Source organism: Mus caroli, unplaced genomic scaffold (assembly GCF_978045245.1).
Source record: "Mus caroli unplaced genomic scaffold, Mus_caroli_1 scaffold_7, whole genome shotgun sequence".
Classification (NCBI taxonomy): domain Eukaryota; kingdom Metazoa; phylum Chordata; class Mammalia; order Rodentia; family Muridae; genus Mus; species Mus caroli.
The window spans coordinates 47,962,273-48,106,451 of record NW_028227262.1 but is presented as its reverse complement, the minus strand read 5'-3'; the positions used below and the strand labels follow the sequence as shown (position 1 = coordinate 48,106,451).

The 144,179-nt window shown below is 44.5% G+C and overlaps 1 protein-coding gene across 2 annotated transcripts; it reads right to left on the bottom strand.

The window, feature by feature from the left end:
* Positions 1–33,110: 33,110 nt before the first annotated feature.
* Positions 33,111–132,694, bottom strand: Shq1 (SHQ1, H/ACA ribonucleoprotein assembly factor). 2 transcript variants are annotated; one of them, XM_029478869.2, is made up of 11 exons: positions 132,466–132,694; positions 131,246–131,310; positions 126,838–126,960; positions 125,877–126,037; positions 118,677–118,789; positions 112,059–112,186; positions 100,894–101,021; positions 90,325–90,378; positions 88,956–89,079; positions 69,558–69,678; positions 33,111–34,015 (listed from the first exon to the last, which is right to left on the bottom strand). In XM_029478869.2, exons 1-11 carry the CDS (start codon positions 132,606–132,608, stop codon positions 33,493–33,495), a joined length of 1,683 nt encoding a protein of 560 aa, XP_029334729.1. In that variant the 5' UTR covers positions 132,609–132,694; the 3' UTR covers positions 33,111–33,492. The 2 variants fall into 2 exon arrangements, with proteins under 2 accessions (XP_029334729.1, XP_021020963.1); XM_021165304.2 differs by having other exon boundaries at positions 33,114–34,015; positions 100,867–101,021.
* Positions 132,695–144,179: the final 11,485 nt, after the last annotated feature.

The window sequence follows — 144,179 nt, the reverse complement described above, 5'->3', positions numbered from 1 at the left end:
GCAGGAGAAAAAGGCAGGCTGGGGCTCACGAGAACCCCGATCTTAATGGTGAATGGGGGGGACCATCGACGACATGCCACAGGCAGCCAGTAAGAGCTCTGTATCCAGCACTCCCATCTAGGGGTCTCCCCTATTGCCCACAGGGGTATCCTACAGCTAAGAATGCAGCACATGTGTGCAGTGTCCCTGGACCTCCTTGAGAAACAGCTATGAGTATTTAGGGGTTCCTGCATAAGACTGGGTCATTAACTTTCCACTGTAGAGGATAGATAGATGATGATAGATAGATAGATAGACAGACAGACAGACAGACGGTAGATAATAGATAGTTAGATAAATAGATGATAGATAGACAGATGGATAAGATAGATAGGTAGATAGATAGGTAGGTAGATAGAAAGATAGACAGACAGATGGTAGATAATAGATAGTTAGATAAATAGATGATAGATGATAGACAGATGGATAAGATAGATAGGTAGATAGATAGATAGACAGACAGTAGATAATAGATAGTTAGATAAATAGATGATAGATAGACAGATGGATAAGATAGATAGGTAGGTAGGTAGGTAGATAGATAGATAGATAGATAGATAGACGGTAGATAATAGATAGTTAGATAATAGATGATAGATGATATAGATAGATGATAGATAGACAGATGGATAAGATAAGTAGGTAGATAGGTAGGTAGATAGATAGATAGATAATAGATAGACAGATAATAGATGGATGATATGGATGGATAGATAGATAGATAGATAGATAAAGATGATATATATCTTTATCTACATATGTAGTTAAGATTGCCGGGTGGTGTCTCATGACACCCTCCCCGTCCCCGAGGATTTATAGGTACCTAATGGTTACTGGAGAGAGACTTTCTCTTCAGTGGTGCAGCTGCTCATGAGTTGACCATGCTCCGCATGTAAGCCCAAGGAAGTATAAGTAACTACACTTGTTCACCTCACTAGGTGGAAGCTATTCTTCAGTCAGTCACTGGTTCCCTATCTGGAGTAGATACACACTTGTTTATCTGTATAGGAAAAGCTCGCATGACAGAGTCTCTCACATGACTCTGAAGTCCTTGAGCCATGGCTTGGAGTGGAGCCCAGATCACAGGGTCATTGATGGACAGGGCCGTTTGTCTACTGTAGCCCTCTTACCCTCTGTCTCTCACTCCCAAGGATCAGCCATCCCACTCTATCCCCCTGGGTAGGGCGCCCCCTGCTGGTGGGGAAGAGAGTACACTGACTTCAGTTGACTTTTCTCCTTGCTGGATGCCTCCAGGATGGATGCCAAACACCCAAGCTTTTAAAAAAGAAAACTTGTTGTTTTAAGTTATGTACTCAAGTGTGTGTGTTTGCAGTTGCCTGAAGGATCCAGAAGAGGGCGTTGGATCCCCTGAAATTACAATCACTGGTGCACCACCTGGTATGGCTGACTGCTGGGCTGTTTTGAGGAGCAGTGTATGCTGTCTACCAAGCCCTCTCCTTTCTCTGGATTCGTGGGGTACGTTTCAACATTTCTTCAGAGCAGAGCAGCTCCGAATCCAGCACTTGAGGGCACCGTGACACTTGCAGGTGGGATAAGGTGTGAAAAGTCTCCCTCTTTGATCCCACCTGCATTTGATTCTAAGCTCCTCTGGAGGAGCCTGGTGTTGCTAAAATCATTACAGCAAGCAAAAAAATCCAGAGGCGAAACTAAACAAGACAAAGTATTTACAGTGAGATCAGACAGGCATGGGTGGCCGCGGGAGTTCCCAACGCTCTGTGTCAATATTTTCCATCAATAAAATAGTTACTGTCTTGGACTCTTTCCTAGATGCCGCGCTCAGGATTTTTTCTTTCTTATCTTGATTAACCTCCACGGCACCTGGAGGATGCTTTTTTATTTCCATTTTTATGTGGGAGGTTACACAGATAGATGTCCTCGTCACAGACCTGGTTCCTGCGGGAGGGCCAGGCCTCAGACCTACATGTCCAGTGTGGCCACACCAGAACTCTTGCTGTAGCTTTCCAAAGCTTCAGAGTCTTACCTTTTTATGCACCGAGGTCCTTGCTTCCTCTCCAGAGACAAGCACTCAGAGTGAGCACTGAGACTATGTAGATAGATAGTTTCGTGGGTAAAGTCCCTGCCTTGTAATCGTGAAGGCCTGGGCTTTATCTCCAGTACTTATATAAAAGCCAGTGAGATGGTTCCGTGGGTAGAGGGGCTTGCCATTCGAGCCTGGATACCTGACTCTAATCCTCAGAGCCCATGCAAAGGTGGAAGGAAAGAATGGTCCAAAAAGTTGTTCTCTGAGCTCCACACGCATGCTGTGGGACATGCACGGCACACACAAAGAGTGGTTACAATAGAATTGACCTGTGTTTGCACAGTGCCGTTGGACATATGCTGTGTGTGAACCTCAGGTTCCTCCTTATGCTTCAAGTCTGGGACACATCCTGGTCTTGATGGTTCGTGTAACTGAATGTCCTTGAGCAGTAGCAACTGAACGAAGCAATCTAGGGGCTCCAGTCTGTTTCTTCCTCTATCTGATGATTCTAGAACACTGCCTTCTTTCTAGTTGTGTTTTCCCTCTAGCGTTCCCAAGCAAAAATTGGATTTCAGTAGCTGTGATAGGGAAACTGTCTAATCTCCGAAGTGACCCACAAGGTCGAAGGAACCCAGTGAGCTGATGATCTGGAGCAGGTTTCAAGCTTTATCCTGAGCTGGGGCTTGAATCCCCACTAGCACATTTTCTGAAGTGGGGGGGGGGACGGGGAAGGGGGGACAGTTCCTCTGGGCTTGGATTGGTTCCTTTTCTCATCTCTGGGGCAAAATAGCTGATGATGAACAGGTAAAGGGAAGGTTTACTATAGTTCATGGTTGCTTGGCTCCATCATGGTAGTGGGGACATGTGACAGAGAAGTTCAAGGTCATGTATGACGGGAAGGAAGAGGAAAGGGGTTGGGGAAACATTTATTCCCAAGGGCTCACTGCCAGGAAACCACTTTTCCTTCCAGCAAGGCCCTGCTGCCTGAAGTTTCCTCAACTCCCTGAAGAGCAGCGGTCAGCTGAGGCTTGAATTTCCTCCCCCCTCCCTTCTCCCCCTCCCCCTCCCCTTCCTCCCTCTTCCCTAGGTGCACTTCCAGCCACAAGAGGGTGGGTAAAGCATAGTAAGTCTGAATGCACTACAGATGGATTTAGCAAACAGTTACTACCCAATTCCTCAGTTTCTGCTTCTGTGAAATGGGTCTCTACGTAGCATGGTTTGGTCCTCTCTGGAGTTGTGACAACACTACAGTCCGAGTTACTCAAAGAACAGCTGTCAGTTTCCCCATGGTTCTGGGAGTTGGGGAGTCCAAGATCAGGATGTGAGTGTGGGGAACTCTCCTCCTGGCTTACAGGCCTCCGTGTCCACACATGGCCTTCCTTGGAATGCATAAACACAGTCTTCTTTACCAGTTTCTCTTTTATGGGGTCACTAATCCTACCACAAGGGCCCCACCCTCATGACCTCATCTAATGCTAATATCTCCCAGAGGGCCCCTAGCATCCTGGAGAAAAGGACCACAGCATTTAATTTTGCAAGGCCACAATTCACTCTGTAGCCGCTGCTGTCTGCCTCACTCAGTCCACGGGAACCCTGAGAGGTAATACTATAGTCTCAGCCACACTTGTCCTGTGGTGAGGGCTAGCTAACAATTGTAGCATAGCAACTGCAGGCTCCGCTCTTTGGTGTTATCCTTTACTGATTGTACAGCAACGCAACTGCCTGTTTCTCTGCAGAATGGGCTGGCTGCGCGTGTGTAATTGGTGTGTTCTAGCGCGTGTGTAATTGGTGTGTTCTATATTCCAGTCAAAATGCACAGCATCTTCTTGCCCTGGGTTCCCCAGGCATGTCCGCAGCTGAGCCCCACTCCCGTCTTTGGCCCCAGCAACCCCTATTCTTTCCCTGTGGTTTTTGCCTTTTGTAGAACGTCTCACAGATGAAACCCTATTCTGTCTTGTGTTTGAGTTCCTGCATTTGGCATTTCTCTCTGGAAGCTGTTCATCATGTCACTGCAACTTGCCTGCTGGTCCTTTATGTTGCTGTTTTTTGAATGGATGGGCCAGTCACGGTTGGTGGTGCCAGCAATGGCTCTAACTTGGTGCTATTAAGAATAGCCACAGGCATTGCCACACAGATCTGGGAACCAAACACAGGGGCTTGTGCAAGGACTTGGCTACTGAGCTACATCCTTAACCCTTGCTTTTTAAAGTAAGGTCTCATCCTAGGGCCCAGGCTAGCCTTGCATGGGTGCTCTTTACCCCCAGCCTCCCAAGCGCTGGCATTTCAGACCCTTGCCAGCATGTCTGGCTTGGACTCGTTGTTGATGCTGTTGTTCGTCAACACAGAATCTCACTACCGCTGACTCACCTGTGTAGCCCAGGCTGACTTTGAATTTGCTGTGACCTTCTTCCCCCAGCCTCTTTCATTCTGGGTTGCAGACACACACACAGCCACACCCCATTTAGGCGGTGATCTTTCCTCAGTATCTTCTCTTCCCAGTTTTACCTCCTGTTGTTACATGTTCATTAGCACGGGTGAGGAGGTCTTGAGCTCAATCCCCACATACAAAACATCAAAATCAAAAATATTCCATCAACCCACATGGTATGCAAACACTGTAGGAAGAAGCACCACCTTTTCACACACACACACACACATACACACACACACACCAAGAACCACCAGCAGTGTTACTCCACTTACCCAAAATGGCCAGAGCAGGCTAATCCACACAGGCAGCCCCTCAGCTGGCAGTGGGAGGGAGGGGCAGGGAAGTGGGAGAGGTGCAGTTTCTCCTTTGTGCGTTGTGTGTGCAGCGGGTGGGATTCTGTCTGGGGTACTGGACCACTCTACCACCATGATGACTAGGGAGAGCTCCATGGCTCTGAGAGCCCACTAAAAACCACTGAGTCGCAGGCTTTAAATGGTTGGATTTTATTTCCAGAAATGCTATACGAATTATACTTCAAGAAAGCATTAAAATTATTTATTGCAGTAATTAATGATATGATAACCAGGTGAACCTGCGAGCGAGCGCACATTCCTGTTTAATCATGCTGATAGCCCTTGGTACTGACTTGTAGCTCCATTTAATTCTACACATTTGTCGGATGTCTATTAAGCTCTATGTACCGTGCTCGGGACAGAGCCAGAAGACAAGGTGTTCAACCTCTCAGGCCTCATTCTTGGGGGCAAATGGAGTTATAATAGTTAACACACGCATCGCAATCGCTAGCCACAGTAAGCATCATCTCTGTTTTAATTACAATGTGCATCTGTGTATAGACACGTGCTGGTTTAAATGAGATTGTCCCCGTAGTCTCAGCTACTGTAACACATAGGAAGGTGTGGCCTTGCTGGAGGAGGCATGACACATGGGGAGGGATTTGAGATGAAAAGTTCTCCCTCTGCTTCTGTAGTTCAAGCTATGTTCTCAGCATCCTGTTCCTGCTGCCTGCTGCTGTGGGTTCGATACCATCATGCATGCAGCCCTCTGGAACCATGAGCTACAGTAAACTCTTCTAACAGTTGCCTTGGTTGTGGTGCTTTGTCTCAGCAATAGAAAAGTAACTGGATACCACACACAAACATAGTTTGACTTCATCAGCACAGCAACCTTTAAGAGAAATATCGGCATGGTTTTTATCCTTTAGATAGGAACACTAATGCACAGAGAAGGTCAGTAACTCACCTAAGGTCACACAGTAAGTAAGTAAATGATATTACAGGACTTGGGGCTTAGAAAGTGCGGCTCTGGGTCTCATGGCTTTGGTCATTGTGTGTTGCTGTTCTGCTGAGATCACATGTTCCAGTGGCACACGGTCCTGGCTCCAGCAGGCACAGGGAGATGGAGGGAGGTCCCCACTACAGTTTGAGCCCCCGGCTTCCATTTCTTCCTCTTCTCTCCCACCTCTCCCCATCTGACCAGTCCCTGGCTTTGACTGTATTTCAGATGTCCCGGGGAGGATCCCCATGTTTGTCTGCAAAAGCCACACAGAAATGCCACCACTGGACTGAAAGGTGTCACTCTAAATGCAAGTGTCGAAGCCCTTGCTCACTGTGCTTAGAGCCAGGGCCTGTACAGGTGTAACTGATGAAGTTGTGAGCATGGGGACTTAACTGCATAGCACACGTTGTTATGGAAAAGCAAGAAACACCACAGGGCTTGTGCACTGAGAGGGCACCACATGAGGATGCAGTGAGAGGAGCCATTGCAGCCCAGGGGAGAGCGCTTGCCTAGTGTGAATGAGGCCTGTGTTCGATCCTCAGCACTGAGAGAAATGGCTCGGTGGTAGAGTGTTTGCTGAGCGAGCAGGAGGGCCTGAGTTCAGATCCCAGCACCATGTAAAATGCCACAAGTGGCCATGCATGTGCTTGTCACTCCAGTGCCCAAGATGGGAGGGTCACCAGCCTAGCTACAGAGAGACCCTGTCTCAGAGGAATAGGGTGGAGAGGGACAGAGCCAGACACCTAATGTCCTCTTCTGCCTTTTGCATGTGTGCATACACACACAGAAAAATATTGAGAAGAAGAAGGAAGAGGAGGAGGGGGGAGAGGAGGAGGGGGAGGAGGAGGGGTGAAAAGGAGGTGGGGGGAAGGAGGAGGAAGAGGAGGAGAGGGAGAGGGAGAAGAAGAAGAAAGGAAGGATAGGAAGAAGTGGGGGAGGGGAGCAGTGTCAGGAGAGACTGTGTTACCCCTGTGACATCCAGCTGAGAGATATATTTCTGTCATTTAGCCAAAGCTTCTGAAACCGTAGGTCGTGACCCCATATGAGGTTGTATAACTGCATGTGGGGGTGGAGAAAACCTGGTGACTATAAATGCTCCTGAAAAGCTCCAGGAAAAGAGCCCAGAGTCAAGCACACAGAGTATCGGAGTTGTTCTGAGCAGCACGCATCTATACCGTGCCAGCTGACCTCAGGACAGCCATGGTTCTGAACCTCCATCCCGCACTGTACTACACTCACACGCTGTCACACTGCCTAGGACACCTGAGCTTTAACCTTGGCTATGGAAGGTTTTGACTGTAGAACTGTCGCTGTCCACAGTTTCCTGATGTCTTAGAGACACAGTAGGTTGTCAGAGAGACAGTTTCCTCCACCATCCTTGGATGTGTGAGTGCCAACTAGTATAACTTTGGATAGGGCTGTTAGACAAACACACACCTGTCCCTTTGGCCTGCAAATCTGCTTCCTCTTTATTAAATGATGCAATTCTATGCATACCCAAGAATGGTTTCCAGATATATTTTCTTTGTGATTTATTATCTGTGTTTGCTTTGGATATCTATTTTACAGACCTGTGTATTCTGGTTCGTGTAAAAGTCTCCCAGGCCAAAGGGAAAGCCATGCATCTTGTGCTGGCTGCTGATGGGGTGGAGCGAGGTGCTGGGAGACAATGGAGAGAAGGCTTTGAGGCTGGGGATGGAGCCTGGCTCTGCAGTTAGGAACAATTATAGCTCGTGCAGAGGACCCAGTTCCTCATAACTCCAGCTCCAGGAGAGCCAATACTCTCTTCTGACCTCCATGGGCATCTGCATTCACACACACACACACACACACACACACACACACACACACACACTCACACACACACACACACACTCACACACACACACACACACACACACACACACACACACACACACACACTGAAGCTATACCAGTAAACAGTTTTAAAGTTTTGAGATGCAGTCTCTTGCTGGAACCTACCTCACTGGGTACCAGGCAGGATGAAGGTCCTCTCCAAGACTGTATGCTGTATGGATCTGGTTCACATGTAACCTTCCTGAAGCTACATGTAACATACTCAGGGATTTTGCAAGCTGGCTATGAAATTCAACTGTTAATATAAACAAAACAGAAGTATTCCCTAAATATGATACACACTAAAATGAAGATGACAGACTCGGCATCCAAATATTCTTCTCCATCCAGCCATCTTCTGAACCTGCATAGAACGGTGCATCTCTCCCACATCCCACCCACTGACTCAACGCAGGCAGCCTTGAACAGGCCATGTAGGGGTATCTACACCACAGAGATCAGCACCCACCATAAATGAGGGCTTGACCAGGTATTAATGGTCCAGACTTAGGAAGGGGAGGAGGAGGAGGAGGAGGAGGAGGGGGAGGAGGAGGAGGAGGAGGAGGAGGAGGAGGAGGAGGAGAAGAAGGAGGAGGAGGAGGAGGAGGAGGAGGAGGAGGGAGAAATGGAGAAGGAGAAGAAGAGAGAAAAATGTTAATAATGAATGAGCTTACCATGTCTCCCACAGTTATATGAGTGAGCTTACTATGACTCCCGCAGTTACAGGCAGGAGACACTGGCTGATGTACAAAGCTGTGAGATTATGTCTTCATGGTTTCACTGTTGCCGTGCCCTCCCATATAAACAAAGTTAGCTGCCAACATTCATGGAGGTTTGAATTCAAGGTGATTGTAGTAGCTATTGTGAGGGAGGGGGGCAGAGCCTACAAAAACATCTTGAAAAAAATCAGTTGGGTCTGTGGCACAGATAATAAGGAGTATCACGGTTATTTCAAACAGTTTACATCATTTATGTCAGTGCAATGTGTAATATGTGAGACTACATGTCCATGCACATACATGTGTGTCCTTTACTGGGTATGCAGTCACTAAACTACCATTCACTGCCCAGCTTGCATTAAGCTTGGCAGCAGACACACCTGCACCATGTCCCCAGCCCCTCCAAGTCTCAGATGCCGCTGCTGTGACCTCTCCCTTCTTTCCCAGAAGCAGCGGGTCAGCTGGAGGGGACAGGAAGCTCCTGTGGGCTTGCGTTCCTTGTATTTGTTCTCCAAATCCTCCAGTCATGATACAAGCAGCCAAGTCACAGTCCCGAGAGATGCAGTTTCTTATGACGCTAACCCTGGAATGGCCCTAGGACACAGAAGTTCCACACCTAGGAATTTACCTAGGACCAGTGGTGACACAGGTCAATATTTGCAGACGGCTGTTCCCTAACAAACCTGGTTGAGGCTGGGCAAGCACCTTCACCCTCTGTACCATCTCAGCAGCGTGTGGGAGCTTGAGAACTTTTCTAAACCTCTCTGCAACCAAAACTTCTTCCTTTCCCAGCATCCAAAGCCTAGGAAGAAGCCTGGACCTGTTGTGTTCTTTAGGAAATCTGCAAGAGCTGCTCCTTCTCTATAAGGAGCTGAGGCAGGGGACTCAGTGCAAGTCAGGAAAAGCATCCGATGGCTCAGGTCACAGCGTCTTTGGTGTCAGCATCCACCGGTGCTTATTCTCTCTCAGGACCATTTCCTCATCTTCCACAGGGCCAGGAAGCAGGCACCCATCAGCTCTGTCACAGGGATGTGACGGAATGGTCCCTTTGAGGATAGTACCATCCAACCGCAGGGTCACCGTTCTTTGGTGCTTGGTGGGAGATGGTGCGGGTTCATGGCCAGTGGCTGCTTGAACCTCTGCAGAAGTTTCTGAAATGAGGGCCAGCAGGGATCTGGCCAGGACTTGGTTCCCCCTCCCACCACCATCACACGTTGGTGAACTTACAGATGACGAGATCTGTACATGCAGGTTTCTCCATTGCTGGGCACCTTTCAAGAGCTGGGATTTCTTTGGCTTCTGGTTGAGTTTCCTCTTTAGCATTTTCTGCCACAGGCTTGTGGTAATATTCCCTTGTCAACGGGGAGGTAGGGTTTGCCACTGAATTTAGGAGCACAGTGCTGAAATAATTAATTAATAAATCCCCACGGCAGGTTCACTACCCGCCCCAATGGTTTATGTTCCCGAATTAAAGACACAGATACGCCTTTATATTTTAATATGCCTTAAACAGTACACTAGCTGGGTCACTGCCTAACCTCCATGCTGTTAATCCCGAGTTATTACTTACTAACTCTATATTCCATCTTGGCTGCTCTGGACCCACTTGTAGTGCCCTCTGGGCCATGCTTTCTTAGTCCAGAGCCTGGGGCTCTCCTTGCTTTTCTATCCCATCACAGCCTGTGTCTCTTCTCTGTCTACTCTCTCTGGCAGATTCCCCCCCTCCTCTCCTGGTCCCAAACTCTGAAAATCTAAAATCCCACCTTTGTCTGCCCTCCCCAGTTATTGGCTGTTGGCATCTTTATTTACCAATCAGAACTAACCAGGGGCAGGTTCCCAGAAGCTACATGCAGACACTCACCTGCACTGGCAATACAAGCAGCTACAGCATGGTATGTCTCCTTTAGCTGGGTTAGTCCTGGAAGCCTCCAGAAAGTACGCTTTACTCCCAGGACCCACTTTTCCTTTGTATTTAGTCCAGGACCTGAACCCCAGGGACAGGCCTGCCCACATTTAGAGTGGGTCTTCCTTGTTCAGTTAACCTTCCAGGAGCCATCCTCATAGACACACCCAAAGGTTTGTTATCATGGTGAGTCTAAGTCCTGTCAAGCTGACAAAGAAGATTAAGGATCTCAAAACAACTCAAATGTCCACCCACAGACATTGAAGTGGGTGAACAGACTGTAGTATATCCATACCAGAGAATACTACTAAGCAAGGAAAAATAGAACTGTTGACGCACACAGCAACACCTGAGTCTCAAACGATTATGTTCAACAATATGCTGCACAGCTCTATTTTATAGAACATTCTAGAATATATATATATATATATATAGAATATATATATAATATATATATATATATATATATATATATATATATATAGAGAGAGAGAGAGAGAGAGAGAATATATATATATATATCAAACAAACTGGTTAGTAGACGTCAAGAACCAGAGGAGCACAGAGTGTGACCCTGAAGGGAGGCAGTGTTTTGTTGGGGTGAGGGAGGGTGCATATATTTGGTGTTCAGTGGCAGCTGTATGTGTGTCCCACTTGTCAAGACAGTGCACGGGCATGGGTCAATGTGTACGTCTCACAGAGATGTTTTAAATGTCTGTTGCACACATTTGGGCAAGTTCTCCTGTTTTGGCCCCAGTGTGTCATAACACTTGCTATACTCTGCAGCTAAAGGAGAGAGTACTACAAACACTTAGCCCAATGCTTGGGACATGGCACGCATAGCACCAGTTTCTGTTCCTCATTGGCTGAGTTATAAATGGTTTCTGAGCAGGGATCCACGCACCTAGAACATCTCTGGCATCTGCGATACACCAGCAAACAAAAGAGACAGGCCAGCAGACTTCTGGGTGGTTCATGCTACAAGATAAATAACACAGCTAATACAGTAGGTGATGAACTACATTAGACAGTGTGCCAGTCAGTTTTCTGTCAACTTGACCCAAGGTAGAGTCACACAGGAAGAGGGAAACCTCAACTGAGAAAATGTTCCATCCAGACTGGTCAGTGTGCAAGTCTGGGACATTTTCTTAATTCATGATCCAGCCCACTGTGGGTGGCACAACCCCTAGGCCTACTAGAAAACAGGCTGAGCAAGCCAGAAGGAACAAGTAGTAGGCAGTGTTCCTTAATGGCCTCTGCATCAATTCCTGCCTCTGGGTTCCTGCCTTGAGTTCCAGCCCTGACTTCCCTGACTGATGGACTACAAGCTGCCCTCTCATCCCCAAGTTGCTGGTTTTGTTTATAGGGTCCTATCTCAGCAAAGAAACACTAGTTAAGACAGATGGTATTAAGGGTTGGGCAGCACTCATTGGACTTAAAAGATAGACAGAAGAAGTGGCATGCCCTGTCAGATAAAAGCCTCCTGCCAGGTCCTGAACCTTAAAGCTTCTACCACCAGCTTGCAGTTGCACTAAGCTGGGAACTCAGCATTTAACAAACCTGTGGTGTGGCGTGATGTGTGTGTACCTGTGCGTGTCCGTGTGTGTGTGCATGTGTGTGTGTGTGTGTGTGTGTGTGTGTGTGTGTGTGTGTGTGTGTGTGACAGAAGTATGCCACTGTCACTGCAACTATGGGAAGCTAGAGAACAATTAGAGGCTCCTCTCTGCCACCCTAGCCCGCCTTCCCCACTCTCCAATTAGCACATGCCATTTCCACACTTCTCCAAACAGATGATTTTTAAATTGATATTCATGAATTTATAGGCGCAGACTCTGGCTCCCCACCCTCTCTTTACCATGCTTTAAAGAGCATCCCTGACACTTGACACAGTTGATGGGCCATCCCCACCTCCCCACCCCCAACACAGAGGCAGAGCCATTCGACTTTTGTCAGAGCAGGCCCTCCTGGGGAGACCCGGGAGAAAAGCAAGCTTTCTAAAACATTCTAATTGTAAGTGGAGTCCATTAGTTTAGATACCATTACAATAAATTGCCGGTCCACAGCCACACATCTTAGCAAAATGGACAGCTCGGCGATTGGAGTCCCCACATTTAGAGAAGGACCCTGTAATAAAGCCACACTGGATAACAGGGGCAGATTGGACCTCCACCAAACCAGTTATTTTCCCCAAGAGGTAGAGCCTTAGTCTGGAGGTAAAAATAGGAGCTTGGGTCTCTCGGAAGAATATTAACATTGACGTCCACGGGCAAATTCAATTATGGCAGCTGCCTGCTGAAACCCCTCTGCACTTTTTCATCACATTTAGGAGAGAGCTCTGTCAAATAACACGGAGAAGAGAAGAAACGGCTCCTAAGCTAATAGAGGATAAACATGTGTCAAGTGTTTATTTAACCGGTTAATGAGAGAAGCGGCCACGTGCTATAGAGATGCTTCACCGAGCCTCCCACGACAGGTTCCTATGCCCCCAGCAAGAGTTACTGAGGGAGTCATGATTTATTTGTTGGTTTTTAAAATTACAAACATAAAAGGGCTGGAGGGATGGCTCAGTTGGCAAAGTGCTTGCTTGCCTTGGAAGCCGACAGACCTGAGTTTGATCCCCGGAACCCCATAAGAAAAGCTAGGCATGGGCCAGTGAGATGGTCCCTGGGTAAACTGTTGGCTGTCTATGCCTGGAGACCCAAGTTTGATCCCTGAAGCCCACACACAGATGGAAGGAGAGGACCAACTCCACAGAGCTGTCCTTCAACCTCCACATGTGTGTTAAGGTGAGTGTACAGACAACCACACAAGCATGCCCGAGCATGCCTAAACTTGGTCACACTCAAAAATAATTTTATTTTATTTTCTTTTTTTAAAACTTTTTTATTGACTCTTTGTGAGTTGTGCATCATGTACCCTATTCCCAGTCATCGCCCGGTCCCTCTGTACCCACACTCTACCCAACCTCCACTAAAGAAAACAGCAACAAGCAAACAATAAACGAAACAAAACAAAGCACAGAAATCACTCAGTCGTGGAAGCTGCAGTGTGTCCCAGTGTGTCCCACAGCACACCCTTCTGTGCACACATCTTCATGTGCAAATGTTCACTACAATGAGTCACGGATCTGGTTTGGGGCCTCTGGCTTCTGCTACACCACCAAGACTGGATAGTCCCCTGAACTCTCAGATCTCCTGTGGTTGTCCTGTGTCATGGAGATCTTGCAGCTTTGGCTCTGCAGGACTGGCCCCTTCACATGCTCCAGGGCTTCACTGAGGAGGTAGATTTGGGGATGGGCCAACGCAAAGCTGATCTGGGCCTGGGTAGTAGCTGAGCTGGTCAGCCCGTCAGCTCTCTCGTACCCACACCACCAGGGCGAGCTCTCCAGCACTGCCCCAGTAACTCATCTAATGCTAGAGCCAGCAAGGGAACAAGCCAGCTCCTCTGCTCTCACACCCAGGTAGCTGGCTCATCCACGCCCACACCAGCTCTATTATGCTGTCCAGCTGAGATTCAGGGCCTGATCTCCTGTGTGCTGCAGCTGGTGAGGGACAGGGACAGCTCTCCCAGCTGCCCCAGGTGGCAAGGGATGACAAGGTGGAGGGCATCACTCCTATAAACCATGCCACTCCACAGGAGACGAGTAGTTGGGCCCCTGCCACCAGGGCCTGCTGTCCTGTGCTGCCCAGGTGAGCTGCAGGCCCATTTGCTGCAGCCAGTGAGGGGTAGGGGCCAGCTCTCTATAGCTCTAGGATATCCACATGGTCCCAGAAGGCTGCCTAGAGCAACAACATCTGCATAGATTTTAGTGGTAACATGAATCAAGGACATCAACATAGACCCTTGCTGGTGAACGGCCACCGACCCAGACATGGACCTCAGCTGTGCAGGACCCATCTGCCTCCCTCGGGAGGGTGGCCTTTTAACTTCCACCACACTCCATAACAGACAGGCCCACCCAGTAAACAGCAACATCAGATGGGGTTATGATTCCCACGTTGAATGAAGGAACCTTTGGGGATACCTGGCAAACTGCTCTAATTCAACGCTAATGAGCCTGTAGCCTGCCTTTCAGACTATTTCTAGGTTTGGGGCAGTCTTTCTGAACAGTGTGGAGTTTTTTAATATGGCAGACAAGCCCAGTCGGGCTTCTTCCTCTCCCCCCAGCCCCACCTTGGCAAGTCTGGTAACTTTGCAACAAAGGAAAATGTAAAAGCTTCCTTCCAGCTTCCCACAGCTTCCTTCCCTCTGGAATCCCGCCCTTGCCAGGCCTCTCCTCAGGTGCCTCAGGAGCTCAGCTTAGGGTGGCCTTTCAAATCCCCCAGGCCAGGTTATGACCCTTGGTGGAAACGCCCATGGTAATGGGAGCTACCTTCCAACCTCAGTGTGCCTAGCTGTTCCAGCCTGGCTGGTAGAATCTCCCCGAGGGAATGGCTGGCCACTTTCTCTGGAGCCCAGGGCCAGACACAGCATGAGGAACAGTGTGAGAGCAAGAAGGCAGGCCATGGTGTCCTTGGCTCTGGAGCTCACTGGGCTCTGCAAGATCGGATCTTGGCATCTAGGGCTCTCTCTGGACCAAAAGCCAGCCTAGCACCTGGCTGAGCTTTTCTGGGTCATTGAGGAAGCTGGGCCACCAAGTCAGGAGTCACACACCCAGGATAGAATGGGACTATGTTCAAATCCCTTTCCCTGGAGTTTTTAGAAAGATTAGTCTTAGATTAAAGGTCAACACTCAAGGTTTTCTTTTGTTTGTTTGTCTTTTGTTTTGAGGCGAGGTCACACTATACAGTAGTCGTGACTGCCCCTCTCAGTGATCCACCTACCTCTGTTCCTCCCATGTTGTGATTAGAGCCTTGCACCACCATGGCTGGCCAGCACTCATGGTTTACCACCCCAAAGCTCCAGTTCTTCATGGAAATCCTTTAGCTCAAGAGGCAACACTCAAGGGGATGGCATCCTGAGGAACACCATGTTCTCTAGCCTTGTGTCCTGTCCTTCCTCTGCAACTGTAGGTAGGATGAGAAGGAACCATGGTGAGGCCTGGCTTTGGTCTCCCCACCAGATGCCATCTCAGTGGCTGGGATTCAGTAATGTCCCTTTCCTCGGAGCTCACCGGACAACCTCTGCCCAGGGAACCCTCAGCTCCCCAGAAGTCTAAAGTCCTGCAGGCTAGATTACCCATGGCACCCCGCAGTTCCCTTCCCATGGTGGAGCTCTCCAGAGTATCTGTCCTTTAGCTGTACGGAAGGAAATGCTTTTCCCTCTTTGTGATCTGTTCCATCTTACCCTGTTAGCCAACGACAACTCTTGACAGTCACGGTTCCTTTTGCTAACTAGGAGATGGAGCTAAACTCTGAGCTGGCTTTTACACTCCTGTTTCTTCTTTCCTTCGGTCCTTTCCTCCCTCTCCTCAGACCTGCGTGGGGGCAGGGGAGGGTGCGCACGAATGGGTTCAAGCATGTGTGTGTGTGTGTGTGTGTGTGTGTGTGTGTGAAGGCTGGAGGAGGATACCTGGTCCCACTCTGTCACTCTTACTCCCTGAGAGAGGACCTGGTTAGAACCTAGGGCAAGGCTGGCAGCCAGCAAACTCCAGTGATCTTCCTGTGTCTGAATCTTGGCCCTTAGTTGTGGGGCACCATGCCCTGCTTTTTACACAGGTGTTGGGATTCAAACTTGGGTCCTCACAGTGGTGCAGCAAGAACTCTTACTCACTAAGCCATCTCCCCACCTTCTTGTTTTCATTCTGTTACCTAAGCTGGCTGGGACCTTGTCATCCTCTTGCCTCCACTTCACAATGGGATCACAGGTGAGCGGCCACACCTTAGGTGCATTCTTTAGCCTCTGGTTTTCTGGCAACAAGGCCTCCCACTCCATTCCCATGATTTCTTTGAAAGTTAACCCCTGCCTGCCTAGAGGCCCATCTTTGCCCAATAGCGGCTGGGATGTCTGGTGTGACCCTGCCCCACTCTGCGTGTAGCTGATGTATCCCAGAATGAGCTCCTGGCTCAAGGCTCATTAGAGAGATTCATGGAAGGAAGATCAAACCCCTTGAGATGCTGGGCCACGGAAGAGTATGAAAGTGAGGTGCAGCTACCAGTCTCCTCTCTGAGGCCTGGGATGCAGAGAAAGCAGAAATACCGGCTTCCCTCATGGCTCTAAATGGGTCCTGCCAGAGACACATGCTGCTGTCTTCTAGTAACATCTTTCTTTAATCCTTGTGTGGGTTTCTAGTTATCCAACTTCTAAAGGAGACTGTGCTATTTGCCTGCTCAGATACACACACACACACACACACACACACACACACACAGATGCCTCCCTTGACACCTCCCTTTCCTGTTGGTTCTCTTCCTCACACTTGGGCCTCTAAAGTTAGTCATGCATCTACTCAAGCTCAAGCTGCACTAGGTCACTCCTATCAGCCCAGGATTGTGTTCAGTGCCTGGTATACAGTAGGCGCTTAATAACTGTTGGGTGAATAAATGTTCCCTACAACTCAGTGAGTCCTACCTTAACTCCAGGCAGAATCTTTTCTTTTCTTTTCTTTACCCGCTCTTGAGTTCCTCAGTTGAGTTCATTGTCCTTAGCCTGTCCTTGCTGGCAGACACATATCCCAAGGTCTTTCCAGAGTGAGTAAATGCTATGGTCTGTGTCTGTGACAAGGATGCCCTCTCTGGCCACTTGAGAAGCCCATGTCCTGACTCCCTGGTAAAGAGGCAGTGTGTGTGTGTGTGTGTGTGTGTGTGTGTGTGTGTGTGTGTCTGTTTGTCTGTCTGTCTGATGGGAGCTTTACAGCAGAATCAAGACAGTATAGACATCCCAGCAAAATGGAGGGTGAAGCTGTGTACTGAGGACCGGGACAGATCATGTGAGATTCTGGGATTTGTCTGCAGGGTCTCTTGTCTCATTACAGCCTTGGTGTGAAAGGCAGGCCCAGGGCTATGCTGTCCCCTCCTTACAGAGATGTCAGAGCACAAGGACAGCTTCGAAGAAAACGCTCCAACAGTAGTAACTTGGCTTTGCCGACTGATAGTAACTGGAGTCCAGGTCGCCCTCACCTGCCAACGCAGGCTTTGCTTCTGAGGGAGGCCTGCCGTTTCCATCCACAGCTGCGAAAGCTCAGACTCAGGTGTTCCAGGGAGGGCAGTGGGTGACAGTTCCATTCTGAGGTTTGCAAACCAAGCAAAAGTTAGCAATTAAACTTCACTGGGGCAGAAGTTGGGGTGGGGATGCGGGGAGCTTTCAGTTCCAGTAGTTTCTTTCAGCTACCCTGGACTCCCCCACCCCCTCCCCTCAGTAAGTGACAAGAAAAGCCATTTGCTTCTGCCACCAACACCTTCAAAATAAGGCTTGTGGCTTGGAACCCTCCAGCTGTCCCCTCAGCTCAAAGCCCACCTCTGCTCTGTCCAACCATGAGAGCAATGGCCCTTGAGCAGCCACCAAGATAAAGACAGGAAGTCGAAGAACAAGAAAACAGGCTTCCTTTATGGACTTCCCAAGTTGAAGGGGAGATGGGGGTGAGGGGAGGCAGAAGATAGGCCAGGCCAAAGGCCATGGTCACAGGGATGGGTGGGTGAAGCCTGGCTTCCCCAAGCCCTGACAACAGCTGTGGGCTAAGGAGATCTCCAGAAGCGATCTCTGGCCAGGCATGGGTGGGAGGCACAGTCAGGTGTCAGTTGAGTACCTCAGTTGCTCCCTCAGCCAGGGCTGGGGAAAGGCCACACTGAAGAGCAGGATAGTCCTGCCATGGTTTCAGGTAGCTCTGAGAGACCTCCACCAAGAGCACACGCTTTTGTCCCAGGCAGCCTATGGGACAGTTTGACCATGTCAGAGGGTAGGTATTCTTCTGCCTACAGGAGCCTGGAAGCAGCTGTCACCTATGGCTGAAGGGGCGATTAGGGAACTATCCCCGCCATTCCCGAGGGGCATTGTGAAGGGGTTGGATGAGAGCCTGACATCTCTGAGTTTCTCTTGTTTCACGTCCTTCCCAAGAGCGCTTATTCTTGGATCTGCTTGGGCTGTGATGCAATCAGAAGGCCTTCAGCAGAGCCGAGCAGATTAGCACCATGCACTCTGAACCTCAAACATGTCACTGATTTCTATGAAGTATCAGACCTCAGATATGGCAAAGAAAACAGACAATGCGGTCTTACTGGTGGTAGGCCACCTTCCCCTTGTCTGACAGGATCTAACACTAGGCCACCAACTGGCTTATGACACATGGTTGGACTTCAGCCTCCACCCCCACACTTCTAGTTCCTCTGCAGAGCATCTATGTCCGAGACAGAGGTCATGGGACAGTCAGACACACACCCATTTCTCCCTTAAGTGGAGGGAAGAGAGACTCTGAACCTCCCTTGGTGTGGAAGACCACAGGGTAGGGCTTGAGGTGAACGTGCTGAGTCCCCGAGTCCCCTCTGTCCCTGGTTCTCCACCAACTCTGGGCAGATGGCTTCAGCGCTCTGGTGTGTTGTCAGCTGGGAAAGGGACATGGTGGCTGGAGACAAGACTCAGTGCAGGTGCAATCTGGCCACCAGGTGCCTGCTGGGGTCACGACAGGGTCAGAGGCTCCTGAGGCTGACCCCTGGAGGCTGGCAGCAGGCACACTGCTGCTGGCTGCTCACCACTGCTGAGAGCCAGTGTATAAAATGCTAATGCCAACGGAAGCCAGCCAGCCAGCCACTGTGACAAAGCTCACAGCCCATCTGTTCCTACCTCCCTCTGCTTCAGGCTGGGCACCAGACCCACTCCCTGGCTACCTCTGGCTGAGTGGAATGATGCACAAACACACCCTTGGAGGCTGCCGCGTTGCAGGACATGTGTGGGCATCCTGCTCTGGATCTGCACCGCATCCCACAGGGGAAGCAGTCCTGGTTGGTGCGGACTGGAGCTGATCCCGTTGAGCTCTCAGACACCCCACGTTTTCCTCATCTGGGGAGCTGCTTTGCATATGAGTCACAGGCCTCCTACACACGATCTCTGCCAGGATCATGACTTCAAGGGGAAAGACAGTGTGACGGAGAAATGTGTCTCCATGCACTGAGCTGCTGCTGTGCTGGCTCCCGGCTTCCAGTGCCCAGCCTGGGAACAGGCGTTTATCTATCAGTAGCACACACACACACACACACACACACACACAGACACATACCTAAACACACGCACATAACACACACACATATGCACACCACACATATGCACACCACAGTAACATTTCGTAGCTTCACTAATGTGCTACAGCTCAAGAAAAACATACAATGCTGAAAAATTACTGGAAAACCGAAGTGAATATTTCACTGGATGCCCACAGAACACTCAGTCATTTTGCTCCTTGTTACTATGGCAGGCTTGGTGGTACACACCAGCCATCCCAGAACTCAGGAGACTGAGGCAGGAGTATCTAGAGTTCCGGGCCAGCCTGGGATAGCTATATAAATATATCCAAACAAACCTGGGCAACATAGTGACACTCTACCTGGAAAATAAAAATAAATTGTGGGTTGGCTACTTTGCCGGGCAAGAAGTCCCGAGTGTGAGTTGTAGCTGCTAAGAAAGTGGTGGCCATTCACCACAAGCCGAGTTACTGCGCATAGACATACATGTTCAAAAGCAACATCCTAAAAGTTCTTTAAAAATGTATGTGCATTCCCACACATGACAGGGCAGTATGACGCTCAATGCAGATGTCAGATAAGGCTTCCAGGAGTGGAAGAGAAGATCCCTGTTGCACACCAACACTCACAGTTGTTCTTGGTGCCAGTGAGCTTCATAGTAAGGTGCACTTCTCAGGAAAAGTCCCGATTCTTGCCTGGAGATGCTCAATCCGCAGGCAGATAGACGCCAGTACAGAGTATCAGTCAACAGTGGAGAATGGCCACCCAGCTACTTAGAACTGAGACTTCATCTTGTAGCTTCCTGCAGATCTGCTGACACATCGGTCTTGTCAGGATTTCAGAGAGCTGGCTTCACAGGCTACCTCTTTTTCTTTTACATGCATGTATATACCTGTGTATAGAGGTGCATGTGTATGTGTGTGCATGTATGTATATGCATATGGAGGCCAGAGGTCAATCTTGGATGTCCTTCATCAGGTGCCATTTTTCGAGACATGTCCTCACTGGCTTAGAAGGGACTGAGTAGGCTGGGCTGATTGGCCAGCATGCCAGAGGGACCCAGCTATCCCCACATCCCCTGTGCTGGGATTACAAACGTGAGCACTATACCTCATTTCCTTTATGTGGGTTAGTGGATTCAATGTAGTTCCTCATGATTGCAAGATGAGCTATCTCCCTTGCTCCCTAACCCCCTTTTCAAGCCTCTGGCTTCTTTATAGGAGCATGGAAGCTCAGTAGCCTCCCCAAATGGCCACCATGGGTGCGTCATCACAGCTGGTCCCATCTTCCAATCCGCTTCTCAAGCACTGTAGATGAAAGCTTAGAAGGCTCTTTCCCAAAGCCCCTTCCCACCTGAAGTCTGACAGCTTCCAGATTCTTCTGTGGAAAGAAGGTAGAAGGAAGCCATTAGACCAATTTAACACACCTCCAGGAGCAAACTTATTCCAAACGTGGAGTTTAAGCTCTCCGTGCCCTCTCCAGTTAAGACAAGGGGCCCAAGGCAGCTGTGGCTTCACTTTGAGGAAGCTAGATCAGGGCTGGAGGCATCAGAGTAGCTTCAGTGACTGGGGAGAATCCAAATAGAGACAAAGAATGACAGCTTCTGGCACTGCTGGTGGGTGGTTCATAGCTTAGCCTTGTGGATCTTGAGCCACCGTGGGAACCAGGGTAACAGGAGGGAGATAGGAGTGAGGCTATGCTGACCTCATAGGACACTCGTCTAGCATCCACAGCAAGTCCTTAGCTGCTGTCCCACACTGGGCCATGATCAATCACCAAGATACAAGCCACATGATTTGGATCCTGGCCTGCCAGTGGTGGAGATGGCTATCTCGCGCCTTCTTTGCAAAGATTGGCTCCTGGGATCCCTCTTCATCTCTTAGGAAGCCACAACAAATCATATCTCAGAGTCACCAACTCACAGAAACCCAGGATTCAGGTCCAGAAATACTGTCAGTGATGAGCCAGGCCGTTCTGGTGCAGGGGGATCAGCATAAAGAACTAACAAGAAGCCTGGTGTGCACAGAGCACAAGTTCTGCTGGACTGAGTCCCTAAAAACCAACACAGTGTGGACAAAGGGCAAATGATTTGGCTTCCAGCACAGGCCAGACTGTGACAAGAGTATTATATTTTGATTTAGTCTTATCCCAACCACCCAGAGAGGTGAGATTAACAACTGATGGTATATATTTAAAACACTGAAACTCAGAGAAGTTTAATAAGTCCAGGGCTGGGAACATCACTCAGTATAGGCACCGAGGACCAGGTTTTGGATCTTCGCAAGTCCGAGTAAAAGCCAGCTGGACACAGTGGCCTGCTTGTAATCTCAGTCTGAGAGAGCAAACAAAGTCTCTGGAGCATGCAGGCACTCACGCACGCACGCATGCTAGGGTTAGTGAGCCGTTAGTCAGGTTCAGGGAGAGATCTTACCCCAATAACTAAAGTGATGAGTAATCCACAAGAAAGCCACACATGCACTCACACATATACAAACATGTGCATAGACACACAAGCAAAAATAGCACCAGAAAAGAAGTCTGTGATCCAAGGTCCCAGGACACAGAGCCAGCAGGCAGGCAGGACACGGCAGTCCACTTTCAAGGTGCATAACTCTTTTATGAACCTCTCCATTTCCCCCACATCATTACTTTCTTTTAAAATAGAAATAACTGGACTGTCTATGAAGGCTCTGTGGGTATGGGTGCTTGCTGCCAAGCCCAAGGACCCGAGTTTGATCCCTCAGTTCAGGGCTGGAGAGATGGCTCAGCAGTTAAGAGTACTGTTTCCTTCTCCAGAGGATTTGGGGTTTGTTCCCAGCATCCACATGGCAGCTCACAGACATCTATAGTTCTAGCCCCCAGGGGATCCAATGCCCTATTCTGACCTTTGTGGGTACTGGACATACGTGGTACACAGACATGCATGTAGACAAAACACCCATACATATAAGTTTTTTGTTTTTGTTTTTAAATAACATAGACAACTTCATCTGCTAATACAGACATCTCAAACCGCGAACTTTGGTTTCAGCTTTCCTTTCTGTGAAAAGGGGTCAGGATATCCCACCTTGTCGTTTGTAGCCGGGCCTGGAGGTCTCTGAGCCCATGGCCCTGGTGGTATTCACTGAATGGCTTGTGGTCGGTATCGGTGCTTTTGATGTTGGACAGAGGTCAAGTGCGTGTAAGGAGAAAACAAACCGTCACGTCTAGTAAACTCTGAGGAACACTGGCTCTGAGACACCAACAGTGAACAGACACAAAAGGCTCTTTTCAAATTACATTTAAATTATTATTTTTTTGTGTGTGCATATGTACGTGTATGTGCCCCCTCTTCACCCCAGCATAGGCCAGCACACACACACACACACACACACACACACACACACACACACACACAGAGAGAGAGAGAGAGAGAGAGAGAGAGAGAGAGAGAGAGAGAGCTCAGAGGACAACCTGTGGTAGTGCTTCCACCATGTGGGGGTGGAAAGCTGGAAATCAGGTCATCAGGCTTGGTGGCAAGCTGAGGCACTTTGTTCACCCCAAGATAGTAAGATTTGAAAATGCCTGATAGGCCTTAATAATGAAGTATGCCTCAAGCTGCAATATACACACACACACATTACTTTTCCATTTCCATAGATCCTGACTTGATGGAGCTTCTCTTCCTCTGTATGCAATAATGTTGTCTGGGTCCTCAAACAAATGTGGCTTTCTATGGGTTGTCCCCGACTGACTAAGTTTACTTCCACCCCATTGTCCCATCCTCTTTGAGCAATCTGGTTCTCTCATCCATTAGACTCCCTCACCTGGGGAAAAGTAAAACTCTCTGCCCCCACCCCCATCCAGCACCCCCCCCCCCAACACACACACACCTTGCAGCAGCCATCTTCCTCCAGCTTGCCAAATCTTTCCATCTCTGTTCACACGGTGCTGCTAACCCGACTCTGATGCTCTGCAACTCCCACTTGCACATGTGCCCGCCTCAGTAGGGTCACATTTGAGCATCAGAACTAGAGCCCAGTATGCAGGAGTTTCTGAGCTCCATCCCCAGTATTCTGAGGAAAGGTGGATGATCACCGGTGAGTAAACTGTAAAGGGACAGGGTGTAGGAGCTGTTACTGACATTTGACTCCAAGGCCAACCTATTTTTGAGAGTCTGGATTCCTGTTCAGCGTGGCTGCAGAGCCATGGAAACAATGTTCTGCAATAGAATGTGGCGTCAGTGGACGGAGAATCAATTTAGCCCAAAGGACGCTTTAATCTGCCTAGGGATGAGGCGTAGCCCGGTGATTTGGGAAAGACCTCGTCCTCGCTTCCCAGGGGTCTCCAGCCTGCTACCTTCTTCTCTAGCTCTGCTCCGAGCGTCACCAGGAGCTTCACCCGTCATTCAGGAGTGAGACAGCCCCTGAGGTCGACTGTAATTAAGCATCCACTCAGCCGGGGCGAGCATGGCACCTGCACCTGCCGCGTGGATCCGGGCTCCCGAGGCACCTGCGCTCCGCATAGCTGCTCTGCCCGGACGGCCCGGGCGCACGCGCACTCGCCCCTCTCCCCCAGAGGTGCCTTGGTAACAGATGGAGCAATCATTCTCGTCTTTCCGCCAGAAGGCCCCCGCTGCTCCCGGGACCGCGCGGTAGTTGTAAGACACATAATTAGATACGTCAGCGGACAATGCGGCGGATTAGCTGGGGAGGGCTGGCGACTCGAGCCTTCCGGAACCTTCCCCATCAATCCGCGCGGGGCGGTCACCAGCAAGGATCCCCACTCCTGGAGGCAGGATGATTGACAAACAGAGCCCTTCCCAGCAACCGGTCCCCTGCGGAGGGTCCGCGCTCAGTGCAGGAACGAGGGTGAGGATCACAGCCTTGCGACCCCTAGACCCATGTGGGAGTGACCCAGAACACCCACCGGAACGGGATCTATCCTGTTCTATAGGAGTGACCCATGAGGGTCACGTCCCAAGGCTCTACAGGAATCCGAAGGATCAGCGCCCAGTGCTGCAGAAAGAGCACGCTGCGGGCAGCTGCACATCCGGGCTGGGAGAGCACGGCGATTTCGGGCCAGTGCTAGACTGGAAACCAGCCCCTCATCTCACAAGGGTGCTCTCTGCGTTGCAGAGGCCAGCGAGCGCGGCGTTGCAGCCAGCCGAGCCTGGAAAGCCTCGTTTAGGGAATCTGGGATAGCCCCGGGGCATTTAGTCTGTCCCAGTGAGGAGCACAAGGTAGATTAGCGGCGAGAACGGAAGCTCGAGAGCCAGTGTGCTGGAAGAAAAGCAGGGAACTCAGATCCGGGGACAGCCATGCACTGCAGTGCTGCCTGGGAAGAGCTTGGGGGATGGGGTTGGCACGCTGGGGCATCCAGAGCCCGCCTGCCTGGCAGAGGACACCCGGCTCTAGCACCGCCCAGTGGCCGCCTCAGAACACTCAAGAGGATAGGTAAGCCAAGGCGTGACAGCTGGAGCCCATTTACAATTACACGGTTCTCTCTTTGCTCTCACCCTGCCCTTTCTGGGAGCTGAAAACCTGGGATTCGCACATGCCCGAAACAGGCTTTACGCTAAGGCCCGCAGGGCGATCTACAACAGCAGTTCTCAGCTTGTGGGTCACGACCCCTGAGGGGGTGTCAAATGATCTTTTCACAGAGGTCACATGTCACATATTTACGACTCATAACAGTAGCAAAATAGTAATTATGAAGTAGCAATGAAAGTAACTTTACTACGGGGGTCACCACGGCTGTATCAAAGGGTCACACACAGAGCTAGGAAGGTTAAGAATCATGGCTCTACAAATGGAACTAAAAGGGTGGGTTGGATATTTACCAGTTGCTCTCCCACTTCTATCCCCCATCATCTACCTACAAAGTACCTGCCCCAAGGTGGCCATATGGCTGAGATCTAACACACCACCATCTCTCGGGCCAACCTTGAAGGTACCTGTTTACCTGAGCTCGTCTAGTCAGTTATCTGAGGAGTTTGTTGGAGACTAGACAGATCATCTCTTCTGATCAGAAAAGAGGGAGCTGTGGGGGCTGCTGGCAGCCATCATGATCAGGGGGTAGCCAAGAGGTATTATGTCATCTCTGAGGTTGTCGGAGAGAGACCACACAAAGAGCTTTGTCACATGAGAGTAGCTTGGGCAAGCTGCTCCTAAGACCCATCCTACTGCTGAACTTGCCAGACTGTACACTAATTAGTCATCTCTACTGACTGGAGTAGAGACTAACTTCAGTCAGTAGACTTACCGACTGTGTTAGAGTTCCTGTCACAACATTCTCTTCTCTGGAGTTTGCCCCAAGACCCCGCTGATGCCTGAAACCACAGACAGTATTGAACCTTTCCGTTTTCCCTATCCATACACACCTACAATTAAATTTAACTTATAAATCAGGCACAACAGGCCTCTTTTAGCTGGCAATAGAAGAATGACAATAAGGTAGACCAGCTGTACCGTTACTGGTAGTAGAAGTTCTATTCATGGTGTTTCTTTCTATCTGTGTGTCCTGATGTACAGGTCTTGGCAACATCACCAGTTTGTTTTCTCCTGAGTTCTCTTTCACATAAGGGAAGTGTATTACAGTTTCTCTGTGGTACATCTGCAAAGCCAGCATTGTAAATCTCATATTTTGGGGGGGGGGTCATTATTAAATAGAATAAGGGTCACTTGAAACTCAGCGAGGCAAGACAACAGGCGACGTGACAGCTAAGGAACTGCAAAGTGACCGCCAGCAGGTAGCACGCACAGCGGGACAAAGCAGACTTGCACACAATTCTATCACCGACTCAGCTGCCTGCAACTGAAAATTCAGGGATTCTGTTTAATGTCTTCAGACCACGGCTGACCACAGGGAAACAAACCCTGGGGCAAGAAGAGATAAAGGACTATTGTACTTCCTAGAAAGGCCTTTGATTCGATCACAGATGAATGAGGCAGACACCCTGTGAATCCATGGCAGGCTCTGGGTCCACACTGATGGAGATGGACGGGTGGAAGGGAGGTGTGGGGACCCCAGGCAGAAATGTGAGCGTTCACCTCAGTGACACCACTTAAGGATTCCCAGTGTCTGTCCCTTTCACATCACGCCTGTTTCCAAGACTCCCTGGTGCCCATGCCCTTTCCTTGGCATGCTGTCTTTAGTACATGGGTTCTTCTAACTTCTTTCCTCCCTGAGTGGCTGGCAAGGCCGACTCCAAATCCCCCTTATGGCTTTTCTTGATACCTCTTTCACTCCCTCCATTTACCATGGGCCTGAGCCTTTCCCCAGTTCAAATCCCAGAGAGCAGGAATTTATTCAACTCAGCTCCTGTGCCCTTCTGTGCCCCTGGTGAGTCTGGGGAGGAGACATTCAGTTCAGGCACACTGCAAAAAACAGGGGCGTCTTGCTCACGTGTAGCCCATGATTGCTTCCATCGCAATAAGAATGTAGTCATGGAGCTATATTTTGGAGGGCTCTTCAGAGACAAGAGGAAGCAATCATAGCTCCCTCTTAAGACACAGCGTGCCGGGCTTGGTGACCCACATCTTTAATCCCAGCACTTGGGAGGCAGAGGCAAGAGGATCTCAGAGAGCTTGAGATGCAACGGATACATACTGAGCTTTAGGATAGAGAGCACTGGAGACTGACCCTATCTCAATAACCGTCACCACCACCAAACAAAAAACCAAACAACAGGAAAAAAAGTAAAATTTACATAGTAAGGGTATCCAGTGCTATTTAAACAATGTATGGATGTGTGTGTGGGGGGGGGCTTTTTTTTTTTTTTTCTTAAACAGAAGATTGGGAGAATTGCTAAGAAGGTAACTGAGAGGCAGAATTTTCCTTAAAGCCCAATGACATGTTCAGTTTCAACTCTTGTATGAAAAGAATGGCTTCCGAATAGTAGCTGGGTCGGATACTTGCATGTTGCGCCCACCTGGGCTGGCAAGGAAGACACAACACGGTCGGATTTTTCTCAACAGCCTTTATTGCAGGAACAGCTCGATGCTGCTACGGGGACCCTGGGAACCCAGGGAGGTCTGCTTATATGCAGCCCAGCACAGGGAAAGGCTTCGTGTCCTCCTGGGATAGGTTGAACTGCTGTCACCTAATTAGTATGTACCCGCTCGGGAGGGGTTGGCGCCAGACTCGGATTGTGTTGTTTATGACAACGGCACACCGGAAACCGGCGCCATCTTAGAGTTGGCTTCCTACACTTGCAAAGCTAGGTGAGCGGACCGGCACCAGCACTCTCAGTACCCACACTTCTGCCTTTTCCTAATTTAATTTTGCACAGATCTGAAACCACAGCCCTGGAGCCCACCGAGCCAGAGGACAGCCTGGTAGGAACCCATGTTCTGCTTTCACCTCCCCTGGACCCACAGTTCTGGTCCTGGTTCACTGTGATGGTGCTCAGCCATACTGCTCAGACAGGGACTCTGCAGGTTCCCTGGTCAGGGAGAGACATATTCGACCTTCCTGATTAGTGTTGGCAGCAACATACATTGAACACAGAACAAGGCTTGTGGACAGCTGGCTCTGACATTCGAGGAAGGGACATCTGCAGAATTAGCAGCTGACCAGGGTTGAGGCCAGTGCTCACAGAAGGCACCCAGAGGCTTGTCTTTCAACAAGTGTCACGTGAAAGAATCATATGGACAGGCACTGTGCAATTGGAAGCCCAAAGTAGAGAGGGACCCTGAAGGTTCTGTGGTACTTAAGGAATTGCAAACAGTTCTCTGCTTTGGAATCCCAGCTGAGAGCAGCAGGTACCATGACAGAAACTGTTCTTTAGAGTAGGGAGGGAAGTTCCTTCCAGCCCAGGGGAATAGGTAGCCAGCATTCTATGGGAAGTGCCATTTGAGGAGACTTGAAGCTGAGGTGAAACAGAAGTACACGCACTTCCAGGAAGTGAGAGGAGACTGCACCTGGGGAGACACACCACAGGAACACAAACACAGCAGCTGTATAAGCATGCTAAGGCAGTTTCCTTAGAGGCGCTGGGCAGCAGGGGACTCGCTTTCAGGGGCCTTCCAGGCTACAAGTCCTTCAGGCGCCTGCCCTGGTTGGAAGGGCCATAAAGATCCTCATTCAGGGGCTTCTGCTAACACTGTCCCTGAATGAGCAGCAGGAATGTTTCCAAGGGCCTGGCTTCAGAGACACCAGTGTGCCACAGAGATCCTTTTACAGTGTTTCTGGAGAGAGCATCCCCACTGCCTCACCCCACATGATGTTCTTAGGGACAGGAATCTTTTCTCCCTTTCCCTCGCTTATCTTCTTATGAGTGGAGAGCAGTCAATTTCTTATCTCAGAAACAAATGGCTTCCCCAGGAGCTGAAAGCAGCCATCATTTATCTGTCTGACGCGTGCTTCCCTGTTTGTTTTCCAGCCTTGAGACAGGAGTTGTGTCAACGGTAGATGGCTGTGCCCTAGTCACTTGAGAGACATGAATCAATTTCCCAGCTGTATTAATCACTCACTGCTTTAAATCAAGTCTAAGCAATGCTTCCTTCACTTGCTATGGGCTGCAGAACTACAGAGCATGCTCCGAAGACGGGTGGGCCCTACTTGCATTGCAAGCTTCCACTTGGCAGTTTGTTAAATCCTAACCAAACACTCAGAGATGTCGTTGTGAAACTCAACTTGAATTTACCTGAAGCAATGACAGACATGACAGGTCATGTTATTTAGGGAGGGTTCTACATCATAAAATCTTTTGCAGTTAACATTTCTGAAACTATAGCGTATTTTTTTAGTTTTATACCTATGTCTTCTAGTAATATCTGTTCCTATTATGTGAGTTGATTTCCAGTTACTTCTATAACATTTAACAGTATAAAGGGGTCCCTGTTTTAAAATAATTTAATAAATTTTTCTAACTAATAACTTCAACTAGAATACAGTAACAGAAAATGTTTCCTACAAAGAAAATACATTTTCCATTGGCAGGTGTGAAAAACACCCAGCAGCTGCCAACCAATTCAGCATGTGGGAGAAAGCAGCCTTGTCTCGTTGGTAAATTAATCTTGTGCTGGTGAAAGATGATACCATCCTGGTTACAGCATCAATGCCCCACTCTGCCCACAGCAAGAGCGTCCATTACTCTTCAAGGATAATGGGACAGATCATAGGAAAGTCAGTCAGTGATGTGAAGCCAGAGGACTAGGTCTCACTGAGACTCGCCGATATAATTAATATTTCTATCTAACCTGCTGAACTGTGCAAATACTATGATCACCAGCCTGTTTCTGATTGACAATCAGAGATGCGTCATTGCACAGTGCTGACTCCCTTAGCAACCTGTTGTTAGGTAGCTAAACAGAGCTACAACAAGCTCAAGCTTGGATGAACCCTCACGTTGGTTTAACACTTCAGGTTCACCAAGTGTTTTGAACACAAAGTTTCACAGTCCTATAAGATAAGCAACACAAGTACAGACAAGTTCTGCATGTCTTGTCAAAGACACATTGCATATATGAAGGCAGCCGTTTAAGATCCCATTACTTGGCTGGGCCTGGCAGCACAGGCCTGTCATTCCTGCACGTGGGAGGCTGTCACAGGGAAATCGTAAGTTCTGGGACAGCCTAGGCTATATAGTAAGATGTTACAAACCACAAAAATCAAACCAAAGAGATTATACTTGATGACATCCTAGCCACCATAGCATTTGTAAGAAGACTACGATGTTCATGCAGGGAATGACAAAATCACTCAATGGTGTACTTCTCCTAACACATTCCCCCTTGTTAGGTGACTGATGACTATAATCTCAGTCCCATTTTCAAGATAAAAAGAAAGGTTTGGAGCTTTGACATAACTTTTCAGGGCAAGTCACCCCGACTGAGCGAAGACTCTGGAACTCAGGTCTTGCCAGCGTCAATGAGTCTAGGGAGTCACTGTGGTCTCCTCTCTGTACTTCCCCTTACTTGCCTTTCCTCCCATCATCAAGCATCCTTGGGAAAACTCTTTTGGTCACAGGAGATCCCTAAAATTGTCTGTCAAGTTGTTTAGCATAAAAGCACCCATTTGAGGGGTGTTCTGGGCTGCAGGTGTGGTGCAGTGGTGTTCTTAGCCATCTTGGACAAAGGCCAGGACGGTGTGATACATGAGCTTTAAGCCCCGTGGACAAAGGGAGGGTGAAGGGGACACCACAGCTGAACTCAGTCTGCCGCCGCGGCACTCCCGAATCTCATCCGTAATACTCACGAGAGCGTTCATGGAGCCCCAAGGCTTGAAGAATGCCAGAAGGATCGTGTTTGCATATCTTTTAAGAAAGACAGTTTTTCCAAGACAATTCTCATGGAAGCCAGTCCTGTCCAGACTCCAAGGGACTGGAATCGATGAAAGGAAGAAATGTTCACGGCTTTAAACATTTAGACAAGGGAGGATTTGTTCAACTTGCAGTTAACGGATCCAACGGAGCCTCTCACCACAGCCTCAGGTAATGTGCTGCCGAGGAGAACTGCATCCGCAATGTCACAGAAATTCTGAAGCTCTCCAGAGAGCCCGAGAGAGGGCTCCCATCCAGACCAAACTGTTACAGTGTTTAGGCGTTAACACGCATGTCAAACGGCACAGTCACCCCAACTAACATGTTAATACAATTGGAATTTATATTAGATATACAAATCTGTGCAGTCTTTCCAATCCAATGAGAAGGGAACCATACAGTCTTGGAATGCAAGGTGCTGAGATGAACTCGGATCAGGTTTCATTTCATTTCCACCCAGAGCAAATTGTTTAGCTTACTTGTTTATCTGCTCACCATGTGTCTCTGGAGCACTGACAACACAGCAGGGTGTCCAGGAGTTACAGGACCTGACCGGGGACAGCTGACCTGCAAAAGCTCAGTAAACTACTGCGCTCCCAACTCTATTCAAGATGGAGGCATAGGGGACAGCATAAGCGAGGAGAAAAAACGGGTACAGGTATGAAGCTGAAATTTCTCAAGACAATGAACATCAGGTGATGGAAGACAGGAAACAGATCAGGTGAGCGCTAAGACTGTCCCATTGTGCAAGAGGGACAATTCAGGTAGGGCCCACTAAGTGAGGAGCTCGGGAGACAGGCCAAGGGCTTTCCCTCCAGGGCTTTCTGCTGCCTCCTTTGGGGAATAGCCACAGAGCAGGAAACCATGGCGATTTGAATGAGGTTTCCAGGCGGATGTTTTGAACATTTCCTTCCCAGTTCGTGCCAGTATTTGGATGTCTGGGGAGCTCCTGCAGTGGGTCTGGCTAGAGGAAGCGGGTCCCTAGGAACAGATCTTTGATTTCGGTGCTGGTCTGTTTTCTCTGCCTGCCACCACGTGAAATTTCCCACCTTCACGGATAGAACCCTCCCCACCCCAGGCCTTTCCCACCAAAAAGGACTAAAATCTTTTGGAAATTGTGAGCCAAAATGAATCTTTTCTTCCGAAGTTGTTTCTGCCAGGTATTTGGTCACAGCTACGCAAAAAGTAAGGGAGTAGGGTGGGAAGGCAGGCAGACACACATGCACACACACACACAGACTGGGACACCACTGTCACCACTGGGCAATGATGGACCCTAGAATGAACAAATACAGAATATGGATCCAAACCAGTACAAGCCACTTAGTTGAATCCCCAAAGAAAGATAAAAAATATTTGTAGAAATGCAAGCCCAACACCCAGCAAGATAAAATATAGATTTGGCAAATAATCCAGGGCGATAAGGCACACAAAAAAAGCAGGAAAACATGACTCATAATGAGAACTTGTATCCAAACCTTATAAAGAACTCTCAAACTAGAAAGTAAGAAAATAGAATACCCTTTAAAAACGCCAAAAGATTTGGACAGCTCAGAAGGATCTGCAAGCGATCAGGAAGTATGAAGAGAGGCCCAGCCCAGAAACCTGAGATCAGAAGCGGCCTCAAGTCTACACCTGCGGGGGCAGTGAACACCAGGAGGGCAGGCAAGGTGGCTCAGTGGTTAGGGGGCTTGACACCAAGTCTGCTGACCCACATTCAATCCCTGGAAGCCACGTGGGTAAAGGCAAGGCCTGACTCCTGAACGTTGTCCTCTGACCTACACACACACATGCACACAGACACACAGTAACTAAGCAAGCAAATATAAAAGAGGATGGAAACACCGAGCAGCATTCAGCACCAGAAAGAACAGGACGGCCCACTTACCCACTGCTAGAGCAGACTGGTCCAGCCGAGCTAAGAGGGAACACAACTGCACCGCCTGGTAAATGCTAATCATATCCCACACCCAAGACACATCACACTGATGCTTACCTAGACCTAGGGAGAAGGAAGCATATGTGCACACAGAGGCTTGTATCTGAATGCTCACAACAGTCTTATTAACAGGCAAAACCACGGCAGCAACTCAAATGTCCATCAGTGGCTGAAGGGACAAAGCTATTCCAAGAAATGGTATCCCCTCTGAGAAGACAGCACAAAAGACTCGGCACATATTAGCACCCACATCAGTCTCATGATAATTATGTGCAGTGAAATGAGCTCTCTGAGAAGAGCACACTGCATGCTTCAGTTTATGTACAGTGCAAGCAATGTAAGATCGGGGAACTCGGGTGGGTAGCATCTGGCCCAGAGAAAGGGATGTCAAAGGGTCCAAGGACAGCTGGAGACGGTGGGGAAGTGTATGGCCCTGACAGCAGTGAGCTTTTCACCATTTCCTCACAGTGCACACTTCACATGTGAGTGCTACCTGTCCACGGTGTCCTGTTACAGTCTCAACCTCGGGGTCATGACACCTTCAGGCTGACAAAACAGATAGCTTGCATATCAGATATTTACATTATCACTCATAACACTAGGAAATTACAGTTATGAAGTAGCAACAAAAATGACTTTATAGTTGGTGGTCACCATAACATAAGGAACTGTTAAAGGGTCTCAGCATTAGGAAGATTGAGAATTGCTGGTCTAGAGATTTTCCTAGTAGAACTATGGTCTTCATTTTTAATTATTTACACCTTATAAAGAATACTTCAGAACTTTATTTTTCAAGGTGCAAAATAAAAAATTTGAAAGGTATAAATATTACATCACTGAAAAACAATGTCCTATGTTCACACAGAAAAAGAACACAATCAAAATCAGAAATCCCATGTCTGTATGAGAGCACAGCTGACCTAGTGCCCTGTAATGAGCGCACCACTTGAGTCAATCGCAGGGCACCTGACCCCTCTCCTCTGCATCCTCTACACTCCCGTGGCTCCCAGCACTGACACCGTGAGGTGTGGAAACCCGAAGCATCTTCAGCGCATCTCCCAGCTCCTCTATCAGAGGAGCCCGGGCGGAGGCCAGTGGCTGTCCTTGACTGACTTCACATCCCTGGCTGGCCATGTTTCTGCAGAGCCCACTCTCCCTGATGATCAGGGAACTGTCCTCTTCCAAAAGGGGGGCTTGCAGAGAAGTGAGCAGGGAGGGCTGGGTCCCAGCAGGCTCCTCTTGCTCTGACGCTGAGTCCTCTGTGTCAGAGGATGAGGTGCTGTCCGAGTCACTGGGCTCGGGACTGGAGTGTGGCGCCTGATTCGAGGGACTGCACTGGGCTGCTCTTCCAGCACCTTCCTCCTCCTGGACGAGGAGCGCGGCGGCTTCCAGTTCTGGCAGCTCTAACCCCAGCTGGGCCTTACTGAGCGTGACTGCTTTCAAGGCTTCGGTTAGGGCAGCCAACTTCTTGGACCTTGAAAATTATATTAAGAAGAAAAATTAGGTTTGCTCATCAATCAGACTGATGTCAACAGTCTAAAGCACCACAAAGCTGACACTCTCACATGACACGGGGCAAACCCCAAGCAGCTCACAGATGCAAGTGTGAGAAACAGAGAGGCTGTGGAGGAAGTGTGATTCCCTTTGTGACTTTAGACTGCAGAAAGCCTTTCTATCATTCACAGGACAGGAACTCAGGGAAGAAAGCTTGATGTAGTCAAACTATAGCTAAGGAAGCCCCACAACCCATCAAAATCAGCTCAAAGTACTAAAGTTAAGTTGAGAAAACTATGCTCAATCCCAGATCGGACCCTAATCCAGAGGAAGTTTTGGCAACCAGAATCCAAGCCAGGATAACCAACCAGAGAGATGGGCAAATGACAGAGCAGGTGATGGATGTCACAGGACTTCCCCTGGCCAATTATGTGAGTGCAGAGGAGGTCTGTGATTGGACAGGGGAAAGGGAGGCAGCACTAAGAGTTGCAGAGACAGAGAGCGTCTCGGGGTAGGAGGAGAAGGAAGATGGCTGTAGAGGTGAACCCACATGCCGTTTACCAGCCACACGTAGTTGTGGTATCATAAGGTTAGATTAATTGGGATAAGCTTTTATCACTATCAATTGGCTCTGAAATTATGGTATTGGCATCTTGTAACTTGTGATATTATTGATACATACATGTGATTGGTTAATTAAGCATTAACAGTCTTGATTTTACCGGGTTACTGGGTATTGTGATATGTAACACGAGGTTGGCGGTTTCATTTTGTTATTGGAATGTGGGATCCCTGACTACATGGGTTTATGGCTGAGGAAGTTCTAGTGGCTCCTGGGGCAAGTGAGACAGATGCTGCAGGGGCTAGCTGGAGAGAGTTGATGGGGGAGACAGGAGTGCAAGAGTGTGGTCCAGCCCGAGAGATAGTGGATTCCTTTTTCAATATGTCCTGCAACAGATGGAGACTTAATGTTGCCTACTGTTTAATTTTTAAATCTATTAGTAATGTGTGATGGTTTGTATATGTTTGGCCCAGAGAGTGCCACTATTAGGTGTAGCCTTGGAGTAGGTGTGTCACTGTGGGTGTGGGCTTTAAGACCCTCACCCTAGCTGTCTGGAAGTCAGTATTCTGCTAGCAGCCTTCAGATGAAGATATAGAACTCTCAGCTCCTCCTGCACCATGCCTGCCTGGATGCTGCCATGTTCTCACCTTGATGATAATGGACTGAACCTCTGAACCTGTAAGCCAGCCCCAAATAAATGTTGTCCTTGTAAGAGTTGCCTTGGTCATGGTATCTGTTCACAGCAATAAACCCTAACTAAGAATGCAATACCTGCTACTTAAAAATGTTAGGGCTTGTAAGACGGCTGAGGAAAGCAAGGCGCCTGTCACCAAGAGTGCCATCCTCTAGACACAATGAAGAACTCATTCCTACAAGATGACTGTTTGAACAGGTGTGTGTGTGTGTGTGTGTGTGTGTGTGTGTGTGTGTGTAGTGGGTGTCAATGACTGGAATGTAAATAAATAATAATAAAAACATGATTAAGTTTCAAAATAGTATGGACATATAAAGTGATGGAGAGCTGGGGCAATGGAAATGGGACTCGTTACTCGGTTGTTTCACACATAGAAGAGGAAAAATGGGGAAGCTATTTGAGGAGAAGAGGCATGTTGTGGCTGGGGGGTCATTTTGTTCTTTCAAGCATGGGAATAAAATTACTATCGGCTCTAATCTGCTGTTCCTTGTAAGTTCTTGAGTCCATCTCTATAATGGTGAAACCATTTCCATAACCAAACCATTTAAGGGTGATTCTTTGATTCTTTTTGTCACATTCAAGGCAGAACTAGCTAGTTCACATTAAAAGAAAAAAAAAAGAAAAGAAAAGAAAGAAGGAAAGAAGGAAGGAAGAAAGGAAGAAAAGCTTTGTCACAGACCTTAAGTAGCTAGACTCCTACACATGCCCTTTCTGATACTCTCAGTGAATACATGCATCCCTGGCTGCAGTTATGTCTTTTATGTGTAGACGGGAAACATCTCACATGCTAAGAATGCATTTGAAGAGACCTGACAGCTGGATCATCCGAGTATTACATTTAGTCAGAGCCCAAACTATATTTTCTTAGTTGTTACAAATGTAACTCCGCCATGTAACGGCACATTCGTTGTACAGTTGTAGCATCAGTAACATCCCATGGAGGATTATTTTACATTATAGGTTGCTGATGGATGAGTTCTAGTAAACTTGCCTATAGTGAAAGTGTCAAAGCAACAGCTCTAAGCACACAGCTCTGACACAGCTAAACTGATACTGCCTCCCCCCCACCCCCCATTACTTTACATTTGGTGACTGAGCAGGGAGTGTTCAAACGGACCCACAGCTCTCTTTAACAAATTGCTGAAGCACAGAAAGAGCCTGAAATGTATTAGGGGGCAGGGCTCAGGCCTAAGTGAAAGCAGAGGCGTGGTTACACAGCTGTCTCAGGTGATCAATCAACTTATCACCACAGCCCGCCATGCAGCTCTGTCAATTTCATAGTAAACCACTAGCTTTCATTTCCTCTGCTCAAACCCAGGCCTGCCGGGCACGATGCTCTGAGAGCAGCGGCCGCACCTGCTAAGCAGGCCAGGACTGAGTGAAGCAGTGTGAGGCAGTTCACAGAAGATGACAGTCTGTTGGCTAACTCTGCCAGGACACCTCACCTGCAGGGGAGGGTTCTGCTCCTGAGCCCCACACAAAGTCTTAGTTCCAATCTGAAGCCAAGCAATAATACTTGTTAAAGGACACCAACAACTGTGCCGCATCAGAATTCCTTTCTACTGGAAATTTAGAAACATTTCTAAACTTCATGGCCCTTCACACACACACACACACACACACACACACACACACACACACATACACACACACACACTCACTCACACACACTCACTTTACTTTTTTTTTTTAAAGATTTTATTTATTTATTTTATATATATGATGAGTACACTGTAGCTGTCTTCAGGCACACCAGAAGACGGCATCGGACCCCATTACAGATGGTTGTGAGCCACCATGTGGTTGCTGGGAATTTGAACTCAGGACCTCTGGAAAAGCAGTCAGTGCTCTTAACTGCTGAGCCATCTCTCCAACCCTCACTTTACTTTAAAAAAATTACATTTCCTTACTTAGTGTATGTGGTGGTGGAAGTGCCTTGGTGTGTGAACAGAGTTTAGAGGACAACTTGAGGGAGTTGGTTCTCTCATTTCAGGGATTGAAAATGGGTGTTAGGTATGGGACTAAATACAGTTAGTTACCTGTTGAGCCACCTCACTGGCCCCTGCCCGAAACCTAGTTTTATAGACGAATCTAAAGGGTATTACACGGGCTTTAGGTAGAAGTTGCCAGCACAGACCTATCTTGCTTCTGAGAACTGCCATAAAGCACAAATGCCCACTGGCAGCCATTTGCAGCAGCACCACAAACACTGTCTGCCCTCTGGAGAAGGGGCTACTGCTTTATTCCAGAAGGGATGCCGAGCACAAGTGGCCGTTGTTTTATAATTTATTTTTATTCATTTTATTTTAAGGGTACCGATGCTTTGCCTGCATGTCTGTCTGGGTGAAGGTGTCAGATCCCCTGGAACTGGAATTACAGACATGTATAAAGTGCCAGTGTAGGTGCTGGGACTTGAACCTGGGTCCTCTGGAAGAGCAGATCAGTGCTCTTAACTCTGAGCCATCTCTCCAGTCCCAAGTACAAGTTGTTTAAGGCATGTCAGCTTCCAGTTCAGTTTCCAACTAGATCGGAAGGCAGTCTGTGGTGTGACAGTGAGAGCCTTGTAGACTGTGGATTAGCAGGTCTCTGAACTCCCCGATCTGGAGCTGCCCTAGTCAGCACCCACACATAGGCTACTGGTTCTTTCACAGGTCTGGTGGCTGCAGATGGGGAGTGAAGGTGTTGACAGGGTAGTTCTTTCTGAGGGAGGTGGCCCCACTGCTACCCTTAGCTTCTGGCATGGCTGGAAGTACAGGAGCCCAGTGGCTTGTAGATGCAGAATCCAAGCTTAATTGTCATCATCATAGGGTAACCATCACTGCGTCTCTTTGTTAACGTTCCACAGACAGTAACCTGAAGGCTGCAGGACTTCCTGAGGACACCCTGATGTCTGTTACAGACAGACCCACTGAGGTTTGGTCCTACAGAATGCTTCTACCTCATCCTACCGCTTATAACCGAGCTGGTGTGAGGGCTCCTTTGCTGCATGCTTGAATGCCTGTGACTCCCATGGTAAGAGCTGCCACTGGGCAGGAATCCTAGGTTTCCAGTGAGCAGGGAGCTCCCTCTTACTCTTTCAATGGCTTATCAGCGAGTTGTGGCAATAACTGAAATACGGGAAAAAATTCCAGTGAGGCTAAGGAGACAGCTCAGTGGGTAAAGTGCTTGCTGCATAAACACCTAAATTTGGCTTCCCAGTACCCATGTTAAAAAGAATACATATAGACTGGAGAGATGGCTCAGTGGTTAAGAGCATCGGCTGCTCTTCCAGAAGTCCTGAGTTCAATTCCCAGCAACCACATGGTAGCTCAGAACCATCTGTAATAAAATCTGGTGCCCTCTTCTGGCATGCAGGCATACATGCACATAGAAGACTGTATATATAATAAATACATCTTAAAAAAGAAATCATAATCTTGGCTTGGAGTGTTGGCTTGGCAGGTAAAAGTGCGTGCAGCACAGGCCTGACGACCTGAGCTCACAGCTCCAGACCTCATATAAAAGCCAGGCTGTCTTCTCATCTCCACACACATAACAAAAAATAGAAAAATAAATAAATAAATATTAAAGAAAAAAATCTGGACGTGTCAGTAAGCACCTGTAACCCCGCAGTAGGAGGCAGAAACAGTCAGAGCCTGGGGCTTTACTGGTCAGCAAGTCTACCTGAACTCTACCTTTGGCCTCCACCCACCCATGTCAGGGTGGGACCCCCCCCGCCCCATACACACACATTTTAGTACTATGAAGACATCTCAACTTGATTTACGTCATGAGCTTAGGAAAACCAACTGAAGCCTTAAGCCAGGGTCAAACCTTTCTCTATGGACATGATAGGAACCACTTCTCCAAGGTACTGACTGGCAGAAAAGACCTTTCATCTCCTTGCAGTGTGATAAAGTATAGGAAGATCTTACAAATTAACCACAGCTCTCTATATCTCACTCACAGAGTCTTAAGTATACAGCAGTGATGACCTTTTAAAAATGCTTTAGTATGTGCTCTCAGGACAAGTTTACAAGCATCTGCTATCTCCTTTTTCCTTTCCCCTTTCCCCTTTCCTCTTTCCTTTCCTTTCCTTTCCTTTCCTTTCCTTTCCTTTCCTTTCCTTTCCTTTCCTTTCCTTTCCTTTCGTTATTTGGTTTGGTTTTTCAAAACAGGGTTTACCTGTGTAGCCTTGGTTGTCCTGGAGCTGGCTCTGTAGATCACACAAGCCTTATACTTACAGAGATCCACCGCCTCTGCCTCTCAGTGTTGGGATTAAAGGCATGTGCCACCACCACCTTATTTTTATTTCTTTAAGGCTCTGATAATGAATAAGTTTTCATTAGCTCAGCACACACACACACACACACACACACACACATATATTTGGTACAATAGATTTAAGAAAAGAAGAAGAATAAAATGTTTAAGTGACATGGTCAGATCAGCAAGCAGGTCTAACATGGACTGGACCACATCAAAAGGCTATGTTAAGGGACAAAGATCCTTTCTGCATAGGCTACAGAACTGTTACTTCCTGGGTCCTACACTGGGGTAGGCTCTGTTCATAGTGATATGCCTCATTATCTATTCAGTCCTCACAGCAAGTCCTAGTAAGAAAGCCTCTCCAGGCCGCCAGTGAAGAAGCTCGGGAAAGGACACTGGGAATCGGAGAGAGAGGGGGAGGGACATGGAGGAAGACTGACTGATTAAAAACAACTTCTGGTACCAAGCAGAAAACAAGTTAATAATTTATGAGTAAAACCAAATATCTTGTCAAGTTAAAAACAAAAATAAAGCCCACCTATCTTCGTAGGCTGGAAAGGGATGTGGTAGAATGGGTCTTGCCAGTCTACAGAGGAGACAGCTCTTCAGCTCCCTGTCCTCTCGGCAGCTACCCCATGGCTCCAAGGAGAACAGCACGTGGGCATGCCAGAAGCTCTTACCCACCTCGCCACCTCGCCAGCCCCTGGGTTTGGTCTTTAAGCTTCCCCTTCTCAGCATTCGTATACCATCTACAATCCCTCAGGAGCTCACCACTGGAGTATGTCACTGATGTCACTTACATCAGCCAGATGATGGAATTGCTGAGGCCTGTATCTTCTGCAAAACCACGTCACCAGGATATAGTTTCAACAGTAAGACCCTAAATTTGACTAAAGGTTGGCTCTACCTTACATGAAAGCAAGCATAGTGAGGTTCCAGATTTTGACAGTAGATAACACTATTTAAGGGCACTGGAATGTATCACTCCATAACTAACTTATGTGGCACTGTCAGAGGTCTGTGGGGGGCAGCAAAAGCCAACTCTAAAAACTGATGCTCCTCGTAAATGTCCTAGACCCTGTCAACAGAACATGTAAACCATGTAAAATAGTTCGAAGGTTGGGAGCTATCCCATACTTTGCTATAGTGATCATGTGACTACCGATGATAAAGCCCCACTAGTTAGCTGGACATCTCATCAAACCTCCTTTCACTTATTCTTCAACACTTACAGTTGAAAGACTCTTGCATTTTTAGAACTGGAGAATAGCCAACATGTCCCTGTCGGACTAAAATTGGTACCCATAAAAATCACTGACTGCTACAAGTAAGAATGAGAGAGTGGCTGACGTATTATTTCACTAAGCCAGGTTTGCATAGCATACAACTGAAAACCACCACAGTGAGATGCTTATAGCCAAACCCAATGGCAGCTTAGTAGTGTATGTTTCTACAGGAACTGGACGCTAAAGCTGGTTATGGTTGACTCAAATGATGATGTCAATATACTTGCTGCTCCAAAGGAGACGGAAGGGTCCCAAGTGTGGCTCCCTTTTTATGCCTTGTCTGAGAGTCCAGATGGGTTTTTCTCTTGGTGCCATCTCACTTCACTGAGAAAGCTAGCCCCACACGGAGTAGTTTACAAAGAAGTAGGGAATGGTTGGCAGGGAGCGCAGAGCTCAGCTTTGATCACAGCTGCAGGCCCTACCTGCTTCAAAAGATGGCAACCACACAGCTCTCCCACTCTCTTGCTCAAAACCACAAGAAATCAGCTGTGATAAGCTGACAGGCAAAACATTACACAAGCTACTGACCCTGCTGCAGGCAGGGAAGAGCTGCCTCTGCTTGGCTTTGATTTTCCTAAGCCTGAGCCTCAGGGAGAGGCAACAGGACTTTCTTCTTGCCTAGTGCTCCCGATGGCAAGGTACATTCAGATAGTGCCTGGAGGAATACCAAGTGTAGAAGAAAGGGAAATAAATAAATAAACAAAACAAGAACACAGGCTAAATGCAGAGGCAAGCTGTCGTCAGCAGCCAGAATGAAAGATCATAACACCATTCAAAGGCAACCGCATTTTACTGGCTTTTGCTAAATCACACAGGGCTGTCCCCCACGCCCCACCACCGCCGCAGTGATCTTCTTCATGTTGCTGTCCTGCTGTGTGAGGCAACCAGACATTATAAACCTTGCTTGTGCATTTTTTTTGTTCCCATTGTTTAGTGTGCATTCAAAGAATCAAACAGCAACAGAGCCTCTTCATGTTTGGCTAGGGAACTAGACACTGAACAATGACAAGCAGCAGTTTTTCCTATAACACATGCATTTGAGTTGTTTCTAAACTGCACAGCCTCTCTGAGGCTAATGGCCAGCCACACTGTGCCTTTACAACACAGCTCAAAATGAACCACCAGGCTGGCTGGTACAACCTTGGTCTGGCTCCCCTAAGCCCTCTAGAATCCTGGTGTGGTTTCCAAACTCATTTCATTCTAATGTGACCACTGCTGCCAACCAGGTGCCTCAGGACCAGCTAACCCAGGATTTGCTAAGCCCTGACAATCCAGAAGTGCCAGAGGCTTGCCCAATCACAGGAAGCTGTTCCCAGTATCAGAGCTCTGACCCACCAGGCCAAGGCCACAAACTGTGGCCCACAGAAAGCAAACAGATGGAGTCTTGTGGGCAGGTGGAGTCTGGACAGAATGGAAAACACTTGTACCACATAATAAAGACAGCTGGCCTCCATGCCAGCCAACTGCTACCATGTGAGGATGGGCCGGTAACTGCCAGAACGCCATGATTCAAGAGCAGTTATAAATCTAGACTTTCACATAAAATCTTCCAATTTTTAAGTGTTAAAACCAATTTAAAGTTTTTAAAAACATAGAGTGAGCCACCAAATGTGACCCAAGGTAATTTGCTTACAACTTTTCCATTTACTTAGCTCTTCTCAATTCCCTGCCATTTTCTGTGTGCCATGGCAGCATGGCTACTTCAAAAAGGCTTCTACACCTTGTAGGACTGTCCTAACTTTCATGATGTGCTACAGGTAGGTGATGGCCCTGCCTAGCCCATCTCTCCTTCCCTTGCCGTGCTAGGTCATACCCCACCTCTCTTCAGTTCTCTCGAGACGCTCCTTCACTAAGCCCATGGACCAGGCTGAGTGCCTGTCTCTGAATGAGTTGGGGTCACTCACAAACTCTCTAATTCTGCCCTCTGAATGGCTTGTCTCTTCAACTAAAACACATGCTTTGTATAGACACTGCTTCAGAGTGCAAAGTGTGTCTGGGGTTTTGTGCTCTGGAATATGCCAGAGGGACTGGCTGACCACACCAGGCGGTTAAGACCTCAGGCCCTGACATCAAACAGGCCTGGGTTGCTTGATCTCTCTAAGCTTTAATTTCTATACTTGCAGGGTTATATTAAAATGAGATATATCCCAAACGCCTATGCAGCCCATGAGAATGAGAGAAAGAATGTATAGAAAGCACCAGACCAGTGGCTGGCATGCAGGAAGCACTTGACAAGTGTTAGTTGTCACCATGATGGACTGATCCCACTGTTAAGCCAGCATGGCAGCAGCACAGCTTGGTTGTTAGTAAGCATTTACTGACCACTTACACTGTATGCCTAACTCCCCTATTTTAGGGATGGCTGGAGCAGAGTTTAAGTGGCTTGTCTATGGGAACAGCAGAGGTCTGAGGACTGACAAGCTGGCTCAGAGCTTATACTCATGATGTTCATGGTTTTGCTACAGTATTCACAGTGGCAAGGGGGTAACTCTGTGACATCAGTCTTCCCAAACTGAAAGCAGGACTGGCTTTGTGGACCACGGCTCACATCGAGAGCTGCCCCGGGCCTGACTGGAGCTCACAAGTCTTAAGAGGGAGGAGTGTGCTTCTGTCAGTGTGACTGGGTTCTTGGTTTGACGAATAAACTCAGGATGAGAAGGAAAGGGAAACACAGCCAGAAACTCCAAGACTACAGTTACGTGGGGTAAAACGGTGATAGACAGTAACTGGTGACAAGGATGGCTTGCTGTTACATGAAACAACTGGAAAGGAATTAGAATGATGTGAGCCCCAGTATCCATGAGGAAAACAGCAAAGAGGTGTGTCTTGTTTGGCTTTTAGAGAGGCAAAGAAAATATGAGACCAGAAGTGGTGACCCCCAGGAGCTGTTGGAAGTCACAAGGGTGAGACCGCCTGTTGGGCCAGCCTAAACCCAGGAACTCTGCTGGGACAATCTCCTATGGGGAGCTGTGATTGTAAAGTTAACCGGACTCACATCTGACCTGACTGGAGAGACTGAATTTAGCTTGGCAGAAAGTAGCCCAGTTCCAATCTCAGCTTTCCTCATTCAATACTCCATTCACATCTTAAGTAAAACAGAATGTCCATTCTAACTCCTTCAAACAAGAAACTCTCGTCTAAGTCTTCAGTCTTCCAATGACTGACCTTGCACCTGGCATGCAGAAGAGCTCTATAAATGGTTACTGGTGGATTTCCAGAGTCACATTTTACAGCAGGACCCACCTATGACACTATGGCAGGAAGCAAGAAATACAGACTTGGATTAGAGGAAAGGTGTGGGGCCTTAAAGGAGGGATTTACATGAAAGAGAGGATAGGAAGAACAGAAAGGACTTAGCGATTGATTCAATATGGAGCTGGGAATCAAAGACAGGAACACATGACTGAGATGAGCCAATCACCATAACCTGCTTAATGAGGACCAAAGACCAGAACATCTAAAGAGTCCCAAGTTATTAATGGATTGCAGCTTTACATCATATGCTCGAAGTATAATTTTCATATTCACAAAAGGCAAGGTTTTGTAAGGATATTTGAATTTAGTACAAATCAGTTGTCTAAAGTTTACTGAAACAATGGTTACAAAAAGTAAATCCATTAAGAATAAAAGAATCTAGATCAGCCAAATAGTAATTAAAAGACCTGGAACAGGACATGGTACACACACTTATAATCGTAGCACCAGGGAGGCTAAGGCAGGAGCATCACAAGTTCAAAGCCAGCTCGGGCTACATAGCAGGACTCGGCTTCAAAAACAAGAAGAACTAGAGCTGAGCCAGCCACACTATCAGCAAACAAGACAGTGAGACAAAAGCTACTGTTAATGATAGAAAGATCACAACATAGTGAAGACTAAGTTCATCAGAGAGATGTAGCAATTATAAACTATTATCACCAGCAACACATCTCTCCATAAAGTAAAGGCTGACACGCTTAAGGAAAACAGACAAGCCTGCCTGCCAACACAGTAGGACATTTCCGCACACCTTTTCCAGTTCCTAACCGACAGATGCAACAGCCCAATCAGTGAACATAAAGGAAAGCAGCTCATCCAGCTGACAGGCTAGTGCATTTGTGTGTTAAGGCACATAGAGCATAGCAGAACATAACACCAGAAAATGCACATTGTTTTGAATAAAGCTGAAATTTCACAAAACCCGACTATATGCTATATAACACCAACCTTAACCAAGCTCCAAAGAATAGCACAATTCTTTGACAGGAACAGAGCTGAACAAAGTTAATAGCAAATACAGCGTTTTAAAAGTCAGTATGCTTGGAAAGGAGAAACCCCACACATTGTATGAATAAAAGCAGCAAATATTTAGAACTGAATAACAGTGAAAATCCAGTGATTTTAAAGTCTATAAGGTAACTATAAAGCAGAAAGGTGGGAGGAAACATACAGTCTCAAATAAAGCAAGGCTTTCTGTAATTGATAATTGGTTAGCAAGTGTTAATATTAGAGGCCAAGAAGGAAAATAAAGCAGAATAAATCCCAGAATGACACAGATAAAGCCATCATATAAAAGACAACTAAAGTAGACAGGATCAACTAAAAAGCACCAACACGTGAGACGAATACCCCTCCTTCTCAAAGCGCATCTTACAAACAGGCAGAACAAGACGAGAACAAGTGCAGGCACCCTGGCTGTAAAACCAGACAGTTTCAGACAAGTGGAAAAGATGCCTACACACTGTAAAATAACTCTATGCCAGAAAACTTAAAATCCTAGGAAACAGACAAATCTCTAGAGAATTCGAATCTATTGAAACTGAATCCAAGACTATAATGGGACTTTCAGGTAAGATGGAAGAGCAGAAGCTGCCTCTGTGAGGGCAAGTCAAGAAGTTACAAACGAGAAGAAACTAATCTTGTCCCAAGGAGAGAAACAGGAAAAAAACAACCAAACAGACAGACAACCGTCAGACCATGAAGGAGGAGGTAAAATGATGCTGGACAGGAGCAGGAATGGATGGGCAAGGCAGAAATGCAAGCCCAGGGCAACCCTGGGAGCAGCTGCCTGGAGCAGGGAACATTCACAGGGTGGGGAGCCTCAGTCTGTCCCAGGAAAGCAGATGTGGAAAACACACCCAAAGGTGCAGGCAGCAGAAGATTCAAGCTGAGACATCATAAAGAATGATAATTCTGCCTGCTGGTCTGAGCCTGAGGGCCAGTGGGAGATCTCATTTAGGACACTGTACTTCACTGCAACACAGCTGAAGAAACTCCAAAGTTCCAAACACCATACCCATGGTGTCAGTTCTCCACTGCTACTACTGACCTCTGACTTCTACTGATCTCAATCCTACGGTCGCTTCTCATGTGTTCACCACACTCGGTTTGGGAGACACCCCTCAGCTAAAGCATTAGGGGCGATGGATGACCTGGGGAGTCCTGGAGGATAAGAACATCTTCCTAGACTACAGAAGGCAAAGCTAAGCATGACAGAGACCCCAATACACTTTTCTATTGCTATTTTTATTGTTGTTTTATACACTCCGACGAAGCCAACTTATAAAAGAAAAAGTTTATTTTTGGCTTAAGATCCCAGAAGGTCGGGGGCCAGCAGGGCAGCAGGCAGGAAAGGTGGAGCTGGAAGTTGGGAGCTGAGGGGTTCACGTTTCCAAATATAAGCAGAAAGCAAAGAGATTGAACGGGGAATGGAGCATGGCTTTAAAATCTCAAAGCTCATCCTGGTGACAACCTTCCTCCAGCAAGGCGACACCTCCCTTATCTACTACCCATACCAAGTGGGGAATGACTGTTCAAACTCCTGAGCATGGAAGGGCCATTCTTATTCAAACCAGCGCGTAAGGGAAACTGCAAGTGTGAATGAAGACAGCTGTGGTGGACAGCAGATACTGGACAACAGCTAAACCACAGGAAGGATGAGGATCCCCAGGACCAGCTGACCCCACCTACTCTGTGCACACACCCAGCAGGCTCCAAGTTTTGAGGGATCAGAAAGAAACTCCCCTACTCGGGTTTCTTTCATTTCTAATGTTCAGGAGGGTTTTTGCTATACTGTAATCTGAAAGAGATCCTGTGTGTCATCCCCTTTCATATACCCATTGAACCCTTTTCCATTTAGGGAAGTACTTTTCTTCTCTGCTGGCTTCTTCCTTCTACTCTAACTTCTTTATATTTAGTAGTATCTTTACCTTATCAGCTTTACAAAATTACTTCCTCTAATGGTGTGTTAACTACTTATCCCCTTTCTTATAGTTACCTAATTTTGATCCCGAACTTCCTCACTATGACTACTCTTTGGGTACGCACTCCCTCCTCCATTTCTTGCTCTTGTTTCTTCCTTTCTAAATCATTCGTCTTCACACCCCTCCTTTCTCCTTTGACCTACTTAGTTTTGCATCCCCTCTTTCTCTTCCCTTCCTAGTCTCTTTCCTAAAGACAAGATCTCACTACTTAGCCCTGGTAGGCCTGGCACTTGCTATGTAGACCAGACAGGCCTCAAATTCATAGAGATCCTCCTGCATCTGTCTCCCCAGTGCTGGGATTGAAGGTGTGAGCCACCACACTCAGCCTTCCTGGCATACTTTCTATATCTCAGTCACTTACTATTTCCACACTTTAGTAATCCTTTATTTCAAAGCACATTCAACAATAGATTTGGTCATTTTCAGTTCTGTGGTCAGTGGTGATGTACTTGTGGGGTTATAATTTACCTGAGCACATTTATCTTGCATGGTGTGATGTCGCTGCTGCTGATACAGCGGTTTGTTTCTCCTATGTTGAGTGGTGCTGGGGACCGACCCTTGGAGAGCAGGCTGCTCAACAAGATCCCCTCTACAAGTGCAGAAGAGACTGAAACCAGGCAGGAGACGCGCAAGGCACATGCAGCACAGCAGGGCAAGGACAGGGCACATGTACTGACATCACAGACACCAGACAAAGACCAATGAAGATTCCAAAAGCCAAAGAGAATACAGACAACAGATGAATTCATCCAGGGCCCAAAGAGGAAAGCCAGTAACGCAGAGGTCAAGTCAGCAGGAGAACAGCAGCAATTCAGGTAAGAGCAACAGCGACAGGGTAAGAAAATTCAGCAAAGAGACAGAAAGAACGTGTTAGAAATAAAGTCAGTAAAATGAACCAAATAAGATGCACAGTGGGAAACATCACCAATAGACTGAACCAAGCAGGGAAAGAAGATCAGGGATGGAGGACAGGTGAGGACACACTGCATTTCAGCAGTGGTCAGAGCAAAGTGCACCACCATAGCCAGGCACTCTGAGACGTAATCAAAATTGAAACTAAAGACTCCATGGGAAGGAGGAACCCAGATAAACACTAAAGGCAGAGGCCCTATTCAATAACTGAAACACAAAGTTCCACACATCTAAAAACAGACATCTGAACAAGAAGCATTATGAACCCCACATATGTGTGGCCAGAGAAGACCCCTTCCACACTATAGCCGGTTTACAAAGAATACAAAGCAAAAACAATATTCAAAGCGCTAAGGGGAAAACGCCAACTCACCAACAAAGACAGGAATAGCAGATCTCTGGTCAGCAAGTCTTGAAGCCAGGACCGCATGGAATGATATATTTCAAGAGCTGAAAGTAAATAACTGCTAGCCAAGAGTGCTATATCCAGCAAAGCTAGTGTTTTAAATTAAAAGACAAATAAGGGCACTTCAAGGCAAGCACAACCCAAGGCAGTTCATGACCACCAAGCCAGCACTGCAAAAACCATAGGAATACTATATACAGAGGGGGAAGAAAGATGGTTGCAATCACAAGACCAAAGGAAACAATACATTTCAGGAAAGGATTGGCTGAAGTAACCTCAGAGTTCAACTGTAACATAGGTCAAAGGGGCTTGACAGATATCTACAAAACATTCCAACCAAAGGAAGCAGAATCTCCATTCTTCTCAGCAGTTAAGCTTTCTAACCACAGACTACATTCTAGGCCCTGAATCAAGTTTGTAGAAACACAAAAGAATCAGGACAAACCCATCTTATCAGATGACAGTGCAACAAAACTACAAACCAAATAGCAAGAAAATCTTCAAAAACCACACAAATAGGTGGAGACTGAACAACACAGTCCTGCATGCCCAGTGGTCAAAACATTCTAGAATCAAAGGAAAATGAAAGCAGAGCTTCCAGAGCACACGAGCAGGGAATACACACACACACACACACACACACACACACACACACAGTTTTTAGAGACAGGGTTTCTCTGTGTAGATCTGGACCCGAATGTCCTGGAATTCCCTCTGTAGACCTTGAACTCATCGACTCTCCTGCCACTGCTTCCCAAGTGCTGGGGTTAAAGTGTGTGTCATCAGGCCTGGCCAGGCAGGACAATTTAAAGAGGAAACTTTCTAGTTATAAAAGCTTATGTTTAAATAAGACAAAACAGACCAGAAAGATCTCAAGCAGTCTGAAGATTGACCTCACCTCTAAGTCACAGAAAACATGATCAATAAACCCCAAAGCAGCCGATGGCAAGAAACAACAGCATAGGCCAGGAATGAACAAAACGGAGTAAATAGATATACAGAATCAAAGAGTTAGTTCTTTGGAAAACAAAACAAAATAAAACAATAACCTCTAGCCAAATAAACCCAAAGAAAGAAAAATTTTGATAAAATTCAAGATGAAAGAAGTATTTTTTACAGATTTTAATAAAATACAGAAAATCATTAGGGAGTATTTTGGAAAATTATAGTTCAAAACCTGTGACGTTTAGAATAAATAGGTAATTTTCTAGGTATATATGACCTACTAAAATTAAGAAGATACAAGCAAACAGATCCATAACATTCAACAAGACTGAAGCAGAAATAAAAAGCCTCCAACAATATAAATCCAGGCTCAAATGGATTCACCAGTGATGTTTACCGAACCTTTAAAAAAGAGCAATACCAAGTTTCTTAAACTGTTCCAGAAAATAGAAAGGCAAAGGCAGGATTAATAGTGATTCATAAAGCCAGGATTACACTGACACCAAAACTAGACAAGGGAAAAAGTAGACAACAATAGACGGAGTTCCCCGATGAACACAGATGCTAACATTCTGCATAAAATCAGTGCAAACTGAATTCAAGAACACATTAAAAAGATTACACATCATGGCGGGCATCATTTCAGGATGCAAAGTTGGCTCAATATACACAATTCAGCACATAAACAGATTTAAGGAAAAAAAAAAACGACACGAACATTTCAATTATTCACAAAAGGTCTTCAATAAAATTCAACATCCTTTCATGATCTAAAATCCCTGAACAAACTAGAAATAGATGGAACTTGGCTGAATAAGGTAAAGGCTAATACAATACACCCATAGCCCATGCCATGCTACGTGGAGAAAAACCAAGCACATCTCCTCTGCAGCCCGAATGAACTACAGTGCCCACACTTCCCGCTCATACTCAGAATTAGTGTTGAGAGTCTTAGCTACTGCAGGAAGTCAAGAGAAGGAAACAATGGGCACACAAAACAGGGAAGGAAGGGGTTAATTTATCTGCCTGAAGATACATGAACATATAATCAAAGGAACCTATAAACTTCACCAGAAAGTTCTTAGACCTTAGGAACACACTTAGCAAAGTAGCAGGATACAAAACGGATACAGAAATCAACAGCTTTTCTATCATATCAATAGTGAACTCAGCAAAAAATAAATTGGGGAGTGGGGGTGGAAATCTCTTTCACAACAGTTTAAAAACAAAGAAACAAACCACAAAAGACCTGTGAAAAAGCCACTTAGAAACCTACAACTATAGAAGCTCTCTAAAATATATAATTATACATAGGTAAGATGAGTTTGAATGGAATCATTTTAAAATTGGGGGGAGAACAATGCCCCTCTTAGACACCATAGGCTACCCAAACAAACAAACACAGTGCTAGGAACGTGTGCCAGTTGGTTTTTGCCAACTTGACACAGACTTAGAAACATTTGGAAAGAGGAAGCTCATTTGAGGAAATGTGTCCATCCACTTCATTCCAACCAGAATCACTAAAATCAAGACAACATAAGATAGCAAACACTGGAGAGGATCTGGTGAAGAGGGGACCTCTTATTCACTCTTAGTAGGACCTCTTATTCACTCTTAGTAGGACCTCTTATTCACTCTTAGTAGGAATGCTAATTTTTGCAGCCACTATGGAAATTAGTACAGTTTCCTCAAAAAAACTGAAACTAGAACCGTCCTACGACCTAAACATCTTTCAGGCATATACCTGAAGAACTCTAAGTCAGTGCACCACAGATACGTGCACATCCACGCTTACTGCTGCATTACTCACACTAAGAAATGTATCCAATTTAGATGTCTATAGGCAGATGAATGGATAAAGAAAACGTGGTAACACAGGCAAGTGGAATTTTATGCACCCATAAACAAAACTGATATTTACAGGAACTGGACGGATACAACTGGAAATCACATTAAGTAAAATGAGCAGACTTACGTATTGTATATGAAAGTTAAAATTACACGAGTGTATATATGCACACATGTGTTTGTCATGAAATTAGAAAGGGGAGCAGAGGAGGATAGGAAGCGATCTTAAAGGTAATGAGAGATGGGGTAATGAAGTCATGTAACAGCAGAGGAGCTAACTACAGGAAGCAGGGACCAGCTGGAGGAAGGGAATACAAGGGAGGAGGGTACCAGGATGGGAATGAACGGGCGCAAAGCATGGCACTTGTGTATGACTACACTATGATGGCATCTAGTATGTTATGCTATCCTAAAAGAGTAATCTAAATAAATGACTCCTAGAGAAATAAAGAACCAGAATGGTCTGCATCACACAAAAATTTAAGAGTCAAACTTCTTCACAAAGAAAATTCTATTTAAGATTCAAGCAATAGTTAATATTCACTATTTCTCAAACTAGAAAAATCAATACCCTCATCTTTTTTTTCTTTTAAAATCAGGCTGGGCTAACCTTAATGACACTGCTGAGACTGTGAAAGAAAATACCTACAGCAGGCTAGTCCATATCACAGTGACACGATAAACCATGGATAAGACAGGAATGCAAGGCCTGATTTTTGTTAGGAGATTTGCACATGGCCATTGATTACATGAGTGGATTAAAGGAGAAAAATTTAAAATCCCTGAAAGATGAGGGAAAATGTGCAGTAAGATTGAACAGCCACTTAGAATCAAAACTCTGCATAGTAAGAATAACAGAGCTCCAGCTGATGAAGGCATCTGTGAAAGCATAAGAAAAGAAAAGAAAGGCAGAGCGCATGGGAGAGAAAGCATCCCACTGTACTTTCGTCCCATCGTCTACAAGAAAACCAAAGCACAAGAGCACACTTGAAGCACACTTAGCACAAGGACTGGGATGAATCTCCATGCACTCCAAATAGGCAGCTTCAAAGTAACTGCTTAAAAAGGATCCTATTTGTAACAGCAAGCCCAAAATGAAACAATAAATCTAAAATAATTCATATGCCTTTTATAGAAAAAAATAAAAAGTTTTATTGAAAGACAATAAGGAAAACGTAAAGACATACAATGTTATTAAAAAAGACTTTAAAAGGTTTGCTTCCCTCAACTGATTAATAGACCCAAAGCAATCCTATCACAGTGTTTTTCCATGGACCTCTGACAAGCTGACTCTAAGACACACAGCCACAGTAATTAGGAAAGCATGCTATTGGCACGTGATAGACAAGCAGATCCTTGGAACTGAATAGACAACCCAGATACACAGCCATCCATACATGGAAACGTGATTTATGACAGAGGACAAGGAAAGGCTAGACTATTTAATAAAGGAAGCTGGGTTAAGGTAATCCATATGGGAAAACAATGAAATGGGATCCCTATTTCATAACATAGAAAAATCAACTCCAGATGGACAAAGGACCCATAATGCTAATCACAAAACAATAAAAAGTTAGATGCTGCAAGAGAGTGTCATAAAGACATTCATCCACCACAAAGAACTTCTAAAACAAGAAACAAAAAGCAGAGCCAAAAGGAGCATACTGACAAACGTATTTCATACACCGAAATAAGAATCTTCCAGTTATAAAGACTCAGCAAGATTGAAAGATACTACAAGCTGGGAGGAACACACAGCATGTTTAACTAATAAAGGGCTAGCAACCAGCAGACCGGAGGAATCCTTCAAGTCAAAAATAAAAGAACCTTTTTGGGAAAATTGGGAATTGTGAGACATGGGTATTTCACAGGACAAGCAACACCAATGGCTAAACAATACACAAAAAGGTGTTTTGCTTTATCAATAACCAAGATAATACAAGCAAAAAACAGAAAGAAAGAAAGAAAGAGAAGTAGTGTCACATGCCTTTAGACGATCAAATCTTATCTATAGCCAGACAATCTTGAAAGTGCCTGATCTCATTTGTTAGACTATAAGACCTTAAGTTTAATGTAAATATTAGCATGAAATTAGAACCAGGGGAATTCTGCACTGTTAGAATAAGGTCTAAGTTGCCATAACCAGTTTGCATAACAATTTGATTTACCCAGGGAAGTCTACCCAACAATTACTCCCCAGACTCCAGCACTTCCATTCCTAAGGAGAAGGCTTCCCAGACACTGTATTCTGGGGATGTAGTCAGTAGTGGGGTGCTCACATACGGCTCTAGGTTCTACACCAGCATCGCTAAGCAATGCATTGGTTCACCAGAAGCATGCGGTGATAATCAGGGCAGCTTTTCCAACAGCCCTAACAGCCCCAGAAACAGTGAGAACTTTCAGCACTCAGTCAATGGCAGAATGCACGCAGGAAAACAAAGAAGGGACCACAGCTCTATGGGCATCATCTAACATCAATATTAAGGGGAAGAGCGAGCTAACAGAAGGGTGCATGATTTTAAGCATACAAGACATAAAACAAGCGCAACTACACAGCAAATTTGGGACTAAAACATAAATGGTAAACCCACACACAAAAAAGAAAAGAATGATGAACAATGGGGCTGGGGGCCCTGTAATTAGATGAGGGGCTGGCCTCACAGCCTCTAAGAAACTGGTAATGTTCTGTCTCTCATTACTGGGGACAGACACTTATTCTGAGTTTGAAATTGTTCTTTAACTTCATGTACACAGTGCATCACTGCATTTTAAGAAAGCAACTATACTCACACACAAAAGTACATAAAAGCCAAACTCTAAACAAATGGTTCTGTTTAATGTCATTTTATTTCTTTTTAAATTACATTTATTTATTTATTTGCTTCAGTGGGGTGCTGTGCATGAGGTCAGAGGACAACTTTTGAGAGTCAGTTCTCTCTTCTGGGCCACGCCAGTCCCAGGAATTGAACTCAAATCCTCAGGTTTGGCAGCAAGCACCTTTACCCCCTGAGCCACTATGCTAGCCTTAATAGCTATTTTAAATAGGGAAGGAAGCAATAACAGAGACAAAAGGGAAAAGAAGCAACTTCCTAGGCTTATGAATTCTGAAAGAGGCTAAGTTCCATAGTCAGCAGAATTCCTCTAATAAAAGCCAATATCCAGGGCCTTAGCCCTAAATGAGAGAAATGTCATTACTGGCTAGCTGCAGAAACCACAAACCCAGGCACTGTCTTCTGCTCTTCCCAGAATCCATTTTAGTTCCTCAATCTTCCTTCCCTACAGAGGCGGCACTCATCCCTAAGGATGTCTACAGTAGCACCCCCACTCCACCTGCTTAAAAAGCACTTCCCATTACGAAGCCCTTTAGCCACCATAAACTCCTTTATACTGGAAGGTGCTGTACAGTTAGCTCAGCTCGCCTAGAGCTTCATCCCAACCCTCTCCTCACATGCTCCTTTCCTCCTGGTTCTTTTGTTTTTGCCACCATGAACATCTTTCAACGTTCTGAATACCTATAGAAATCTCTTCTGTCACAGGATCTTTGCACATGGATCCACTGTAGTCTCCAGAAGTCCACTACCCCTGTCTTATGAATATTTAAATCATATATGTCCTCTAAGGAGTGCTTTCCTGAGACATTTCCTTTTCCCCTATGCCCTTCGACAGACTAAGTCTCTATCTATCTACCTATCTTTCTAACTTTTTAATCTTTCTATCTATCTTTATTTATATGTAATTTTTTTCAGTACTTTCCACGGTTTCTCTTTCTGTGCACATGACTCTGACAAATCCTTCTCTCCAGATGACGCTGTAAGCCCCAGGAGCCAAGTGGTCATGCTGCATTTTGTTTTCTACCACAGGCTCAGGTCCTTAACAGAGAACCTTGCCCATGTAGCAATTCTTAGCTCTTTGTTGAATAAATAGGTAGATGAACACATGCTCACACCAAATGCAACAGCAACTTCAGAAGCACAACTCTCACTCCTTAACATAACAAGACTCTAAACAATGTGAAACTTCTGAGCCATGCTCAAGAGCACTAGCAGGAACCTCGTGGGAACGTGTTAGATTGACATGTACACACAACAGGGATGCCCTGGGTGGCTTCTAAAAGACACTCTTTGAACCACCTGAAGCAAGGCCAGCCTTTCTGGCAGGAGGCTAAGAAGAATCTAGGTCTACCAAGCAGAGCTGACAGAAGCTACATAGGAACCATGACTGCAGCAAATTATCTCCAACAGGGGGACACGCAGATCGAACATTCAGAAGGCTGCCTTGAAACCTGTGCTCTGGGACACGGTGTTCCATGAGTGCAGCAGAGAGCTTCTGCCAGCGTTTACCTCACATCACTTTAGCTTTCATGGCATAATTGAAGTCCTTTCTAACTGCCATGGCTATTAAGACAAGTAGCAGGGCATTTGCTGACAATGGATTTTACACATCATATTGAAAGGGAAGTCAATGCCTTCCAGTAAGAACTAAATGCCATTTTCCTGAAGCATTAGGGTGTACCATGGACAAAAACAAAGTCTAAATTGTTGGCACACTTCCTTGGAGTGGTACAAGGGCACACAAACTACACGTGAGAAGTTGCTGCACTCCTCACTCAGAAAATGTCTTTGGGTTCTGGAAAGAAAGAGAAAGAAATGGTATGTGCCCCAAACCTACCAAGATGGAGTTGGAAGGATCAAGACTAGAAGAGGCATCCCTTTCCCTATGTCTCTGTGTCAGGTAAACTATACTACATAATTAGATTTACTATAGTATAGTATAGTGTGTGCTGTGCATGTGTGTGTAGCTGTGACAGAGATACCTCATCCAGTACAGGACTCTGGGTAGGCAACACTGCAGACATTACAAGGGACATTCTATACCTGGTAACATAGGCACAAATGCACAATTAAACATGTCAAGTGGTGTGGCCTCCTTTCTGCTATTTAATTTTGATTATATCACAAAACTGGTGCATCAAAACAGTGAGAGAAACTTTGCATTTGCACTGCTAAGGACCGGTGGCTTAAATGTTTCATTTGTAGCTATGAAAACCCAAAGGAGCCCTGAGGAGCGAGCTATCCTGCTGTACCCACTGTACTTCCTTTGGGGAATAAGAGTCTTCTCTTTCTTTTATTTGTCCATTTGAACGTATGTACAAACCACTTAACTTTCTGCCTACACACCTGTGTTACTCTGCAATGTTGGCACATCCATTTAAGTTTTTAAAATGCTTATTTAAGAAAATATAAAGGCATGGCATCCAGGGGACAGGAGATGATATATAAAACATACCAAAATCTTCCTATGAAATAGAAAAGTTTCCCATGAGTGTACAAACTAGACACTTTTTATTATCATTACCATGCTTCCTTGTGAGGTTTTGTTCTGTGACTATTCTCTTTATGTATGCTGCTTTTCCATGTATTTTCCAGTTATGACTTTTCGTGACAGTATAATATCATTGCTTCCTGCACAGCAACTTCCAACTAACTGTCCTTGCCAGCAGGTGTTCCAATGCAGACTGGGACTCTCACACTCTATCCAGCATGAAGTATGCCTGCTGTAGCAGGTGCTCAGTACCCTCTGGGTTCAATTAAGATCGGAATTCATTTAAACAAATGGACCTCTAAGAACAGAAACATTCACAGGTTAAATATTTCAAATAAACTGGGTGAACTGATCGAAGACATTGTCATTCATAGGATAAAAACAATGGTTATACATAATGCCTTCCAGTTACACGCAAACCACTGTCTTCTCTTGAGGCACATAATTTGGAGAGGATAAAGATGTAGGGCACATTCTGGACTTGAAGTGGGGGAACACCCTTTTCCTCTGCAAATGACTTCTGTCTCTGTACAGGGTAACAGCGCGTGGCTGCAGAACTGGAGGTGGTTAATTACTGAGTCTGACTCCTCTGGGAAGCAGCTTGGCAGCCTCAGCACCACACTCAGACCTGATACTGCTGGAAAGAGCAGGAAACGTGACCTACACACCCCACTCTCACTTTCGCACACCTAGGCACCCACTACAATGCTACTCTTTTCTGGGGTGGGTGGGTGTGGTACATTTACCTAAGTAGATTTCACTGGTTTAGAACTTTCAATCCATGGAGCACTTACTGGGCATTATTAACAAGAGTCAGGAACTTTGCTTTATGTTGGAGTACCACACTGAGTGAAACTTTCATCCCCTAGGAAACTCTCCCGGTGCAGAGTTCACTAGGCCCATGAACAATGAAATCACAAAATCAAACTTTATGGAATCATACACTCTGAGGTTAAACCCATGTCTCACCTCACATAAGACTGTCCATTTCAAATGGCATTGCCCTTTCCCCTTAGAATGCTATCTATTGCTCATTTAACAATGTCCTTATTCTGTGTGTGTGTGTATATGTGTACATGCATGAAGGCCAGAAGGCCAATGACAGTTGTCTTCCTAGGTTGTTTTCTACCTGTTTTTATGAGTTTTTGGAGACAGAATCTCTCACTTAACCTGGGGCTTGCCTGTCTTAGTTACTTTTCTATTGCTGTGATAAAAATACCATGGCCAAGGCAACTTACAGAAAGAAGGGTTTGGGGAGGGCTTACAGTTCCAGAGAGGCAGAAGCCCCTTACCATCATGACCAGGAGCACGGTATCAGGTAGGCAGACACGGAGCTGGAGAAGCCACTTAGAGCTCATATCCCCAAGTCACAAACAGGAACCAAAGAGCACACTGGGAAGGGAGGAGTCCTTTGAAGCCATAAGCCCACCCCCTAGAGACACACCTCCAAAAAGGCCACACTTTCTAACTCTTCCCAAATAGCTACCAACTGGGGACCAAGTATTCAAATACCAGAGACTTATAGGGGATATTTCACTCAAATCATCACATTGCCTGTTGGGTAGACTGGCTGACCCGGCAGCCTCAGGGTTACAGACAGACACCACATGCATGGCTTTTTTTTTTTTACATGAGTTCTGGTGTCAAACTCAGGTCCTGGTGCTGGCACAGAAAGCAGGTCTTCTCCCAGCTGAGCTCTCTCCCTAGGCTCAGCTTTTGCTCTTTAATGTTTTAAATGAACACACTGGAATAAAATATGATCATCTATTTCCAATTCTAGTCTGTTTTTCTCAAAATGCCACTTGGTTCTTGCTCTTTACTTCTTGAATTAACTCATAAGAATTCCCAGAGCAGGCAGTGAGCCCAGGTCTGACAACACAAGTTTGATCTCAGACAGGACTTAGCCCACTAGCTGTCATCTCACCTCCACGGGTACCTCCCCTCATAAGAATAAACAAAATGGGACAAACAAACAAAAAAGACTCCCAAAGCAAAGTTAAGTAAAGCCAAGCTGTGGTACCCTAGTGTGATGGTTTGTATATGCTTGGCCCAGGAAGTGGCACTGTTGGGAAGTGTGGCCTTAAGACCCTTGTCCTAGCTTCCTTGAAGTCAGTATTCTGCTAGCAGCCTTCAGATGAAGATGTAGCTCAGCTCCTCCTGTACCATGCCTGCCTGGATGCTGCCATGTTCCTGCCTTGATGATAATAGACTGAACCTCTGAACCTGTAAGCCAGCCCCAATTAAATGCTGTCCTTGTAAGAGTTGCCATGGTCTTGGTGTCTGTTCACAGAGGTAAAACTCTAAGACACCTAGATATTCATCCTGCCCGCAAGTGAGTAACAGCTGGGAGCCTCTGCACATCTGCTGGAAAGGGTCTGGCTGGAGCCCAACTCTTTAATTTTCTAGGAAAGGCACCTTTAGCCCTAGCCATATTTCAGGCTCTGAGAAACATGGAATAATGGCTATGATTCTCCTTAGAGATGTGGAGAACTGTTCCAGAAAGCAGTGACTTTTTTTTGATAAAGGCTGCTAGACCCAAAACTGAATGGTACACCACCTACTGCGCAAACTTCCACCCACAAACACAATGTCAGCCAAGATTAATCATTCCTAATACACTCAGGTGGGAGAAGGTCTAGTGCAAGTTTCGTTTATCTCACACAGCTGCACTCATGAGCCCAATGTGGTAAGCACACCTCATCGAGGAAGTCAGAATAGTGGAAAACAAAGAGAATAGATACATGAATCAATTTAGAACATTTAAAATTTTCTAGAAACAGAAGGCAAAACAAACATAAAATAGAATATGATCAATTTCATAAAGAAACAAATTTACTAAGTTTACTAAGATATTAAATGTATTAAGTATTTTGCATAAGTTCTTTGCAAAACAGACAAAACTCAACAGCCAATATTTTCTTTAAGCTTTCTAATAGACCAACTAATAGAAAATATCTAAACATGAACCAAAAATGTGTTGATTTGGGGCTGGGCATGCCATCCAGGGGTAGAGTATTTGACAGCATATGTAAGGCCAGTGGCTTGATCCCCAGAAATGTAAGGAAAAGAAAGGAGAGGGAGGAAGGGAGAGAGAGGCAGAAAGAGGAGAAAGCTCAATACATTAACATAGTTTATTGACTGGGTATGCTGGTGCACACCTGTAATCTCAGCTCTGAGCGTCTAAAACAAACGTGAATTCAAGACTAGCCTAGGCTACACAGTGAGACGCAGTTTCAAAACACAAAATGGTCAAATTACTTAAATGGCCTGCTATTATCTGTATCCTTGAAATAAAAATTATCTCTGAAAATAAGTCTTTAAATTGGAAACAGTAAAAACAAAACCCCACAAATGATAGAAATATATAAAGTAAGCATCACATAAAGGCCTTAAAATCTGGAAGCTGGCCCAGAAAGGTCCTTTCCCCATACCTTGCGGCCAGCGGCCAGCGGCCAGCGACATGCTAGGGAGCTCTTGTTCTCATTTTTCCAGTTTCTATTTATTCAAGACATAGTCAGAGCAGGAAATGGGACAAGTCAGACGACCACATTCAGTCTCATCCCCTTCACAACACGCTGTGAAAGTCATTAATCCTCTATTTATTTAGGGGACTTCACACCCCTTACAATAAGACAGCAACTCCCTGCTGGCTTCAGTTAAGATAATTATGTTATAACAAGGATTGTATTTCAATCATAATAGGCAGAAGAAAAGGAAATTGTACTTGAAGTTGTCAGTTTTTTAAAAAGCTTTTTTTTTGTAACTCCATTCAGAGACTGCTCTTGACAAAGCTCTTCTTAAACAGAGCGCACTCTGAGCATGATAACTGCACACACGCCACATTAATCAATGTAAGTCTCCTCCTTGAGTAAGATATCACGACATTCAGGGACAGAGGAAACTCTCCGAGAGGCTCAGAATGTGGTTTACAAAACTCACTTGATCCGTCACCACCCACACTCACCTGACCTGGAGTTTTAAGACATAAAAATGCAAAAGAACAGGAGGTGGAAGGAACCACCAACTGCCCCTCTGCTAAATCACAGCTCCAAGACCCGAGGAGGCCAGAGCCACACAGGAGGAGCACGGGGATCAGAGGCAATGGGAACCCGGTCAAAGCTACAGGCTGGGCTGGGAACTCAGTGCTCCTGACACAGGGAAGGCACCCACTGAAAGCTGTTCTCTTTTTATGAGGTTCCTATCAACACTTTCCCTCCTAATCTCCACCATCCTAAGAACACAGGGGGGCACAGAGTCTCGCCTAAGTTATTTTCCCAGTGCTCTAGTCTATTACTGTATCAGTAGTCTGATGCCTACACAGGTGCACACACAGATGACCTGAGAGTTATACTCTGAGGTTCCTGAAAATCCTCAACCACTCCTCTCCAAGGCTGAGATCTGTGATGACTCAGACCTCGGAGAAGTAGAGTCTCTACAGTATTTCAGTACCGTTCAAAGGCATTGCCTAAGGAACTGACTTGGGCTCTATTTCAGGCTAAACAACAAAAAAAGGTAGACATTAGGTTAAAACTGAAAAAAACCAAACCTTCAGTCAATAGGACGTTCCAATGCTGACTCATTACTGACACCACCACACCACTTAATAAGGAACTCTGGATGACCTTTGTCAGTCTTTTTAAGTCTAAAACTACACTAAAATAAAGCATCGGCTGAGAGCTGAGATGACTCAGGTGGAAAATGCCTGTGGCACATGCATGAGGACCTGAGTTCAAATGGCCAACAGAGTGGAAAAGGTCAGGCGCAGCAGGGCCGCATCTGCAACCTCAGCACTGGGGACTCACTCGGTGGAGTATATGGAGACAGGCAGACAGATCCCCAGCCTGGTTTGTTTTTTAAGATAAGATCTGTCCCCACCCCCCACCCCCCCATCCCCCAATCTGCCTACAGGGCTAAGGACTTCTGGCTAAATTAAGGCCTACAAAGTGAAAGGCAGACACTCTGGGTGGGTGGTTTACTTGGTGTGGGAAGTCACTTCTCTGATGAATGGTTAAATGTTGAATGTTACATTGTCTTCTAATGACAAATGTGTAGAAATTTCAAAATACAATCACGATTAATTCAAGCATGTTAAACCTTGAATTGAAATCATTCCGGGTAAGATGACTATTTGCGCAAGTCAAGTTGCTCTTTAGTTTTACTGTTTATTTTTAATTAAACCCACAAACTCATCCTGGACGGAAGTAGGATTTAGCTCCATAAGGAAAGATTACTACAATGCCAATATCCACTCCCTGTGTCCATCCAGTGTGCTGTCACAGAGAAGGGAGCTACTCAATGGGCCTTTACTGTATCAGCACTAGTTCAGCAGTGAGCACTGGGGAAGCTGCTCTTCTCCTCTAAGCAAAGTGCCAGTAAATCATAGGATTGCAGAGGTTCCTAGGATTCAGAACTGCCGCAACACTTTGAGAAGAGACGGTACTTCCAGAACTGTGTATTCAGAAAAATTACATATCAGAATGTTAAGGGTTCGTGAGAAAGTTGATTTGTTCTGTTTTGTAAAGTTCTCTCATACAATACATGCCAGCTGCAGTTTCCCCTCCCTACTCTTCCGACTCCCCATCCCTACCCTTCTCCCCCAGATCCATTCCTTCTTAGTTTCCCCACAGAAAAGAGCAGGCCTCCCAGGAGAGGGCTTTTGTTGGTCTTGCTTCATTTGTAATTTTATCCTACTTCAAATAATCGTGTGTGTGTGTGTGTGTGTGTGTGTGTGTGTGTATGTACATGCACATGTATACTTGCAAGGCTTTTTTATGTGGATGTATGAAGGACTGAGGTAAGGTGGGTCTGTGTATTCCTCAATCATTCTCCTCCTTACTTCATTTTCCTTTTTAGTTTTCTGACATGAGGTCTCTCTGTGTAATCTAGCCGTCTGGAGCTTGCTATGTAGACTAAGTTAGCCTCTACCTCACAGAAGCCCGCCTGCCTCTGCCTCCAAAGTAGAGGCCTTAATTTAGCCAGAAGTCCTTGGCTGTAGGCTTACGATACACATCAGTGACAGGGAGACCCTGTCACTCCCCAGCTACAGCTCTGTCTGCATGAGGTGGTGCATGTTTCTAGTATACTCTGGGCTCTGGGTAGCATAAATCATCTCACGAGTACCTCTTCAAACTGCCGTGACCGAGGTTATTGGACAGAAGAGAGAATGACCAGTGGGGCCAACCCCTTCTTCATCTCCTAGAATTACAAAGCAATGGATCTACACCATCTCCTCTGAAAGGAAGGGCAGGAAAACTCAGGGCTATGGATGGCTACTGGCTCCTCTGAGAGCTTCTGTGAAGCAGCAGCCTCAGGGTGCACGGCCAGAGCAGGCCACTGTCTCACTCTGTGAGGCCTGAGTCCCCTAGGCCCAGCCACGTTCTAGCACCTGGGCTCCAGAGGACAATCTGCCATCTAGTAACAAACTGGTTGCCACTGCCAAGCCCAAGTGAGTTTCTCCTCCATCACGTGACTGAAACCAAGAGAACTAGCAACGGTGAGAGTTCCTCATATGACCCCATAACTAAGACGGAGGATGGTGGCTCAGTCAGCAGTGAAGGAGTACTACAAGGATCAAGTGACCCAAGTATAAGCAGCTTCAGTCCATTCTTGCTCTCCCGCTAACCACAGCTACACGTAGGCGATGTGGGTAGCATGTTGCTCCCATGCTTTCCTTGTCTCTCTGCACGGTTCTTTTCTCAGGCAGGAATAATCATTATTATAGTCACATGAGTACCAGAGTCCCAGGCAACCAGACAGCATTTTCACGTTGCTGTTTAATTCACACCCCTTCTCTGTCTCAGTTCCTCTGGAGACATCTTGCCCAGCTGTGATCCAAATGTTCTTGGCATGTTTTCCTGCGTGTTCCTTAAAGGCTGAGGCAGCATTTCCAAGACTGCTCTCTTTGTCTCTCCCAACCTAACCTCTCCAGTATTATTAAATCTTGTCAAAGGCACGCACCTTCAATGGTCAGAACCTGGCTTTCTCTTGCCTCCCTCTCCCCTTCTCTCTGAGCCTGTCCATGTAGCTACCTTACTGCCTAACTCCTGACTCTGAGCACTGCTTGCCTCCCTCTTGCTGCAATCACCCAAGCTCTAGTCACCATTCCCCAGCCCTCAGGGAATGGTGACTAGACCATTCAGCTTTGCGACGACCCCCGCCCCTGCACCCCTAAATTCCTACAATGAGATCGGATGGTATCGCTCATACAGGGACCACTTAGGTTCAGGTTCTTTGCTGCTCAACTTCTGGGATGAAGGGGTCACGGTTTCCATGGAGCCTCCAGTCTCATCTCTCTCCTTCCTATGCCCATTCTGGATTCTGTCCATGACTTTGTGAGATCTTAGGTAGACCACGTACTTTTTCCTATGTCTGATACTTTGCTCTTTTCCTCACCCCATCTGGTTTTCTGACATAGGGTCTCACCACTTAGCCCAGGCTAGCCTCAAGCTCTCCAACCTTCTGCCTCGGTTCCCCAAGTGCTAGTATCATATGCCTATGCCATTATTTTTAACTCCCCTTAAGAATTGAACACACAGGAGACAGGAGCTCTACCACTGCACTACATTCCCAGCCGTTTGATTAACTATCATTAGTCCTTAAGATCTTAAGTCAGGGTCTTTTGTGGCTTAACCCATTTTCTGCTGCGATTACAGCAAGCCTCAGACTGAGTAATTTGAGGTTTATTTTGGCTCCCAGTTCAACAAGTCTAAAAGCACAGCACTGCAGTCTTATCTTCTAGCTCTCTAGCTCAACTTCTTATCTTCTTCCAGGGAGAACCATGCACTAACCTGTGAATGATGGAATATCAGAACAAAATGGGCCTGGGCAGAAGAGAGGGAAGAGATGAGGGAGCCGATCCCATTTATAATAACCTGCTTTATGTAGAACCAATCTATTACTGTGGGAATTAATGCTGCCTCACAGAAAGGATTAATCATGCTACAGCTACTCGGTTCTGAAGGCCCTGTAACTTCTCAGTACCGCTAGACAACCTACCTTCTTTGTTCACCAGCGCATTCCCACAGCTATCTTAGCATCTTAGAGTTCAACAAGGTTGAAGCCTACAATATTCCATAAGCTATCCAGTACTAATGCTGTACCTCCATATGAGCCAACCCCACACCCTCCTGCTCAAGATATGCCAGGAAAAAGCAAGCCTCCACAGCCTCCACAGCAAGCGGGGCACACCTCATTCTGCTAAGCACACAGGCCTGGACGCAGCAGAGCAGGGCAGATCAGCGAGGTCTTGGGTATTCCACTAATGTGAGACAGCACAGAAATGATTTAAGTTCACTTGCAATTGCCAAAGCTGAGGTGGAGGGTTTCTCGCCTTCAAGGTAAGACTAGGACAGACTCTGGCTTCAGTATCTTTGGGATCATAAGACTGCTTCTGAGGAAAAAGTATGCTAAAATAGAGTGGGAATTTAAATATACCAATAGTATCAGTTAACTATCAGCTCAAGATAAATAAGTCCAGCATTCCCAGGACACATTTTAAAATTCTTTTTCTGCACAACTAATTACCTTGAAAACAAAATGCTATACTAGTTGAGTTAGAGTGTTAGCTGAAAGGCAGCAGGTTTGCTTCACACATGTAGGGACAGTACTGCAAAAGAGGAAAAAAGAAAAGCCAACAAAATCGTACCCCACTAGAGAGAGCACACTACCCAATTAGTTACACATTCATATGTTTATACTGAGGATGGTCTGGATTTTATTTAGATTTAAAAATACCAAAAACTTTATATGCAGAAGAACAAAAATACTTCATTATTTGTCCCCTAGTCATTTCAAAATGTACTGTGAATTAAAGCCACACCGTACATTTTAAGCCAGGTGGGTAAAGCATGCTTGCAATCCCTGCACTAGGGAAGCTGAAGAAATCCTGTTTCAAACTAGTAAAACCCAAACAAAACCAAACCCAGTCAGTTATTGTCAATTCTCCCTTGGACACACACACACACCTCCTTTTACAGTGAGGAGTGTCTTATTTAAAAAAGAAAAAGACTTACTAGAAACTACAAACTACATTGTAAAGGGAAGAGACTTACTGGAAACTATTAAGTTACAAACGGACGTGTGCAATGTATTTCCATGGGTTTAAGAATGAACAGGGAGCCCTCAGGGGTAGAGGCAGGCAGATCTCTGAGTTCACAGGGCAGTGAGAACTGAGCCGGGGAGCACTGCTTCACTGTTACCATCCTGCGCTATGCAAAGGGTGGAAACTGCCAAGTTCTCGGAGGACAGAACTGCAAGAACTAATTACGGTGGGCCACCATGAAAGACTCAGAGGCAGGGAGCAAGCCAGCACTGAACAGAACTGAAAATCTCAACAAAGATAAGCTATAACTGATGGATGCAGCTTTTAAAAAATTGCATTTTCTTTACTGTGTGTGTGTGTGTGTGTGTGTGTGTGTGTGCATGTACACAAATGCCATGGAGCATGTGTGGAGGTCAGAAGACTATTTCTAGGAGTTGGTCTCTTCTACTATGGTCCAGTGACCAAACTCAAGGTTGTCTGCTGGGTTCGACAACAAGTGTCTTTCCCTACTGAGCAATCTCCGGATTCCACAGCTTTTAAAACTTTTTTTGTTTATTTTCTGTGTATGGGTGTTTGGTCTGAGTGTATGTCTGTGTACTACATGTGTGCAATGCCTGTGAAGGCCAGAAGAGGGCACTGGATCCCGAGACCTGAAGTTATAGATAGTTGTGATCCACCTTGGGGGATGTTGGGAATTGGATACGAGTCCTCTGAAAGAACAACCAATGCTCTTAACTGCTGAGTCATCTTATCAGCTCCAGAGCTACATATTTTAGCAATGAAAAACGTCTCCTTTAACTAACAGGGCCCATTCAATTCAACTAAAATTTTGCTGTGCACACAAGAAACAGTGACAGACCCAGATTAGTGTTCTTTCACGGGGCTCTTCACGTTTTTAGAAGAGATGAGGGCTTAGCTTATCCACTATGGCGAAGGCATATGATGTATGTACTGAGCTCTCAACCAAGTGCTAAGGGAGCACCTACTAACAGAACAAATGGTTCACTAAATCCCCTTCTTCCTGGGAAAGTTCCTAAAGGGAGCACTTTTTCTTTGACTTCACTTCTACAGTGCACGAGTGAAGACAACTAGTTGTTACACATGGCATATCAGGGAAACTATCTGATCCCACAGGGCAGGGTACTGTCATAGACCTATCGTTATCATCACTGCAAGCAAAACCGCAATAATCCTCCCGCTGCCACTCAGGGAATGGATGCTGCAGCAGACACCATGCTGGAAATCTCAGTGCCACGAACACTGATGGAAACAAAGGATGCTTTTTTGTTTTCCCCAGAAAAATTAATTCGCCAACTCATAATTTCGTATTAAGAATCCAAGTGTTCACAAAAAGCAGATAGCATAGAAAAGCAAAACACCCTCCTGGAGCAAACCTCACATTGCTGCCATAGCTCCTTTGATTCAGTATAAGAATGACAGCATTTCAATAAGCTTTTGCCAAAGTAAATGTCTGACTGGAAAACTGGAATGCCGTTTTGGGTCAAGTCAGAATTTCATACTTGTCTGGTTCTTCCAAGAAAATGTTACACAGCTTTTTATTATTACAATCAAAACTATCAAGTATAGACTAAAGAAAATATAAACTATTGTGTAATATAAAAATGTGGTGGTTTAACTATATAAAATAAGACAGCAAAAGATGAAGACAAAAATAGTCAAGAGGCTGCCCGGGGGTTAATTCAGAAGTGAGATGGTTCATAGGTAAAATACAAGAAAGATCATCTAAGCTGTACTTAACAAAACCAAGGCTGAAATTAGAAAGTATAATAAAAACCAGATGCATTAAGAAAAGTGTTATTCTAAAGGAAGAGGAAAATTAGCTAGGCTACCAATAATTTTATCACAGTGAAACAACATAGTCCATTTAGGGAACGAAAAGGTACGCTCCAACTGGTGAAGTAGAAGAAGCAAAGCAGTCTCTGCAAGCTCGCTCTTCTGTCCTACTGTTGACTACACTATCCTTTCAGAAACAAAACCAAAAACAAATAAAAAATCATTACCACCAGATTAATTAACTCCTGAGAACCTATGAATTCTGCTGTTTCCTATGACTTAAAACAAGTGTTAAAAAACCCCAAACCTTAGAGAGTACATCTGGTGACCCCCACAGCAACATGCACACTTAGAGCTGTCTGTGGAATGCAATGTAGTTCTCTCTGTATTTAATAAAGAATGTCACAATATGGAGAGAAGCACTCACAAAAATGGGACCCTGGGACCAACCTCCACACTCATTACAAGTTTATACAATCTCTGCTCTTGAGAGACAAATCACCTACATGCGACTACTGCGACTGAATTGTATTATGAAATAATAATAGTAATAGGGCAACACCAGGAGGGGGCAGCAGGGGCTCTGATTAGCTCAGTCAGCGGGGGGCAGATGAAGTCATGGCCTGCCATTAAGACCTGAAGAGTTAAGGATTCAGCTTTCCACCACAGACGTGGCCTCCACATGCTGCAGAGTGAGGTGTTGTCGGCAGGGACCCAAGCACCCTCCAGACAACAGGCTGCGGGGTGGCTCTCACACTACACTCTCATGTCATTGCTTCCTCATGAACAGAAAGAAGAAATAATTCCAGATCACAGGTCATCCACAGAGGTATTAAAAGGCAATTACTGCAGTAACAGAAGCCTAGTGCTTCTTTCCCGGCTAGGTAGCACTGACACACACCACTGTGCCATGGTGTTCTACACCACTGAGGGATCATTCCAATCAAGAGCTCTGGAAGTCCCAACAAAGGGTCCCTTGCTACTGAAGTGGATCACTGGCTGGGCCTGGTGAGAAGCAGATCTACTCAAGTTCTTCCTGACATACAAATGCACCACCTTTTAAAGCTAACAACCAACCGACGGTGCTCCCGTGACTGAGGAAACACTAAACACTTCTACAAATCATGAAAACCTCACTCAGCAAGTGCTGGAGCCTGTTTGTGAGTGTTCACACTCTTCAATACCTACTTCAATAAGCTGTAAGACTGGAAAATTTATATTTTCTTTGTATGTTCATTTTGAAACATAAACTCAGTAAGTCTGGGGTCAGTCAACAAAAGCACAGCTCTTGTTTGCACTAGATTTAAATCTTGTAACTTTACACATGCAAATGTCAGTACACATGCACGCACACACAGCCCTGCCATAGGTACAGGTCTAGGTACCCAGTCTTGAGATATCCTATAGTTTGGAGATAGTAATTCTGTGCACACCATTAGGGTTTGGATCCAGGAGGCCCACATACCCTTCTATGAGCATCTGTCATGGTTAAGGGAACAACCGCCTGGGAGCTGTAGAGCTTTTGGACTCAGGCTGCCAGGAGTCCTCCAGCTTCGCCCCACTTTCTCCTCATCGGATAAGATGTGAGGAAGCCATGTGGCAAGTCCATAGCACATGGGCCTAGCCACCATGCCTTACTTGCCATGAACCTTCTAAACCAGTGTTTCTCAGCCTTCCTAATGCTGTGCACCTGTAATACACGTGACCCCCAACTATAAAATTATTTTCATTGCTCCTTAATAATGGCAATTTTGGTAGTTTGTACTGTAATATAAATACCTGTGCTTTCCGATGGGCTTGGCTGTGACCTACAGGCTGAGAGCCACTGCTCTAAACTGTCCATAGGATGACTTGCTCCTCCCTCTAGTTTTCTCTGTCACACATTCTGTCTGCTCTAGTAATACCCACATTTTATCTACCTACACTTACCTCCCCAAGCAATTTATCAAACTTCCTATCTTAATGAACCTTGCCCCCCTGTTTCTCCCTTTCCTGAATCCATGTGTGTGTGTGTGTGTGTGTGTGACTGTGTGTTCTCTCTCTCCCTCTGAGACAGTCTTTCTATGTAGCTCAGGTGAGTTCCCAATACTAATGTCCCTGCTTAGAATCCAGCCATTTCTAAAGTGATGAGCAGCTTTGGGTTTCTCTTACTTACACTGACTTTCTCCCGTAAGTGGTGTCTCACTGCTGCTAGCATGTAAAATTACCCAGGGACACACAACTTACTTGGCCTTCTGAATCCATACACAGTAGTCTGAGATGTAGAGATCATTCAGAATATATGCTGGGTCATTTTCCTGAAAGATTTTGTGAACATCCAGGAGACACTTTAAAACTGCACTCTTACCTGAAGGAAAATTTGAAAACATTCAGTCAGCCTTAAGGAGAAAAATATCTGCTTTCTTAGTTAAGAAATTAAGATCTTGAGAGGTGATATATTTAAAACAGCTCAGAGTTCTAGTAGTTTAAGAACATTTAAGACTAATGACCTAGCCCCTTGTTCTTTATTCTGAAACAGTCCTACGCAGTTACCCAGGCTGTCCTTGCACTTAGGATCCACTTGCCTCCCTGCTGAGTGGCTGGGATTACAGGCCTGCGCAGTCGCCTGGCTGGAAAGCATGTTCTCAAAGAGAAACTTGTGCTGTTTCAGAGGTGATCCCCAATACCTACAAGACACGTGCACACTAGCAGGTCCCCCTTTTCAAGTCTGAAATCTACGCACAGCATGATGCTCACCCAGCAACTCCTTTCAACACCCCCCCCCCCAACCCCAAACCTCTATTCTTTCTCCTTGGAAATGCCTCTTATTCCTGCCCTCTCTCCATAGCTGACAGAGTCCCAAATATTCACCAAAATAGAGAAATCAAGCAGGAATCACCTGCATCTAGGGTCCACCCCAATCACTTGATACAGTTACCCTGGCTACTTGTATACAATCAGAGTCCTGCCCTTGACTTAACCAGATAAACTTGCCATCTTGCAGTTCTCAGCTTGCATATAGAACCATAAAGCAACATTGCTGACTTACTGGCTTGTTCAGCCCACTTTCTTATATAACCCAGGACCGCCTGTCCAGAAGCTGCACCACCCACCATGGGCTGGGACTTCCTCCATCCATCACTAATCAAGAAAATGCACCCACAGACTTACCTGTAGGCCAATCTGATAGAGGCAATTTCTGAATTGCCTTTCCATCTTTCTAGATGACTCCAGCATGTATCAGATTGACAAAAAACTAACTAGCACCCTAGGTAACTGGCTGACTGACTACAAAGAGTTTCAAGTAGCAATCACAGGACTTTGCTAGAAAAAAACCCTCTTCACTTGTAACTTGACTTTACTTCTCTACAGTGTGACAGCCCCAAGGGCTCCCTCCCAAGGTCTCATTCCTTCTTAATATAACCAGATGAGCAGAACAGGCAGGATTTAGGGTGGTCGGAAGAGTGCGAGCCCACTGTGCACACAGTACTGGTCTACGTGGAGGAGCAGTTGTTCACTCCTTACACCACATGGTCTTTTTCCATGTGTCCACCAGAAACACATTATATGATCAATAAAACCTGGGCACGATCTACCAGACAGCCCTTAAATACTGACAGGAGAATGTTCAAACATGTGATTCATGTGTTTAAGCAACTGAGAAAGAATATTCAGATGAGTTTTTCAACAAGCATGCCTTTCACATACAAGACAGCTTGGGCAAAGGGGATTTGTAAGCTCTCTTTAAAAGCTATGCTTCCACAAGCCTTACCAAAACTATCTTCATGGAATTCTATGTCATAGCATGGTAAAAGATACCCAGGTAATCTAAAAGAAACACATTAAGCTCACCTCTCCTCCACCCTCCATTGTCATCTGATGCCATGTTTACTCTCTCAAGCTAGCAGCCAGCTTCCCCATGGTGAGCTCCACAACACAGCTAGGGAAGATAGCTGCAGTTATCAACATCTCTTCTGTGCCAAGTGTTCTCTCTGTCCCGAATAAGTACTCAGCTACTTATTCCGTAGCTATCCACAAAGGAAGAGACTAGCTCTCTTCCAGGTTATCACATGGTTGGTGACCAGAAGCTTATAGGGACTCACAGTCCCTGCCTCCAGTTCCATGGTCTTGTCATACATCCCATGAGCATAAAAAGCTGCTCAGGCCTAAAGCTAAGACAATTACTTTGGCTCAAAGGCACTGCAGGAAAGTGACCACTTTTCAAGCAGTTTACTGCCTGCTCCAGAGTATAAAAAACAAAGGTACTCTGAATGGGTAACCACGGTAACTATTCTCACTGCAGGAAGGAGCTAGCATCTGTCCCCAGGATGTCAAAGGGCCCAACATCAGAGATGCCCTAAAAGTGACTGGCTGGATAAACTAACCCTAGTCACAAGAGGCCCTGAATCTAGGGGCTCCTACTCACCCTTGAAGGCACTGGAAACTAGTGTCCCAGGACTATAAATGACAAGAGCCATGAATGTTTCGCTTCAGGAATGACTTTCTAATGATGGCACACAGACACATAATGACAATGTAAGGAAAATATGTAAGACAACCATAAGTAGGTGGCCAGTAGACACGGTGTGACATGCTCTCTGGCTTGCTTTCCTTCCTGTTATCGGCCAGGTTGGGCAATAATCTCTCATTGACAGACAGACCAGCTTAAGGCTGAGGCACTTAAGAAAGTGTTCCTATCCATGCAGGGATCAGAGTAGGAGATGCTTTTGCTGGCTAAATGCCCCAAAAAAGGGAAAAATAATGTAAGCTGCTACCTACACCCAAGAAAACCTCAATTTCTTTTCAGTGTTGCTTTCTAGGCATCTCGCTCTTCTCTATGTACATGAAGGTCAGAGGTCAAGTTCAGTTGTCCTCCAGGAGCCATCTTTCCTGGCCTTTGAAACAGCATTTCTCTTGGGACTGGAGCTCAGTGAGTAGCTACTGCTGGCCAGTGAGCAGAGGGCCGGGGCAGAGCATTAAGTAGACTGCTCTGATACTCTCTTCTCTTCTCTTGGGACACGGTCTCTTTTGCAGCTAAACCCTAGCGTTGTACATGTGTGCTGGGCATTAAACACAGGCCCATACTTGCTTAGCAAGGGCCCTTCCTGACTCTGCCCCCCTTTTAATGTTTTAAGTCACAGAAGATAAGAAGCCAAAAAAAAAAAAAAAAAAAAAGGAAAAAGTCTTTAAAGTACTGACAGAAAGGTCTCATTGTTATTTATAAAATACATCAGAACAAAAACCAACAGTAATTATCATCTTCAACATAATTTAGCAAGCACCTAGGTAAATTTCTTACGGTTTGATAAGACAATATTATCAAAAGAGACATCTTAGCAACTATTTTAACATTAATTTTCATAGTTCATTTGAGCCTAAAAAGAGAGAAGATAGAAATACTCTGTTAAAACAATCAAAATTAAGAGAACCAAAATGTGGCAATTTGCTTCACTACCAAACCCTGTTAAGATGTAGAATAAAGTCAAGTCCCTGCCAGCAGAATGCTTCTCCCTGGGTAAGTCTTATGTCCCCTCCAATCCCACATAAGGTCTTCATTTCTGCAGTGTAAGAAGCAGCACAGACTGAAGACAATGATTTACTGTTAGGCAGAGTAAGGCCAGTTAAAGGCCTAGCCTTTGCCATTACAGCGACACATCGTGTCCATACATCCAGACAGAATTAGCAGGGAGCAAGAGCACACTCAGTTACTGCTGGAAATGCACGGGGCTCAATCAAGTGTCTAATTTATCATCCAAGAATCAGTTCAGGCATTCCTCTCTCTGGGGACGGAGTCCTAGCTCTCCTTCAGCTCCACTTCAGGTGCCCTTATGATGCCTAGCACGTCTCTCTATTATGTCAATTAGAGACAACACCAACATCCCATCACTAACCCTACAAGTTAGGTATTTCCTTTTTTGTTTCACAAGAAATGAATGATTTGGCTAGGATTTGAAAAGAAATACATCTGACTCTCAGCCACTATGCCATAAACACAATATCTGCATTTATCACCAAGTGGTGAACTCGTAGACTGGAAAGAGTGAGTTTTCATCTTTCATTTTCTAGATTGGAACAATGTCCAGAAAACTGTATGTTCCTGTTCAATAAAGGCTGCACTCTGGAGTAGACAGACGCTAACATTTACACCCTTGCACAGACTGCTTGGTTAACATGTGTAAGTGGTAACGCCTCTGTGGACTTCTTTCAAGCTTACTGTATGTATTACTGTATATAAGCATGGGCCTCCCACCTGCTGGAATTCCAGCACAGGAGGGTTACCCTCGGCAGCAGTGAGCCAATCTGGGATACAGAAAGAAACCATGTCTCAAAACAACAAAAACAAGCAAAGACTTAAAAACAAACAACAACGGAACCCACCTAGTCAGGGACCACCCCCTCCAGGAGGAAAGAAGGCCTGAAGGTGTCAGAAAGCTCCCGAGTTACAACATCCAAAAACCTCCATGGTTATAAAAGGCAATATGCAGTTGCTAGGGAGAGAGGACCAGTCAAGCTGCCTACATGTTGAGTCACCATATTCCTGAGAGTGAACCTCCGTCTATATGCCTGTAAGTAGACGCAATAAACTCTCTGGTTTACTAAGCGAGACATGGAGGGAGCTGTTCCTTTAGTGTGTGGTCAGTGCCCTATCTAGGTGAATAGAAGTTGCTCATGTCTGCCCAGGAGGAAGCATACAATGCAGCTAACACGCAAACAGGGCCAACAGAACTGAAGGGAGTACAGAAGAGCTGTCCATGTCCTGCCCCAGTGCCAGAGAGGCAGAGAAACGTGAATGTTTGAATAGGAATGCCCCCACAGGCATTCCCCAGTTGTCAATGTCCCCAGTTGATAGAACTATTTGGGAAGAATTAGGAGGTGTGGCTTTGTGGGAGGTGGTATGTCATTGGTAAGGGTGGAGGCTTCAACATCATACCAACTCAGTTAGCACTCTGCTTCCTGTTGGTGGGTCAGGGTGTAAGCTTTCAAGTATTGCTCCAGTTCCGAGCCTGCTTTCCACATATTTCCCAGTATAATGGTTAACAGACTGTAATACTCTGGAACTGTGACCCCCAAAATAATTTTTTTTATAAGTTGCCTTGGTCATGGTGTTTTATCATAGCAATAGAAAAATAACCAAGACACTAAGGAATATAATCACTCATCTCTCCCCAAGACAGAGGTAATGCAAACAATAGCAGGACCCATAGACTGCCATGGGCACCACCACAAAGCCTTGGCTATCACCAGCTAAGGTCTCCATGAATTTCATTAAGACAATAAAAGGCAGGCAGTAAGAGGAAGTTCCATGTAAGAGGAGAAAGAAATTAGAAAAACAACACCCTTCACAATGGGCACAAGCAATATAAAGTATCACTCTAACCAAACCAGTGAAAGATCAGTATGACAAGAACTTCAAGTCTCTGAAGAAAGATATTGAAGAAGACCTCAGAAGATGGAAAGATCTCCCATGCTCGTGGATTTACAGGATCAATATAGTAAAAATGGCCATCTTGTCAAAAGCAATCTACAGATTCAATGCAATCCCCATCAAAATTCCAACTCAATTCTTCATTGAGTTAGAAAGAATAATTCTCAAATTCATTTGGAATAACAAAAAACCCAGGATAGCAAACACTATTCTCAACAATGAAAGAGCTTCTGGAATCAACATCCCTGACCTCAAACTGTATACTACAGAGCCATTGTGTTAAAGAACTGCACGGTATTGGTACAGTGACAGACAGGTAGATCAATGGAATAGAATTGAAGACCCAGAAATGAATCCATACACCTATGGTCACTTGATCTTTGACAAAGGAGCTAAAACCATCCAGTGGAAAAAAGAAGATTTTTAACAAATAGTGCTGGTTCAACTGGCAGCCAACATGTAAAGAATTCGAATTGATCCATTCTTATCTCCTTGTACAAAGCTCAAGTCCAAGTGGATCAAGGACCTCCACATAAACAGATACACTGAATCTAATAGAAGAGAAAGTGGGGAAAAGTCTTGAACACATGGGCACAGGGGAAAAGTTCCTGAACAGAACACCAATGGCTTATGCTCTAAGATCAAGAATCAACAAATGGGATCTCATAAAATTGCAAATCTTCTGTAAGGCAAAGGACATTGTCAACAGGCAAAAAGGCCACCAACAGATTGGGAAAAGATCTTTACCAATCCTACATCTGATAGAGGGCTAATATCTAATATATATAAAGAACTCAAGAAATTAGACTCCAGAGAACCAAATAACCCTATTAAAAAATGGGGAACAGAGCTAAACAGAGAATTCTCAACTGAGGAAACTCGAAGGACCGAGAAGCACCTAAAGAAATGTTCAACAACCTTAGTCATCAGGGAAATGCAAATCAAAACCACCCTGAGACTCCACCTCACACCAGTCAGAATGACTAAGATCAAAAACTCAGGTGACAGCAGATGCTGTTGAGGATGTGGAGAAAGAATACTCCTCCATTGTAGGTGGGATTGCAAGCTGGTACCACCACTCTGGAAATCAGTCTGGCAGTTCCTCAGAAAATTGGACATAGTATTATATGAGGACCCAGCTATACCACTCCTGGGCATATACCCAAAAGATTCTCTAACATATAACAAGGACACATGCCCCACTATGTTCAAAGCAGTCTTATTTATGTCCCTCAACAGAGGAATAGATACAGAAAATGTGGTACATTTATACAATGGAGTACTGCTCAGCTATTAAAAACAATGAATTCATGAAATTCTTAGGCAAATGGAAAGACCTAGAAAATATCCTGAGTGAGGTAACCCAATCACAAAAGAACACATATGGTGTACACTCACTGATAAGTGGATATTAGTTTAAAAGCTCCAAATACTCAAGATACAATTCACAGACCACATGAAGCTCAACAAGAAGGAAGACCAAAGTGTAGTTGCTTCGATCCTTCTTGAAAGAGGAACAAAATACTCACAGGAACAAATATGTAGACAAAGAGAAGAGCAGAGACTTAAGGAAAGGCCATCCAGGGACTGTCCCACCTGGGGATTCATTCCAGATACAGTCACCAAACCCATATACTACTGTGGATGCTAAGAAATGCTTGCTGAAAGGAGCCTGATATAGCTGTCTCCTGAGAAGCCCTGCCAGAGCCTTACAAATATAGAGTCGGATGCTTGTAGCCAATTACTGCTCTGAGTGCAGGGTCCCCAGTGGAGGAGTTAGAGAAAGGACTGAAGGAGCTGAAGGGTTTTGCAACCCCATAGGAAGAACAACAATATAAACCAACCAGACCTCCCAGAGCTCCCAGGGACTAAGCCACCAACCAAGGAATACACATGGTTCCAGCTACATATGTAGCAGAGGATGGCCTTGTCAGGAATCAATGGGAGGAGAGGTTGTTGGTCCTATGAAGACTGGATAGATGCCCCAGCGTAGGGGAATCGAGGGCAGGGAGGTAGGAGTGGGTGGGTGAGTGGAGGAACACCCTCATAGAATGATGGGATAGGGGGTTTCTGGGAGGGGGGAAAACCAGATAAGGGGATAACACTTGAAATAAATTTAAAAAATAAATAATTTTTTTAAAAAAGAAAGAAAAGAAGCTGAAAGGCTGGAGAGATGGCTCAGTGGATAAGAGCACACAATGCTCTTCAGAAGACCCAAGCTAGGGTCCCAGCAGCCACACCAGGACACTCACATTCACCTCTAACTCCTGCCTCAGGGATCCGAAGCCTTGGCCTCTATGAGCACCTGCACTCATATGCATGTATCTACACATAGATACACATATCAAAATAAATCAAAAAATAAAAGTGAAGTGAGAGAGGAAAGAGGGAAAGGGGGAGTGACTCAGAAGGACTTCATTCTAGTGGTGTTGCTGAACCCCAAGGTGGGATACAATCCTTCTGACACAGGAGAAGCCCTGGCAGACTGAGATGACCCAGACTGTAAACCAGATATGTAAAGGGCAAAAGCAATCAAGAGGGGTGGAAAAGTCAAAGTAGACAAAGAGTCTGCGCAGGCTGCCAGATTTGTCGAGTAGAGTTCCTAAGATGATCAGAAGGCAGAGGGTGTGCCAGTTAACTTCTGATGTCTTTAAAGCCTCAGCACAGTTCAGGAAAGACATAAAAGATGCAGCACCATAGGTGCAAAGATGAAGCTTCTCTTGGGGTGGGCAGCTCACGTCCAGAACATGCACTGTGTTCATGCAGCCTTTGTTCACAGGCTGGTAGACTGATGAACAGGAAAGTGCCACAGTGGTAGACAGAGCCTGTCAGAACACATGTCGACTCTAGTGCCAACCACAGGCTGTAGCAAAGCCCTGGTCCCTTCTGGCCTTGAGCTAGGCTGAGCAGTACAAGCTGGCTCCACAGAGACCACTGGGGTGGACAGACTCACAGCCACAGCAGCAGTTGCAACAGTACCCCAAGATCAGTCAACCCAGATATCTCATGAAGAACAACTACTGACTAGGGAAGACCAGATGGGGTAGTATCTCTCTATAAGCCACTGTACTCAACACTGATCTTGTGTGTACACATACAAGAGACCTGCTAGAACACATACATTTGTGAGTGCACAGAGTTCAGAGGTCAATGTTGGATGTCATCCCCAATCACTTCTCAACCTACAGAAATGAGAGTTAACTCATCATCTTGATTAACTAGCCAGCACGTCCAGGAATCCTGGTTCCATCTCCCTAGCAATGAGTCTACACGGTGCATTGCCATGTTCAGATTTTCCATGATGCAAGGGATCTGAACTCAGGTCCCTCTGCCAGCATGGCAAGCACTTAGCTGACTGAGCCTTCAACATGGTTCTTTGATGAAGCAATTGATGCGCATGATGAGGTCATTTTGTACTATACTACACCTTACAAAGATTTCTTTTACTACCCTCCAAGACAAACTGGTACTTGTTTGGAGGGGACAAGTTAGGCCTTCAAAGATTCTTACCATCTTCTGTTAAAAGGCTTAACTATCTCCCTTAAAAAAAAAAAAGCTTCATTATATATTGCTATGTTATCCCTTGTGTGCCTTACAGATGTGAACAGCATCTGGAATAACAATAAAAACGAATTAGAGAGTTTAAACAAAGGCATGGCACAGTGGTAGAAAAAGGCACTCCTAGGAGCCATAACAGTGGGTGACAATCCCAGTGCTAGGGATAGTTACTACTCTACGAGTTAGCCAAGGAGGTTCCTGCGGCCCTGCAAACCATAAAGGCTACTACTGTTGGTTGCATGCCAAAATTAGATGGCAAGAGAAACCATATACTGCTGCTAAGAGAAACCACATACTTTGGCAGGAGGATGTGTAGAAGTCAGGCTGGAATGAGCTGGAAGCTCTCTCCTTGCTTGCTAGCTTTCACAATGCTACAGGATGTTAAGCAGGCTGCAGGGGCAGAACTGTCACCAGCAGTCCTGTTTGGTTAAGGACACTGCTTAGTACTGCCTATCGTTCCAGTAAAACGAGTCTACTGGAAGGAGTTACAGAGACAAAGTTTGGAGCTGAGACGAAAGGATGGACCATCTAGAGACTGCCCTATCCGGGGATCCATCCGATAATCAGCCTCCAAATGCTGACACCATTGCATACACTAGCAAGATTTTGCTGAAAGGACCCTGCTATAGCTCTCTCTTGTGAGGCTATTCTTGGGCCTAGCAAACACAGAAGTGGATGCTCACAGTCAACTATTGGATGGAACACAGGGGCCCCAATGGAGGAGCTAGAGAAAGTACCCAAGGAGCTGAAGGGGTCTGCAACCCTATAGGTGGAACAACAATATGAACTAACCAGTACCCCCCCAGAGCTCATGTCTCTAGCTGCATATGTATCAGAAGATGGCCTAGTCGGCCATCAGTGGAAAGAGAGGCCCATTGGTCTTGCAAACTTTATATGCCTAAGTACAGAGGAACGCCAGGGCCAAGAAGTGGGAGTGGGGGGGGGGAGAGTTGGGGGGGAGGGCATGGGGGACTTTTGGGATAGGACTGGAAATGTAAATGAAGAAAATACCTAATTTTAAAAAAAGGAAAAAACAAAAACAAACAAACAAACAAACAAACAAAACCGAGTCCACTGAAACAACAGTGGTGTGACTGTTACAGGTGCCATTGACGGCTTGCTGACTGAAGTTAAGGCCCTCTTCATAGGAGGGAAGTCATGTCTGGCATGTAAATCACAGCAAAGACCTATGGCTAGACTCCAGTGGGGAAGCAACTGCTATTGTTTTACTAACGAGGTGTCTTGTTCCCAGTAGACTGCTTTCTAAAACATTTGTGTTCACACCCATAAACCATTAGTGCAGTCTCAAGTATAAAGGGGAACTTTCCTTTTGTAGTGGCTGGCGATCTGTAAAGCCTTATCATTGATGAATTTCCCAAGAATAAGAGACTGTAACAGTCATTAGTGGCCCAGTACTCAGCTATAAAAGGAAGAAAATAACCAGATCATCCAAGTCACCTCCTTCAGGGAACACAGAAGAGCAGGCAGGAAAAAAAAGTAGAAACTGAAGGAAAGAGTGGATCATGTAGATGTAATTCATCGTGGATAGAAGATGGGAGCCCACAACTGAGGAAGAGAAGTGACTCTAGGACCAGGTAAGCTGCCTGGAAGTTATGCAAAGAGCTCCAAGAACGCTACTCACTCTGGGCTGGGTCTCTTGGTGACTCTACTGTCTTTAGTCACCCTGCTCTTGTAAGAAGCCCCTCCCCAGTGATCCTCTAAGTAACTTCAATAAGCTCACGGGTGCACTAAATTACACGTGGGCAGAACTGTTTGGTTGGTTTGCTGTCTTCCTGGGGAAGCTCACCCAACAACATACAACTTGCTCCAAACTTCTTCTCCTATTACATCAATGTCCTGGAACTCAGCTGCACCGTTTCCTCTCTGCACCAGCACAAAACCAGGGCTGCTTCAGCCTCTTAGTTCTTACAACCCTTAATCAGAGTCTGTCGAAACATCGGATATTAACGCCTGTAAGCACACAGCCGGATGTCATCAGAATTACTTGACGGCTGCACAACCAATTCTCACTCATTTGAACAGTTAGGAATAGGACATTCAAATTCCAGGTAGAATTCTTTAAAAATTCCAATTTACATAGTGAATTAAAAAATGGACGAGAAGCTGAAGATACACAGCTCTTGAAATAGCTGCTATCGAAACCTATACTTAAAACAATATACTAAAAACTTCAAAAAGATTTCAGCACAATTTTGATTCAACAATTTCATTCTAAGAATATGCCACGTATTTCTATGTTCAGCTAAAACTTGGCTGTTTGAATTGATAGTATCAGATACTACTTAATAACAAAAGTTCTGACACATCTTTAGAACTGTTTCAGCTTTAAATTGGGGAAGCAACTGTATGAAGCCAGAGAGAAGAAACACAAGTGCGCAGGAGGAAAGAGTTAGCTACTTCAAGTGGCACCTAAAAGAAAACCGGCTCAGCCTGTCACTTCTGCATCTCTTGCCGTTGTGTGAGAGGTGATTGTTTAAAATGTCAACAGTTGCTGTTATTACTTTCTACTTCCTTTAAAGCCCTGCAGAGGGGCAAGACTACACAGACCACAGTGACAGCAATGACAGCAGTGACAGCAGGGCCACAGATCTTCCCAGCTCACCCAGGCCTCATCAGTGTTTTCACACATGCTGCCTTATTTGTTTACTGCTTGCTCTACTGCATCTCAGCTTGCTTTTCTTAGTGTGGGGGTTCTTATGCTACTGGGAAGCAAAGAGATGAGTTCCAGCTTGTCCTTCAGGGAGGGACGGCAAGGAAAGGGATGTGTGTCAGCACACTGCTGTTGGGGATGGGAGGCAGCCCGTGGCCTCAGCTCCCACAAGAGGGCTGCCTCCCATCCTTCATGATAAACTTGAGGCAAGGGTGGTAAATCTATTCTTCGAAGAGCTAAAAACTTGACATTTTAGCTTTATAGGCTGTATCTCTGCTGCAACTGATTGACCATGCCACTGAACTATAAAAGCAGACACAGAAAATATGTAAGTGACTGGGCATGTCTGTGTTCTGATAAGACTTTATTTATGGGCACTAAACCATGAAATGAATATCATTTTCATGTCATAGAACACTGTTTCTGACTTTCTTTGGGGACCTAGTCGGCCCGTGTGCAGGAACTTGCAGCCTTCCTGCATGTTCTCCTAGGTACCAAGAGTAAGGGTGTGTGCCACCATGCCAGACCCAAAGTACTACTTTCTTATGCTATTTTCAACCACTTAAAAATGTAAAGAAAGTTCCAGCATAATGACACATGCCTAAAATCCTGGCACTGGCAGGAAGGAAGCTAAAGCAGGATGGTCAACAGTCCTAGGCCAGCCTCATCCTCATGAAGTGTTTAAGGTCAGCCTGGATTATATGAGACTGTCTTAATAGCCCTCCTACATATAAGTAAACGAAGTAAAAACATATGAGAACATTTTTACTTAACTCAAGGACCAAACAGGATAAATTCAGTTTGTTAGGTACAGTTAAGATATTTTCTTAAGAAACCATCTCATACTTCACTCAGCTAGGCTAGCTAGTTTGCTCTGGGTATCCTATCTCCACTTGTCAGGAGCTGGGATTAAATGCAGGCCACCATGCACACCTGGCATTTATGTGGGCACTAGAGATTCAAACTTGAGTCTTTAAACTTGTAGGGTAAGCACTTTGACCAACTGAGTCATTTATCATCCATCGCCAGGCCTCTTTATCTTACAAATGCTTATATTTCAGGCCTTATCTTTTGTTCCTTCATTCCTGTCACGCAATAAACGCTTCACTGGCTAAGCCCAAGCTGTACAGAATCTTATATTCTTCATTGATTCTGTTTTAATGCCCTGCACACAAAACAGAGTTGATTCATGTCTACTGAACACATGCATGCGTGTCACTTGCTAGTATTTAGAAATCAGCTTCTTAGCCGGGCGTGGTGGCGCACGCCTTTAATCCCAGCACTCGGGAGGCAGAGGCAGGCGGATTTCTGAGTTCGAGGCCAGCCTGGTCTACAAAGTGAGTGCCAGGACAGCCAGGGCTACACAGAGAAACCCTGTCTCGAAAAACCAAAAAAAAAAAAAAAAAAAAAAAAAGAAATCAGCTTCTTATTAAAGAAACAGTCAAATAAATAGAATTCTTGCATGTTCATGGGGGGGGCACATAAAATGACTGAATTCATTTCATCTAAGTTCCAATATTAACATGCAATAAAACCTTAAATTAAAGCTTTCCCCTCTCTCTACCAACTTCATTTTAAATAAATACAATTTTCTGCCTTTATCTTCTTACAAAATACAGAATGAAAGTTACTCCCATTTTCAAAAAAAGGCTTAAAACTGATGTTAGATATTTAAAGAGAACTAATTATAAAGTTTTTTTTAAAAATCACACATTCAAAAATATAACTAACTTCTGGTTTTTATACTACTCAGCTAAGAAACTAGCAAAACCTAGCAAAACCAAATGTGCAGGAAATATAACAAAGATGGTGAATGCTCTGAAAGGATTTAATGATAAGTTGATTTGAACATCATTACCAGTAAGCACTACTATATAACTCAAATTTCAAGGAACAGTACATTTTAAGTGATTTGTTGGTACCAGGATAACCTTGAACTATTAATTATTCACAGTAACTAAAAGGCAATTTGTAACATGTAAACCAACCATGTGGGAAATGCTGCCCCCTATATTTGTATTTTAAGTGAACAAAAAAACCTTACATATAATTACAGGTTAACAAATTACCATGAGAACGATCTATACATTTTTAACAGCTAACAATGCTTAGAGAGTCCCAGGAGTTATTAGAGAGGCTGGGATTCTGTGAAATTAGTGGATGGTTTTCTTACCTTACAGTTGTACATCAACAACCTTCTAGATGGGCACAGGTAGGAATCTACAAATGCTCTGAGGTTAACTAACATGCACAGAAAGACAGAACCACTAAGAGATAGAACATACACTGGCACTCCAAGGAATAGGTAAGAGTTCAAGTCTCTGTGCTTGAGAGGGGAGAAGGTAGAGAGTAGCTCAGGTTGGCTCACTCACCATCCCTATAGTAGCTCAGGCTAGCCCACTCACCATCCCTACACTTTCCAACATTCTTGGCTTGGTACCCAATTTAGGAGTTGACTCCTGCTCCAAAGCTTGCCCTGTGAGATTTTAATTAGGGCTTAAGTGAGTTGTGTCTAGAACTGGATGTATTGGTTAGCCGCCCCTAGGACTTGTCTGACCTCAAGTGAATCATCCTTCTCCCTTTGTTGAAGTGAACGTTTCTTTCAAGGAGGGTACCTGCTTAAGTGCTGTGTGCCTGCTAGTACACAGTACTTGTCTCAGTTCTTAGTGACACAGACACTAAGGCTTATGCCCCCTCTTACTTTAGTTTTTATTCAAAATCGTAAGCTTAGCTCTGCAATACAGCTAGCCTTGAAGAAGAATAAGGAAAATATGTAACCCAAATGTCTTAATTATGGTTTCTACTGTGAAAAATCACCATGACCAAAAGCAATATGGGAGTTAAAGGGATTATTTCCTTTAAAAGCTTGTAGTCTGCCAAGCAGGGAAGTCAGGGTAGAAACTCAAGGCAGGAACTTGGAGGCAGGAACTGAAGCAAAGATCAAGAAGAAAAGCTGCTTCCTGGCTTGCTCCTCCTCATGGCTCTTTGAATGTGCCTTCTTTTTGTTTGTTTGTGTTTGCTCCGAACCCTACCCCAACCCGAGACAGGGTTTCTCTGTGTAACCCTGACTGTCCTGGAACTCGCTATGTGGGCCAGGCTGTCCTGAAACTCAGGGATCTATCTGCCTCTGCCTCCCAAGTGCTGGGATTAAAGGTGTGCTATCACTACTTTTTTACAGCTCAGGCCCACCTGCACAGGAAAGACAGGACCCACAGTGGGCTAGACTCTTCCACATCAATCATCAACCAAACACCCCACAGACTTGCTCACAGGCAATCTGAGAGACATGTTTTCTCAATGGTTTCCTCTTCCCACAAAACTCTTTAAACATGTCAAACTGACAAAAACAAAAACAAACAAACACAACAACAACAACAAAACAACCAAAACCATAAGGACACCAAAGAACCACAGGGAGAGCACAAAGATCCTTGGAAATTGTGAGCAGACGGGTGCCATATACCATGAGCTGCAAGAAGAATGGCCTAGTGGCTAAGACGCACACAAGTTAAAAGCATTACCACGTCCTCACTTGCCAATAGGGATCTCCCTGCTGGCTTCCCTGATGCTTATGCCTCATCTCACCTTTGTAAAGACTGTGATAGCGACCCAACCACACAGTCTCAGTAGTGCACATACAACACTGGAAAGGATTTGTGCCTGTCCAGCATTTGCCATGACAACATACCAGGATCATACACTTCGGGATGAAGTTCTTACCCTAAAACTTCTTCCCTCAGGTGAACTTGCCACCAGCACCATGAGAGGATAGTCACTACCCTGGCACATGAGTCCTGGAACAACTCTAAGACAAAAAGAACCCTTCTAATAAAATCCTTTCTCTCCTGAGCTCAGAGTATGAAACTTTTCTGCTGTCACTGGAACTTTCTCCACAAAGAAGTGAAAGAGATACAGCCTAGGGATTCACTTTCTCCACAAAGAAGTGAAAGAGATACAGCCTAGGGATTCACCATCAGCCACTATGTCAAGAACACTATGGTGCTGACCAGTGCTAGAAGCAAGCCGCTGCTACGGGGATCAACAACAGCTGCAAAGATACTAATTCCTCCTTCTACTGCTTTTAATGTTTACTGGGTTCTTTGCACAGAAGAGCTTTTAAGTAGGTACTCAGTTAAAATGTCTGTTGAAAAAAATCAATTAATAGATAAACTCGTTAACTTGATAAGTGCTGGGAAAATGGCAGGAGCTAAGACATGGGGGTCAAATATAGCAGGGACTCCCCCTACCCCCTGTAGGAGGTAACATGCCTCAGCGTCCCTGGTTTTACATTTTTATTCTCTACATTTATCTTCTCAGATTTTCATTATACACACAATTCAAAAACTAAACCAAAAACCTTTGGAGTAGCACAGCACACTTTCCTAGAATGCTTCATGCTCCAGGTTCAATCCTTAACAAGAAAACCTCTAAACATCCTTTGAAACACATAATAGAATCCTTAACCCCCTATCTAAGCCACTGCATTTTCAGGAGTCTGACATGATAGGCACTCCACAAACACTTGCTGAATAGACTGCAGGACCGTAGCACAGAATATACTTAAACAATAAAAATGGAAAGGTCTAAGGAGACATGCTAGTATCAGTCAGCCTAAAGGAATTCCTCTGGTAGTATTCTAATATGGGATATCTTACAACTGACCCTTTGAAAGCATTTTCTAGAGCTGGGGAGATGCTCAGTGGATGATACACTTGCTGCACAAGCATTAGGACTGGCGTCTAGGTCTCCGGAACCCAGGGACAAGTCAGGAGGCATGGAGGCCACCTGCAGTCCCTTCCTGCAACAGCTGTCCCACTCACTGCCGGCTCTGCAACACGGAACAGAACAAACCAGACCACCAAGGCTTCCTCTTTACACATGCAAAGCAAAATTTTCACGTACTGAAATTAAGACTCCCCTTGCAACTAGAACTTGGGGAAAACCACGTATAGACTCTGAAGTGTCAGAAGCCCTATGGAGGCACGTATGCCTTCTGTTCAAGGCAGTGGGGACACAGAATGAGCTCAGTGGTGAAACCAGTTGTGCCCTCCCAGCCCATCATGCTCAGCCTTCTAGCAGAAGTGAAAAGAACCTTAGGGTCTAGAAGATAGAGACAGGACTCCACATGCTCAGTAAAGTGTACAACGTATGCTCCATCGAGTGTCGGCTGCGACGGCGTGTGGCTTCCAGTAGACTAGAACTGAGGTGCACTGGAAACTGTCCTCTTTCAATGTTTCTCATTCCCAGCTGACTGACAACAGCTGAAGGATGGCTCCAGGGAGGTTCTATATGCTCTTAAAAAAAAAAAAATCCAACGAGGAAGAGGCAGAGAGTTTGCTGAGGAGTCAGTAACAGAGAATACAAATAGGGGAGTTGTGTTCCCCGAAAAGGACCAAAAAGGGGAGAACAACAAAGGGCTAGGTTCTTTGTTAAACACTTAAATAACACTTATCAGAGCGAGGTCAGGTTTCCCACCCTGAGCAAGTTTGGGTAAATGTGCAACAAGATAAGCAGCCTTCTCTAGATGGGAGGAGGGAAGGATCCAAGAAACCCAAAGATACTCAAGGCCAGTAAAGCATCCTTGTAAAGGCTGTTGTGAAGTCAGATAAAGCAAATTCATGGGTCTTTGAAAAAATCCCACTTAGCCAGTTATCATGAAGTCACCTCTGTGGCCCCTGAAGCCTCCCCAGTTGGTTCTGGAAGCATCCATTTGAGATCAGTTTCTCTGGGGAGGAGCCATTCATTACTTCCTACTATCCAAGCACTATCTGACCTTTACTACACAAGTGTGACTGCTAGGGCTGCGTTCTGAAGTCTAAGTAGATACAAATTCATTGCTGGAAGCACCATATGCCAAGTTGGTGCTATTTCTACTTATTTTATGGAGTATCCAAACAAATGAGATCCCTCAGTGAAAATAATGGCCTTTCTGTGCCATCCACCTGTGCAAACACAGGTCACAACCTTCATTCAGAGCTTGTCATCCTCACATCCAATAGCACAGGTTCAGGACAATCCAGTGCTGTGCTTCCACACTAAGTACAACCTACACCAGTCACAGAACCCGGCACTCATATTCATTTTCGACAGAGGCTCTGCTGTGTTATTTCAAGTTTCCCGCTGCTAACAAAATACAGCTGATAAGACTATTTCTTGTGAGTGATAACGATGAAAAGTTAAGTCTTAATTTCAGCTCTAACCTACTAAAACTGTTTGAATAATTGATTAGACTCTTAAGTCAAGGCAATCAAATTTATTTTGGGTTATGCAATCACAGAACTGATTACTTTTCAAATAAAAATCCAGAGTGCCAGATTACTTCCCAGAATAAAAAGTAACAGGACATAGTTCATAGGAGTGAAAGTGAGAGTGGATGTACGTGGGAACACACATGGGAAAGCTTGCCACAGCTCTGCTGGTTTCCCCCTGGAAGGCACAACATTAGAGTCTCCAAGCTTAAATCTATAAACAATGCTTACAAAATCCTGCAAGACTACAAAGAGCAAGTACTTGTGATGTGCAGTTGCAGCTCGGCAGTCATTCATTTAGAGTAGATTGATTTTTCAAGGTAATTTTAGAGATCCGAGAAGTACCTTGGATGAAAAGCAAGAAAAAAAAAAAAAAACATAAAAAAAAAAAAAAAAAGGCAGCTTGTTTCCCACAGTTAAACGAGATAGATTTGTCAAAGGTATTCATTTATCTTAAACAACAATCCTTCAAAGTAAAATACTGCTAGTCTCAACCTATCAGGTGAATGAAAAGGCATCTTTCAGTTAACTATGATTCATTTTCACAATTATGATCTACTTCAAGCACATATCCTGCACAGCAAGAATACAGGTCACACTGAAGACAAAAAGCCAGGTGTCCCTTGGGACAAAACACTGGAGAAGTGACTGTCCCTAACAATCCAGTGAAGTCACCTGGACTTGGGGGATGAATTTCTCTTATTACGTACAAGGGGGTGAGCTTTTCTTTTTAAGGATATGAGAGATGGACTTCTCTCTCTCTCGTTTTCTCCCTTCCCTTCTCCAGCTCACTCTAGCCCCCCGCTCCCTCCAGGCCCCACTCACTCCAGCCCATAGGTTTTTTGTTTCTCATTACAGATGGTTGTGAGCCACCATGCTGTTGCTGCAATTTGAACTTATGACCTTAGGAAGAGCCGTCAGTGCTCTTAACTGCGGAGCCATCTCACCAGTCCTGGACTTCTTAAGGAAATAGGAAATGGACATCCCTTCTTTTGCTAAAGAATGAAAACTAGCTCTTCAATAAACCTTTATGAGGGCAAAGGAAAGAAACCATCCACCACACACATGGGTGGGACAAAAAACAAAGGCCAGGAAGTACTGAAAGTGACTTTTAGATGAATATGCCAGAACTAATCCACACAAATGGATGCTACCTTGGGAATTACTCTATCTTAAAGATGTTGTTGGGGCAATTTGAATTTGTTTTGAAGCCTGGAATTTTCCATATTCTTATAGTCAGAAAGTATTGGCTTTCCATGCTAAACCTAGCGGCAGTCAAGAGTCTTGAGAGTAGCCATGCTTTTCCTTGCAATGTCCTTGCGTTCCCAAGTCTTGGTAACAAGTCCCCTCCTAACCAATCACTGTATTTCTCAGGCGGAATGTCTGGGGCTCTGTACTAGAACTGTCAGTTTAGTTATCTCTGACAAAGCTGTAACCCTCACTGGAGAAGAGAATTTTCTATCCTCATTATTGGATCCACATGACCTCAGTGCCTAGAAAGTTATAGGATTCCAAAACAATGTAATGAGCAATGGAATCTTCAGCGTGAAGGGCTCTGGATGCTGCACACTTCTCCCTTTATCCTCCCTTTCTTAGAAAAGGTCAGTGTGCCCTTTATATTCTGAGGGGTGGGGGGGCCTGATCACTTTCATTATTTACATATAGAAAAGAGCAAAACTCATGATTACATCTTCACTTACTAAAAATTTACAACTTCTAATGCCCAGATCTGCAAGCCTTACCTAGTTGCAGTATCTTTATAGTGTCTCGGTAGGCTTTCAGCACCAGCTTGAAATGACGATAAAGTGGATAGCACAAAACTCTCCTTCCAAAGGACACCAGGATCTCATGAATGTCTGTCCATGTCTGTGAAAAGTCACCTCAGTAAGTCATTTCCATAAAGTACATCACACAACAAAAGCACACAATGAGAAAGAACAGTCGCGGTTAAACCCTGTAAACCTAGATCACTGACACAAGCCAGATTCTTGTATGCCTCACTTTATCACACTTCAAAATTCTTCATACTGCATCAACAAATCATAAATGTGACTGAGAACCCACAAGTGTAGAAGGATCACTTTAGAGTCGTAAGGGGACAGGCGTGCAGCCTATGGACTCAGACTTGGATCTGATGAGGGAGGATGAGGACAGGCTTCCTGGCTTTATAAGCAGCTCCGAGCTGAGGTGCTGACAAGGCTGCTGGTCCACTCTTCATCTTGGGAGAGTAAGAGTCTCCTATGGTACCTGTCTCAGTGCTGGACTGAACCTTACCTCCTCACAGAGGAAGTAATGAATGACGCAATCACACTTTACAACTTAAAGTATGCGTCATCTGAACTGACGGTACAACTTTGATGTTGAACAATCTGTTCCGAACTCAGAAACTTAAGATACTATTCTTTAGGAAAATAGATACAAAACCAATTATCACTCCACTGCAGATGGTCAGCAGGAGCAGTGGCATGGCTCCATGGATTAAGGTACTTGCACTAATGATGTAAACCTGAGTTCAATCCCTGACACCTATAAAGGTGAAAGGCAAGAACTGATTCCACAAAATAGTTCACATACATGACATGATAAGAGCCCTGCAAAATAATGATAATAATGACAATAAAATTTTGTTGTTTTTTCAAAAAAAAAAAGGTTAGTAGCTCTAACCATAAAATGATAGGATGCAAGACAATTAATATTTAAGGTGCAGGATGTAAGCTTTTTCAACTGTAAATTCAGCAATACTCACTTTATTGAATGACTTAACTGAGGAACAAAATAAATAACAGCTATAAACCAGTATTACCATCTAGGTCTGTTTTCCACTTTGAACTCTGAGCCTCAGCGCATTAATACAGCTGCAGCTCCACCCACATCTCCCCAAATATCCCAGAATCCTCAGTGCTCCTCCGTACAGTATTTGCCCCCACAATTCATAAATTCTTAAAATGCTTACCTGGTTTCGCTATCCCCAGCAAGTGTATTTTTAAAAAAGTATAATAAAGTTCCCAATTTAAAAAATAGTAAGAAAAACATTTAAACAACAAAAAACCTACTTAAAAGAAAGAAGAACAGAAAAATAGCTTTCTGACCTACTTCAAGTAGGAGTCATACCTCAAACCAGCAGAGTGTTGGACTCAGCTTTCTGATGGTCCACGCAGATTCAACCTTTGTTTTGGAGAAAGGAGTGTCACGTTCAGAAGTCATTTGGAAACAAAAGTAAATATATCCACTGAAACTAGTACAAGAGTTATATTGACTGACAGGAAAACGATGTATTTATGAAATATTTATGAAAATTATAGAAATAACCGTAGTGATGCAGAGACTAACAGATGCCTTTCCTCACTTTGCTGGGAATTGTATGAGATTAAACACTTCACTGATGAGAGAAACAGAATATACAAACAAATAAGCAGGGTCATTCAAACAAAACTGAAGCCAAATGTCTGCTGTTTCTTTCTCTGCTAAGTCACTAGCTGCTGAGTTGCTGAGCTGCTGCCCTGGTACTTGAGAACCTGCCTTTCAGAGACTGCATTTGAGGGTAACAGTAGTCCAGGGGTTTGAAAAGTTGCAAGATTTCATGCTCTTAAGAAACAATCAGTACATTTACCGAGTATAACACTTTCACTCATCACGATTTAGCGTGTGGAGCTGGGAGAAGAATACTAGCTGCTCGTGTACAGGACCTGGGTTCCCAGCTCCCGCATGGTAGCTCACAACCATCCATACCTGCAGTTCCAGGGGATTTGATGCCCTCTTCCAGCCTCTCCAGGCATAAACATGATGCACATACATACACACAGACAAAACCTCATATACCACCAGAGAACTCCTAAAGCTGATGAACAACTTTAGCAAAGTGGCTGGATATAAAATTAACTCAAACAAATCAGTAGCCTTCCTCTACTCAAAGGATAAACAGGCTGAGAAAGAAATTAGGGAAATGATACCCTCCACAATAGCCACAAATAATATTACATACCTTGGTGTGACTCTAACCAAACCAGTGAAATATCTGTATGACAAGAACTTCAAGTTTCCGAAGAAATAAATTGAAGATCTCAGAAGATGGAAATATCTTCCATGCTCATGGATTTACAGGATTAATATAGAAAAAATGGCTATCTTGTCAAAAACAATCTATAGATTCAATGCAACCTCTATTAAAATTCCAAATCAATTCTTCAAAGAGTTAAAAAGAGCAATTTGCAAATTCCTTTGGTATAACAAAAACCCCCAGGATAGTGAAAAGAATATTCTCAACAATAAAAGAACTTCTGGGGGAATCAGCATCCCTGACTTCAAGCTGTACTACAGAGCAATAGTGATAAAAACTGCATGGTATTGGTACAGAGACAGACAGGAAGATCAATGGAATAGAATTGAAGACCCAGAAATGAACCCACACACCTATGGTCACTTGATCTTTGACAGGGGAGCAAAAACCATCCAGTGGAAAGAAGAACATTTTAAACAAATGGTGCTGGCACAACTGGTGGGTATCATGTAGAAGAATGCGAATTGACCCATTCTTTTTTTTTTTTTGATTTTTAATATTTTTATTACATATTTTCCTCAATTACATTTCCAATGCTATCCCAAAAGTCCCACATAGCGCCCCCCACTTCCCTACCCACCCATTCCCATTCTTTTGGCCCTGGCATTCCCCTATATTGGGGCATATAAAGTTTGCAAGTCCAATGGGCCTCTCTTTCCATTGATGGCCGACTAGGCCATCTTTCGATACATATGCAGCTAGAGACAAGAGCTCCGGGGTTCTGGTTAGTACATCATGTTGTTCCAACAATAGGGTTGCAGATCCCTTTAGCTCCTTGGGTACTTTCTCTAGCTTCTCCATTGGGAGCCCTGTGATACATCCAATAGCTGACTGTGAACATCCACTCCTGTGTTTGCTAGGCCCCGGCATCGTCTCACAAGAGACAGCTATATTTGGGTCCTTTCAGCAAAATCTTGCTAGTGTATGCAATGGTGTCAGCGTTTAGAAGCTGATTATGGGATGGATCCCTGGATACAGCAGTCTCTAAATGGTCCATCCTTTCATCACAGCTACGAACTTTGTCTCTGTAACTCCTTCCCTGGGTGTTTTGTTCCCAATTCTAAGAAGGTGCACAGTGTCCACACTTTGGTCTTCATTCTTCTTGAGTTTCATGCGTTTATCAAATTGTATCTTATATCTTGGGTATCCTAAGTTTTGGGCTAATATCCACTTATCAATGAATACATATTGTGTGAGTTCTTTTGTGATTGTGTTACTTCACTCAAGATGATGCCCTCCAGGTCCATCCATTTGGCTAGGAATTTCATAAATTCATTCTTTTTAATAGCTGAGTAGTATTCCATTGTGTAAATGTACCATAATTTCTGTATCCATTCCTCTGTTGAGGGACATCTGGGTTCTTTCCAGCTTCTGGCTATTATAAATAGGGCTGCTATGAACATAGTGGAGCATGTGTCCTTTTTACCGGTTGGGACATCTTCTGGATATATGCCCAGGAGAGGTATTGCTGGATCCTCCGGTAGTACTATGTCCAATTTTCTGAGGAACCGCCAGACTGATTTCCAGAGTGGTTGTACAAGCTTGCAATCCCACCAACAATGGAGGAGTGTTCCTCTTTCTCCACATCCTCGCCAGCATCTGCTGTCACCTGAATTTTTGATCTTAGCCATTCTGACTGGTGTGAGGTGGAATCTCAGGGTTGTTTTGATTTGCATTTCCCTGATGATTAAGGATGTTGAACATTTTTTCAGGTGCTTCTCTGCCATTCGGTATTCCTCAGGTGAGAATTCTTTGTTCAGTTCTGAGCCCCATTTTTTAATGGGGTTATTTGACTTTCTGGAGTCCACCTTCTTGAGTTCTTTATATATATTGGATATTAGTCCCTTATCTGATTTAGGATAGGTGAAGATCCTTTCCCAATCTGTTGGTGGTTTTTTTGTCTTATTGATGGTGTCTTTAGCCTTGCAGAAGCTTTGTAGTTTCATGAGGTCCCACTTGTCAATTCTCGATCTTACAGCACAAGCCATTACTGTTCTATTCAGGAATTTTTCCCCTGTGCCCATATCTTCAAGGCTTTTCCCCACTTTCTCCTCTATAAGTTTCAGTGTCTCTGGTTTTATGTGAAGTTCCTTGATCCACTTAGACTTGACCTTAGTACAAGGAGATAGGAATGGATCGATTCGCATTCTTCTACATGTTAACAACCAGTTGTGCCAGCACCATTTGTTGAAAATGCTGTCTTTCTTCCACTGGATGTTTTTAGCTCCCTTGTCGAAGATCAAGTGACCATAGGTGTGTGGGTTCATTTCTGGGTCTTCAATTCTATTCCATTGGTCTATTTGTCTGTCACTATACCAGTACCATGCAGTTTTTATCACAATTGCTCTGTAGTAGAGCTTTAGGTCCGGCATGGTGATTCCACCAGAGGTTCTTTTATCCTTGAGAAGAGTTTTTGCTATCCTAGGTTTTTTGTTATTCCAGATGAATTTGCAGATTGCACTTTCTAATTCGTTGAAGAATTCATTTGGAATTTTGATGGGGATTGCATTGAATCTGTAGATTGCTTTTGGCAAGATAGCCATTTTTACAATGTTGATCCTGCCAATCCATGAGCATGGGAGATCTTTCCATCTTCTGAGATCTTCTATAATTTCTTTCTTCAGAGACTTGAAGTTTTTATTATACAGATCTTTCACTTCCTTAGTTAGAGTCACGCCAAGATATTTTATATTATTTGTGACTATTGAGAAGGGTGTTGTTTCCCTAATTTCTTTCTCAGCCTGTTTATTCTTTGTGTAGAGAAAGGCCATTGATTTGTTTGAGTTAATTTTATATCCAGCTACTTCACCGAAGCTGTTTATCAGGCTTAGGAGTTCTCTGGTGGAATTTTTAGGGTCACTTATATATACTATCATATCATCTGCAAAGAGTGATATTTTGACTTCATCTTTTCCAATTTGTATCCCTTTGATCTCCTTTTGTTGTCGAATTGCTCTGGCTAGGACTTCAAGTACAATGTTGAATAGGTATGGAGAAAGTGGACAGCCTTGTCTAGTCCCTGATTTTAGAGGGATTGCTTCAAGCTTCTCACCATTTACTTTGATGTTGGCTACTGGTTTGCTGTAGATTGCTTTTATCATGTTTAGGTATGGGCCTTGAATTCCTGATCTTTCCAAGACTTTTATCATGAATGGATGTTGGATCTTGTCAAATGCTTTTTCCGCATCTAAGGAGATGACCATGTGGTTTTTGTCTTTGAGTTTGTTTATATACTGGATTACGTTGATGGATTTCCGTATATTGAACCATCCCTGCATCCCTGGGATGAAACCTACTTGGTCAGGATGGATGATTGTTTTGATGTGTTCTTGGATTCGGTTAGCAAGAACTTTATTGAGGATTTTTGCATCAATATTCATAAGGGATATTGGTCTGAAGTTTTCTATCTTTGTTGGGTCTTTTTGTGGTTTAGGTATCAGAGTAATTGTGGCTTCACAGAATGAGTTGGGTAGAGTACCTTCTGTTTCTATTTTGTGGAATAGTTTGTGAAGAACTGGGATTAGATCTTCTTTGAAGGTCTGATAGAACTCTGCACTAAACCCATCTGGTCCTGGGGTTTTTTTTAGTTGGGAGACTATTAATGACTGCTTCTATTTCTTTGGGGGATATAGGGCTGTTTAGATCATTAACCTGATCTTGATTCTACTTTGGTACCTGGTATCTGTCTAGGAACTTCTCCATTTCATCCAGGTTCTCCAGTTTTGTTGAGTATAGCCTTTGGTAGAAGGATCTGATGGTGTTTTGGATGTCTTCAGGATCTGTTGTTATGTCTCCTTTTTCATTTCTGATTTTGTTAATTAGGATGCTTTCCCTGTGCCCTCTAGTGAGTCTGGCTAAGGGTTTATCTATCTTGTTGATTTTCTCAAAGAACCAGCTCCTTGATTGGTTGATTCTTTGAATAGTTTTTCTTGTTTCCACTTGGTTGATTTCACCCCTGAGTTTGATTATTTCCTGCCGTCTACTCCTCTTGGGTGAATTTGCTTCCTTTTGTTCTAGTGCTTTTAGGTGTGTTGTCAAGCTGCTAATGTGTGCTCTCTCTAGTTTCCTTTTGGAGGCACTCAGAGCTATGAGTTTTCCTCTTAGAAATGCTTTCATTGCGTCCCATACGTTTGGGTATGTTGTGGCTTCATTTTCATTGAACTCTAAAAAGTCCTTAATTTCTTTCTTTATTCCTTCCTTGACCAAGGTATCATTGAGAAGAGTGTTGTTCAGTTTCCACGTGGAGGTTGGCTTTCTATTATTTATTTTGTTATTGAAGATCAGCCTTAGTCCATGGTGATCTGATAGGATGCATGGGACAATTTCAATATTTTTGTATCTGTTGAGGCCTGCTTTGTGACCAATTATGTGGTCAATTTTGGAGAAGGTACCATGAGGTGCTGAGAAGAAGGTATATCCTTTTGTTTTAGGATAGAATGTTCTGTAGATATCTGCCAGATCCATTTGATTCATAATTTCTCTTAGTTTCACTGTGTCCCTGTTTAGTTTCTGTTTCCATGATCTGTCCATTGGTGAAAGTGGTGTGTTGAAGTCTCCCACTATTATTGTATGAGGTGCAATGTGTGCTTTGAGATTTACTAAAGTTTCTTTAATGAATGTGGCTGCCTTTGTATTTGGAGCATAGATATTCAGGATTGATAGTTCCTCTTGGAGGATTTTACCTTTGATGAGTATGAAGTGTCCCTCCCTGTCTTTTTTAATGACTTTGGGTTGGAAGTCAATCTTATCAGATATTAGAATGGCTACTCCAGCTTGTTTCTTCATGCCATTTGCTTGGAAAATTGTTTTCCAGCCTTTCATTCTGAGGTAGTGTCTATCCTTTTCTCTGAGATGAGTTTCCTGTAAGCAGCAAAATGTTGGGTCTTGTTTGTGTAGCCAGTTTGTTAGTCTATGTCTTTTTATCGGGGAGTTGAGTCCATTGATATTAAGAGATATTAAGGAAAAGTAATTGTTGTTTCCTGTTATTTTTGTTGTTAAAGTTGGCATTCTGTTCTTGTGGCTGTCTTCTTTTAGGTTTGTTGAGGGATTACCTTCTTGTTGTTTCTAGGGCGTGGTTCCTGTCCTTGTATTGGTTTTTTTCTGTTATTATCCTTTGAAGGGCTGGATTCGTGGAGAGATAATGTGTGAATTTGGTTTTGTCGTGGAATACTTTGGTTTCTCCATCTATGTTAATTGAGAGTTTGGCTGGGTATAGTAGCCTGGGCTGGAATTTGTGTTCTTTTAGTGTCTGTATAACATCCGTCCAGGATCTTCTGGCTTTCATAGTCTCTGGTGAAAAATCTGGTGTAATTCTGATAGGCTTGCCTTTATATGTTACTTGGCCTTTTTCTCTTACTGCTTTTAGTATTCTATCTTTATTTAGAGCATTTGCTGTTCTGATTATTATGTGTCGGGAGGTATTTCTTTTCTGGTCCAGTCTATTTGGAGTTCTGTAGGCTTCTTGTATGTTCATGGGCATCTCTTTCTTTAGATTTGGGAAGTTTTCTTCTATAATTTTGTTGAAGATGTTTGCTGGTCCTTTGAGTTGAAAATCTTCATTCTCATCCACTCCTATTATCCGTAGGTTTGGTCTTCTCATTGTGTCCTGTATTTCTTGGATGTTTTGAGTTAGGATCTTTTTGCATTTTACATTTTCCTTGATTGTTGTGCCGATGTTCTCTATGGAATCTTCTGCACCTGAGATTCTCTCTTCCATCTCTTGTATTCTGTTGCTGATACTCGTATCTATGGTTCCAGATTTCTTTCCTAGGGTTTCTTTCTCCAGTGTTGCCTCATTTTGGGTTTTCTTTATTGTGTCTACTTCCCTTTTTAGGTCTAGTATGGTTTTGTTCATTTCCATCATCTGTTTGGATGTGTTTTCCTGTTTTTCTGTAAGGACTTCTACCTGTTTGATTATGTTATCCTGTTTTTCTTTAAGGATTTGTAACTCTTTAGCAGTGTTCTCCTGCAATTCTTTAAGGGATTTTTGTGCTTCCTCTTTATTGTCTTCTGCCTGTTTAGCAGTGTTCTCCTGTATTTCTTTAAGTGTGTTATTAAAGTCCTTCTTGAAGTCCTCTACCATCATCATGAGATATGCTTTTAGATCCGTGTCTAGCTTTTCCGGTGTGTTGAGGTGCCCTGGACTGGGCGAAGTGGGGGTGCTGGGTTCTGATGATGGTGAGTGGTCTTGGTTTCTGTTAGTAAGATTATTACGTTTACCTTTCGCCATCTGGTAATCGCTGGGGTTAGTTGTTATCGTTGTCACTGTTTAAAGATTGGAGCAGAAGCTGTGTTCCACTCACCAGCAGTCCCAAAATCCTGCGGCGGGGGTCGTGGGTAGCTGGCGGTTGTCAGGCAACCCTGCGCTCCAGCTATCCAGGCGCTGATCTGGCCGGATGAGGCCTGTGGCCCTACTCAGGCCGGTTTCTGCTTCCCTAACTAATGCAGTCTCAGGTCCCGCGCAATTGGATTGGGGCAGAAGCTGTGCTCCACTCACCAGAAGTCTTAAGATCCTGTGGCGGGTGTTGTGGGTAGCTGGCGAGTGTCAGCCGACCCTGCGCCCCAGCTGCCCCGGTGCTTTTCTGACCGGAAGAGGCTTGTGGCCCTATGTAGGCCGGATTTCTCTCTCCCCAACCAGAGCAGTCTCAGGTCCCGCGTGATTGGACTGGAGCAGAAGCTGTGTTCCACTCACCAGCAGTCCCAAAATCCTGCAGCGGGGGTCGTGGGTAGCTGGCGGGTGTCAGGCAACCCTGCGCTCCAGCTACCCAGGCGCTGATCAGGCCGGATGAGGCCTGTGGCCCTACTCAGGCCGGTTTCTGCTTCCCTAACTAATGCAGTCTCAGGTCCCGCGCGCAATTGGATTGGAGCAGAAGCTGTGTTCCACTCACCAGAAGTCTTAAGATCCTGTGGCGGGTGTTGTGGGTAGCTGGCGAGTGTCAGCCGACCCTGCGCCCCAGCTGCCCAGGTGCTTTTCTGACCGGATGAGCGAATTGACCCATTCTTATCTCCTTGTACAAAGCTCAAGTCCAAGTGGATCAAGGACATCCACATAAACAGATAAACTGAATCTAATAAAAGAGGAAGTGGGGGAAAGTCTTGAGCACATGGGCACAGGGGAAAAGTTCCTGAACAGAACACCAATGGCTTATGCTCTAAGATCAAGAATCAACAAATGGGATCTCATAAAATTGCAAACCTTCTGTAAGGCAAAGGACATTGTCAACAGGCAAAAAGGCCACCAACAGATTGGGAAAAGATCTTTACCAATCCTACATCTGATAGAGGGCTAATATCCAATATATACAAAGAACTCAAGAAATTAGACTCCAGAGAACCAAATAACCCTATTAAAAAATGGGGAACAGAGCTAAACAGAGAATTCTCAACTGAGGAATCTTGAATGGCTGTGAAGCACCTAAAGAAATGTTCAACATCCTTAATCATCAGGGAAATGTAAATCAAAACCACCCTGAGACTCCACCTCACACCAGTCAGAATGACTAAGATCAAAAACTCAGGTGACAGCAGATGCTGTCAAGGATGTAGAGAAAGAGGAACCATTGTTGGTGGGATTGCAAGCTGGTACAACCACTCTGGCAATCAGTCTGGCAGTTCCTCAAAAAAATTGGACATAGTATTACCTGAGGACCCAGCTATACCACTCCTGGGCATATACCCAAAAGATTCTCTAACATATAATAAGGACACATGCTCCACTATGTTCATAGCAGCCCTACTTATAATAGCCAGAAGCTGGAAAGAACCAAGATGTCCCTCAACAGAGAACTGGATACTGAAAATGTGGTTCACATTTGCACAATGGAATACTACTCAGCTATTAAAAATGATGAATTCATGAAATTCTTAGGCAAATGGATAGAACTAGGAAATATCATCCTGAGTGAGGTAACCCAATCGCAAAAGAACACAAATGGTATGCACTCACTGATAGTAGATATTAGCCCAAAAGCTCCAAATACTCAAGATACAATTCACAGACCACATGAAGCTCAACAAGAAGGAAGACCAAAGTGTGTGTGCTTTGGTCCTTCTTAGAAGGAGAACAAAATACTCACAGGAGCAAATATGGAAATAAAGTGTAGAGTAGAGACTGAAGGAAAGGCCATCCAGAGTCTATACCACCTGGGGATCCATTCCATGTACAGTTAGTTACCAAACCCAGACACTATTGTGGATGCCAAGAAGTGCATGCTGACAGGAGCCTGATATAGCTGTCTCCTAAGAGGCCCTGCCAGAGCCTTACAAATATAGAGGCGGATGTTAGCAGCCAACCATTGGACTGAGCTCAAAGTCTCCAATAGAAGTTAGAGAAAGGACTGAAGGAGTTGAAGGGGTTTGCAACTCCTTATGAAGAACAATATCAACCAACAAGATCCCTAAAGCTCCCAGGGACTAAGCCATCAACCATGGAGTATACATAGTTTGTGTGTGTGTGTGTGTGTGTGTGTGTGTGTGTGTGTGTATATATATATATTACACTCTAAATAGCTCCAAGATTATTCTTTTAGATCATATGTAGACTGCAATAGTCACTTTAAAATTTCACAGAATCAAGACAACAAAAAAATTGGCATCTCTTAACTCTATTGCACTAAGATGTTGTGTGAATTAAGTGGATAAAATCACAGAATAGGTGCTGCAATACAAAGTAAACAGGCACGCACGCGCGCACACACGCACACACGCACACACACACACACACACACACACACACACACACGTGCGCGCACAGGCCTCCACACACACATACAGGGGAAAAAGCTAGGCAGATAAATAATCTTGTGACTGTGGTTATTACTAACTACTGGAATTACAGAAAATCCAAAAAAAATCTAATTTTTTTTGTATAATCAAAAAGGAAACAGAAAGTATAGACAAGGCTAAAATGGAGCTTAGGCCATCATCAACAGTGGCCCTCAGGCTGGTGTTTTCCCAGCATTCCTCTCTTTACTGACTGAAAGACTGGAGGATGGACTGAGGCACTGCCAGCTGAACCCACAGACTTTACACCCCCCACCCACCCACACACAAACAACACGTGGCTTCTTTAGCAAACAAATGAAGATGAAAACAGGTGCAAGCAGGCTCTCCACTCACAGCTCAGCCTAGCTTTGACCTCTCAATCCTCTTGTCTCAACCTAAGGTGAACCTTTTAAATAACAACAACCAAAGAAAGATCCCAGTTTTGGAAAGAGTAGCAATTCCAAGTCTTTCTGGGTGCACCTTCTGTATGCTAAGATTCTTTCTGCAATGGTTTTCCTGCATGTGGTGAATGAACGCTTTGAGGAAACCCAGTGAGTGTTGTAACTGGCTGTTTTCCACCCTTGGCTTTATTTCACACACTTCCCTGCTCTGCTATAACTGTCTAGTAGTAGATCCACTGCCCAGAGAGAAGAGGCAAGACCACAGGTCAGCATTATGCTCTAGGATGACTCCCCACTACCATACTGTGACCGCCATGGGTACTTCTGCAGGACAGATCCTAAGTCAGCTATCACAAAAGGCTCTGCGCTCAACAGGGGAGCTCGGGCTACCTTTAGCTAAAGCAGTAGCGACACTGGCACACATGGACTTACGCTGTGCTCTCCTTCAGTGACACGTACTTCATAGCAATAGGCCAGCAGGATGTCAACCAAACCATAGTACACTTGACGGTGAGCTGTCTTGTCCAGCAGGTAAGACTTATTCACAAATTTTCGTAGCTGATACTTTTCCTCTTCTGAAAAAGACACTAGAAGAAAACACAGTTCTGAAAATTAAATGTGCCATTCAAGTTCATAAAACCACCAGTGCAGAAGATTTGCCAAAATTGGAATTTTGGATGTAGAAAGCGAAATCAGAGTTTTTTATCCTTAACATTGCATATAAGGCACTTTCTTAAAGGAGGTGTCTCCAGCTTTATTAAGAGCCATGCATCTGTTTAAACCTTCCAGACCTTTCCCTCCTATCACAACACTGCTACACTTAGGAAATTTCAATAGCAGTTTCTCACTTAATCTTTTTCCTAAGGTTTATCCTTATTATTTTAAAGTATGTGTACATGAGCATACACATGTGCTTCTATGTGTATGTGGCCATTTGCACATGAGTGCAGGAGCCTGGAGGTGCCAATAAAGACAATTATGCACCACCTGACATGGGTGCCGGTCAATTTGATGGGGCCTTTGTGTTAACTGAGCTACCCACTTCCCAAATGAATCTAGCTTGTGTCAAGCTGACATAAATTACCAGCACACCAGCCTACACGTACTTCCCGTCCTGCTGGCAATAAAGTTAGCAACGATTTTCCCGTTCTGTCCCAGTTTAATGGATTTAAGTGAGCACGGTAAGATTTCCAAGATGACCTCCAAAGAGGGACACCACTTCCTATGTGGGATAGATCCTGTCAGGTGATTCTGTCCAGCACAGTATGGCAAAGATGACAGGACAGTCACTGCCATGCTCACATTCCAGGGTGTCCTAACTGGTATAGCCCTTTGGTGAGGTGGCCCGTGAAAAGACTGTGTGGCGGGTACTTCTGGGACCTGTACAATCTGAAGATTTAAGAGCAGGCAAGAAAGTGGGGCCACGGTTTTACAGCTCCTGAGAAGTGAATTCTGTCAATAATGGTGTGAGCCTGGAGAAAAACTGTAGCAAACGACATCCAGTTTTTAAGAGAGATGGGCATATTTGGCTGGTAAGCACGTCCAACCTTTTAACATTGCAAAATGATGCTGTTGTGTCATGATGATCGTCACATCCAAGGATCCAAACAATATAGCTACAAAAAAGATCACTAAAGGGGCTCATCATGCTTTATTTAAATTTAGGGTTTTGTGTTGGGCTGCATTCATAGTTCTCACCCCACCGGCCACAGGCTGGGCACATCTGAGCTACTAGTCTCCCAAGGCCCCGAGCAGAGAACCCATCGGAGTTCCCTGCCCTGTAATGGATGGACTGTGAGAACATAGCGTGGGGAAAAGCTGTTCTACAGCAAGAACCTCTTAAAACTGTGACGCACACCAGGCACTTCAGTCAGTGCCACTCGGCTAAGTGTAGAGTGGTATTGCCCAGTTGTGTTGGCCAACGGGATTTGCTCTGCAAAGTGCCCACTGGACTGTGTTCTCTCCAATTTTCCCTATTGAGTAGTTTGGCTTGTCAAGTTTTGAAAACCTTTTTGTGAATTATAAATATAAATCTTTGGACCAGTAGATAGCTAAGCAGGTGACAGCACTTGCCAATCATGGCCGACCGAGTTTGATCCTGAGAACTCAATAAAGGGGGAAGAAGAAAACCAACTTCACAAAGTTATTCTCTGACCTCCACACATGAGCCATGGAATACACATACCACACACACTACACACACAAGGAATAAATTAAATACATTAAATGGAAATGGTAACCAAATTCCAAATTTGTGACTTTGGAATACATGTTGCCTCAGAAACTGTTTTCAATACAATCCCAAACAACCCTTTAAATAAACAAACGAACAAAAACCCCAAACAAACAGATTCTGGGTTTACATCCTTGGCTAATGTCTTTCCAACCTCTGAGTCATAAATGAAGTCTCTTTAAGATTGTTTCACTTGGGGCTAGAGAGATGGCTCACTGGCTAAAAGCACTCTTCCAGGAGACCCAGGTTTGAGTCCCCGTACCGACACGATGATTCAAAACCATCTGTAACACCCATTCCAGAGGATCTGATGCTCTGTTCTGACCTCTGCAGACACCGGTCACAAATGTGGCACACAGATATACATGGAGGCAAAACACGAATACACATTTAAAAAGTAGTAACCATAAACCTATCTGGAAGCCAGCATCTCATGTCTCAAGACTTGTCTTCATTCTAGAGGAACAGCGAGTCCCCACTCTACTGAACCACCGGCTCTTGTCAGACAGATTTGCTGATTTTGTTACTAAAATTACTTCAAAGTATTTTTGCTTTTTGTCAACTGTTGCAAATACAGTATTTTCCCCCACTGCCATCATTAAATGCTTCATGATAAAAGAGAAAAAATATTTCTTTTTATATATCAGCCACTCTACCAAATATTGACTACATATTCCAAAACAACACACTGAAATGCTTAAATGTTAATGATACAACAAAATGCTTTGTTTACATGAAGACAAGTAAGCATGAGACTTCAGTTGCTAAGTTTCCTTTGATGCCTATAGTTTAGGCAATCTACCACACATCTCTCTTCCCTAACTTTTTATTGATTCTTTGTGAATTTCATATCATGTACCCCAATTCCATTCATTATCCCATCCCTCACCATTACAAACTCCCCCCACCTCAAAAAAAAAAAAAAAAAAAGAAAGGAAAAGTAGAATAAAACAAATCTTGTCATGGAACCTGTAGCGTCACAGAGTTTCCCACACTATACCCTTTTGCCCACACATCTTTACTTGCAAATTTTCTTTACAGTGCATCATTGGTCTGGTTCAAAACCTCTGGCTTCTGCTACATCAATCCTGGATCCTCAAAGGCACTCTTGGATATATTGTTGCTGCCCTGTGTCATGGAGATCATGAAGCTTTGGATTTGTAGGACCAGCCCCTTCATGCACTCCAGCAGATCATAAACGGGGCAGATGTTAGGGTGGGCCAATTCAAAGCCCTGGATCTGGGCCTGGGAGGCAGCTGAGTTGGTCTGCCTGCTAACTCTCTGGCACCACACCACAAGGGCAAGCTCTTTAGCATTGCTCCAGCTAGCTTATTCAATGCTACAGCCAGCAAGGGGCAGGATGTGTGTGTGTGTGTGCATGTGTGTATTTTATAGTTTATGGAAACACATGCTTGTGTGGGTGTGTGCATGTGTATAGGTGTGAGGTTGGCATCAGGTATTTTCCTCCATGCTTATATATTTCTTGGTGAGCCTAGAGCTCACTAATTCTCGCTTGTCTGGCTAGCTGCTAGCCAGCTTACTGTGGGAGGCCTTGTCTCTGTTGTAGGCTTGCAGGTGGGTTATCACACTCAACTCTGTATTGTATGTGGGTGCTGAGGATCCAAATCAGTGCCTTCCATTTACACACCAAGCACTTGACCTACCGAGCTCTCTCCAGCCCCGTCCAACCATGTCACTTTATAGTTACAGAAAGATCATGTAACATGCTTTTCTAGTCAGTCTCACACTAACATCATTAGTTCTCAATACTATACAAAGTAACATACTCCATCTATAGCATAACCAGAAAGAGTGTTATGGTTAGAAAGTGTGTTAAAACTCAAGCATTTCACTTTCTAGCTATTACATGCAAAACATGACTGTATTAGTTACTTGTTTGTTGCTATCATAAAACACCATGACCAAAAGTAACTTAGAGAAGGAAGCTTATGGTTCTAGAGAGGAAGAGTCAAAGGTGGAGTCAGCAAGTGGGGCAAGCACAGCAACACAACAGGAACCCAAGACTCGTATTTCAACCACAAGCACTAAGCAAAGAGAGACAACTATGAGGGTGAGCTTAGAAAACTCTAAAAGCCTACCTCTAGGTACTCCTTCATCAAGGCCATGCCTCAATCTCTACAAACAACTCCACCAACTAGGAACCAAGTGTCTATCTACCTGGGCCTGCAGGAGATATTTCCCATTCAAATCACCAGCATACACTCATGGCCTCTCTAAGTACAAAATACATTTAGTTCAACTTCAAAAGCCCTCAGAGTCTTTCACAGTCTCAACCAAGTTCAAAGGTCCAAAGTCCAAGGGCTCTTCTGAGACTCAAGGTAGTCTCTTAATTATAACCCCTGTAAAATCAAAAAGCAAATTTCATCCTTCCAACATACTGGCACAGAACATATCCCAAAAGGGAGGGACATGGCCATAGTGAGGAATACCAGACCAAAGCAAGGCTGAAACCCAACAGGACAATCTCCAAATCTTGTAGATCTATGACTAGTGTCAAAGGGCTTAGCTTAGATGGCTCTGTCGCTCCAGCTTTGTGACCTGAAACGTATATCTCTCTCCTAGGCTGTGTCTTACTTTTCTATTGCTGTGATGAAATATCATTATCCAAACAACTTATAAAAGAAAACATTTAATTGAGCTTACAGATTCAGAGGATAAAGATGACAAAGCAAAGGCATGGCAGCAGGAACAGCTGAGAGCTCACAACTTGATCTGTAAGCAGGTGGCAGAGAGCTGAGAATGGTGTCAGTCTTTGAGACCCAAAGCCCATTCCTTGTGACGTAACCTCCTGAACAAGACCACACTTCTAATCAAACAGCTGTACCTGCTGTGGACCAAGTATTCAAACACAAAAGCCTATGCTGGCCATTCTCAATCAAACCACCACAGCTTGCCACAACCCAGTATGCAGCTCTTCATGGCAGATATCCAGGCTGGCATCTCTTAACTTCCTCAGGTCTCTAAGACAACACAGGCTTCAATTTCACAGCTTCACACACTGTCTTCTCAGAGCCTTGCTGGAACAATCCACATGTTGCCTGGTCTCAAGGGTTCTCTAAAACCACAGGAGAAGAGTCCATGATTCCCTGGCTCTTCCACTCTTCCTTTATGCAACCAAAGCCAGTGACATGGATGACACTGCCAAGTTTGGCTACCTCTAAATAAAAGTGCAATTGATCTCTCATCTTACAAATTAGTAATTTTTCCCGTCTCTTATCAGTCACTTTTAAATTTACATCCCACTAGCAGGGGACTCTATTTCCACTTCTAGTGCTTCATATAAAAATGTCAGAATGACTTACAATGCACAAGTAAATGCAGGTTAAACTGCTAAAATGAAGATCCCCTGATAGTAGAACATAAGTTCCCCTCGTTCCAGTACCCTAGATAAGGGATGGAAGCTTATCCATAAGCCTTGGGCTTCCCTGGCATATAACTTCTTTCTATATACATCCAAGATAGCTGTTCTATGCTTGTATCATCTTCTAAATGAAGAGAAAGCGCAAAGTAGGAGGAGGATAGCAAGCATCTCCTCTCTAAAACAGGGATGCAGAAAATACACATATCACTGGCCGCCATCACATCCCAAGAGCCAGTATTCAAGCACACAGTCACATCCAGCTGCAAGTAAAGAAAGGAAACCCAGCCACTAGCAGAGTGGGATGTGCTCAGCTCTAAGTCAAGGAGGCCTTTTACTAGAAGAGTCGTGAAGACATATGGTTCTATGCTACCTTGTCCAGATACCAAAAGTTATCAGGCTGCCTTTTAATATTCCCAAACCATTCTCCTGATAGACAGACAGCTGCCCAGTCTATGTCTCAGCTCAAGGAGACTGCCCTCCTATTTACCCAAATTTGACAAAATTCAGAAGAGACTATAAGCATATAAAATTACATAAGCCCTTGCATTAGTTTGAATAAGTGTTCCACATACACCCATGAGGTAAATAAAGGCTCTGTTATCTAACCTATGGTGGGTCTGTGACACAGTGGGATCTTTAAGGTGGAGCCTAATGGGAGAATAGAGATCACGGGGGCAGCCTTGAGGATAGTAAGACTCCAGCTCTTCCAGAGGGAGGATTCGACCCCTTCCCATCTCTTTCACATCCTGGCTATAGATGAATGATTTTCTGAGTCACCATCATGGAATAAAGTCAAGAACTGAAACAAACTTCTCCTCATTCTGGTTGATTACCTCAGACATCTTGTCACAGTGACAGAAGGCTGACTCCCACAGCCCTTTTCATACACAGTTTTCCAAACTCACTTGTGCCCTCTTGTATGAGCTCAAGTTTAACATGACACTTTGACTTGTTTAAAAATTTCCCAGCCTATCCTCTAGGAAAAAGAATCCTAAATACACTGAAATTAGTAGAAACAGAATTCTGTTTACTCATTAAAATGCACTTAGTGTAAAAGAAGCAGGTTTTGAAATATATTTAGATAATTACTGTTTCAACCATGTTAGCAAATCTCTGCAAGAAGGAAGAAGTGCACTTATACAAGCATGGCTTCCACAGTGACACGTGACTTCAATGACTCGTTTAACTTGCTGGCTATCAGGGCTAAGGAATGTGTATTTTTAAAAATGAAACGTAGGTATGTCTCAGGTAAAGCATTCTTCAGAGAATGTTTAAAAATGCTCTTTAGAGCATTGTTTAAAAAATAAAATAAGACAGATAATTGCCTCAATTTATTTGCCTCAATAAAGAACTCATCTAAAGATGCCTTTATTTAAAAAGAAATACTCAGCTCATGTTGAATGATTGGACTTAAAGAAGCTACATGAAGAAACAAATTCAATACACAAAGAAAATAAACCCGACAAAGTATTTAAGACCTTGTATTTAGCAAGAAGATTTGAGACAGGATTCCCATAAGCACAGTTTTCCAGACAGTCATTAATTTAGCTAATAGGAAAGTACCAGGTGTTCACAGTGATATTATCTCACTAGAGAAAAGCCTTTATACCCTGGCTGACTAATAAAGATCTCCACTTCCACAGCACTCCTGAATCACAGAGTAAGCATGCCCCAAACTGTTTTTAAACACATCGACTCTTCTACATGTTCATATCTCAGTTCTTAAGTAACTAGACCCATAATTGTCTGGCAAACTGAAAAAAGTTAACTTCAAAGCTCCAAAGGTGCATTCCATATGGAAGGATATCCACACATTATATATCACTTTCAATGACTAAAGGCTACCTGACTCTACCCTTGAGTTTATAGATGCTTTTCTTAAAATACCAACTTTTTCTGAGCATTTTTAGGTTCCATTTTGGCTTTCTGAGCTCAAATCCACTTTATATTTGATCCAACCAAAAGAATCAGAAGACAAAATAAATGAGGATGTTTTTTCAGAAATCAAAAGTCTCAGATCACTAAATTCCAATTTATCAGGGCTGTGAATCACATCCCAAAGAAGAGCCTGGGACAGTCTGCACACATCAGGTCTAACCCAGCAGCAGCACAGGAAATACCTACAGGCACAGTGCTAACAACACCTGGGTGATCACCACCTCAAGCAACGTTTGTCAAGCATTTGTGTGACTTAGCTGCAGAGCTCACAACATTTTAGATAATTATACTCCTAAAAATAATCTTTAGTGAAACAAAAGCCAGCTCAAAGCTCAAAAGGGCTGGAGGAGACCCTGGAGCATGAACATTAAAGTACATGCCCAGGGCCACCTCCCAACATTAGCAACCTTGCCGCTGTGTTTGAGATCTGCAAAGGAGCCTCATAAGACAGGAACATGCTGCTGAGACGCTTACCCTTTCTCCCAAATATCTTCTGACTTTTGTTACTTTTAAACCTTCACTTCCACTTTAAGTCCCCCTCCCAAACGCCACTGTCTTGTCTAGATCAGCAATTCAGTCATCCATAATCTGGCTCCTCTGAGTAACACGTATCTGTCTATTACACTGTACGTGTACTGGAGACAGATCAAGACACTGCTGTAGTCAAGCCCTCAGCTAAACGGGCAGCTCTGCCGTGCTGCCACTTTCAAAGCTGACACTGCCAGCTATCTCCACAAACACTCCAGGGCTCACTGGTGCCAAACAGGATGGCCCTGCAAGGAAGTTCATGGACTGTAAATGTTATGTGGTGTCATAACAAGCAATTATGTGCCAAGACTCTTGGGCTGATGTTAACCACTGAAAGACAACTTGGGAAATGTGGTGAGTCCATCCTCGTGAAACCAGAGCTCCGAGGGAGCACGGCATCTAACGCTGCCATTCATAAGCCTTTGGGGAGGAAAATCTGGATCTTTATAGAGCTGGAAATGCTAATAAGTTTCCCTGCTGTGACTCTGAAGTCTAATAAATAGGACCACTATCATTACCCAAGCAAAGACAGCGGCAAAGTTTACCAACTGTAGCATAGCTAGAACTCATACAAAGCAGGCTACCACTGTACACTGTAGGACAACGCCACAGTGCACCTCTATCATCTGCACTGTCCTATCTAAGTGGCAACATCTCACTGTGTAATACAGAACAGGAAGGCAGGTAGCAGAGAAGGGCAGACACTTGTGGAGGAGGCAAGAGACACACAGCAGAGTGTAATTTAGTAAATAGAACTATAAAACTAGTTCTTGTTTTATGTCGTTTTCTCCTGTACTTTATCCTAGCTCAACATACTTCAGTTCATTCCTCCATTTCTGGGTGACTCAATATCTGAATAAGAATAAAATGAAAGAAAAATCTCATTAACAAGGCCATTAAAGCTTTGTAAAATGTACAAAGTGGCAATCTGACAGAGCAGTCGTCCTACTCCTGGCTTCCTGCCTTCAGTTCACTCCCTAACAATCGTCTCTAACCTCACAGTGCAGTGAGCTTTCCCACACATGGCCTCATTCAATCCTGCTGGCAGCTCTGAGGCAGGCAGGGAAGACTTCTACAGAAACCCAAGCTGCAGCCACTCAGCCACAAAGAGTAGAGACGTTAAATGCAAGACTCCCACAGCTATGTCCTGCCCATGCTTAACCTTACACCTGGCGAAATGGAGGAGATCCTTTCTGCTCAACCCAGCTCAAGCTCTCCACCTCAGGTCACACACCCTTGCTGGTTTAAAAGGTGACTTTTAGAATGAATCACCATAATGGCTGAGCAGACTGACTGCCTGAACCACCAGCCTGGCTTGAGGAGGCCACAGGTCAGATAAAGGGCCTGGAAGCAGCAGTTAAAAGGACAGAGCACTGGCTCAGTCTGCTAAGATTACAGAAGCTCTAACTCAGTGCTCTGCTGACATGGAGAACTGACCTCAGAACACAGTGCCATTGATTAGAGGAGAGCAAGCTAGAGCTGAAGTCAGAGGGAAGGCTGCCTTCTGATTTCAGGGCAACTAGCTCCCTCTGGTGGAGAGAAAGCCCAACTACACAGCCACCAGCTTACCTCACCAACACACCTAGAAACTGGAGAAAGTGGCTGGCCCTTGGAGCAAACTTCTTGAGACCCACTGAAGACTCTACCTAAGTAGAGGGAGTCAGCCCTGTTCCATCTGCACGTCTGTTAGCTGGGAAGGAGTCAAAGGCTTCGTAAGCACAGATCAAATGCTACCCCAGAGCACGCTAGAAACAATGGCACACACATCCATACTCAGAATCAATAGTCTAGTTTCTAAAGTTACTGGTGGAAATTACCTTAAGTCTAACAAAGCTTAATCACAAAAATACTTAATAAAATACTACTTAATACATATTATATAATAATCACAATACCACATGCCAAAGGGGGGGGGGAGAGTGGGCAGCAGGTGACTGGACAGGACAGCTTGAAGACAATTTTTAGGAATTGGTGCATAAGACACCATAGCTACCTCAGTCAGACTGAGTGTGAAAAGGGCTCCTGTACTATCAGTGAGAGGAGTAAACCAAACCCCAAATGACTGCCAGCAGGAGAGTCCAAATGTTCCCCAAGCATGAGAGAAATATTGCAAAGGACAGCAGCCAGTGGTTTTCAAGCAAGACAAGTTGAGTGATCTGTGTATGCTCACGTGGGAGATTTCCAACCTCCAGTACATTCCACAGCAAAGATGGCAAGAACACGGCCACAGAAGCTTTTACATGAGGTATGTGTGCTTTAAAAACACCGCAGGCTGGGAATACCGCTGGAGGGTAAAACCTGTGTTCCGCATACCTGAAACCCTGGGTTTGATGGTCAACAGAAACCTAAGTTAATTTTAAATACACTTAAAAATTTAACAGTGACTGCTTCTAGGGGGAAGAACTTGCGGAGGGGAGGTTTACATTCAACTTAAAATCTTTAGAATATATGTTCTTACCTATGTATTCCTTTCATCAAATGCTGAAATTCAATTTTAGTATATAAAGAAAAGCCAAATCAGCCTATCAGACAATGTAGGCCTCCTGCTCTGATCTAACTGAAACCATTACTACTCTACTATACAGACTTAGAACAACCAGCTTGTATTGATCGGAGCCCATGATGAGAAGATACACACCCAAGAAAGGACTCTGGTTGTTGGGGATTGGTGCTAATGCTTTGAATCTGCACGTCCAGATGCTGAAGGTCCTTGTGCCCAATTGGTTTTTTGATCTGTCAATAAAGATGCCATGACCAATGGTTGGGCACGGGGCGGGACACTTAGGGTTACACAGGTAGGAGGCCTGGGGGAAGAAGGGGATACAGTAGCAGCAGGAGAGAAAGCCAACCAGTCATGTGAGGTTTTGGGTAAGTGGCCACTGGCCTGGGGTAGAGGGGAATGTTTAGGAGTGCTCAGACTTTGAATTAATCAAGGCATTTAAAAATTAACTGGTATGTGTGGATGTTTTCCATTTTCGGATCTAAGATAGCTCCTGGGCGGGTGCACCCCTGCGACCTGCCAAGTGCACAAAGCAGTACAGCCAAAATCTATCGCACTGGGTAATGCTTGTGTTCACAGCCACCTCCTGTGGCCTGTAAAATCCTCACCTCAGCAGTCTCCAACTGCTTTACCATGTTCTGGAAACATGAAGGAAGACAGCTATTCTGGCTTCCTCATCCCTAACCTGTGAATCAACTGAGGAGGTCACATCCAATTCTTTCACTAGAACGGGAATGAGTCTGGATCTCTCTCACGCATACTCAATTAAAACTTAAAGGACTCTACTGATAGATCCATTTACTAGTTCATAAGGATTTTCCAACAAAAATAATCTGAGTGATTTACTGTGGAATTCTATGGTACCTTACAGTTCAAATCTACCAGCAAAGAAAGGCAAAGACGAGAGGCAGAATTAGCTATCAAAAACCCCATTTTCACAATGAAGGACAATTAAAATCATATGCCACAAAACATGAAGGGCAGTGGCGTGGCACAATGATGAGTTTTAAGATCACAAATGATGCTAATGTTGAGTTTCTTACCTAATGCAGCAGAGTCCCCGTGCTCTTGGTTCTTTCCCAAAGAGGCCACCATTTCTGCATGTGCATCGTTCCACCAAGGACTGTACTTCAAAATCTGCTCAACTGCCTCGTCTTCAAAGAAGTCAGCTCTGCTCAAAAAGAAACGGGCTTGTTAAATCAGACTGCACTGACTTTCTTTCTAATCTTAATTTATCACATTTGCACAGAAATAGAGACTACACCAATTCAATACACAATCTGAGAGAAAACTGAGTGTGGTGCTGACTTTAATCCCATAAAGCAAACGGTAACCACCTAACAAAAGGGGCCTTAGTCATTCCTGACCCTCTACACAGAAAGCACTGGAAGAGCTGTCCTACCCTGAGCTCTTATCCTACACTGACCACACTGCCCTCTAGAACTGATGCCAGATTTGTGAGTAGCTCAGGTTGGAGCAATGTTAAGATAAATGAAATGTCTTTCAGACTCAGAAGAAAAAAAAAAAAAAAAGCAAACAGATGAGCATGTCATTCAGGATTCTGCATTTCCACAGAGACTGAGACACACACACACCAAAACACACTATCCAGTGTGAATACTTCTACTAAAATGCTACTTTATTGAGCTATGTTAATCGTAACAGTTCCTTGGTTTTAATTTGTTGAAAAAGATGAAAACAACCTTTGTAGATACCAGAAGACCCCATTCTTTGTACTCTCTTAATTTTAACTAGAAAAATAAAAGGACATTTAAAGTACACTTTTAGCTCTTTTTTTTGAGGACACACTCAGAAATCATGTGGTCTTGCCTTTCAAGTTGAAGATGAGTATTCTTGGGTAAAGTACACCAGAGTCTACTGGATGGAGAGTTTGCATCCATGATGCCTTCTACTCCTTCCAGCATCACTGCCTGAGCCTGGAAAGGTAATATATCTTGGCCAAGATTTAAAAAACAACAAAAACAAAAAACAAGTATGGGGCTGGTCAGATGGCTCAGAGGATATGCATGCCTGCCCCTAAGCCTGAGTTTAGTTGCAGCACCCATAGGGTAGAAGAACTGACTCCCTCCCATGAGCTGTCCTGACTTCCACGTGCATGGCATGACATGTATAAACCCATCCTATGGTCCAAAATGATAAATTTATTCTGAGTAAACATTCTCAGATACATCCCAATAATCTCAAGTGGAATGGGTGACTCTGTTTTCCAGTTCTGTATTGTACTGGAGATTGAGCCTCATGTTTCACACATGTTGGGTCTGCTTTTTATTTTTATTTTTATTTTTGGGACAGTCTCACTAAGTTGCCTAGGCTGGCTTTGAACTCACACCATAGCTCAGGCAGGTGTTGAATTTGTGATGTTCTCTAAACCTTAAACTTGCTCCTAATAGTCCTCACTAGCCTCCAGCATACCTTGGACTGTAGGCTAACACCATCAGGCCCACTAATGGCTTGCTCTTTACTCTGTCTATAAATTAAGAGTTACATGAATATGATTCATGACCTACTGCTTTCCATAATCAGTTATTTTCACATTTTTAAACGTCACTGAATTCATTGAATGTACTCCACATACACATAGCAACAAAGAAAAAGGAAAAGATTAAACCTGCCACAAGGGCTCCACTATTTAATCAGAACCAAGGACACAAATATGGAAGTTTAGAATACAATGTGGTTTGAGGGAGGTGGGCACATCGGGGAGCCACTGAGGAGGGGATCATCACCCAGCCAAAGGATGAAGGTCTCTGGAAGTGATGTCTGAGCACAGCTCGAAGGTGAGGTATTATGAAATGATGCAGGGGGTGAGGTATCATGAAATGATGCAGGGAGGAACAAGCTAGCAAAAGGCCAGCATGTGTTAGAAGCACACAAGAAGCGGGGTGGGTGGGGATATGCAAGCGTCAGTTGTTGCCTCTGGAGAAGGCACAGGCAAGGAGAGGCAAATTGAACTGACGGAAGTAGCAGGGTCCACATCACAGAGAACACTTGCCGTCACGCTCAGGAGACAGAGGCTGCTGTCTGAAGCCGAGGAGCACTACCTGTGGAGCACCAAGCATGGGTCAGCTATCATGCTGCTGGCCTCCCAGCTGACAGATCTGCTGAAGCCCACAGAAGGCTGTGAGGTGGTCGGAAGGCTATAGGAAGCCATGCAAGAAGAGGGCCAGAAATGTGAAGCAGAGGAAATCAAAGAGAGACGTAGCACAGCTTTAGGATTGATTGTGTGAGACAAAGATGTCAAAGACATACCTCAGCTTGCTTGCTTTCCGTTTGTTTTGTTTGGCGGGGCTAGGGGGAGACAGGATCTCTCTATGTAGCCTTAGCTGTCCTGGAACTCACTATGTAGGCCAGGCTGGACTTAAACTCACAGAGATCCACCTGCATCTACCTCCCAAGTGCTGGGATTAAAGGTGTGCATCACTATGTTCTAACCCAAGTAACAGTCGTGAAAACTAACAGACATTTGTAGAATGCCAGGCCCTCTCAAAAACTCGAACTTGCTCCTTCATAGCTGTGGTGGTTTAAATATGTTTGGCCCATGAGAAGTGGTACTGCTAGGAGGTGTGGCCTTACTGGAGGAGGTGTAACCTTGTTAGAAGACCACTGTGACGTGGGGTTTAAGGTCTCCTCCTATGCTCAAGCTCTACCCAGCATGGAAGAAAGCCTCCTCCTGGCTGTCTGCTGAAGACAGTCTCCTGGCTGCCTTCAGATCATGATGTAGAACTCTGCTCCTTCATGCATGCTGCCATGCTTCCTGCCATGATGATAATGGATTAAACCTCTAAAACTATAAACCAGCCTCAATTAAATGTTTACCCTTTAAGAGTTGCCTTGGTCATGGTGTCTCTTCATAGCAATGAAACCCTAGCGAAGACAATGGCCCTCCACCAGATATGCTGACCTCCCTGACTGGAATGAAAGTGACATGAGTGTAGACATCTGTCACATTCAAGTGCTATTCTTGGACTCTGCAGGATGGTGAGTAGGAAACTTTCAAACAAATGCTTGTTGCACCAGAGCACACACAAACAAAAGAACAAGTCTGATGTCTTATCCAATGCTTCTTCCTATGCTTAGAGTGCTGAATAGAAAGCCACCCCTTCCAGCCTTCCAAATGCTAGCTGCAATCTACGCAATACATCCAAAAAACAAAACAAGACCAAAAAAACAAGCAAACAGATCAATGTGTCAGCCTCTTCAACAAACTCCTAATAACGAAAATCTACCACAGCTTAAAATAGTATTCCAAAAAGGGCTTGGATCATTTTTGTGTTTTCATGATCTCACAGATGTTTAAAATGTCGATTAAATCCTTCTCCTGTTCTCACCAAAGAAATAAGCAAGATTTCATAAATTGGTTATGATAAAAATTCCCCCCCGAAGAATCAAAAACAAATGTAGAAAGGAAAAAAAAAAAAAACCAATATCTTCAGGAAAAGAAATACAAATATTTGGCCATATATAAAGGTGAAAGACTACTACGGAATACTTCAAGACGCTGTCTGCAGACCTTAGTGTAAAAATAGCATCCAAGTCTACAAAGGGCTCACAGTAGAAACTTGCCACTCAAGCCTGCTGACCTGAGTTTGACACCTGGAACCCATGCTGGAAGGAGGACCAAATCCTGAAAACGTCATCTGATGACATGGCACACTCACTTTTATTCACACACACTAATAAATAAAATTGAAAATTTCTAAAATCATGTCTAAAAGGAACAAATGGTGTCAAAGAGAATAATCAGAAACAACGAGGTTTACTGATCACTGCACATGGCACTCCATTGGCTGCAGGACATGCTAATGTAACAATCAAACCACATTAGATCTCTATTTTACAACAGATTTCAAAACAGTCATAACCCCAAAGCAGGTAGATGTTACTTTGAAATGCATAAATCCCTCTTTATAAGCAGCTGGCTCAACTCTGTCCTGTGTAGGCTAAAAATCACATTTGTTTTCTTGAAGCCCTTTCGAAACCTGACGCCATCACTTCTCTGAGAACCACTCCTTAAGAAATGATAAAAAACATTCTACTCACACTATTAAGGAGATGAGCTCCTGGGCCCACCGAAAGGCTCAGTGGACAGACCCTTGCCAAGCCTGACAACCTGAACTCCATCCCAGGAACCCACACAGCGGGAGATTTGAATCCTGCATGTCACCCTCTGATCTCCATGCCTGTTGTAACACCCGTACATTAATTAATGCAGCTTGAAGTTATTTAAAGAGAATAAGCTCCTGGATACAAAAAGCACAAGAGGCAGAGGAAACAGGCTGCTTAGATTGTCATGCTGCCAACTATAAATTTCAATACCTGAGTCTTCTTGGGTCACAAACGTATTCTTCTAGACAGTTCTTCTAATTAAGCTACCTCCCACTTAAAATTTCAGCCTTCGAAAGCTCATTCTGTTTTCAGACTGGGTGAGAAATTTGCTGACAATGGAAATTTCTACTTTAAATATTCAGCATGATTCTAAATGGGTTTCTTCAAATTACTCTTCAGTGGACCTTTAAAACCACCATTGAAGAGATAAAAGTAATTAGAAATGGCAGTCTAAATGGAGCGGAGTCTCTCAGATGTCCTCCACAGTATAGCACAGTCCACTCTTCCCTGGCTTCCCTTAGGATGCTCAGCCATTCATCACCACACATCACTCATTCCATTTGCACATCACAAGCTTCACTTCTGCTATTCCAATTAGTATCCCACTGGGTCACAGGAGAGAGAATGTTAATCACAGGAGCAAGGGCAGTTAGAGCCGAGCAGTGTGCTTGAAAAGGAAACACAGGGTGGCAAAGGAAGCCTCTTTTCAAATCCTACCCACCCACTTAACAGTGGTGTGACCCTGGGCAAGTCCCTTCACCTCTTTTCCTCCTTGTGAAATAACCCTATGAGGAGACATGAGAAGCTGAGAACACTGTACAAAATACCAGAGTGGTGGTTGTGGTATATGGGTAACAATTTGTAATCACCTGGGAAAAATAACAAAAGAGTGTCACATCGACATATGAACTACACTCATTCTCTACTCAAAGAGTCAGGTATTCAGAGGTCCAGTGAAAAATGCAAAAACGTGCTGTTATCTGGCCAGTAAGAGACAGCACATCTCTGTTTTATTAAGTTCCTTACCCAAATACAGTTCTGGTTGCAGCAAAGGGCACAGCGGATACAAGTGGGAAACAGAGCACAACTCTGATTAGGGTCTACTGATACCCTAGCACAGAGGACAACTATCTGGTCACTGCAACTGGTGGCAGATAAACGTTCCAGTGAGATCCTAGACTAGCAAGAAATACAGCACACATAGATCTGGATTCTTATGGAAAGCAAGACATATTCAGTTATATACACAAATAACCATGACAAAAATTCTACTTGAAACAAGTATAAACAAATATGCCTGTAAGTTTGATGCTTTAAGCATGGTAAGGAAACCATTAAAGCATTGGTCCTTAAGCTTCCTCACGCTGCGACCCCTTAATACAGTTCCTCATGCTGTGGTGATCCCCAAGCATAACATTATTTTGTCGTTACTTCACAACTGTAATTTTTGCTACTATTGTGAATTGTAATATAATATCTGATATGTAGAATATCTGATATGTGACCCCAAAAGTCATGACCCACAGGTTGTGTTAAAGAGTTTATTAAGAGTTCTCCATTGCAAGTGGCCCCTGCACCTCACCTGGGGAGCCCAGTAGAGCTGGTTCCAGGGGTTGCAGAGGGTGAGCCAGTCTGAGGGCATGAGTGGGAGTGCTGGCCCAGCCCCTTCCCTGCTGCAGCACTCAGAGAGCAGACCCTGCACCTCACCTGGACATCACAGCAGAGATGATCCTGCTGGCACAGGCATGGGAGTGGGAGAGCTGGCTCTGGCCCTTGCTAGCTGCAGCATTGGGTGAGCTAGACAGAGCAGTGCCAGAGAGCTCATCCTGGTGGTGCGGTTGACTGACCAACTGAGCCAGATCCAGGAATTTGAGTTAGCCCACCCCAACATCTACCCCATCTATGAACTGCTGAAGTACATGAAGGGCTGGTCCTACAAATCCAAAACTGTACGGCCTCCATGACACAGGGCAACAAGAGGATATCTGAGAGAAGTCCCAGTGAGGATCCAGGATTGATGGTGTAGCAGAAGACAGAGGCCTCAAACCAGACCAATGACTTGTTGCAATGAACATTTGCAAGTAAAGAAGCATGGACAAAAGGGTACACTTTTGGGACACACTGTGACACACTGCAGCTTCCACAATCAGATTTTTTTTTTTGCTTTTGGGAAGGAGGTCGCAAGGGCAGAAGGTAGGTATGAACGGATTGGGAGATGAGTAGGACTGGGATACATGATGTCAAATTCACAAAGCATCTATAAAAAGTTAAATTAAAATAAAAATGAGTTCTCGGTTGCTAGTATAAATTAAGTAGGAAGTTTACAAAGGTCACACATGTACAGCCATTAGAGGGTAGGTTAAATAAGGCAAAGAGTGATTGAAGAAGTCACCCATTGTTGAGGTTTGGCCTCCACATGCACACATAACTACATAAACACACACATACACACACACACGCTCAAAGATTCTGAAAAAAATTAAAGAAGTGCAAAGTAACTAACTTATTTAACTGTCACAAAAGTTCATACTCACAGATAATGATCTGGATCAAATTTGGCCAACTCAGCAGCCAGGCGCTTCTGCCTCCGTTCAGTCACAGGAGTGAAATCTGGATCCTTAATATCGATAACCTCACTCAGCTCATCCTAAAAACACCAGAACAAGAATGAACTCTATCTCAAACTTTTAGTTTTTAAAAATCAAATACAGGGGAGGGAGGAGGAACATGAAGGCTGGAAGACCTGTCTGATCACTAAAGTATGAGACACTCATAATATTTAAACTCTGACCTAACAAACATTTAAGACAGGTGTGGTGGAACACACCTTGGCTCCCAGCACTTAGGTGGCAGAGGTAGGAAGAGCTCTCTGAATTTAAGGCCAGTCTGGTGCACACAGCAAGTTCCAAGCCAGCCAGAGCTACACAGTGAGACCTAGTAGCAAAGTACAAAAAAACCAACAATCAAACAAACAAACCAACCCCACAAATGTTTGAATCCACTATTCTGTACTCTGTTAGAAACTTCCAAATAAATGACCTCATTTAACCCATAAGACAAACTGACCAGCATCTATTAAGGATATTAACGTTTAACACAAAGGATCACGGGTGCTTGCTACCAAGCCTGATCACCAGTATCTCTGGAACCTATACAGTAGGAGGAGAGAAACAATTACCAGAAGTTGTCATCATGGCTCTACACACATGCTGCATGCAACACATACACTTATTTATTTAAAACTTTTGACACATAAAGCAGAATTGAATAAACCCTCACAAACAAGCAGGAACATTTAATTCTCCATTCATTTCCCTGTTCAGTGCTAGAGATCTAAAAGCTCCTAAAGACAGGAGGCGCTGAGCATATCTCTGCAGATGCAGAGAGACTGGGTTCATCAGGCATCTCTGCAGATGCAGAGAGACTGGGTTCATCAGGCATCTCTGCAGATACAGAGAGACTGGGTTCATCAGGCATCTCTGCAGATGCAGAGAGACTGGGTTCATCAGGCATCTCTGCAGATGCAGAGAGACTGGGTTCATCAGGCATCTCTGCAGATGCAGAGAGACTGGGTTCATCAGGCATCTCTGCAGATATAGAGACCGATGCCTTTCTTCCTCCTGGCTAGCTCAGCTGGTCTCAGAATCACAACAAACCATGCAAATGCAATCCTGTACAGTCTACTGTGTAAATGTGCTGGCCATGCAGGCCTGAGTTTAATTCCTGGAAGCCACAAAGAGAGAGACGAAAAAGACCAACTCCATGAAGCTGTCCTCTGACTTCCATGTGTACATTTTAAATTTTTCATTACTTTTTACTTATCATTTTTTCATTTATCATTAAATTTCATCATAATTTTATTAACCCAATAAAAAATTTTAAAGAATTTTTATGAGTAATTCTGATGTCTAGGACTTCCCATCTGAAACTTTAAAAATCTAATCTTAAGAATCACCCTTACTGTCTTAACCAAGATGTATGTACATATATGAACATGAAGCATGTTTCCCAAGCAGAACTCTACAGAACAGACGAATAGGAACTGTGAACTAAAGAGACCTCATAGAATCCACACCATCCCCCAAACTGTGGCTGTGTCCACTCCACCTATTTCCTCTGCAGATATGAACAGTCCTGGAAGAAACATACAGATCTGAGCGGGAAGAAGTCATTCGAATACAACGAAGGGATCCAGTGACCTTTTTGGAAGCCACTATACCAACCAGAATATCTTAATACTTTCAAATACAAACATTTGAGGCAACATCCAGACAAATGCCTCTCCACAAAAATAAAATTTACATTCCAAAGTTCCTATGCAATCTAATTTCTGAGCACCTGGAATGCATTTTCCTACAGGAATCCTATTATAAATAGTAGTTAGGAGTCTCGGGGCAGCCCTTGGGTTTATGAGGTTCATAACAAATTGAAACAGTTCATTCATGATGCAAAGACCCTGACAAGCACGCAGCAGGGTTTCCATGGGCAGGCCAGCCATCTGGAGTTGGATCCAGCAGAGCATCTCCTCCATGGTGCAGCATCAGTCCGTCTTCCCTCCCTCCCTCCGTTTCCTCACTGACATCCCAACTCCAGCCACAGGCGAGGGCACACATGGGCCATGGCATGGAGAAGCAGCAGAGCGAGTCCACGGCTGCCTTGGGAGAACACTACCAGGGGGCCATGTCCTTTCCTTGGACTGCAAATCCGCAGGACGATGTCACCCCTCCCCCAGCTCCTCTAGTCACCAGGCCTTTTCTCCTCCCTCCATGATGGAAGGGGACCCACATATAAAAGGCATGTCGACATTAGCTTTAATCACAGTTGCAAAGTACTTCTCCCCATGTGATGTAAAATACTCCACAGGATGGGTAACCACATCTTTAATATTTTCGTGAGGATGGGGCAGCATTTAGTGGCACAGGCTGTTATAAGTATTAAATGACACAATCCAAAGCTAAATATACCCATTAACGTCAGATTTCTCTTCCTCTCTGTTCCATGGCTGTTCTGTTACTGACTTCTTATTGGAAACACAATCCCCCTTCCGTTTCAGACTCCTTACCTGCCAACAGCAATTAAAGTGTGAGTGGGTGTGGGGTGGGGTGGGGTGGAGGGAAGTAACAGAACAATTAATTATCACACCAGGACAGATTTAAGGTCGTGAATGGGCTATGATCAGTGAGTACTGACAGAAAACTCTGTATTTCAGAGGGTGAATGGACTCTCTGAACCCACACTCCCAGCTCTGCATCATCAAGCCAAGCTTGCCTTTCAAGCTGATGCCAGCCTTTCCCTCTGGTCCAAGGCCACATACTACATTTCTTCCCATTTATGGAACACTCATCTCAGACTCCACTCTGACCCTCTGCATTTACGGTGTCCTTCTCACTACCATCCCATGTGCCTCACATTCTCCTAGGGGTCACCTCTGGGCATCTTATTACGGTACTGTAATAAGAACAATGGGAAGCTAATGCAGAGTCAGACTGGAATCTAAAGAAAGACATGGCTGGTGGTGGAGCACTTCCTTAGCATGCGCGCGGTCCTGGGTTTAATCCTCAGCACCAGAGAAGAAGAAAAAGTCTGAGGCATCAATCAACCATGGGAAAGGAAGAGAAAGAAGCTGCGCAGGGAGAGAAACATTGCCCTTTCTGTGTTTCGGAATAGCTGTGGCACTAGTTGCCTGAGCAATCTGAAGATGAACACTGCCAGGAAAAGGTCGTGGAGGATTTAAGCCACTCTTGCGTTCATTTACATCACAGATCAAACAGGACCCCATCCGGAAAGAGAATGAATCTGTGTGCACATCTGGCCAGCTCGTTTCCTGGAAACAAAGATCTCAGGGTCCCTGAAGCAGCCAAAGGAAAGCAAGGGCCAGAAGGCCTGGCATCCTGTAACTGAGGCTGTCCCCGGAGCTGGCTGGGGTGGCGCCTAGAGACTCCAGGATTGTGACTGCTGGCAGCCACTGGTGCCAACAGCTTGTTGTGCAGCCCTGACTCTGCGCAGCTAGGGCAGTTTTCCAAAGGCACCCTGGTGGCTGGCAGAGATTTCACAAAAAGGAAAGAAAGCGGGGGTGTGTGTGTGTGTACATGGAAAGTGGAGGGTGGGGGTTAGTGAATGAGACTTTGCTTCAGCAAAAATACTTTTATTATCAGATAAAATGGAGAAGTTTGCAAACAAATCTATTTAGAAGGAGACAGGATTACGCTTTTATAAATAGTTAAATTATTCACCGAAGACATTATCTCGGTGTGGGAAATACTGATTTTTTTCCTCTGTACTACTTTTTTTTTTTTTTTTTGAGTACATTGCCTTTGTCATCAGAGAAAACAAAACTATTTTCATTTCAGGAGAGTGGGGAGATGATCCTGGCATACTACTAGTGAACAAATGTTTTGGCTGTTTTGACCCAAAGGCTAGAGAAACTAAAATTGTGACACAACACAGTACTAGAAAAGCCATTTTTTAATATTACAAGACGATTGTTCTTTTAGGAACATCTATAGCTTCTTCACTAATTACCACTGTTAATGTTACAGAGTCATTTTTTAGCCACTTGATGTGGCTGTCACAACCAGAGCAGCTGTAAATACAGAGCACTTATGTAATATAGCAATTATGTAAGAGTCTGAAAAGACACACCGACCTTACTAGGACTTCTAGAAGTCTGATTAATCCCTCAAATTTAATTCATAAGAAAATCCCACTTCTTTAAAGCTGTTTACTGGCTTTGTTCCCTGGTAAAAATACATATGCAACAGTAAAGATGCCCGAGGAACCAGTATTAACCAGTACTGTTGGGCTGACTCACACAGTACTTAGGACAGTTCCATATCAATTCCCAGACTTGGTGACTTCAGTCTTCAGGCTCTCTCTGGACTGCAAAGGTATTCAAGAACACACTGGTTTATTTACAGTGTGTGTTAGAAGGCTGGGGCAGCACACTCTACCCAAGCACTTCAGCAATACACTAAGTATGTAGTTCAAAATATACAGAGGGTTGGAGAGATGGCTCAGTTGCTAAAAGCACTTGCCACGTGTGGTGATTTGAATGGCAAATGTCCCCCCATAGGGTCATACATATGAATAGTTGGTCAACAGCCAAGTAGTGCTGTTTGGATAAGTTATGGATCTGTAGAGTCTTGAGAGGAAACTTTGAGAGTGTGCAGAGAGGAAAAACCTCTTCCCACTTCCAGTTCCCTCTCTTTGCTCTCCTGTATGTGGATAAACATGTGATTACCCTGCCTCCTGTTCATGCCACCATGCCACAACTTTCCCACAATCAAAGACCCTCCCTCTAGAACCATAAGTCAAATAAACTCTGTCTTCCCTAAGTTGCCTCTGGTTACAGTATTTTATCACAGCAGCAGCTGCCAACCTGAGTATGACCCTGGAACCCATGGTGTAAGGAGAATGAATCCTGAAAGTTAACTTCTGACCGCTACATACACGCTGTAACACAAACACACCAGCACTCACATGCACGAGCCATGCACACATACATAAACACAATCACAATAAACTTTAAAAGTAAGTAGTTTAAAACATACTGGGAGAGCCAGTAGCTAGGTGTGGTGACTCACTCCGGTCATTTCATCACTGGAGATACTGAGACAGAAGGATTACCAACAGTTCAAGGCTAGCCTGATTTACATTCTGAGTTCCAGGCCAGCCAGAGCTATAAAGTAAAAACTCGTCTCAAAAAGGGAAGGGGAGGGGAATGACCAGAACAAAACCTGTGTTGTTTCAGATCAGGTTTTTGGTGCCAAATTAAACATGTTTGGAAACTGGGCATTCTCAGAGCCCTGGGCTCGCAGTGTTCTGTGCAGTGACAAGCCTCTGCGGCCAGCAGCACACTACTCACATTATAAAGCCCTGGAGTCCACTCGCATGGGTGGCCTTTCCTTTCTAAATTAAGGCAATGAGGATTTTTTTTTTTTTAAGGAAAGTAATATTCGGTCTATTCAAGTTTGAAAAAGAGTTTAGCAATTTTAGACAGTTAAGCTAAATAAACAGACTAAGCATTTCTGACGGGGAAGAGGAGATGTAATCACAGAGGGATAGACAGAGATCCTAACTGGAGTGATTGCTAGTTCATTTTCTAAGGGAGTGACAGATATTTAGGTACCTGATGCTTTAGTCACACAATTCAGAAAGACACAAGTACTACCTGCATACATGTTCTGAGACACCACGTTATCTCAAGAGTATATATAACTTAAATTACCACTTTTGACAATAAAAGCTAGGTGTGGTGTTCTATATCTGTGCTTCTGGGACTTGAGAAGCGAAGGCAGGAGAACCAGGAATTCAAGGCCAGACTCAGCTATGTAGTGAGTTCCAGGATGGCCTGGAATAAGTTAGACCCTGTATCAAAAAACAAGACTATTTCATAACAATGTTGGCTTAAAAAGCAACCTAAATTACTTATAAATGATTTTCAATAAATACAAAAACTTCTGACCTAAAAGAGACTTGGTCTCTCCCACCTGAACTATGGTCCCCCAGCATCCTCTAAGCCAGGAGAACCCTTCAAGGTGGTCACATGCATCTGGACTGGATGTGACTGGATGCATCTGGACTGGATGTGACTGGATGCATCTGGACTGGATGTGACTGGATGCATCTGGACTGGATGTGACCAGTGTCTGGGATACCTTGAACCTGAATGGAGATTCTGAACTTAGCCGGATCACACTTACTGGCCTCCATTCACAGCTCTGGGCGGGCAAGCCACAAATAAAATGACCACAAACTGGCTCTTGGCCACACAACTAGTGAAATTCACTGCAGTTTCTGTCACAGATGCCACAAAGCTGACTCTGTTCTAAACACCTGACTCATCAGCAGAAAAATAAGGGAAAGGAGTGGCAGAGAGAGACACAGACAGACCACGTTCTGCAGAAAAGTGTCCGCGCTTTTTCGGACATATTCCTTTGACTTAATTGCTGCTGAGTAAATGCCGATTTTGTTCTCTTGTAAGAATCTTCAAAGTAACGTTGGTGTTTCAAGGGCAGGTGTTTATAGTGTCCTACACTTTTCAGAATTTTCTCCTATGTGTCCAGTATCTCATGACCTTTGCACCACTTTACCAAGAGAGAATGACTTACATGTGTCCAGTGGTCATGGCAGTATCCCAAACATGAGTGGAAGCAGAAATATGAACAGAAGGTTGGCTTCTGACTTTTTCTTGAGAGACTCAGGTACATCCTCCTAATTGAGCATTGCTCAGGGAAAATCTAAGACCCAAAACTCTGCAAAACCTCAAGTATCCAAATGAGTTTACATGTGACCTCCACCAAGAATAAACAGAACAGTACCTACTGCGCACCAAGAACCAAACAATTTTATCAAAACACAACCTAGAGGAGGCACAAACCTATAATCCCAGGAAAGGATGAAGCAGGGGGAATAGTTCAGAGAGATGCTGAGAGATATATATGTATGTGTGTGTGTGTGTATATATACATGCCCCCAAGTGTGAAAAAGCTCACAGGCTCATGCTCACTGGAAGATTCTGTCTGTACATGTGCGACAGAAGCTGTATGATACCCAAGTGTGTGGCCTCCATCCCTCAGAAGCAGCCTGAAATGGACAACTGCATGATCCTTACATACAAGTAGCTTGCTACAGGCTCTAACTGTGTCTCCTTCCATAATCTTCCTTTAAAAGTGCCCCAGGTAAACAGAAATGAAGTTGAAGACTGCGTGGCACAGTCTTCCAGGACAGCATACCTGTAACCGCTGAACCACACCGGCCCGCAGGTTTCCAAATCCATAGTGACACTGTGATTGCAGAGTACTTTCTGAGACTTCTTCATAGGGAGTCTGCTCGATTTCCCAGTCAAACTCTTCATCCTCATCGTCAGCTCCTTCCTCAGAAACCCCGGAAGCACCTACATGTGTTATACATTAGTTTATCGCTCAAAGTCCTGAGATGTCTAGGTACAATGAGAGAAAGAAGTTGCTACAGGGAAAATGCCTATATTTGTGCACCGAAGGCCCAGACAAGAATAGTCACAGCCCTGCAGGTCTCGATGGCCAAAAAGTGGAACCAGCCCAAATGTTCACCACAGTAGGAGGTATAGATAAACTTGAAGTGATGAAGGTAGATGGACTTGTGTTTTAACACACATATACCTCATAAGAACATTGAATGTAAGAAGCCAGACAAAAAGGAACACACACTCTGGGAGTAATTATGTAAGCAACTCACAGTCAGGCAAGGGGGAAGGGTACTGGGGATCTAGGGAAGATGAGGGTACAGAACCTAGGAAGAGCATGACAGGATTAGAGGAAACTTTAATCCCAGGGTATCAGAAAGAAATGAACACTACAGCTCGTGACCCAGCAAGTATTCATATTATGTAGCTTTTCAACTCTACACTTCTGGCAAGACAGAATGTTTTAATGATAGAGAAAAACCGTGACTGGCCTACTCCTCCTCCTGGCCTACTCCTCCTGGCCTACTCCTCCTCCTGGCCTACTCCTCCTCCTGGCCTACTCCTCCTGGTCCCGCCTTTTAACTGTGATGCCAGATGAGCTATTTTCTCAGGACACTGAACTTTCCCTTTCTATTTTCTTCACTTGAAACTTTTTCCTCTGATTTTCCATCCCCAAGTCTCTTCCCTAGAAACACAAATTATCGTGAGAATTCTTCTTTATCCTCATTTCCTCCCAACAACAGGAAACATACCTATTTCTTCCACAAGTGGTTTGGCAGACCTGGATTTTCTCGGGGCCAGAAGAGCAGTTAACATGTTCAGCCCCTCAAAATGTTGGCCAGGAGTTTCCTTGGGCAATCGAATGGTAAAAATTCCTTTAAAAGAAATTGTTGTATAGTTAGACATTAGAATATTTAGACTTCATAAGTACATATAAGGAAATATAAGTACAGGCAATATATAATTCTGAGGAAAACCTTTGTTAACTATGTAAGTGTTCCAGCTCTGAAGGGAAAGGCAGAGTGTTCCAGCTCTGCTCCAGGGAAGGAAAGGTTTCTCCAACACAAGGGTTACAGCTCGTAAGGGAAAGGTGTCTTGGTGGTCGGGAGCCAAGGAATACCACAAAATCACACAAGAGATTTACCGGGAGGAAAAACCCAGGAGGGTGGCAGCAAAGAACTCAGTAGAAGATGGGATTTATATAGGGTTTCTTGAGGTAGGGGAGGCTGAGGTGGGGATGGGGATGGGGGTGGCAGAGCTTTCCAGGATGGCCTAAGATTGGAGGGATTATGTGGCCCTATCTTGGGGCAAACTCAGGTATTAGTGGAATTTTTTTTTTTCCCGTAGGATAAAACCTGGCTACTCTCCTGCCATCAGGGGCTGGGACGGCCATTAACAGCCATTAGGGAAGTCTGAGTGGGGCAAGGCCTGGCTCTTGGAGCTCCTCAGACAGGAAGGCTGGTTGCTCCTGCACCTGGAGGGTCAGCAGCCTGAGTAGTCTATGAGGTTTCTAGAGTGGGGCTTTTGCCCATCGCAAGAAAGGCCATCCTGCAGCTTGAATTGGACAGAATAGCCAACAAACTATATATCTGAAGTGAATTAATATCCACATGTAAAGAGCTCAAAACACAAAATACTCAGGCCAGACTGGAAAAATGGCTCAGTTGGTAGCATTTCTCACATAACCATAAGGAGCTAAGTTTCAATTTCTATATTCTACATATACAATATGAGCACAACATCCAATACCTATAACCCCAGTGCTGAGGAAATTGAGACAGAACCCCTGAGGTTTGCTGGCCAAGCTGAAGCAACAAGAGCCTAGCGCCAAGTTCAGTGAAAGGCCTTGTCTCTTAGGTAGATCGTAATGAAGCAAGAACCCAGAAAGTCAATCCTCTTGTCTGCAGTACGTGCATACACACAAACACAAACTAGGGACAAACCACCTACACATACATACACACACACACACACACACACACACACACACACACACACACATACAAACACACACACACACACACACACACACACACACACGACAAAACAACCAAATCAACCAAATCAACCAAATGGCAAATAAACACATGAAAAAAATGGTCAGCATCCTTAACCAGCAAGGAGATGCAAACTACACTGAGATCCATCTCAGCTCAGTCAGAATGCCTCTTACAGAGAAAACACAACAGCAGTGCTGGCAAGGATGCAGAGAAAAGTCTCTCTCTCTCTCTCTCTCTCTCTCTCTCTCTCTCACACACACACACACACACACACACAATCTCATGTATGAGACATGAAAGCTATGGAAACTAGGGGGAAGGGGAAAGGACATGAGTAGGAGAGGAAAGGGGAGGAGAGAAAGGAAACAGTGTGGAGTGGTGAATATATGATATACTTGAAAAAAATATATTTTCAGGAATCCTAACACCATCTGCAACGAATACACACCAATGAAACATTTTAACTAGATTATTAAAAATAACAAACAATGTAATTTCTTAAGGGATTCCAAAATTTTGCCCTTATTATAGTAACTACAAATCAAGAAAAACTCTTAAAAGAGGTTTTTCCAAACTTGTCCCTTTGATCAGAAATTACTGTAACCAAACCACAGAGAGCTTTGATATCACCTAATACCATCTTAACCTAGTCAAAATATCCAAGCTCAAAGAGTTTTTACAAGTCAAGGGCTGAGGAGGTGACTGCGCTGACAAATATGTATTTCTGAACGATGGGGAAGTCAGGATACCTAATCCACAGAGTAGCAACGGCTCTAAAACTACATCAAACCAATTATAGCTTAATAATTTCTTTACTAACTCTAGAGACATTTTTACTTCTTTTGAGACAGCTTTGCAATGTAGCCCTGGCTAGCCCAAACCCACATGAAACTATGCTCCTATCTTGGGGTCCTGAGCACCAGGATTACAAGCGTGTATGCCCACTTGTTAAAACTTTAACACAGTCCACTGTGTTAAAACTTTCCCTCTTCCATCACACTGACGTGCAATCCAATATATCAATAAATACAACCCAGCCCAGACATCCCCGATAGACAACACCTCAACTCTAAGTACTTCACAGTTTTGTTTTGCTTTTTAGGGTTTATTTTATAAATTATGTGTGCATGAGTACAAGTGCCCGCAGAAGCCACAAGAGGGCGTCAGAGTCCCTGGAGCTGGACTTAGAGCAACTGTAAGCCTCTGTGTACTGAAAACCAAAAACTCTGATCCTCTGTAAAAGCAGTATATGCTATGAACAGCCGAGCGATCTCTGCAGCCGTAAAGTTTAATAATGCCAATGTCTTATCCACAGCTAGGATAGCGGCTCCCTTAGACTTCATTATCACATCATTACGAATGAGAGTTTAATCATTTTTCTTTAGTCTCATTCTTTCCAGCCCCTTACCCCAGCTCTCAATAGTTACTGAATAAATTACATAAGAATACACACAAGCTACTTTTTTTTTTTTTAATTAAAAAAAAAATACTACTCTGCAGGCATGGGGTAGGGAGGACGTGACAGGCTGTGCTATAATTCATGTGTGGCAGTCTGAGCACAGCTCTGCCCAGTCAGTTTTCTCCTTTGCCTTTACATGGGTTCTGAGAACTAAATTCAGGTTACCAGGTTTGCTAGACAACCGCCTTTACCCATTGAGCTACTTTGCCGGACCCCACATCTACCCTTATTCCAAACTCAGTCCAAAAGAAAAGACAGGAGCTGCTGTAAGTGTAAAATTCCTGGAGTTTGTGGCTGGCTTAAGATGGGGGCTTGTCAATCATGAATAGAAAATCCAATTACTCTTACATTTTTCCATGCATAATTTCTCATCTACCTGTTATTAAAAATTTAAATTTGAAAACTGTTTAAGAAAGTTTTCATTCAAAAGCTTATAAACCATTTTAAAACATGTGCTACAGAAAATTAAACTAGAACTTTTGAGTCAAATTTAAAGATTACTGCAAAATACTTTAAAAGACTGAGAAAACTGCTACCTGTCAAAAATCCATAGATAATAGGCACTAAAGATTAAAAAAAGTTACACAGCATACAGCAATTGCTAGACATCTCTGAAAGTCCCCACGGTATCTTTAGAGACTACTACCACTATAACATAAGGAATCCACCAAATCCTAGCCAAGACTGGGCCTATGGCTCAGTCAGTAAAGCACTTGCCGTACAAGCAGGAGGACCTGAGTTTCATTCCCAGAACCCAAATGAAAACATAAGATGCAGTGGTGCATGTGTGTAATCCTCCAGCTGGGGAGACAGAGACAGAATATTCCCAGGGCTTCCTGCCCAGCCAGTCTAGCCTAACTGATAAGCAACAAGCAAGAAACCTTGTCTCTAACACAGTCCTCAGGATGACGTCAGAGGTGGTCCTTTGGCTTCCAATTGCATGTGTGCACACATATGAACCTACACATATACACCTCCCCTCACCACATCTATACCTATAGATGCAGTTGTACAGTACCATCCTTGGAGCCAAACTGCCACCATCTCCAGCCCACAAACGGTCATCACAGACGAGCCTACTGACTATTTTCCGTCCCTCACAGAATGAGAGGGCGGCCACCACCACCCCCAACCAGAATTGTATGATACAATTCTGCCCCAACTGCATGTGGTCGTGGGGGAAGAACTAGAATCTAGGCTGAAGGGAGGGAGTTCAATCTATACAGCCCTGAGGAAGCCGTGCAGATCGTCCACTGTGGCTACTTCATTTTTTTATTTTTTTTTATTTATTTATTTATTTTATTTTATTTATTTTTTTTTTTTTTGGTTTTTCGAGACAGGGTTTCTCTTTATAGCTCTGGCTGTCCTGGAGCTCACTTTGTAGACCAGGCTGGCCTCGAACTCAGAAATCCGCCTGCCTCCGCCTCCCGAGTGCTGGGATTAAAGGCGTGCGCCACCACGCCCGGCTTACTTCAAGAGCACCAAGATTCCTGCCCTAAACCCCTTACCCACTACTCTATAACTTAATAAACTCAGTGGTTCTCCCAGTGAACTTTGATGGAATCACATTTAGTTTTTCAATGGGACTTTAGGAGAATGCCCCTTCTAGGGAAGGAACTTTAGCAACATGGGTGGCATGCGCGTGCACACACACACACACACACACACACACCCCAATCTATCTAAAACCCCAAACCATACCTTTATCTGCATCATAGGTCCCCTGCTCAGATCCATTTTCCACAATCCTTCCAGGCAGCGTTAATCTGCAGATTTAACACAAGGAAGGCGATTATCAATCGTAGCATAGTTTTAGCCATCAAAATCTATCCACCATTCGAAAGGCAACTTTCAGTGCTTCACATTTTGCAAGCTAAATAATCTAGATTGACTCTTCAACTAAGAAAATAAACAATCAAATGACCCATCTTTCCATTTGAATACTTTAACAACCAATAAAATGGAGGGGGGGTGGAGAACGACTCACAAAAAACATTAGCAAACGTATTTATGTCTGTTCTGCTTCACTTTAAACTTAATCTATAAGTTAAACTTCATCTTAGGTTTATAGGTAAAGAGAAAATAGTATATACAGGGTTCATTACTATCCATGATTTCAGATATCCATTGAGGAGTCCTGGAAGTATCTCTCATAGGTAGGGAGTGACCTACTGTATTTTCAAGTTGGCATGCTAATTAAGATCTAATGTGGCTCCCACACGAGCAGTGAAGAAACCCCTTGACTGTAGCTTGACTCCGTTGAAAGCAGAGGGCAACTGATGAGCAAGTTTAGGAAGACTCTCACACCGTCCACGGTACAAGGAGGTAATAGTTCTGCTTAACTCAAAGTCCGGCTATCAGAATTAAAATGACTTAAAACGACATGTGCGCATCTAAGAAGCTGCCTGCCTACCACACTGAAGGTGGCGAGTGTGAGCTGCCACTACTATTTTGGTTCAACACGGAGAAAAACCTGGTATGAATGAATGGTAAATGCTAAGTACTGCTCGCATCTCCGGGCAGCCAGGCAGAAAAGAATTGGCTAATCTGATGCTAACCGGAGACCTGGGAACTACAGGAAGCAGATGACATGCGGGCGGGAGTCAAAAGACCAACCCACGCGGGGAGGTCACCACGGAAAGAGGGAGGCGCGGGCGTGCAGTGAAAGAAAAGCACAAGTCAGGAAAGATCGAGAACGAGGGTGACCGGACTGACACCGCGCGGGTGGCCCCGTGCTCGGTGGCGGAATCCAGGGATGCCACAGGAGGTGATTGTACGGCAGGTAGACTGCGAGCCTGGAAGCCGCCGACGAGGCGGCAGCGAAGAGACCCGCGAGTGTGTGTGTGTGTGTCCGCGATCGCGGAGTAAATCGCGAGCGTGGGCTCCCGAATGAACGCGGCACGCAGGCTGCGGGAACTCGCCTCAGAAAGTACGGCTTGGCGTAGAACTTGAAGTCCACCCCCTCGAAGTACACGTCGAACTCGGAGGCGCGCGCGTGGGGCACGCGGATGGCGACGGTGAGGAAGTCGCAGTCCTGGGTCAGCTCGAACGCAGGAGTAAGCATCGCTGCGCGCGCCTGAAGCCACCACAGCCCCGCTAGGCAGACGATCAGGTCCCCGGCGCGACAGACCCACGCCGTCTGCCGCAACGCTTCCGGACGGAGGCGGAAGTGAGTGTGCGTAGGGGCCGGAAGTCCCGCCCTGCGCCAGTCTCCTTGGAGACAGGACGCTTTCGCTAGCTGGGCGGAGTTTTTAAACAGATTGAGAAAGATGCCCTGCAGGCTTGTTATGAAACTTCAATTAAGGGAAATTTTTCGAAGAACTGGAACTCTAACCGGGACATTTGCGGACTAACGGGAACACGAAGTCGCCTTAGACTCACGTCTATGGGGAGACTTAGAAATTATTTAACTGCCTTGTGGGTTGTTTTTTTTTTAAGTCAACAAAGTGGTTTTGAATTTCTATGTGAGCGTTTCCCAGTTGCACGACCTTGAGCTACAAAACTCCTCTATACTTCAGACACCGCTACTATAAAAGGAGGCTAATATTAGTCCAGCTTCTTCAGATGCTGTGAGGATTGCACGGCGTAATCCATGAGGAGCGCTGTACCCTTCAAGTAGTCAGCACTCAGCAAGTAGAAGCAGGTTCTGCCTTAGCCACAGCGTCCCTACGGTGACGTTCCTTTCAGTTCTCACCTGTAATGCCAAAAACTGCCCCGCTGGCCCCTCTCCTACCCCTCCCTCAGCTTCCTCTCTCCTTTTTATTCCCTTCTTTGAATAGTTTTCTCATTAACAGAATACGTGGGATATGTGTTCTCTAATCTAACCCACACTGCAAACTCCAAGGAAAAGTAAGCTGAGAGATTAAACGGGATCAGAATCCAGATGCCCAGTCAGCGCAGACTCTGAAGAATTGTGCTTCCTTTTGATTTTGTTTCACTTTTCTCTGTTTTCAAACACTCTTCAAAAACAGTCTTTTGTCTCTTTTTTTCTTCACGTTGTTCTTTTTTTTTTTTTTTTTTTTTTTTGGTTTTTCCGAGACAGAGTTTCTTTTTAGTTCCTCTGTTAAGCTCACTCTCCCAATGCCTTTCCCACTACTCTCCCTCTTCCCCCTTATAGTCTCTTGGACGTACTTCCCCCTCATTTCTTTTACAGGATCTAGCACAGTCCAAGTCTAGTATTGTGCTGGCTGGTTTATATCAGCTTGACATAAGCTAAAGATATTTGAGAGGAGGAGGAAACCTCAATGAAGAGAATGTCTCCATAAGATCGGACTGTAGCCAAGCCTATGGGAGCATTTTCTTAATTAGTGATTGATAGGGAAGTACTTAGCCCTTTGCGGGTGGTGCCACCACTGGGCTGGTGCTCCTGGATTTTACAGCAGGCTGAGCAAGCTCCACGAGGAGCAAGCCAGTAAACAGTACCCCTTCATGGCCTCTGCATCAGCTCCTGCCTCCAGGTTCCCGCCTTGTCTGAGTTCTTGTCCTGACTTCCTTCCATGATGAACAGTGATATGGAAGTCTAACCCAAATAAACCCTTTCCTCCACAAATGGCTTTGGTCATGGTGTTTCATCACAGCAATAGTAACCCTAACTATGACAAGTATGAATTCCCTGCTCGTGGATGTCAATAGAGTAGCTGGTCTCAGTGGCTTACACCTGTAATCTCAGCATGCAGAGGAGGCAGAGGCAGAGGCAGGAGGATTGTGCACGTTTTTTTACTAGCACCAGGCCACACTACATATCCTAGTTTGCTTTCTATTGTGATAAAGACCATGACCAAAAGTTACATGGGAAGGAAAGTGTTCATGTACTTTCCATTTCCCGGTCACACTGCATCCTCCAGGAAGGCCAAGGTAGGAGCTTAAGGCAGGTGTTAAAGCGGGGACCATGGAGGAACACTTCTTTCTTGCTTGATCACCTTGCTCTTTTATGCAATCTAGGACCACCTACCTACCCAGGGGTGGCACCATCCAGGTATATTGGGCTTCCCTCCTCAATCAGTAGCCAAGAAAATGTCCTCATTGATTTGCCTACAGTCCAAATTGATAAAGACATTTTCTTAATTGAGGTCCCCTCTTCCCATACGACCTCAGCTTGTACCAAGTTAGTAAAAACTAACCTGCACGCTGGGTTACACAGTGAAACTCTAGCTCAAGACAGCACGAAGAAGAAGAAAAGCAAATAGCAAATATTGATAGAAAGGGTTAAAAGCCATTTCCTTTGACAGTAAAGATCCCCAGATACCCACAAAAGCCTCCCTGCCAGCTGGCTTTTTATGATGCTAGGAAAACAATCTTGACTTTTAACTGGGACTCAAAAAAATAAAATGTTAGCATTAGCCCAGCTATGCAGCAGAACTACAGTAAGCTTGTTCTGATTCCTCCTCCTCCTTTCTGGCAGCTCTGTGAGGAAGCCATTTATATTCGGTTCACAATTTGTCAGTGTCTCAGTGGGCTCAAGGTTAGTCTCATTCTAGGTCCAGGCTCCAAACCACTAAAGAGCTAAAACCTCCAATATTACCTCCCACATCTTGGTTTCATCCTCAAAGGCCAGGCCTGCATTCCTTAGACCATACGAATTCTTAACAGTAATAGATAGTCAATTTTTACAATGAATTGATGCCAATCTGGGATTAGTAAAACCCTTAAAAGATTCCCCTGAGATAGCCTCTGGCCAATTACTCCAAACTCACTTCCCTAGAAAGAATCTTTATATCTGCCATGGGACCTCATTCCTGTAGGTCACAAGCATTAGTATTTTTAATTATTAATGACAGGAAATTAAATGAAACAAGCTATGCTATACACACACACGGAGAGAGAGAGAGAGAGAGAGAGAGAGAGAGACTGTATTAGTCAATACCACTGTTCTTCAGTAGGGATTTATACAATATTTGCTGTATCTCAGAAGTGCTTGTATACTGAGGTTTATCATGTGGGAGAAAAGGAGGATTTGGGTCCCCTTTTTCCCTTTGTAAATAGTCTGTTTTATTTTTAAATTTTATTGTATTTTACGTGTATAGGTGTTTTATCTGAATGTTACACCACCTGTGTGCCTGCTACCCATGCAAGCCAAAAGAAGGCATCCAATCCCCTGGACCTGGAGTTGTAGACAGTTGTGAGTCACCATGTGGGTGCCAGGAATTGAACCCAGGTCTTCTGCAAGAGCAGCAGGTGCTCTTAATTGCTGAGCCATCTCTCCAACTACCAGTTCACTTAATTTTTGTGTCTGTTTAGTACTAAGATACATAAATTATACATCCATACTTCTTTTTAAAATGTAAAGTTCTCTTTTAGCTGATGTACAACGTTGTCTTTGTCTGTCTGTCTGTCTCTCTCTCTCTCTTTCTCTCTCACTCTCCTCCAAAGCCACTTCTTCCTTTGCAGACTCTATTTCTACATACTTTTCCACTTTTCCACCTATGCTAGCAATTTGTGTTTAGAACTACTTCATAATTTTTCCTTACTAAGGACAAGCATATAACCGGTCACCTTCGTTTACATTAAATCATTCCTTCTTCTAATCTAAAAAATATGATGTGACCTATGAGTTTCAAAATTAAACATTAAATTTAAAAGACAAGTTATATTCTCCCAACAAGATGTTATTTATTTATCTTTTTAGTAGATTAGATTTTTTACATAATAGATGCTGATGACAGTAGGCGTCCCTTCCCTCTACTTCCTCTCCACTTCCCTCCCTGTCGAGATACACTTCCCTTCTGTCTCTCATTAGAAAGGAACAAGCTTCTAAGAGACAAAAATAAAATATAACAAAATAAAATATAGTAAGAAAGAGCAAAAGTTATCACACTGGAGTTGGACAAGACACACCAACAGAGGGAAAAAGAGCCCAAGGGAAGGCACAATAATCTGAGACCCACTCGTCCTGTTGTCACTCAGGAATCCCATAAAAACACTAACCAAGAAGCCATGGTGTATTTGCAGAGGACCGGCTCACACAGGCCCTGGGCTTGCTGCTTCAGTCTCTGCGAGTTCATATGAACTCTGCTCATGTTGATTTAGAGGGCCATGTTTTCTTGGTGTTTCCTCGTTTGCAGGTTCCCTGAGCTCTGAGGGGAGGAATTTGATAGAGACATCCCACTTAGGGCCGAGTGTTCCAAAAGACCAATTTTCAATAAACAATTCTGGTATGCTGGAAGATCTTTTAATGGTGACATACCCCTTATCTCCAGAAGGTGGCGATCACCTAGGCGATTAAAACAGCGCTAACTGGAAGAGCACATTGTAACCTTTGAGTTTAAAGCAGATAAGGCTGTTTATACCTCTAATCCATTTCCTGAGCAATTTGGGAAGGTAGTGGTTTTCTACATAGAATCTTCAAGCTTGATGACGGTTACTATGCTTCATTTTGCTTATTATTTTAAAACTTTTATCATTTTTTCTTAAAGATAACATCTTAAGCTATAGGCCAGGCTGCCCTTACACTCAAGATGTAGCCTGGGCTGACTTCAAACTCATAGCAATCCTCCTGCCTTACTTTTGAGTTCTGAGATTACAAGGGTAAGACACCACACTCAGAAGGCCCTGTTAATTTTTTGATAGAAACCTTTAAAACTTTTACTCTATTCAAAGACATACAGAAAGATTTTTTTAAACAAAAAATAATCCTCTACTCTATATTTCTCTTTTTTTCACTAAGCATAACATCACAGTATCTCCATTTTATTATATTTTTGCTAGTAATATATTTATACACAACTGTGCTGTCCTTAGTTATTAGCATTAATACTGGTACTAAAAAAAGAGAGAGAGAATTGGATGAGGTAGTGGTTCATTTTAAAGAAGACAAAAATGAAACTAGTGCTAGAATCACAAGCATAGATTACAAAAACTAGATCCAGAAGAAAATAGTTAAAATTCCAACTGAATTATCCTTTTCCTTGGGATGCCACTTGGATTTTTGTTTGAGACCAGGCTCACTCTGTAGCCCCAACTGTTCTCAAATTCACAGCATCCCTCCTGCCTCAGCCTCTGAGATAGTGGGACTACAGGGCATGAAGCACAACACCAGCCTAGATTAAGTAAAGTGTGGGTAAAGACACAGGTGACCAACAGATAAATGTTAAAGATGCTTAAAAACAGTGACAAAGGGTGCTGTGGTGATTTGAATGAGACTCCCCCGCCCCCATAGGCTCATACTTAAATGTTCCTGTCACCAGTTGGTGGGACTGTCTAGGAAAGATTAGTGGGTATGGCCTTGTTATACAAGCCATATCACTTTGAGGTCTCTAAAAGTCCTGTATCTCAGCCAGGCATGGTGGCATACACCTTTAATCCCAGCACCTGGGGGGCAGAGGCAGGCAAATTTCTGAGTTCGAGGCCAGCCTGGTCTACAGAGTGAGTTCCAGGACAGCCAGGGCTACACAGAGAAACCCTGTCTCGAAAGAAGAAAGAAGAAGAAGAAGAAAGAAGAAGAAAGAAGAAGAAGAAGAAGAAGAAGAAGAAGAAGAAGAAGAAGAAGAAGAAGAAGAAGAAGAGAAAAAGAGAAAGTCCTGTACTACTACTCCTCCTCCCCCCCTCCTCCTCCTCCTCTTTCTCCTCCTCTCAGTAGCTAAGATGCAAGACTTCCTGCTGCCCCACTCTTCACCATAATGGACATGGACTAGCCCTTGGAAATTGTAAGCAAGCCCTCAATTAAATGTTTTTGTTTATAAGTTGCCTTGGTCATGGTGTCTCTTCACGCCAATAGAACACGAACTAACACACACCACGAGTGTGGCGCTGGCAATGTCGCCAAAGGTTTGTAAAGCACATTTTAATTTGATATTAGCTAGGTTTTGTTCCTTGGCCTTTGTTCCCTCAGCCCATTACAGTCACAGCCTTGAGCTTGTTCAGGGGTACCAAGATACTAGGTAGATATTTCAGATGCGATTTAATTTTGTAAAAGGTCAGTGAACCTCCATAAAAGACCCGCAATGTCTACAGCTATTTGACCAGAAGACCATTCAAAGAAGCCTCGAGGGCTTCTGTTATTGCTTAATGTCCTGTTTCTAAAGACATCTGTAGAAAGTCCCAATGGAGGACCCTGCCTAGATGCCACTAATGAACTGAGAGGCAGAAGGTCTGTCCCTAGCAGCAGATGTGAATGGCTTGTCCTCAGTCCACTTTCCAAGGAGTTACCCAAGCTCTGGGTTTTCCCACATCCGGTTGGAGGAGCTGTGTTCGTTATCTCCCTGAATGCTGCAATCAAATACCTGACTAAATCCATAGAAGGAAGAGAAGTTTCATCTGGGCCTACAGCGCAAGGATCCCATCCATCCCAGCGGAAGTTAGAGCAGCAGCTGGACTCCGTGTCTGCAGCGAGGAAGCAGAGAGAGATGAGTAGTGTCGCTCTGCTCACTTTCTCCTCCACGTGCACTCCGAGACCCCAGCCCACTGAGTAGCACCATATTAACAAAGGATGGTCCCACCTTAATTAACAGTGTCTACGAGATACCTCATGGACATGCCCAGAGCTATCATGGCGATTCTCATCAAGTCAACAATCAAGATTAACCCACACAGTCCCTGTGTGGTGATGTCAGTGAGAAATGTCCCCCATGGACGCATATATTGGACACTTGGTCACCAGATGACGGTGCTGTTTGGGGAAGTTATGGAACTTTTAGGAGTGCAACCGTTCTTGGGGAAGATGTTATTGTGGGCGGGCTTTCAGGGCTTACAGCCTCTCGCCCTACTTCCTGTCCTCCCTCTCTGTCTCCTTCCTGTGTGGATGAAAAATGGCATCAGCCGGCCTCCTTCCCCTGCCACCACACCACGCCCTCTGCCATTATGAATACTCCCTCTGGAACCACAGACTAAAATACACTCCAGCGTCTCGCCTTTGGTGATAACACCGTGTTTTATCACAGCAACAGAAAAGTGACCACTGCGGCCCTTGGAGAGGGGCATTGCTCATGTCTGAGAACAACTCCTTGAGATTGACTTGGGCCTCACCCCCAAAAGAGCTCCCACCACCCTGCCTCCCAGTTGTTAGGCCTGTGTTGGGTACAGGTATCCCTTCAGAGGGGAAGGTGGTTCTTTGTGTTATACATCCAGAGTTCCTTGTGAGATCAGGTCAGAGCTGAGTTTCCCCTCTGTCCACGTCTTTTCCTTACTCTTCCTTCTTCCAGTTTTCTCCAGAGAACTTCCCCTGATAGACTGCATCAAGTTCCCTATCCCAAATTTTGCTTCTAGGAAATCTGACCTATGACCAAATCTTGGACAGCCTCTTGACATTCGCCACATTCACACGAAACTGCTAGGAAACAAACATCTTCAATGTTGCCCGAGAATACCTGATTCAAACAATTCTGATAGCTCTTGATCCTTCATTTAATTAATCTTCTTCCTGATGCAGAGTGAGCATGACTCCATGCAAAAAAAAAAAAAACTATTTAAATGTGCCACTTCTAAAAATATAGAGAAATTGAAATTTAACCCAAATATTTGAAAAACCATTTGGCCGGATCTATCAAATCTAAACATATATTCATCTTAGCACCCTGCAAATCTCTCTGACACATAATAGAAATGAGTGGTGTAATGGTGTTAGTTGTCAACTTGACAGGATCTAGAATTGCCTGGAAGATGGGCCTCTGGCCACACCGGGGGTGGGGTGGTGGTGGTGGTGGTAGTGGTAGTGGTGGTGTCATCTTAATTACATTAATTGAGTTTGACCAAAGGACCCATGAATTCCTGGCTGGCATTGTTCCCTGGCTGAGACGCTGACCTGTGTAAATGGCCAAAGAGAATTGAATAGAACATTCATCCCCGTTTCCTGATTGTAGCTGAAATGTGACCAACTGCTTCAAGATCCTACTACCTTGACTCCCCCATCATGAACTGTGAGGTGCAGTAAACCCTTCCTTCCTTGAGTTACTTCAGTCAGTGTTTCATCACAGGGACAGGGGAGGAGGATGAGAATGGAGGTGTAGGGGGTGGGAGCAAAGGGCAGCTCTTCATCAAGATACATGTGAAAGAATGCTTGTTGATTCTTTATTCATAACAGCCCAATTAGAATGACAATTTTAATGACTATCAAGAATAACAGAAGACTGGGCTGGAGAGATTAAGAGCACTGACTGCAATAGGATCAGAGGTGAGGAGGACACAACATCTGTCCCAACACTGGGAGTAACTGGGACCAGCAGGACCCAGTCACCCAGGAACACCACCAGACCAGTGGCATGGGGTTCCTTCCGGTCTATCTGGGCTGGTGCCCTGAGCAGACCTTGGGCACAAACTCCACAGCCAGTCCCACAACACACAGAGGAAACTCCACTCCCAGGGGCTCTAACATGCCTAGGATCACAGGATCACAGGATTCCAGGATCTTGATCACACAAGGATTTCAGGGTCCCAGAGGCAGCTTGACTCCCAGGAGCTCTGACACACCCAGGATCTCAGGATCCCAGGATCCCAGAATCACAGGATCACAGAGACAGCTTGACTCTGAGGAGTTCTGACACAACCAGGATCACAGGAAAGACAGGCTCCAGTCATATATAGTCAGGGCAGGTAGCACTAGAGATAACCAGATGGCAGGAGGCAAGTGTAAGAACATAAGCAACAGAAACCAAGGTTTCTTGGCTTCACTAGAACCCAATTCTTCCAGCATAGCAAGTCCTGGATACACCATAAACCAGAAAAGCAAGATTCAGATCTAAAATCACTTCTCATGATAATGGTAGAAGACTTTAAGAAGAATATAAATAACTCCTTTAAAGAAATACAGGAGAACACAGATAAAAGCTAGTAGCCCTTAAAGAGGAAACACAAAATTCCCTTATAGAATTACAGGAAAACACAATCAAACAGACAAAGGAAATGAGCAAAACCATCCAGAATCTAAAAATGGAAGTAGAAACAATAAAAAAAAAATCACAAGGGGAGACAACTCTGAAGTTAGAAAACCTAGGAAGGAGGTCAGAAGTCATAGATGCAAGCATCACCAACAGAATACAAGAGATAGAAGAGAGAATCTCAGGTGCAAAAGATACCATAGAAAACATTGACACAACAGTCAAAGAAAACATAAAAGCAAAAAGCTATTAACCCAAAACATCCAGGAAATCCAGGACACAATGAGAAGACCAAACCTAACAAAAATAGGTATAGAAGAGAATGAAGATTCCTAACTTAAAGGGCCAGTAAATATCTTCAACAAAATTATAGAAGAAAACTTCCCTAACCTAAAGAAAGAGAAACCCATGAAGATACAAGAAGCCTACATAACTCCAAATAGACTAGACCAGAAAGGAAATTCCTCCTATCACATAATAATCAAAACATCAAATGCATTAAACAAAGAGAGAATTTTAAAAGTGGTAAGGGAAATAGGTCAAGTAACATATAAAGGCAGTCCTTTCAGAATTACACCAGACTTCTCACCAGAGACTATAAAAGCCAGAAGATTCTGGGCAGATGTCATAAAGACCCTAAGAGAATACAAATGACAGACCAGGCTATTATACCCAGCCAAACTCTCAATTACCATAGACGGAGAAACCAAGATAGTTCATGGCAAAAACAAATTTATATAATATCTTTCCACAGATCCAGCCCTACAAAGGATAATAGATGGAAAACACCAACACAAGGAGCAAAACTACTCCCTAGAAAAAGCAAGAAAGTAATCTTTCGACAAACCCACACAAACATGATTCCACCTCTAACAACAAAACTAACAGGAAGCAACAATCACTTTCCCTTGATATCTCTTAATATGAAAATTAATATTACCAACATATCCTAATTAATTGAAATTCAAAAATATGAGGAATTAGAAATTTGTTGGCTGTCATCCAGTTGTCTCCCTAATTTAGTAATTGGAGAAATAGGTCCAATATTGTACAATCCATATGCACTTTCTGTTTTGTCTGTACATGACAATGTCTTGCTGTGTGCTACATAATGGTCTTGAAATCATGCTTCTCCTATCTCAGCCTCTCTATTAGTGAATTGTTTATTTGATGTTTTCACACTATACTATGGTCTTCAGGACAGCTTGCATATTTCAGAATTATTTATACAGCCAAAAGAAACATAGACAATTAATTTGGGAGGTGGCAACAAAGAGAGAGACTGAATGCTTTGCTTGATATTTATATTGTATTAATTTTGAAGGAGGGGACCTTATAAGTCACTCTTTTTCTGAGATGAATGTTTTTTTTTCTGGTTTATCACAGCCAATGAAACAGAATCTTACCCTAACCTAATATCTGTGCCACCCTCCAAGCAGAACCATTGTTCATTGAAACAGTTGATGAATGACCTCATGGATAGACAATCTCAATACACACACCATTTCCTAAATGAATGTAACCTGTTCCCTGTGGGCTAAAAATGAAGACAATAATTCAAATCAAATAGCTTTGACCATAGCAGGAAATCTGTATCCAAATAATCATGCATACAATTCATTCCTTGGCGCAGCAGAACTGTCAACTCTTAGCTTAGCTACTATGGAAGTAAAATCTTTTGGTGATGTGAGGGACATTGAAGTACAGCCTTATTACAACGAACTCCAATGTCTAAAAATTGCTCCTATTTTGGGTTTGTATCACAGTAAGAACCAAGATTTTAAGCTCTACTAAAAACCAAACAAACAGACTTTTTCTATTTATGTTCATTTAATAACGTGCTCATCACTTGTCTGCTCTTCCAGAGGTCCTGAGTTCAATTCCCAATTCCCAGCAACCACATGTTGGCTCACAACCATCTGTAATGGGGAGCCGATGCCCTCTTCTGGTGTTTGAAGACAACCACAGTGTACTTATATACATGAAATAAATAAATAAATCCTAAAAAAAAAAAAAATAACAGAAGACTAGAAAGATGGCCCAGTTGGCAAAGCATTTAGTACAGCACAATGACTTGAGTTTTGATCCCAGCACCGTGTGTGTGAAAAACAACAAACAAACAAACAAAAACAGCTGGATGTGGTAGCATGTGCTCACCTATAACCCCTGTGGGAAGGAGGGAAGGCAGGTAGGTAGAAATAAATGTACCTCCAGAGCCTGCTGGCCAGTCAGTCCAGACAACTGGTAAGATGCAGGTTTGGTGAGAGATCAACTAAAAATGCTTTCCCATAGTTGGTTGTGGGGCAATGGACCGTGCCAGGTACTTCACCTGCTTCTGACCAGGCCACTGTCACGTGAACACAAGACCCCATGGAGAACATCGTAACAGTCAGTCACAAAAGGGCAGTACCCCAAGCCCCTCCACAGGCATATGAAGCATCTCTAACGTCTCAGACCAAGCCAATAGAAAGCACCTGCTGTCAAACCCCAACCCACCCTGAAATGTGTATAAGATCTCATCCAGGAGGAGTAAAGATGTGAGAATTACTCCAACAGGGATGTTCTGAGAGCTTCTGTCACAAAACAGCTATAACACTTCCTGGGGAAGAGGGGCCTCTCTAGAAACTTCCGCTGCTTCTGGAAGCTGCAGAGGATCCACCTTGGACATTTCCCACCTGGTGGCCATGACCTAAGTTCCTGGCTGCTACACCTCCCTTGCTAGCCGAGCCCCCTGCAGGCTCTGTGCAGTGCCCAACTTTGGCTTACTTCAACTTAGACTTCAGAGCAGCTGCAGCCCCCTAGCTGGCCCTTCCTGTGGCAGTGTCTCA

Excerpts from the sequence above, each read along its gene's own strand:
- Shq1 (XM_021165304.2), bottom strand. The coding sequence starts at position 132,608 with ATGCTTACTCCTGCGTTCGAGCTGACCCAGGACTGCGACTTCCTCACC. Across the intron at positions 101,022-112,058 it reads CGGGGACTCTGCTGCATTAG|TGTCTTTTTCAGAAGAGGAA; the intron begins GTAAGAAACTCA and ends GTTTTCTTCTAG. Across the intron at positions 89,080-90,324 it reads CAACACTCTGCTGGTTTGAG|ACATGGACAGACATTCATGA; the intron begins GTATGACTCCTA and ends GACTTTTCACAG.